The sequence below is a fragment of the Lepidothrix coronata genome, unplaced genomic scaffold (genome assembly GCF_001604755.1).
Source record: "Lepidothrix coronata isolate B3197 unplaced genomic scaffold, Lepidothrix_coronata-1.0 Scaffold22, whole genome shotgun sequence".
NCBI classification, from domain to species: domain Eukaryota; kingdom Metazoa; phylum Chordata; class Aves; order Passeriformes; family Pipridae; genus Lepidothrix; species Lepidothrix coronata.
Genome location: NW_016690202.1, coordinates 4,577,751 through 4,721,929, shown reverse-complemented (window position 1 = coordinate 4,721,929; position 144,179 = coordinate 4,577,751). Strand labels below are relative to the sequence as shown.

The window sequence follows — 144,179 nt, the reverse complement described above, 5'->3', positions numbered from 1 at the left end:
CTGCTTAAAATGTACATATACTACATCTTTTCAGTTGCTGAAGATGTAACGTTTTATATGCAAAATATTTTTGCTTAATTCAATCTAATTTTCAATTAAGCATTGCACTCCTTTTCAGAAATCACACTTTTCCATTCTGATGAGTCAAATCCATCGCATTTCATTGTCTTCTTTTTCTAGTTCAACTGTTAACAATAATCTTTAATCATTAGTAATATGTGCTTTTGACTATTGTAAATTAGAGACAAATGTAAAAAAGATAGTGTAAAAAGTAAATGCAGGTGGAGGGTAATGGTCTCCCTAACAATTGGTGCAAATTTTCAGAGGAAACAGAGATAATGGTTTAACTAAGAAGCCAACACTCCTGTTCACACATCATAGAAGTGTGCAAAACAATTTTATACAGAAAACGCCATAAATCATTACTGCAAACATACCTTTTTAAGGATGATGAATTAGAGGCATGTAGATTGTGACAGCACACAAAATGGCGGCTACGGTGTAATACTTGGTAAATGCAACGTTACCAAGTTTCTCAGGAGCAAAAGCAGTTGTCTGCATGCAGAAGAAGGAACCCAGCCTCTAACCGCAAGGAACAAGTTAGACACCACAGCATTTCAGATTAAGGAAGTGAGTAGTGGCGGGAGGCCCCAACACACAGGAAGCAACTGCTTACATCTAGTGTTCTACATCTTTCACATTCACTGGTGCACAAAGACTTTTCCTGCTTCTACTTACCAGGTCTCACAAAAAGAAATAAAAATTAAAAGGGTAGGGAGAAGAAGAGTACCAAAATTGTAGTTAGTTTCATTTACGCCATAGTATGTTTGTAGAATACGTATACTACTGAAAGGCAATAAAAAGATCTGGGATTTTTCCCCTTTGTCATAAGGGCAGTGTCATAGGGCTGGAGATGATTTGGAGGCATATAACAGTTGACTCAATTATATCTATGCCAATCAGGGCATTTCTCACTTAACATGATTTCTCTACAGCACTGAAGAAGAGTCAGTGTGCTGTCCCTGCTGCTAGCCCTGCAAACGGTGTATTAAGTCAAGATAATTGAGCCTCCACCTTTCTTTTTTCTCTCTGTGTGGGTTTTGGCAAGGGTACAGATAATTTTCCTCACAGTAAATATTATGGGGCTGTGTTTTGGATTTATGCTGAAAACAGTTTGATAACACAGTGATGTTTTCATTATCGCTGAGCAGTGCTTACAAAGAGCCAAGACTTCTGCTCCTCACACCACCCTATCAGTGCAGAGATGTACAAGAAGCTGGGAGGGGACACAGCCGGGACAGTTGACCCCAACTGACCACAGGGATATTTCAGACCATAAGGAATCATGCTCAGTATATAAAACCGGAGGAAGAAGGAGGAAGGGGGGAATGTTCAGAATGATAGCATTTGTCTTCCCAAGTCACCATCATGCATGCTGGAGCCCTGCTCTCCTGGAGATGGCTAAACACCTGCCTGCCTGTGGGAAGTGGTGACTGAATTCCTTGTTTTGTTTTGCTTGTGCACAAGGCTTTTGCTTTACCTATTAAACTGTCTTTTCCTCAACCCATGAGTTTTCTCACTTTTACTCTTCCTATTCTCTCCCCAATCGCACCAGGAGGAGAGAGGTGGGGTGAGTGAGAGGCTGTATTGGAGCTTACCTGCTGCCTGGCAACAACCTCCCTTTGCAAATGACCTGTGATCACCACACAAAGCATTTACTTGATGAACCTGAATGTTTCCAACAAGGAAAGAATGTAATATACTCCAACATTTACTAATTAACTTTGATTTATAGTAATATACAAAAAGACTATCTATTTCAGGCTCCAAGGAACATTCTCGGTTTTTTCAAATGCATAATTTCCTCAGCTCACCTGAGAGTACTTTTTACCAGTTTCAGATAGAAGATAGTGGAAAGCAGGACAACTTCAGAAAATCACTTTATTTACCCTAAAACCATCAAGCAATGTAGATGCCAAATCAGTGTAAAGAAGATGAACACAAAACTTACCAGATGAAGTGCAGAAAAGCCAGGGGTGCTTAAACTTCGTTGACAGAACTGTGTAAAGCCTGGTTGGAGAGTAAATTGCTTTCTTATTTCTGCAGAAGAGTGCCTTTAATTAAGCAGAGAAAAATCCTTGTAATTACAATTATTCCCATACAAATACCAAATGCCAGAGTTTAGTCAATTTGGTCTCCTGTCCCAGTGTTTAGAAGTGCATTTTGGTGATGGTCTAGACTCCTCTTGTCTTGTAGTTGATGCAAACTTTAAAAAACATTTGCGGTTCTATATAATTAAGATTCTGTCACTGTTCCAACAGATTTCTATCACTATATAGCAACCCTCACAACTGGGAAAAGCTATGCAAGAAAGAACAACCTTGCCCTTAAGTGAAGTGTGACTGCAACCCAGATAGCAATACTTGCAAGATTCACTTCTGCAAAGCAGAAATACAGGATAATAAAGCAGAGGAAGGAAAATGAACATCACAGAGGCAAATATTTTAATTGATCAAGGGATAAAAACAAGACAAGACCACTCACTGAACAGTGTAAGCCCAGACTTACGCTAATAATGCAGTTTGCCGTGAAAAGCCCAAGACAAACCAAAGTATGAATTTAAAAATCAGCCCACACTGTATCAGCTGAACACTTGAGGGAAAGCCTTCTTAAGTGTTAATTAACCAATCTCATTGGAAGCAGAAAGTGGCCAGTACAGAATTCTTCAGTAATCCCAGGTTGATGATAATGTACCCAGTCTGAAAATTCAGTAATCAGAGCAGCTTGGTCATTTTTCATAAAAACTAATAAATTAATATTTATTTAGTTTAGAATAATCAGTTTAAGAATAATCAGATATGAAATGGTAAAACATCTACAATATATTTCACCATGAGTGTTCAGGATAAGACTTTTAACACAAAATGCAGTTAAGCAGATTTCAATTAAAAATAATAGCCTGCAGCCCACCAGGGCAGTCAAATGGGAGACAGGAAAATAGAGAGGTAAAAAGACATTCCCTGTCATATGACACTCTTCCAACTCCAGGAAGCATTAACAGACATCTTAGAAGCACCAGATACCACTGGACAGTCTGCCTGCTTGGTCTACACTTTCTCTCCTCTGTGGCCTCCTGATTCCTATGACTTATGTACCTATTCTGTGACACTTACTACTGCTTTTCTTAGCAAGCATGACAAAAATCGAAACATGGCTCAATGCATTTCTGCTCATGTTAAGAGACAGGCACTTTACAGAAGGTATTGTATTAAAGGTATTAGAGGTATTAGGCCTGATTGAGAAAACAAAATTTGCATAAATGAGAGTAGTTCCTTGTAGACCAAAAGACCATGCCAGGTGTGAGTGGGACATCGCTCCAACCTGAAGGCAGAAGTAATTGCAGACAGAATAAAGCCAGAGTTACAAAGAGAAGAGGTCCATTTGGAAGAGAATTTTCTACTCATCACTGACATACCAAAAATAAAAATGGGATTTTTTTAAAGGATATTCAATAATTATATAAGCAACAAGCCATGTAGGGAAAGTAACAAATTCTGTGCACTCCTTATATTATCTTTGACCTATTAAAAAAAACCAAACCAAACAAAACAAACCTGCTTGTATATTAGGGGTACTGTTACTCGTTTTTCCACTGCAAATAATCTGTGATAATGAATGTATGTACAAAACTCAAATTATTCAAAATTATTAATTTCCTGCAAACAGAGTCAGTTTCTACCTTGTGTAGAAGTATCTGTTACTGATGAAAATAACACATGTACTAGCAGATGTTGGCTTAATGTATGTAAAAAAGTCTATTGCAGAAGTTGCTGCTGTAAACAATTATATAAGTCATCCCTGAACTACACCAGATATGGGGTCATCAGACCCTTTGAAGAGAAAACTGTATGAATTTTCAACTACACAAGAGGAAGCACAAATATGGATGAAGTGCCAAATTTGCTGTCTGGTAAAAGCTTGTGCAAGGCCAGCTAATTGAGAGCAATACATTTCTCAGGAGCACTGACATCAGTTCCACTGTCTCACCAGTAGAAATAACCTGCAAACTAAATCAGTCCAATGGACAACAAATTTTGTAATCTATAATGGTGACTTTCTGATAAGAATAGTTCAGTTGATTGATTTCATAGTTTTCCTGTGACTGAAGGAAGAAAGGGAGAAGAAATACAGTAAGAATAACAGCAAAATACACTAAGAAGACAGTAAAATTTGTTTGAACCAATTCAGAAATGATTGGCTAGATCTGCTAGGATTATACAACTGAAAGACACAGCTGCTAAAAGACACTAAACCACAAGCACAAGTTAGGTACACTGACATGGAGAAACAAGCATAGAAACTCTGGAAAACTTGAGAAGTGAGGTGTAAACAGAGGTCCTTCTGGATGGTTCTTTGATAATGCCAGAGTGGTTGTTGTCTGTGACATGCCTGTTTTCTGACCAAATAACTACCTTAGACACTGTCCCTTGTACCTTCAGGAAAATGGTGGTTCATATTAACCTAGTGCATGTCATGCCCTAGCTTTTGTGGAGGCTGCAGTCCATCTATGCCATGGCTATACTTTTACCCTCCTTGTCTGTACAGCAGCCCTGTCTGATTTTGAGGAGAGCTTTACAGTCACCCTTAGCTGCAACAAGGTCTATTTATGTGCTAAAAAGCCATAAGAAAAGAAGGCAATAAGAAATGAAGGCAAGTCACTGAAAAATCTGAGAAAAACCCTGTGGTTTCCATCCACAGCAAGGGGAGCATGAAACTTCACTAAACATTAAAATGTACATCACCTTAGACATGCCTGTTTGTCAATAGTCTGATGATGAAGTGCATGGTGTGCAACCAGAAAATGTGGACTGTAGAAAACTATGGTCCAAAAAGTTTGGCAATTATTGGTGTATTATTGGCAATTATTAGGAGATGATGAACAGCCAATATGGATTTATCAAAGGGCAGTCACATAAAGCAAATCTAATGCTTTTCTGTGATAGTTTAACTGGTTCAGTAACGCTCTTGATACTGTCCCTCATGACATTCCTATAAGCAAAGTAAAGAGATAGTGGCTAGATAGAATCATCACAGCTGGTTCCAGAACTGGTTAATAAAACATATTCAAGGCATAGTCATCAATAGTTCAAAAGAAGATTACAAAGAAATTTTACTGTGAGAAGCAAGTTAATTTTTCCTCAGTCTAGTTCCAGTACATACTTTATTTTACAACATGGATGATGATTTAGATAACACAGGACTAAAAGCTGGGCATCACATCACACTAAAATACTCTCTAAAGTATTGCAGAAACAGTCGGAAATCAGCACAGCTAAATTCAATAACAATAAATGTAAAGCCCTAAACTTAGGAAGGAAAAAAAATCAAACGCAGAAATACAGAAAGGAAAATTAACTGTCTAAAAAAATAGCATGCCATTTACTGGGAAGTATATGGGGATACTTACTAACAAAGTACCACAAGCAATGAAAAAGTGATGTTATTTCTGTTAATTTAAGCCAACGAGACAGTGCTTAGGCTGATTTACACTCCTATAACACCGCAGAGTGAGGTACAATAAAATCTAAAAGGCTTCAAAAGACCGCAGTCAGAATGCTAAAACTTTTGGGAAGGATGACCCACGAGGAAAGACTGAAAAAACAGATGTGTCATAAAACAGATGATGGGAGACAGCAGTTGTCCTTGACTGTGTGAAAGGTAGCAAGGTGTAAAGAAAACAGTGAGTAATTCATATCCATGGAGAGAAAAAGTAATGTGCTTAAATTGAAGCAAGAAAGTGCTAATAAGTTACTAGGAAAAAAGTTCCTACTGCAACAGGAAGGAACTGGCTGATGTTGATGCCAAGCCATTTTCCATCATATTTGAAAAGTCATGGTGGTCAGGTGAAGTCCCAGCTATCTGGAAAAAGGGAAACATTGCTCTCTTTTTTTAAAAAGGAGAGAAAGGAAGATCTGGGGAACTGCACACTGGCAAGACTCATCTCTGTGCCCAGCAAGATCATGGAGTAGATACTCATGAGAGTAATGTTAAGGCACATGCAAGACAAGGAGGTGATCCAGGGCTGCCAACACAGCTTTACTAAGGGCAAACTGTACCTAGCCAATCTGGCAGCCTTCTATGATGGAGTGTCTGCAATGGTCCACAACTAAAGAGCTATGGATGGCATATACCTTTGTTTGTTTGTGTAAGGCCTTCGATGTGGTCCCACATGACATTTTATCTCCAAATTGGAGAGACATGGCTATGATGGATAGACTATCCAGTGGATAAGAAATTGGTTGGAGAGACATCGCCAAAGAGTTGCAGTTGACAGCTGTTGTGGAGCCTCCAGGCGGAGGCGAGTGAGGAGTGGTGTCTTTCAGGGCTCAGACTGGTTCTCTTCAATATCTTCATCAAGACATCAACAGGAGGTTTGCAGATAACATGAAGCCGCGTGGTGCAGTTTACACAACAAAAGGAAGGGATGCCATCCCGATGGACCCAGACAAGCTTGAGAAGTGGGCCCACAAGAACCCCATGAAGTTCAACAAGTCCAAGTGCAAAGTGCTGCCCTCGGGTCAGGACAATTCCAGTCACAAGTACAAACTGATAGAAGAACTCACTGAGAGCAGTCCTATAGAAAAAGAATTGGGGATTCTCATGGATGAAAACCTGGACATGAGCTGGCAATGTGTGTTCACGGCCCAGAATGCCAACCACATCCCGGGCTGCATCAAAAGGTAACTGGTCAGCAAGTTGAGGGAGGGGATTTTGTCTCTACTATGCCCTTGTGAGACCTGCCTATACTACTGCATCCAGGTCTAGGGTCCTTAGAACAATAAAGACATGGATCTGTTGAAGCAGGTCCAAAGGAGGGCAATGGAGGTGATCAGAGGGCTGGAGCACCTCTCCAGCCAAAGACAGGTTGAGAGAGCTGGCATTGTTCAGCCTGGAGAAATCTCTGGGGGGACCTCATTGTGGCCTTTCAGTACCTAAAGGAAGCACGTTTAAAGAAGGGAGAGCAACTTTTCACACAGGCAAATCATGACTAGGCTTCGTGAATGAAGATTTAGGAAGGCTCTATCCACATTTGTTACAGGCACGCTGGTGGCTTATGAGGCCAATATGAGATAGACATATCCGATTGCAACACAGGCAAATAGTGATAGGACAAAGGGGGAACAGTTTGAAACCGATAGAGGAGAGATATAGATTAGATGTCAGGAAGAAATTCTTTACTGTGAAGATGGGGATGCACTGGACAGGCTGCCCAGAGAAGTTGTGGATGCCCCCATCCCTGGAAGTGTTCAAGGCCAGATTGCATGGGGCTCTAAGCAACCTGATCTAGTTGGTGGTATCCCTGCAATGAAGGGGAGGGTTGGATCTAGATGATCTTTATGGTACTTTCCAGCCCAAACAATTCTGTGATACTAAGTAGCCAAGTAAGTAGCTAAGTAAGAATGCACAGTGACAAGAGCACAGTGGTGTAAATCATGTCTCTGAACTACCTGGAGCAATAGCATCTGGGCAACTGCAACCCTTTCTAAGACCAGCAACGGGACTCAGCAGTGTCAATAGCTCTACAGACCACCTATACTGACAGCTGTCCCTTTTCACCAGCTGAAACTAAAAAGGTGTAGATTTGGTGAAGATTTTTTCACAAAGGTCATTGCTGAATTCACAGTTCATCACCATTCACATGGCATGTTGAAAAATAGTGTAAGCCTGTAGAAAGATAGGAGATGATAGCAACCTATGGATCTTCTGGAGGTTTTAGGTCCTTGGCTGAACCATGGTGTTGGAGCAAAATAACATCAACTGGAACTCATTGTTCCACTCTATGATGTCATGACCCTACCTGAATGATGAGGACATACTTCTCTGATGCAAATATTGAAAAAGCTGGAACTCACCAGACTTCCTGATCCACCCAAAAAAACTCAATCAGCCAAAACAAAACCCAAAACCAAAACTGGTGCTGCTTAATCCAAATTTCACCAGTGTCTGTCCCACAAGTAGATGTAAAACTTCAGTAACTGCTAACAAAAAGTTGAAACAGAGTCTGTATTTCACAAATACTCTCCAATGCAAAGTGTAGAGTTTGCATAATATATTAAAACAACAGTATAACCAAAATAACAGACTACACCTGGAGGTACTTAAAATTAAATTCATCTTGTAGGTCAAATTCTGGGATGTTTCTCAGGGTAGAGCTCATTGAAGGACTGGGAATTTGGAGATTTGGGTTATTAGTTGGGCCTAGATGAGGTATCAGGAAAGGAAAATAAAACAGCCATTTATTTTCTCCCTTTAACATATGTTAGATCTGTGGCTGAATACTGCTGGTTCTATAATTAAAATTATATAAATGCTTATAATGCAAAAGCTGGTTCTGCAGTTTCATTGAAATTCTGCTCAATGATATAGGTCTTTGAAATATGTAGTTTAAAAGCAGGCACAATGGGTATTTTGTTAATATATATATATAATATGAAAATTTCAACAGAGAGCAGCAATTTAGAAATAAAAGAGAAAGAGAACAGCTTTAAAGATCACCTATTAACTGCAAATCACAAACTTCATAAGAAAAAAAACATGCCTATTGGATGAAATTCTCCAAAGTTACTTACTATTAGAAGAGAGGCAGGAAGTGTAATCCTTAACAACCTTACAATCCCTTCCAGCAGACTGAGGAACAGTGAATTGTCTTCTGCAAAAGCTGCATACACAATTAGACAGCAAGGAAAGATGGAAAAAAACGAATAAAAAGAGAGTACAAGAACTATCCCCAAAGATGGAGAAACATTCACATTGAAATGTACACAGATGGCGGAATCATAAAGCAAAATAGTGAAAACTTTTACTTAGCAGGTAAAATATTCAGTCTTGGCTACCCTGAGGAACAATCCCTTTCATCTGATACTGACACACAAAATTCACAACTAACTTTTGGGTTTTTTCTGACCCTAGGATGAAACTGCTCCAGTTACAGCTGAAAACAAGCAACTAAAAAAGCTCTGGAAGAGAAAAATACAACAATTACCTACTGCTCTCCTTCACTCCCACATGCAAACACACACAAAGTTTTGGGCAATGATCCAGATCTTTAACTAGCAAATATGGGAATGTTGTTTAGAAGTCCTTTTCTTACCGCCAGTGGAACTGCCTGTTTTTCTTGTAAGTTTCTAATTAGTCCTTAAAGCAGCAGAGCTCTACTTTGTTAGTCACTGTTTACAGCAGTGGTCGATCTGAACTCGCTGCTGTTTCCTTGATGGCTGCAGCAGGCTGTACGACCTCAGGCACACACCTACTTCGGAGTCTACCACATTAAGACTGTATCAGCTAAAGCAATAAAGATCCTATTTGAGATGGTTGAAATTTAACAACAATCTTCCTACAAGAAATGGTGCGGGAATAAAGAAAGAAATCTAGAAGAGGAAATCGTTGAGTTCATCATGCTGTCAACAACTTGCTATAAAGTAAAATGGGCAAGAGGTCAATTTTTATTTTTGTCCCAGGTCATGTATGACATTTATTAAGTGACTGGTTTTCTATGCCTTTCAGTTTTGCTGTTTCTCCCTCAGGAGGAGACATAAGCACACATAAAAATAATTTTTAAATCCTAGCTATGCAGAGAAACTGAAGACTTATGATTTGGTACTGACGAACAATGCTTTTATGCACTTTTTATTCACTATATGGAAACTGTGCAAAAGCTATTTGAGAAGACACTGCGTATGCATAGGTGACTGGTTGGCTGTTGCAATGAAAGTGGTTTTAGGTGTAATGTTTCATATGATAGTTTAGTGGTACTTCTGGAAATCAGAGACTATAAATCAATCTTATCTGTCATCCTATTACAGACTTAAACTGATATGCAGTACAAACTTTCTAATTAATATCTCATGTGTGCTAATTAACCATCCTAATAGAAGATAAATGTGTGAAAACATCAGAATTCTTTTTTGTCCCCGCTGCCTTAATATCTATCAGCATACAGCAATATGTATGCAAATCTTTCATTCTGAAGGGATTAACCTCAGTTTATCTGAGGATCATTTTCTGTGGTTGGTCAGAACACTCTCTGCTTATATTAGTGCCTCATTATTTTCTTTCAACCAAGATGTCTGAAGAAAGGCTTTCTAACAAATGTGCCACTAAAGTCTCTAGATGATTCTCCACGTTTATATTCCATTGCAAAACTTTGCCTTCTTTCCCCCCTCCTTTTTTTTTCCCCTTCCCCTTGTTCTTTGCTAAACTGTTTAAAAGTCTTCCAAAAGCTTAGATTCTCTGCAACAACGATAATGGCAATTTCAAAACCATCACCGAATACATGTGCCATCCTCCTTTTATACTGTGCTTTGAAAGTAATAGTTTAAAAAACAGTTTGCTCTTTTAGATTTTTGTTTTGTCTGCATTATGCCACCAGTTCACAACATAGTGATTACTAAATAAGTGTAAGGACTTATCTTCCAGCTCACATGTATTATCTGAGCTTCAAAGGGCTTCACTAAGAAAATGCTACTGTAATGCTGATAATTTTGTAAAACCCATAAAAAGTTTAATAGTTCTTGTGCCTTATTTTCATAAGAAACAACTATTAATAAGTGAAAAAAGCCTTCATTAATAACAACAATAAAAAATACCAAAATAAAGACCATGTAACTGTTATTCTAAGGAAATTTTTCTTTTTGTTCCTATAAGACTGTTTTTATTTTTTTTATCAAGGTTAAGGCTGGTATTTTTATCAATTAAAAAAAAGTCTATTTTGTCTCTTTCATGGCTGTCAACTTCAAATAAATTCACAGTAAATTTACAAATAGGTCTTTAATACTGAGTACTTGAAGAGCCAGAGGAGGAGATAATGCAAATGGGACAGAAGTAGAAAACTAATTTCTGTTAATATTTGGCCCCTCATTTCCTAAGAACACAAATTTGTGGAGCTTCAGTGTGACCCTTCTGTGAAGGGAAATCCATGAGGGTTGTTTTCTTTTTTTTTTCCAGTTACTTCTTAGAATAACTTTTTTTTTTATTAAGAGATGTAAGTTTAACTAGCAAAAGTAGAATCATTTACTAAGGCATTATACCTGAAGAAAAATTAACCCAATTGCTAGTATGTGAAGATATACTGCTATTTTCTAGTAACCACAGTCGTGTTGGGTCAAGGGTTGGATTTGATGATTTTGGAGGTCTTTTTCCAACCCAATTGATTCTATGATTTTATGATTCTAGAACAGGGAATTTTGATTCAACTTCAGTGAGAGCCTGAGCAATAACTAAGACACGTTTGAAAGCTGGATCTTTTGCTCACACTTTTCAAAATAAGAATGTCTAAAGAATCTGGCATATGCTAACAATTATGTTGTTAAAAAGAATGTATTTTTGTATCTGCTGGCTATCACTACAATGACAAATATTTCATAGAAATTATATTACATACCCTCAAAAACATATTTGGATGATATAAAACATTTTACATCATAAGTTATAAACTGCATTTCACTTAATGATTTATCTGGAAAATTTCAAGCGTGGAGAAAAGCTACATTTTACTATATCTTATAAACATGAGGTTTTGGTTCTATACTGATTGTAAAGCTCAGATCATGTGACAACTGAAATAATATGTGCTCTTACCTAATCCAGTTTGCTTGACTTCGGGGAAAAATACTAATATTAAATCCAGGTGTGCTCACTCCCTTACAAGAAGTCTCCAGGCCATTATTACTGAAGCTCAGAAAACTGTGATTCATCATATGCAAGTATTATTCTACAAAAGTCATGAGGAAAAGTATTGTGGACTTTTTGCATGAACTTGGCCCAAAAGCTGATCTAGGCCTGGATCAGTCCAGAAATTACAAAAATTATTTTTCTGTAACTGAATTCATTATGGCAAGCATTTAGTGTAATTGCGTTATCAGTAAGCACTTTCACAGGCTATCCTTTTTTTTACTGCTACAGACCACTGTATAGTCTGGTGTGTGTTTTTCAAATAAAATTTTAAAAAATCAAGTCAGAACAGAAAAAAAGGACAACTATACTGACCTATGCTCATGAACTGTAATTTTTAATGACCCTAAAACCTGAAAATGGTAGAAGGTATAAAATACAACATTAAATATTTCTTTCTTGCTAGTTCTCCCTTCACAGTCAAAAATGGAAACTGTTTGGAACGACAAATAAGAAATGTCCATACACAGAACCTGGTGGACATAAAAATGGTTCTCATTTGCATCTACATTTTCCTTTGGTAAGCTTCAGGTTTCATATGCCAAAAAAAAAAAAAAAAGAACTTCACAATCTTAAATTGTGGTCTAACCTTTACCATGTACATAGATATCTGAAGTCTAGAAGGGACATAATGTCTTATAAAATGATTTTAGAATGCAGCTTTTCTGCTCAGAGCCTAAAGTCTATTTCCTGCTCACCAACCATCTTCCAGAGAAAAAGTAAAAATCTTATTACTCTAATCATGTATCAGGTCTGATTCCAGTGATTGCACAGATATGCAAGTACTACAGAACACCAATCTTTAACAACTGTAATAGAAAATAGATGGTTATATTTTGAACACTATGTAAGTACTCAGTATGCAGTCAGAGAGCTTCCTAGCTGTCAGTGACATCTGTCTCACTTGTAACAGCAGTATTCTGCTTGCATGACCAACTGTTCTCTAAAGACTGTTTCTACAGCTGCCTACCAGCCGATAAAGTGTACACTTGTATTATGGAGCCTATCTTTCCTGCACTTTCACAGATATGGCTGGGTGGGCCTCTGTTTGTCTTCAACTCGTTATTTAAAAATTTGACTACTATCACCTTGATTGTGTGGCAGGCAGACCACTCCAGAAAGGGTAATCATAAATTTGGGGTAAGCAATACAAACCAAAAGTAAGTCACTGTGAATAACCAAAGGCACTAGTATCCTTTGAAAAGTAATTAAGAGGGCATTTTCTTGCTGTTTCTTTTCTACTTCCTAAAAGTTAGTTGTATTTTAGGCAGGAAGTGTTACAATCTTTTGCAGAGTGTGCCAAAGGAAAGGTCTGTGCATTAAATCTTCATGATGGACACTACAATGTCAAATGTAGTTGGAGCATCTTGGATAACCTTATCTTTGAAAAATAAGGAGATACAGGAATCTCTAACAACAGTATGAAGTAATAATCTATGGCATAATCTTGATATATGATATTGCTTTCTTCTTCAGCTTACTCCTGTAACTGATTTACAATCCACTCTGCTAGAGAAGGAAGCAATGTTCACAGAGTTTCCAGTCAGAATTAGAAGTAAGGACAGTCTTGCACAGACTAGCATGGCTTTGCACATTATCTGCTTTTCTTTTTATTATTTTTGTGCTTGTGTAAAACATGACAGCTTGCAACCCAAGCCTAGGCCGCAAGAAATATTGCAGTAGTGTTCCTCCTTTCATGTAATTGTCTCTCTTGTGACTCCTAGACACATTCAAGCTCATATGGCCTACAGCACAGCTTGCTCTCAGGTACCATTCAACAGGCTGTGAGGATGCAGACAGGCTTTGATATAGCTGATCTGAACTGCAATAATTACCAATGCCAGAATGCGAGATGCAACTGGTTTCAATTATACACAGTGACCAGCAAATGTATATTGCATAAATTTGTCGTTTGCTCAAAACATGTAAAACATATTTAGAAGTGTTGCACTGACATAGATTTAATCTAATTTGACTGCTCACTGGAAACACTCTAGCAAAGGCAAATGAACTATCTCTAGGGCTAACAAAAAGATAATCTCAGAGGCATTAAGAAGTCTCCTCTATTAACATTAGAGCTATTTAGAATAGATTGGATCCATCCCTAGCGTGCTTTAATATTCTTGACTTTGTGGTAGATTTAGAAAGTTGTTATTTTTCCAGTTTACATCCCTCCCTTGAAGTGGAGGAGTACCTGTAAAAATGTCCAAAAAGATGAGAGACAGGTTAATAAGAGCCATTTGAGACTTTTAATGGCTATTTAGTCCTCCTTATGTCTTCTGCTCACTCAAATTGCCTTGATTCCAAACAGAGGTGGGAGAGAGAGTAAAGCATCCATTTGCAGAGGCATCAGTGGGGATTGGCCTTTATGAGTAGCATATGAAGGAGCAGAGCTCCCTGTCTTCTCTCCCTTCTCTACACCTGCTTTAGAGCCAGGTACAATCTATTCCTTTGCTCAATACAAATCCAGAAGACACCAAAACAGTGATGCCGTAACAAGCTAGGACAAAACTGCTTGAAGTAAGCCAGGAGTAACTTTCTCTGCGAAGGACATTGGGTCCTTCATTTGTCTAAAGGAATCATATTTAAAGCTGGTGAAGTATGAGCTGCATGAGCAGACAATGAGCTGGACTGAAAACTTCACGAAGAGCTGGTGATCATTAGTGATGATCAGTGGCATGAAGTGTAGCTGGAGGCCATTAAATAGCAGCAAACCTCAGGGGTCAATAGTGGGTCCAATCGTGATTAACATCTTCATTAATGATCTGGATGATGGGGCAGAGTGTACCCTCAAAAAGTTTGCTGATGACACAGAAATGGGAGGAGAGGTTGATGCACCACGGGGTCATGCTGCCATTCAAGAGGGACCTCAAAGGGCTAGACAAATGGACTGATGGAAACTTTGCAAAGTTCAACAAGTGCAAAGCCCTGCACCAGGACCATCCCATCCCCATGCACCAATATATGATGGAGGGCACCCAGCTGGAAAGCCACTTTGCAGGAAAGGACCCAGAGGTCCTAGAGGACCATGACCACATTGGTCCTAGGAGACCACAACTTCATCGAAGTTGAGCATGAGCCAGCAATGTGTCATGGTGGCAAAGAAGCCAAATGTTATCCTGGGGTGCAGCAGGCAGAGTACTGACAGCAGGTTCAAGGAGATGATCCCCGCCCTCTGCTCAGTGCTGCTGAGACATGCCTAGGTTCTGTGTCCAAGTCTGGACTCCTTAGTACAAGAGAGACATGGATGTGCTGGACAGAGGCTGGTCAAGGGTGATGACGGTGATGAAGGGACCACAGCATCTCTCCAGTGGGGAATGGCTGAGAGAGCTGGGACTGTTCAGCCTAGAGAAGGTTCTGCTCAGGGGGGATCTTACCAATGTATACAAATATCTGAGGGGGCAGAGTAAAGAACACAGAGCCAGGCTCTTCTCAGTGGCTCCCAGTGACAGCACCAGAGGCAATGGGTACAACCTGAGACATGGGAGGTTCCACCTGAAACATTTTTTCCCATGAGGGTGACTGAGCCCTGGCAAAAGTTGTCCATAGAAACTGTGGAGTCTGACTCCTCGAGGTCTTCAAAGCCAACTGGATGTGGTCACAGGCAGCCAGTTCTAAGTGACCCTGCTTGAGCAGAGGGCTGGACAAGAAGATAATCTCCAGAGATCCCTTCCAACCTCAACTATTATATGAATCTGTGCAAGAAATAAGCAGATACTTTGGTCAGTTTATAATCTATCCCTATAAACCAGAAATGGAAAATACGCACTCTGGCAATTGGAAAGAAACACATGCTGAACTCAGCTGAAAAACTGGATAAAATTGAATAGAAAAGCTAATGAAAGGTGAAGAAAATTATAGTGATATTCCTGTATACTCCAATATTTCTATAGCTAAATTAAAAGATTCTCAAACAAATGGGACAAATAGTACTGGATTCCCCTAGTGACCTTCTACAATGGAGTGACATGGGAAGAGCAACTGATGTTACCCACCTGAATTTCTGTATGATCCCCCATAACTTTCTTATCTCTAAATTGGAGAGACATGTATTTGATCGATGGAGTCTTAGCAGTAGAAAGAACTCACTTGACAGCTTCATCTGCAGTGAATGGTTCAATGTCCAAAAGGAAACCAGTAATGAGTGGTGTTCCTCAAGGGTAAGTACAGGGAGCAATATCTTCATTAATGACATAGATAGTGGGACTGCACCATTGACTTGCCTGCAGATGTTATAGTTACAGGGGCCTGGACCAGTTTATCACTATGTGGGTATAACCAAAACTGTGTATTCTACACCCTCTATGTAATTTCTGATGGACTGTTAATAATGGATCATTTGCAGCAGCTGCCCAGGGCACACCTGACAGCTCAGGCTACAAGCTGGGTATTAAAGAACTCTGCAAGGAGTGTTTCTTTGTCTTCATGCTAATGACTCAACTGTGATAACTCCCTCTGGAGAGGCGTTAGCACCTTCACACTCAGCCTGAGGGGTCATCTCTGCTAATGGGCACTATTGGACTGGCATAATAGGCAGCAGTAACGACCTGGACCATCAGACTCCAAAAATATCCCATGACTCACAGAGTTAAATCACCCATTGTGAAACTCCCCCTCGGGGGAGGTACTGGGCATTCCCACCTGAACCTGAGCATATATAATCTTGGGGGTTTGGGACTTCTAGTACCACTCATCAGATCCAGAGGAGGATCAGAACTCCAACAGGACTGCGACTGCCATTCTCAACAAGATTGTGATCATTACTTCAACAGAACTGTGACCATCATCTGGACCAAGAGGTTTCTCTTCCTTTTACTTCACACCCAGGGAGGCCACGTGGTGCCGAGCACAGGGGTTGACAAACACCGTTCTGTTCTTATCCCATGGTGCGGGGTTATACATCTGTCTTTGTGGGTTAACACCAGTTTTATTCTGTATCACTGTATTTTTTGTAATCTTTTTAGTAAATTGTAACTCTGACTTGTAATCTCTCTTGAGTTGTGTTAATTATCCTGCTGGTTTACTTTTCAACCGGCACATCAAGCTGAGTGCAGCAGCTGATTCACATGATGGAAGAGATACTGCCCAGAGAGGGACCCTGACAGACTTGAGAAGCAGGTTCATGTGAACCTAGTGAAGTTCAACAATGCCAAGTGCAAGGCACTGAACAGGGTCAGGTCAACCCCCAAGACATGTACAGACAGGCAATGAATGGATTGAGAGCAGTTATCCAGAGAAGAAAGTGAGGGTACTGGTGAATGAAAAGCTGGACATGACCTGGCCCTGTGCACTCACAGCGTGGAAAGCCAACAGCATCCTGGGTTGCATCAAAAGCAGTGTGGGCAGCAGGCGGAGGGAGGGGATTCTGCCCCTCTACTTTGTTCTTGTAAGATCCCACCTGGAGTGCTGCATCCAACTTTGGGGTCCCCAGAACAGCAAAGGAAATTGACCTGGTAAAGTGAGTCCAGAGGAGAGCTGGAGCACCCCTCCTGTGAAGAGGGGCTGAGAGACCTGGGGTTGTTCAGCCTGGAAAAGTGAAGGCTCTGGGAAGACCCAATAGCAGCCTTCCAGAATCTAAAGGGGACATACAGGAAATATGGGGAGGGGTTTTTTACATGGGCCTGTAGTGATAGCACAAGGAGGAAAGGCTTTAAAGTGAAAGCGGGTAGGTTTAGATTAGATACTAAGAAGAAATGCTTTACTGTGAGGGTGAGTAGGCACTTGAACAAGTGGCCCAGAGAAGTTGTGATGCCCTAGGCTTGTTGGGGTTTTGAACAATCTGATTAATGAAAGATGTCCCTTACAATAGCAAAGGGTTTGGAACTACGTGATCATTGAAGGTCCCTTCCAATCCAAGCCTTTTTAGGGTTCTGAGATGTAAACCTGATCTTTATATCCCATGCACATGAACTTCATGTAATTCTCCAAAGGAGTTAAAAAAATAATCTCATTTATTTTTGTGGAAGTCTAAGAAAAATGCCCATTTACTATAAACTATTACTAACAGATTGCTATACCTAACATGAAACATGTACATCTTACTTTTTTCTCTTTAATCTGTTACATTTAATATTTGTACCAAATAAAAACCCACTACTATTCCACACGTATGTGTGTGTACTAGATTTTTATACTTACTACATAAATATATTACATATACAAAAGACTGAGGTTCTCTCTGCAGCTTATTTAATATATGTAAAGTTTGAAAAGAAAAAATAATTAACAGAAATAGCTTGGTGTATACAATGGAGTCTGGACAATGCTTATAAGTAATTCACATTTTATTATATCCATATAACCAGGATTTTACTGAAATTCAAGCAAAATATGCTGGCCTTAGCCCTGTAAAGGGGTTGCACTGAACAGAAATCTGCTATCAGAGTACATAGGAAATGGCCTGTTCTGCCACCGAGACAATTCTTGCACTGTACTTAACTCCTTTGCAACAGCCTTTATCATTTAGGGTAATTTTTTGTGAATCTTCAGACCTGAAACTTTGTGTAATATAATATTTAAGCTCACCTTTTCATTTCAGGTAGAAATAATTTAAATGTATGGTCATCATTAATGGAAAGAAGGATTCATGGCACAATTTGAGAATTTGGTATGAGTTTGACTTTTAATGTAAGCTTTTTAAAATTTGAAATCTTTAGCTAAATGTTTTCTTTAATATTGGTAGTGTGGGATCATTGTTCTTTTTAATATAAATCTATGCATATAAACTCATCCTTAAGTATATGTCTTAAAACTAGAACAGGAAAAGAAAATTTTGCTTGGCAACTGGACAGTTTCAGGAACAAGGAAATGAAATTATAGAAGTAAATGTTGAAAATTTGTTTTATAACACTTGTGAAATGCAGGCAGTGGTTGCCCATAGAGACAGTTGAGGAGTATGTCTGTTGGGAGGGTTTTTAACTGCAGAAGTCACATGTCTGGAAGTTAAATATGTTAAGGAGCTGTACTGCTGTTCTTGATAATTTTCTGTTTTGGAATTTGCATGTTGAAATGTTTTGAATGTACAGCATTGGTGACCAGTGCCCCAGGTAGGTGCCTAAAGCACAATTTTCTTCACTTGAAGTCAAAACAAATAACTACTACTGCAAAATCTATGTAAAAAGTAACATAGTAAATTACACTAGCTAAAGTGTAATAATAAAAAAAATAATAAATATAAAATCTCTTCTGTGAATATTGTGTTTATCCCAACACATAGCTGAGGCAAACTGATTAAAACTCATCTTTTCTGGTCTCTCAAACTGCTCAGCTGGTACATGTTAGAGCCCACACTTCTAGCAATGGTGATTTGTTTTTTTTTCTCAGCAGTTTATAAAATTATTTTTCAACTTTCCTGATTGCTGGGTACAAATACTGTGATTGGAAAGTAGATACATTTACATTACACAATGCAGATACTTAATTACTATCTCGGATTCAACTCAGCAAGGAAGATCTGTTTTTTCAGGCCCCATGCTGACTTCTAGCTGCCTAACTTGAGGGACACTAAAGGTTTGTTCCATCATTTCTACATATGAGATGAACATCATTATTCATAAAAGCTATGCTATTAAAACAGAAGGAACTACTCACATACATGCATTAAAAACATATGTGCAAGTCTTTGCAGGATTAAAAAAGGCAGGAAGCAACAGGTTGGGGCAACAGACATCAGATGGGTGGAAGGAAGAATAAAGTGATAGGAAGACATGGTTACGTGGGCAGGCTGCATACACAAGTTTGAAGGCATTTGAAGGCCTGTTTTTAAAGTTTGACCTAGCTTTAGACAAACGTCTTGCTTGTCAAGCAACAGCTGTTCTTGAAGCATCTGCAATGCTGGTGCTCATGATCGATAACACACACTAAATTTAAAGTATGATGAGACCATTAACACATAATGGATTACATCATTGCTAATTTTTTACAGAACAGTGTTATGCATAGTTCATAGGTTGGTCAGATATGTATTGCGGCTCACCAAGATACAGGGTACAACTTATGTAACTAGCAGGCTGATGATGTACTGAGGAACCAGAACAGAGCCTAGAATTCTGTTGTTCCTCATAAAAACAGTATATAGCTTAGTCAAGTCACTGGCAAGAGAAAAGGTGAGAAAAAACCAGGAGAGTTTGCATGCGAATCTGTAATGAATGCAGAGTAATTATACGGGCAATATACTAACTCCTGTAAATGATGCCTTGCCAGTAACATTCAATTTTCACTTAGAGTTGCATTTTGAAGAAGTAGATTCAGGAACTCTGAAGAGAAAGGAACAAAATTTTACAGCTGTAAAATAGTCTTTTGTGTATAGGAAGAAAGCTAACACACTGACCTATTATTCCCCTGATTCTGAAGATTACTTAAAAAAAAATCTAAAACACCACATTAAAAATGCGTCTTGCGAAGATCTATCACTCTATGGAACAAACTGCACTAGAGTCACGTAAAAATGTCCTGCTCCTTTTGAAGAAAGGGAAACATGTTCTGCTAGCAAATATATTTACTTTCTACTATACCGTGTCAAAGAGAATATTCATACTTGCAAAATAAACAGGCATATGGTTAAATCGGAATAATATTCAGAACACACTGATAATATATTTCAATATTTAACTTGCCATGAAAAATACTGAATATTTCACTATCAACTCAAAAGAAAAAGAAATTTAAAAAATTATAACAGTAGTTTAATTTCACAACAGTTCTTACTACCAAAACTTTTGTGAGCCTTTGTGAAACGAAGCTGGATTAATTGTTATGATTCTACTACTTTGTAAGGCTTTGTGACCCTCACCACAGCTCAGGAAAGCTGCCAGAAAGCTGACCCTAAAAATAGGAAGAAAGAAAATAACTCAAACCCTTTAAATATCAGCTAGTTACGCTTTTCGTTCAACCAAGTCTCCAAATGATCAGGAATTGTGGCAGGATACTGTAGTGAACTGTTCATCTGACAGCTCCCAAATATGAGGTCTCACTCTTGTGAATATTCCACCATAAATTTAAAAATAACTCCCAAAGGATACAGAAAGGTACACTGATGCATATTCTGCCATGGGAAAGGCACATCACAGAGGAGCTAATTTTATCCTCTCTGACTGCAAACCTCATGTCTTCCAACAAATTGCTGAGGAGGTGGAGTTTCTCTGCATACTTTTCTCTCTGGCACAGTTCACAAATCTTCAGTTTATATTACCATTATGCTATTTGTTCTTTTATGTGTCAGCAAACTCAGATACCTTACATCAACACCCTGGAAACACAGTTTTTGTCTCAAGATAACAGGACTCTTGAAAAGGAGGCCTGTTTTTTCCTTTAACCTAACAATATCAAAATAATGGTCTTGATTTCATAGTGCCACCACAGAGCACAGACCAACTGAGAGTCAGCACTTCCCTGGGAAAAGACACCAAAGTCTACGAGACAGCAAGTTTAGTTTCAAGAGTATGGTGTTCCCACAGCTGAGCTCTAATTTATTTGATTTAGGGAGGGAAGGGAGGAGGTAGATATATTTTCAGTCATCGGGGAATTTTTTTCTTTTCACAGATGAAAGGATGAAAAGAAAAAAAAGAAAAAAAACAACCCGGGGATGTATGTCATTGCAGTATTGATGCCCTACATAAAGTCCTCATTTTCTCAGGAGTGCTAATTTAGAGACCACATCATTTTGCCACTTCTTGCGGAGGGGTAAGGCCAACGCCCCACCTCATAGCCAGCGAGCAGCCCCTCCAGGGACTTGCTCAGACAGAACAGATGGGGAACAAACTCCTGGGTGAGACTGCAAGTCATGTCCCTGTCGGAGGACACGGACCCTCAACCGGCTTCGTCAGAGCAAACCTTGCTGCAGAAGCGCACCCCGAGGGTGCAACTCCCCGCAGGAGCAGCCCAGCAGCGGAGCGATGCCGCCCGAGGGCTGGCCAGCCCAGCTGTCTGGAGCTGGCAGGTGGCTTCCCGCCCCGGGGGTCTCCAGGGAAGGAGCCGTTCCGCCCCTACTCCCGCCACTTGATCACCTGCCTTGGCGGGGCTAAGAGTGGCGAGGAATCGTGAAAGCCCCTTACCTGTTGATTTTCAGGGCGAACGCCCTCCTGTCCGCGGCGGGTAACGTCGCCATACGGGCGAGTAGCCGCGCGCGTCGCCTGCCGATGAGGACCGAGACCAGCTGTACGCACGAAGGACGGCTTTATTTCATTTATTTATTTTTCTTAACTGCATGCTCCGGGCTAAAAACCGGACGATCTGCTGACAGTTATGGGTGTCAACTTCCGCATTTCACCTTCCTCACCGAAATCGGCTGGAGTGGGAGGGCTCTGCCCCAGCGCGTCTGCCCCGCCGCCAGCAGCGCCCACCCGGCATCCCGCGCACCCTGTGCCCCGGGGGCTCCTGCCGGCTGCCCACGGGCACTGGGAATGAGCAGGAACGTCCCCTCCCTCTTTAACACAGGCGAACTTCGAACCGCCCGTGGGCATTTTGGAGGGAAGCAGCGAGGAAGGCAAGTGCTTAGGCACGGTCAGGAAGGGAAGGCGTCGTGTACTTCTGGACGCGCACAGCTGCGGGAATCCCTACGCATCCCACCAGCCCTTCTTCTTTTGGAAAACGCAGTGCGGGTGTCAGACACCTCGGCCTCCACCCCACCACACCCCACACACCCCCTCCGGAGGTGGAGCGCTGCTCTGCTGCGGCAGGTGGGGAAGCAGCGGACACCGCCGGGCTCCAGACCGGCCCCGCGCCGCCCCCGGGCGCCGCCGATCCAGCCCGTCCTGCCAGGCGGAGCAGGCGTGGCCGCCGGGCAGGGCCGAGCAGGATTGGGCAGGGTAGGCCTGAGTAGGGTTGCTCGGAGCAGGGCAGAACCGCGTCTACCGCCCTTCAGGCAGGAGAGATAGTTACGGTCCTTCCTTCGGCCGCGCTGGCCCAGGGATGGAGTTGTTCGGGCAGGTAGGGATAGCAAGGTGTAAGAAGTAAATAGATGTCAGCTCTTTACCTGGGACGATATTTTGCCAATACACGGGTGCACCCAGACTGTATGTTTCTCTAACACATCAACTGAGTGTGTAAGAAGAACTCACAGTACTAACATCAGATACCAGCTCAGCTTGGCACAAAGCTGGCCTCACTGCTGCTCCCTTCACTAGCACTTTCTGCTCAGATTTTTAAAAAAGGCCATTTTTATTGAGTATCTTGAGGTTGGGTTACCAAGTGACATTTCCTAACTGGTATTTTTCTTTCTGCCACGGTGCAGATTTAACTGCTGCTGCAGATAAGCAGAACTCAGACTTCATTTGAAAGGGGAAACAGAAGCCAAACATGGTTTCTTCAGATGAATTCTGAGGTAGTAGAAGCAATTCAGTTCTAGGTTGTCATGTTTTACATCTGGGCTTTGGTAGCAACAGCATTAGGATTCACCTATTGCAAGGCAGACATCTCCATTGTAAACTGAAGAGTATCTAGAGGAAAACAGCGGTATATGAGGCAAGGAACAGAAGCTTATCAAAGAGTGAAGGCCTAAAATCGTGCGATTAACAATTACCTTTTACTGTGTAGGATTCACTATTCTTTAGAGCACTATTAAGTATGTGTGGTCTCAAATATGAATGTTGACCTCTAGAGTCTTGGAAGAGCAGTAGCTAAGAGCCCTTAGAGAAGTGTAGAGAGGCATAAGAGGTAAAAGACTTAACAAAAACCTAGAATTAAATAAAAAGAGTTGAAAATGAAAATAAATATGGGTACCTTTTGTAGAAAACCCCCACAAGGATCTACAGCAGAACAAGACCTAAAATACTTCAGAGAAACTTCAGAAAGAAAATATTAAAACCTACTATTAATAGAATGTTGTTAACTAACAAATATTTGCTTTGGGAAGAATAAATTGGACACTTTATTTCATAGAGTTTATCTACCACACCTATCCTTTCTTTACGTCACCAAGATAAAGCTAAAGCCACTTACCTACATGTAATTTGAACTTAAATATCACTTAGTTACAAATCACTGATTTGTAGCTAAATCAGTATCTGTGATTTGACGTGTGTATTGGTGACAAGAAAACTTTTGAATGTCATAATTGTTGGCTGTGGCAAGATATTACCTCATTTTTTATTGAATCTATAAAAAAGATTTGGGCTTCATTTCAGCAGCTCATGTGGCATGAAATAGGACTTTCCTTGATTGTTAAATCTTGCCTCAGAAATAGAGCTAACAGCAATGCAGATAATATACCAATGTGCACAAATACATCCATTTAGGAGTGATCAAATTGTTATTTTGCAGTTTCATGCACTCTTGGCAAGCATGGACAAAAAGATTGCTCAAAAATGTTTTGCCACATGCAGGAAAACATGCCTGAGGAGACACACAAAAGTAGTTTCCAAAACTTTATAGTTTTGGCTAGTATGTAGCCAGTGTACTGTTGTGGTTTAACCCCAGCCAGCAAATAAGTCTGAGACAGCTTCCCGCGCACTCTGCCCTGGTGGGGTGGGGAGGAGAGAATCGGAAGTGAGAAAACCTGTGGGTTGAGATAAAGACAGTTTAATAGGAAAAGCAAAAGGTGTGCATGCAAGCAAAACAAAACAAGGACTTAATTCTCTGCTTCCCATGGGTAGGTGGGTGTTCAGCCATCCCCAGGAAAGCTGGGCTCCATCACATGTAATGGTGACTTGGGAAGACAAATACCATCATTCTGAACAACTCCCACCTTCCTTCTTCTTCTACCAGCTTTGTATGCTGAGCATGATGCATTTTGGTCTGGGATATCCCTGTGGTCAGTTGGGGTCAGCTATCCCTGCTGTGTCCCCTCCCAACCCCTTGTGCAGCCCCAGCCTCCTCACTGGTAGGGTGAGGTGAGAAGTAGAAAAGTGCTGCTCAGCAATAACAAAACATCACCTTGTTATCAACACTTTTCCCAGCATAAATCCAGTACACAGCCCCATACTAGCTACTATGAAGAAAATTAATTCTACAAACAAACAAACAAACAAAAACAAAACAACACCCCCCCCCCAATAGCCAAAACCAGCACATATATTCAGCAAATACAGAACAAACACATTATTTTATGTTTTCATCTTTTTGGATGAACCGAATTATCAGAAGCTTATTTCAACATATGAGCAGCAAAACTCATCAAATACTCCTTTTCATTGATTATGTCAGCAATTACATTGCCTTTTTCGGAGAGAAAAAAAAAAAGAAGAAAAAGGAAAGAATTTTATCAGGAAAGTTTACATGGTTTTAACTTATTGGAATACTATCAGATGAGAAGTTGGTGAAATGATTTTTTTAAGCTATCTTATTCAATTAAATATTGTCAATACTAGTGCTCCAGTTTATTGTTCAACAAACACTATTGTTTGAATTTCTGCAACAAACCAACCTACTAAATACAAGGCAATGAAGTCTAAACACTTGTTTAGAACAAAAAGTAGAACAAGATCTTTCCAGTCAGGAGATTTAAAAATTATATCAAACGAGGTTCCAGTGAGGGCAGCAAAAAATCAAAAGTAAAGAAAACAATGCAATTCAGAACAGGCCATGGTTTTCCAAATTAGCATGCTTTGATGTCAATAGCTGTTGGTAGGTTTTGTATGCAATACAGTGGAAACCATGCTTACATTCCCCATTTCCTCATCCCCATCCTTCTATCACACATACATGTCCCAAGTGATGGTCCCAAACTTACTGCATCACTTCAGCCCTAGAATCGGTCATAAAGCTACACTTCTCTGTAATTCCTCTTGGGTTTCAATTGCTTTCACCATGCTTTGGTCTTCCTTCTGCCACCTGACCTGGAGGTGGTGGTTCCATGGCCAGTTGGCTGCTGTACCTGGGCAGGCTGAGGAGTTGCAGACCCAGCCACAAAGAGCAGCTGAGTGGTGGTAAGGACAGCACAGGTTGGGTATGAGTGCCTGGGCAGAAAGATTACTGCTGTGTATTGTTTTGAAGGAATTTGCAGGCTGGGGTAGAGGAAACACTGGAAGAGACAATAACTTGCATGTCTACATGCCAGCTACCAGGGGATTTTTATTTTTTTTTTTCTCTTAAGGCACACATTTCCAAACATCTTTTTTCTTAAAAGAGAAAATTAGCAGTGGTATCCCTGCAAAGAATTCTATGTAGATTATGCACGGTAGATTATCATAGCACCATGCACACCATTAAACACAACATTCTGTCTCAGCATACTCATGGATTGTATCCCAACAAAGCCCTGCTTAAGTTTTAGAAGTCACCTGCTTAAGTTTTAGAAGTCACCTGCTTATTTGCAGAGGATGTACCTTTGATGCTTGACCAGCAACTGAGTTAGGTCCATGGGAGTTTTCTCAATATTTTTTATAATGTAGCTAGTAAAATCTAAGTGATTTATTCAAGACTGTTTTAAATAAAAAAATATCATAAGAAATTTAGTAGGCTAAATCTCAGAAAAATAAGTGTAATTTTCCATTATTCCTGTTAATGTTTTAAACAGATTGACAATGAAATACAAAACTTCCCTTAAAAAAATAGACTTAAAACCTCCTAGGTTTAAGTTTCATTTTTGTGTTGGTGAAACAGAAGAAAAGGAACTTAGATCATTTTTCAGGCTTCTGGGATTTTTTTATGAAACACGTAACTCTAAAAGAGGAAAAACAGTCCATGTGACTGTCCATTTGTCTGTGCAAATTATTCTGGAGGAATAAAAAGGTTACTGGCCAGATTCACATTAGACAGTTTCTCAAACAGAAATGTTTCTTTGTTCACCTTCACAGTGAACAAAACTCAAGCAGAACAAAATTTTCCCTTACTGTCACCATCTTCTCAAATACAAGGCAACTTGCTAAATAATGTATGATATTTAAATCTTTACAGTAAGCCATACCCTTATTCTAATATTGTCAGTTTTACTAAGTTTCACATTGTAACAGAATATTGAGCACATAAGTCCTAAAAAGCAGCAGTGTTAAAAAGCAGGTGCACTGGCTGAAGTAAGATCTTTCTTCTCTTAAATGGCATGTGAATTGTCTGCATTCTTCAAAGAAAAATAAAGTCTAGTTGTCAGGAGAAACTGTCAATGCAAGTACAGATAAGAAAATAGAAATAGTTTAATATAGGAATAGTTAATACAGATAACAGAAAAGGAGGAAGAAAATTTACTCTAAGGAGTATGCAAATCATACTGAAGTTATGCCTCTCTTTACCAGCTTATATTTTGAGATCACAAAACTTAACTTCATGTCTGTTTCCACATTGTTTTGCAGGTTAACTGGTATCATTGTATGAATTTGCAATTCCTTTCTCTGAGGAAAATTTCTCTAAATTTTGTACATTGTACTATATAGGAACCTCCTTCTCATGTAGCCATTATGCTTTAAAACTCATATTCCACGTAATATTGAAATGCCAATGATTTTCTTCTCCTGCTGTTTTGATGTGATTGTGCTCCTCTTGCTACAGTATCAGGAATGAGCAAGTTGCAGTGCTGTTCAATGCATCCTCTTCCTTATTTTCTCGTGAAAGCCATTTTCCCCAATTCTCCTCTAAAGTCGTAAATTCTTTTGTCCGTCATCCAAATTAGTCTGAAGCAAATGGTTTTGCTTGCACTGAGACCTCCAGTATTTGGGAAGAGACTAGATTATTTCAATTGCAGCCATCTAAGGTAATAATTAAATACAACTTCCTGGTACCCATCAACACTTTACTGTTTTTTGATATTGTATGTCTTGTCTTCAAATATCTTGGCATAAAACACTTCAACTGTGCCATCCAGCTTTTAGTTTGCTATGCTCATTTTAGCTGCCACTACAATAAAATATGCAGGTTTTACAGTTATATTTACAAAGTAGATTTCATTGCACAGTTCAGCAGAAATAAAATGACAGTTAATACTTATAGCAAAGTTCTAGTATTTGAATATAAACTTTAAAGAAACCAAATGAAGCCCAAAACCCCAGTATTTATTTTAGGTAATTTTGTTCAAAAGAAAAAATACTGAACAGTGCTATGTGAGCTGATGAAAAGCAGAACTGCTGAAAGAACCATGTCAAAGGTTTCATCACCTTTTCTTTTCCAATACCCAACATCTCACTGACATGTAACTGAAATTTCAGTATTTCTTATCTCAATTTTAAAACAACTTACACCCTTCTTTTTATATGTTCTGCAATGCCAAACTGCACATTCTCCATGCCTTTCTGAGTTTTCCCTCTTTTACCCCATAGCCTTCTTGCAGTGAAAATCTTCTAATTTTCCATAATCAATTCCTTAATAACAGAACTATGTAAAGCTGTGCAGTCCCAAGACAGGAAAAACTACCATCAGGCAGGGTTCTAACAGATACAGCTTTGAGAAGCTGATCTGATTTTTCCTTTAAAATAGGATGTATCATACAAGAGGATAACCTGAGTGGCTGAAACAAGAATGCAAAAAGAGAAATTTAACCATGTATTGGACCTAAAAGTCTAGAAATCAACAGACTATATACTTAGACCCTATAATGAATGATTGAGATTTACCATCTTCCAGTTAAGGGAACAGGAACTCCACAGCTGATTCTTGTCAGTCACCGTTATTTACTAAGAGATACCTAACCTTGCTGGCTTGCTAAACTCAAAAGTTTCACCTTGGTGCCACTGCTGACATAGAGCTGGCAGAAGATTTTATAGTGCAGGACAACATGAGTTATTTCAACCACAACCCATGTAAAAAAAAAAAATCCCATTTCTCCCACAAATAGAGATTTTAATACTTTGCTTTTGAACTTATTATATGCACAGTCATGTAGCTATAGGTATTTCTGTTGGAATAAATGCAGTTGTATCTCCAAAGACAAGCTGAATCAATAGATTAAATAAGTTATTTTATAATTTTTAAAAGTTATTTCTACAGTTTTTTAAAGCAGACTTTCACATGCTTGTTATTAGAATGACTAAGGTAGAAGCCAACTATTTAGAGTGGAATGTCATAAAATATTATCAGTATTAACTATTTTAACCTACACAAGTAGATGAAGAGTCAGGGATAAATACTAAGTATATTTACTGCCATACTAGCCAATAAACATACAAACATGATGAAGCCCAGCATACATTACCATAACAATACTCAAACCAGGGCTATTGGACCTTATTTTGAGAGCAGAGAACCCCACCTGGGTTTTGGGGCATATGCACGTATCAGCATGCATCAGGCCAATCTCGCCTCTGTGCCTCCCACAATGCTGTTAAATTTACACCTTCTGACACGGGGAAATGGAAGATGTGTGACCTATTTGCTAAACCTATGGCCCACAAAAACCTGAGGAATGCACAACACTGTTAAAATTAGCAATAGCTATGTCTTATACATGGATGTGCCCCCTCACGGTCCCTAATGGAGAACAGAGAAAGCCAGCAAACTTGTTGGTTATCTTTATTTGATTACAGATAAAAGACAGTGCATGCACCTGCACCAGGATTGTTAATCAAACGGGGGCTGGTGCCTTCAGTGCTCCTGGTGTGTCTGAACCAAGCCTGGGGCTGATCTGCCGGAAAGCAGCTCTGCAGAGAAGGACCTGGGTGTCCTGGGGGTCAACTAGCTGTCCATGAGCCAGCAGTGTGCCCCTGTGGCCAGGAAGGCCAATGGTATCCTGGGATGCATTAGGAAGAGCATTGCCCTGAGGTCGAGGGAGCTGATTCTGCCCCTCTACTCAGCCCTGGTGAGGCCTCATCTGGAGTGCTGGGTCCAGTTCTAGGCTCCTCTGGACAGGAGAGACATAGAGTTCCTGGAGCAAGTCCAGTGGAGGCCTACTAAGATAATTAAGTAACTGGAGCACCTCAGTTATGGGGAAAGGCTGAGAGAGCTGGGCGTGTTCAGCCTGGAGAAAAAGTGACTCAGAGCTGACCGTGGTAATGTATGCAAGAATCTGAAGGGCTAGTGCCAAGAGGATGGAGCCCGGCTCTTCTCAGTGGTGCAAACAATAGGTGAGCAGTCACAGGGCAAAAACTGATGCACAGGAAGTTCTACCTAAACATGAGGAAGAACAACTTTGCTGTGCGGGTGACCGAGCACTGAACAGATTGTCCAGAGAGGCTGTGGACTCTCCTTCACTGGAGATCTCCAAGAACGGTCTGGATGCAATCCCATGCCGTGAGCTCGGGCAAGGAGGCAGGACTGGATGTCCCACTGGGGCCCGTTCCGGGGCTCTAAGCCGACACGTCCCTGACACCGCCCCGCTCCCCTACCGCGCCTGCGCGGCAGAGCACGGCGGGGGCGGGGCCGCCACAGGGGGCGTGACGTCACTCGGGTGGCATCATTGGCGCGGCCGTTCTGGCCTGGTTGGGCCGGGCCGCTCCGCTCGCATGGAGGACGAGGAGTGCCCCGACCTGGTGCCGATCGGCGGCGCAGGGGAGACTGAGCCGGGCCCCGGCAGGACGATCCCGGTGACGATCATCACGGGGTACCTGGGTGAGCAGCGTGAGGGGCGCATGGCAGGGACCGCGTGCGGGCAGGGGAGCCCCGAGCGGGGCCGGGGCTGCAGCGCGGCCGGCGCGGCGGCGGCGAGGGAGAGGGACCCGCGGCCGCCTCCGCTCCTCCGCGGGCTGGGGGAGCAGCGCGGGGCCCTCCCACCGCCACAGGTGTGTTTGCAGGACGATTTTGAGCGCTGCTTTTAGCACTTTGTGTTCACGGTTCGCCTCGTTCGGGTCACGATTGACAAATGGCTTTTGACCACTTAACGTCAGGATGGTGTAACATGTCTGGCTCAGTTAAATGCAGATTGATTTGTAGTCTGAAAAAGTGAGGTTCGGCGTCCCTCCCTCAGACCAACACGGTTACTGTGTGCTACACAGTCACAGTTGTGGACGGTAAGGATCTGGTTCAATGTAGGATCGCCAGCACTTTTCTGATGCTGCATCGCGCTCCTTCAGGAAAACCGTAAGGGGAGGGAAAGAAGATTGCCTTACCAAGTTCCCCAACATGTGATAATCATCCAGTTTGAACTACATGACCTAGTCTAGGTCCCTTCCAGACGTAACAATTCTGTGATTTTGTGCATGGGATGGAACTGTTGGTAAGGTGGTATTGCAGAGGTTATGGGTTGTGTGTTAAACAGTGTTCTGTTTAAAGGCAGCTAGTGGCACATCTATGGTTGCTGACGACAGAAGAGTTGATCAGAAAAGACAATGAGAGGGAGAAGATAAAGTGTGCCTTTTGTTAAGAAAAAACACAAAAGTTAGTTTTCTATGAAAAGACTGCGAAGCTCATGGGGAACTTTTAAGTTTATCAAGCACTGACACTTAGTGAGTGGAAAACAATACATGATTTAAGACTGAGATTTAATGGGGTCCATGAGGTCAAATATCTCTACGAATTAATTTCTACATCGTTACAATAGAATGTAGGATACTAGAATAAGAACAAATATTTCAGAAGAGATTTGCCTGAAGTGTGCACGTGCATAACAGTATTTGTTTTTTATTTGAAAATTTAAGCCTTTTTTTTTTAACATTTTAATAGAAATATGGTCTGTGTTCTAGGAGCTGGGAAAACCACTCTTCTAAATTACATACTGACAGAACAGCATAATAAAAGAATAGCAGTTATCCTGAATGAATTTGGAGAAGGTATGTAAACATGCAGAAACTTTTTTTTGCCACAAAATGACAAGTATATAAAATTGCTGTAATCAAGACCACTGTAATTTGAAATCCATTAATGAAATTATTGATATACCCCATAGTCTTCAGAAGTGCAGAAAGTCCTTTTGCTGGTGTTCCTAAAACAGTGCTATGCATTAATCTGTTTTGCACTTAAATTCAGGCTCACAGAGTAAAGTAAATGAATATATCACCCTGTTGGAAGTGCTGTACCTCCATTTGTCCAACCCAGTTTCAAGCAAATGGAAATTAAAATAACGTGGTGGTAGATAATATTTTCTTTTATTTACTTTCCCCTGAGACATTTACAGATCACAAATTATCTTAGACCAAGAAATGGGGGGAAATGTGTGCTTGGTATCTATGGTTCTTTGAACTCTTTGCTTTCAGGATTTTTAATTGCTATGGCTGTAATTTCCTATCTGTGCCATAGTCAGAGTTGCTTACAGTTTGCTCTGTGTTGGTGCTGGGCTTTTTGTTTCTTTGTTTTCATCAGCAAAGATGCATGCTGTTTTTCTGGTCCTGGACCCTAAAATAAAATGTAGAGACAGATCCTTTATTTGATACAGAGGCACTGGCTAAATTCCCTTTCTTTTAGCAAAGTTTGTGGCACTTATGATGTACCATCATCCTGTGAGTTTTGGTCTTTGTAGAACCAACTTTACCTTGGCTTTTAAATTTGTCATAAAATGGAAAATGCTAATTTCTGAAGCACATGTCAGAAACATGGTCTCAGAAGAAAAGAATATAATTCAAGAGTAGTAATGTGTACCAACTTGAATCTTTTTCTTTCTCTTACAGGCATTGGCATGCAAGATTGTAGATTAAAAATATAGTACTACTTGTATTTTCAGGAAGTGCCTTGGAGAAATCTCTGGCTATCAGTCAAGGGGGAGAACTCTATGAAGAATGGCTGGAGCTCAGAAATGGCTGCCTGTGCTGTTCAGTAAAGTAAGGAATGACTGTTGTACAAGTTCTTACAGTGAGTCTTGGGGGGAATTGAGGAAAGGAAAAGATATCCAGGATTTAGTTCCTAAAACTGATGGTAGTATTGATTGAGACTTGTCAGATGAAACAAGAATTGGAATTAGAGAGATAGAAATTTATTTCCTTTTGTTGCCTTACTGTTGTGGAGTTAGTGTCTTCTAGAAAACTAATCTAAATACTGATGCATACACTATTGGGGTATTGAAGAGTTAGAGAGCTATCCCTCTTCTATTAGTATTATGTGCTTGCATATAGAGAGCTAAAGATTCAAGGAGGCTGGAATTAGGACTCAGGTTTTCCAGTTTTCACGTTAAATACTTACTCTGTGTTTTTTTCTCTGTATGGTGGTTAATACTTGCATATTTTATACATCAGAAGGGGTGAATGGAGAACCTTTTGCAACCTAATGAAACACAATATTCAAGATTGTAAGCTGATGGTCATGTTAAAAAGCAGGAGAGTATTTGTTTCTTTGGCATGTTTTTTACCCTATTTATTTGAATGCTAGATTGTGCTAACCTTATAATAAAAGTCATGGCGTGTTTGTCCTAAAAATTTGGAAGAACTGGTCCTGTGCCTAAACTAATAATAGGTAATAAGTGGAAAACAGAAGACCCTGTTGCATTGTGTTCTCCTGGAGTGTAAGGAAGGGTACCATTGCTACTATGTTCTATATACATTGTTTCTTATGCTATACATTTCTGCTTCAGGCTGACTTCGTCAGCTGCGATTTAAGTAAATGGCACATCTTAATTTTGCTATAGGTGAGATGGAAAGGTGGGAAGAGGAACATGGTTCAGTTCCACCCCATCCCTTTTTTCTGTAATCTCAGCTGCCAACCCAAATATATTACATATCTACACAGGTCCCTGCTGTCCTTTACAGAGTATTCAGTGTTTGAAAATAAATCTTCATTTGAGTCACCGTTATTATGCCTGGTGAAAGTAGGCAAATACTATTTTCAGACTAAAATAAAATAGAAAACTAAAATTTGCCTAATATTAGAGCAGCAGTATGATGACTAAATTTTCATTGTAGACTGTAAGTCCTGACTCAGGACTTTGGCTTTGATGATACTAACACTGTGTTCTGCATCAGAAGATACATGTTAATGCACGTTTTGGCTTGTTTTCTCTGTTCTGAGGTTTGTTTCTTCTTACAGGGACAATGGTGTGAAGGCTATTGAGAACTTGATGCAAAGGAGAGGAAAATTTGACTATATATTGTTAGAAACAACTGGTTTGGCAGATCCAGGTAGTTCACATTCTGACTTTAATAACCATGATAATTATTCTGTTTTTATGGAATGTTTATTTGCTCACCAGTCAGTTCACTTTGCAAAATGTAATATAGAATGGTGAGTTGTCAGGCATATATGCTTTGATTGCTGTGTAGACTTCAATGAATTGGATAAGGGCAGATGTGGGATTGTGTATGGGTTGTTTAGTTGTGTTTTGTTTTGTTGAAGTTGCTCCTAATTGACTCTAAAGGTTAACAGAAATCCAGTTAAAATGTATTTCTATCAAGAAAAGACACTGGTCTTAGAGAAGAGGAGCACTCTCTGAAACTAGCAGTTTTCAGTAAACTTTTAATGTTCGACATTGCTCCTTTTAAAATGTAAATTGTTATCATCTATTGTATTGTTACACTGATTGTGATAGGCCTTATATTTTGTGAAGTCCTAAAATACAGTGTGAAACAGACCAATACATTCTTCTTACAGAGCAGTAATACATTTTACAAAGTCTTTGTGTACTCTTTAGTGATATTTATTATAAAAAGGTGTTTAAACTTAAGCTCATGTTAATAATAACTATCTAAAACAATTTTATCCAAACCATCCCAATTAAAAATGTGTTGTTGATGGAGAGTGAAGGAAATTCTTATCAGAAATCCAATTGTTTCCCCTTTAGGAGACTGATGCCTTTCAGCTCAAAGCTAAATAGTTGTCATGGTAAAGTAATTTTCTTCAAAAGACAGGATATTGATTTGGGCTCTGTTACACACAAATTCTGTTTGAATCAAATTGGAAAACTATTAAGCATTTTGGAAAAAAATCAATAGATATCAGAGAACCATTACATGTTGTCGCCCTTGCTATATCTTGCACGAGTAAGCACTGTGAACAACTGACAGGTATTTGGTGTTGATACAGAGTGATGTTTGAAGGACTGCATCTTATCACTTCAGGTGGGCAATTTTAGATGTTGGAATGACTTTAGTTACTGATTTTATTTTTTTTTCTTCTGACATGTTCAACCGTCTTAGCCTGGTAGGACACTGAGCAACCTGGTCTAGTGGAAGGTGTCCCTGCCCGTGGCAGAGGAGTTGGAACTAGAATCTGCTTTACAGGGCTATTTTAGCAGAAAAAAGGAGTAGCCTACTCCTAGGCCATGTGTAGTACAGGTGTCAGGTCACAGATTCCAGGTCTTTGATAGGATGTGGTCCCACTTGTCCAAATACTTGCTAATTCCTTTTTTCTCCTGACTTGTTAATTTAGCATTTGCCATTTTACATTTTACTGTACGAAAAAAGACAGAGTACTGTGTGTTTCATTATCCAGAAGCACCTCATCTTCATGGAAATTCAGTGGATATCTCCTTTTTGGCTGGTGGGGTGGGAGTGGATGTGTGTATCTCTGTGCCATGACCTATAAACAGTGGCTGAAAGATGAAGAGGGGAAGTACAGGCTATTTAGAAATGAGGAAGATTTTAAAGATTTTTAAAGCTTTTTGTAGTCATAGCTGTGGACGTGCACACCAGTGCAGTGCTTTGGTAGCTTTTGTTAGGTCAAATGTGTGGCTTGACACAGGGTACTTGACATCCGTGATTTCTGAGTTTGAAGAGAGCAATTTCAAGTACAGCACTACAAATGCAGTTTTTCTATGAAATGTCTGCATGGTGGTAGTTTACTGGAAAATCTCAATTTTGCAACTGTATGTATACTGCACTTCTTAGGAGCTGTGGCCTCCATGTTCTGGGTTGATTCTGAACTGGGAAGTGACATCTACCTTGATGGTAAGAAGTGCAAGCTTGTTTTCCTATCTATTTCCATTCCATATCTGCATTTGGTGTAATATAGTCTTAGCATTTAAGGCAGGGTTTCAGACAATGTTTGAAATGCATGAACTTGGTTCTCACATCTATTTTTGGCCACAGAGATACCCTTGCTTATTCTGATGCTTGTTTGTCTCCTTGACAAAATGTTTCAGTTTGCTAAATCCAGTAGAAGTTTTGTAGTGCTTTGCCAGGGGATCAGATATGGAGAGATCTTGATTGTCTCTTGATCCTCATTAGCTAGATGTTATAAAACATTATTCATGAGTAATATTAGAGCATGTTTTTTTCCTTTTTCTTTCTCCCCCACCATGCAATGTTTCCTAAGTGGTTTCCTTTTTTTCTGAACTCGTGACTTGTCAACATCTGGATGATTCTGCCTTTTGTTTTTCGCTTTCTCTGCCTACTGGACTCTTGTTAGCTCTAGTATTTGCTGTGTTCCAATAAAAATCTCCATTTACTGAAATATAAATCATCACTATAAGTAGTTAAAGGGCATTTTTTTAATGTAGGAAAAAATATTTAATTTTTGGCTTAAACAAATGTCCTACCAATGCTTTTGTCAGTCTGTGAAATACCCATTTGCCCAAGGAAGGAAACACTGAGTTGAATTCTGCCAGAGACTTGCAAATTCCTGGTCACTTATAATCAGAATATCTGCATACCTCAGACAGTTCTCTTAATTCATTTCAATATCCTGTAAAAGCATACCTTTGCCAATTTGCTGTTGTGGAAAAAGAGGCATCCACTTTGTGAGAATTTATCTCACCTGGTTTCGTAGGCATTTTGTTACCAAAGATATGAGTGACAAATAAAAAAGTGTTTGGGTAACAAGTCTAATCAATAGATACTTTCAATGCTTCCATTTTACTATAACCAATTGTAAATGTGCTGGTATTGTTTACAAGTTGTTAAAACTGTCACCTGCTTTCAGCAAATTTCTATTCCATTTTAATGTTTTCTTTTAGGAATTTTATGTGTTGTTGACGCAAAGCATGGATTGCAGGTAAGTTACTGGATTTATTACATGTTTTAAAACTGCAGCATTAGAACACCTATTGCAATAATGTTTCTGTGGATGAATTAATTTTTACAGTAGCTGTAATTGTTACTGTGAATGGGGATGTTTCGTTAGTACTGTGTTTTGAATGGGAACAAGGGGTTACTGATATTCATAGGACTTTAGATTCTTACTGACGCAACTAATGTTTGCTAAGAGTTGTCAGGTTGCTAAGTACTTGGTTCCTTCTAGTTCTATCACTTCACTCAGGAATCTTGCTTTTATTCCAAATAGGCATTTGGCTTACTGTAAAAACAGTGAAGAAATTGGTCTTGGAGAGTGTCTTTGGTCCATGTTAGTTGAAAGGAGAGGACTGAGAACAGGCATACCAATGTGATAACAATTGAGTTAGGGCTTAGACTGGGAAGGGTGCTGATGTAATGACAGTTGTGGTGATGAGAGCGCCAGTGTCCTGGTACTGCATTGTATGAAATTATTATTTCATTTTATGGAAGCAGACAAAAAGGGCAGGCATTAGCGTAATTTATATAAAGTATAGTGTAAAAACAGACATACAGAACAGTGAACTTGACTAACAACAAAAATTATGATTAAATCAAATAGTTCAACTTTTTTTTTATAATAGGTACATGTTAATATAGTTATCAGCAACATAATAAGTTTTGAAATTACTGCCTTGATTGGGTATTAATTTTGCAGGATTCAAAATAAAAGTAACCACAAGAAAAGATGCCTCCATGGTTTGAAAAGTTCGTCATGCTACGGAAGTGTTTTTAATATTTCTGCATTTTACATGGGGGAAAGGGTTGGCCCTTTTAAGCAAGAACCATCTTCTAAATCAGCTCAACCATCACAAGAAATCATATCGTGTCTTAGGGCAGCCCCTTTTCAGCTGAGTGCCCGCATACTAATTTGGATGTGTTTTATTACTTGCAGAAATGTTGTTCTGTTTGTCTTTCTTTTCATGCAATGCTGACTTCTTGTCTTGAATCAAATATAGTTGTGTTGCACGTAGCAGCACTACATTGTTACTGTTTGAAAAATAATTTTAAAAATATTTAAACTTTCAAGTAATATATCAGAAACAACACAAAAATGTTTAGAAACATTCATTTTTTCAATGTATTGTTATCTTTGACAGCTCACTGAAAGCTCTTACATTATCTAGTCAGGAAGCCTGTAAAACACTGACATTTACTCAGAATAGTAGGAATTCCAGATTTTCTCAGTTACATACCAAGTAAACAACTTTTGCCTTGTATAAAGGATGTGCTAACTTGAGCAATTCCTCTGATTGCAAAGCTTGACCTCAACAGCTACTTGTGATTCAAAGAATTTTGAAAGCTGTACAGGTAATGATATTGAGATAATAGGCTGCAATTTAAGTTGTCATGCTTTGAAGAACTAACCCATCAAAAGAAAAGCTGACAAATAGCCCTGTGACCAGTCAGCTAAATTGAAACTGAAGTGGTAATTGATATCATGGGTTATCACTGTAATGAATTTGTCACCCAGCAATCTGAAATACTCAGGTTTTTAATCGAGGGCGAACAGCTGGACAACTTGAAGTCGCATTTGTCTACTTCCCCGACTTGACATCTCGACTATGGACATTGTTCTTTTCAGGACAACAAATCTGACAACATTTAATTCAATAGAATCAATACACAGAGGAATACAAAGAAAAGGTCAGAGGAGAGGTTTCCTGACAGACATCTTGTAGTTACGCTCTGCTTAGGCTGTGCGCAATCAGAAAACAGTTTAATTTGTTTTAAGGTGACAGACTCACTCAATAATCTATTTTTGTTTTTCAAGTCAAATATTGTTAGATGCCTGATAATTCCACTCGAAGAAAAAAACAATTTTCTGGGTTTCTCCTTTTAATCTAAATGTCTTCCATGACAGTTAATTCCACTTTAATTTGGTATTTCTGTATCTTGAAAGTCAAATGTTAAAGTAATATTCCTGGTGTATTTATAGCTGATGAAGGAACGGAAGGAGTCTAGTCTTCCCAGAGGTGTAAGTGGCGAGTTCTTACTAATGGTACAGTGTTGGTTTAAAGTTTTACTTCCTCCAGATGTCTGTAACATTTCTCTCCTGTAGATTGCTGCCTCCACGTTAAGGAGCAGAGAATAACTTGAAGCTAAACCTTTACTGCTTCAGCATAGACCGTTGCTGTGGCTAAATTAATTAAGGCTTTCTATTGCTAAACTTCAGGCTACTGCTTGAGATGCAGGAATTTTTCTCCCTTTCACTGATTCCTCTGTGAGGACATTAGCTTGGGCAGACAAAACTGCAGATGATACTTTGGGAGCACAAAACTGCAGATGATACTTAACTTGTGCGGCAAGACCAGAAGCTTCTGATATTAGGCAGACTTGCCAAGGAGTAGTGGTTTATTCATACAAACCTGGAAAAAGAGTTACCAGTTTTTGCTGTCAAAGTAAAGTTTGTCAGCTCTTTCAGAGAAAAGGAGTGTGATTCAAGTTATGCATATGAAATACTGTACTGCAAGCCTAACCTATTTTTAACAGACAATTGAGGTCACACTAATTAGTGAAACTACTGAACTTTCATTTTTTTCATGGTTACTGTATGTTATGGTGACTTTTTTACTGCATTAAAAAGCTGAAAAGTAATTAAAATATAATACAGTTTTTCAACTCTTTTGCTTTATAATAATAAAATTAATTAGAATAGTTTTCATAGAAGTAATTATAAGCTTCTGTATTGGTGAATGTATAAATATACTTTTTCACCATAATTTTCAGAAAAATTATAGGTACCATCTTCCTCAATACCTTGTCGAAAAACCTCAGCTGAATTGGGTTTGACCTCCCTTAGTTTCAAATTAATTAAAATGTAATTAGAATATGATTAATCCAATTCTTTTACTTTTTATCTAGCACTTGACAGAGGAGAAGCCAGAAGGCCTTGTCAATGAAGCATCTCGGTATGGATGTAGAAATTAATTATATATATCACAGTTAGGAATTGCACTGCATAGAAGTTCATCGGAACTGGTTTCTTCTTCTTTTATAAGGTTTTTTTCTCCTCCTTTGCTTTAAACCAAAGTTGGTTTATGGTGTAATGAGGCAGAATATAGAAAAGTGACTTCATGCTCCATTTGATCTTTCTGCCAAGATCTGACTCTTCTACTTTAAAAGTGATGGGATTTTGCGTAAGTGAGGGGAAAACACCTGTGTGTGGGGGAGGAAGAAAAAATTTCATGTTAGGATCTATCTGATGCTAAAAGTAGAACTGGAGGTAGAGGAATATTTTTTGATAGATGTGGAGCCACAATAATTAAGTATAATTGTAACAACTGAAGTTTTCATAAAGCAAAGAGACTTAAAGTATCACTTTACAAAGACTGCATGCAAGAGAGATAGGAACTTCTAAAGTTGTTAGATCAGTAAGCACTTTGGATTAGATGATGTAAAAAACCCCTCTGAGCAAACAAACAAACAAAAAAACCTTGAAAAAAAACCCTGAAACAAAAAATCTAGCAAGCTTTGATTTGGTCTCTTAGGACATAGAATAACACCTCAAGGAGAAGCCTATAGTACTTTAATCATGCTCTGTGACGTTCTAGTTTGATGAATGCTTGCCTTTCTGTACTAACAAAGTTCATATTATTTTTTGGGGCCATGGGAGAGATGTTGTTTCTGCCTTACAGATATAGTGTTTGTTCACATTGTCTTTTTTTTCTTAATACACAGGCAAGTTGCATTAGCTGATCTTATAATTATCAATAAAACAGATTTGGTTTCAGAGGAAGAATTGAATAAAGTCAGAACATCTGTGAGGTACGAAGCTTTTGGTATAACCGTAACATTATTTTAATTTAAACATAGTTAGTTACTTCTTGCTGTTGTTACAGAAATTAGATCTCATGATTACATTGACACAAATTGTTAGCTTGTAAGGGAAAAGAAACTACCTCTTTCTAATGGAATTTCAATACTTCTGTGTGCTTATACAGCCTTAGCAGTTTGCCTCTTTGGGTAATATTTGATGTTATTTACTAAGTACAGGCCTTTGTCTTAAGTGTCCATACTTTTACATTTCTGGGCATCTGTTGCCATTTTTCAGAATTAGCATCAGGGAAAAAAAACCTGATGGTAAATGAGAATTCACTAGCAAGTGCAAAGATATATCAAGGAAGTCACAAACAATTGTCATGGGAGCAATGGAACCAATCTGAACCAGTCTGAATCAAATTAGTGATCAAAGACATGACCCTTTTCTATCAATACCATGACAACCCAAATAAAATATTTAAATTTTTAAATACTTTACAGCTGTATAGTTGTTTGAAATCTGAAAGTAAAAATGCTTAGACCCAGTACAGCGTATCCTGAGGAGCCTTGGATAAGAAAATGCTGTTCTCACTGGTAGTGTCTTGTCAGAACTTGTAGTTTCCCAACTCTGAGGGGAAACCAGTTATCTCAAACCAATTGTCTTGGTTTGACCTACAAGTTGATAACAGAGTTGGGGTGCTATTTTGCATGGTGCTGTCCATGGTTAACATATTCAAGCAATATATCACAGTTGTATTTTCATCTAACTAATGATTTTTCTGTTTTATTTTAGGTCAATAAATGGACTTGTTAAAATTCTAGAGACACAAAGATCAAGGTATTAAATGGCCAGTATTACTAGGTACTAGATCCTGCTTCTTTTGTGACAGTTTTAAGTGTTCTATTAGATCAGCTTGCTTAAAGAAAAACTATTGAATTAGAAATATTTAATTCAATATTCATTTTATGGATAAACATCCAGATAAAAGAATTCTTTTAAATAAGTAAAAATGTATTTTTCTTTTTTTTTTTGTTAGTTTTCATATTGCAGACTCATGGAATGGGTCAGGTTGGAAGGGACCACAGTGGGTCATCTGGTCCCACTTCCCTGATCAAACAGGGTCATTGTAGAGCACATGGCACAGGATTGTATCCAGAGGGTTCTTGAGCCTCTCTGGGCAACCTATTCCAGTGCTTGGTAAAGAATCAGTAATGAAGTTCTTCCTCATGTTCAGGTGAACTTCCTGTGCATCAGTTTTTCTGTCCGTTGCCTCTTGTCCTATTGTTTGCACCACCAAGAAGAGCCTGGCTCCATCCTCTTGGTACCCCCCCCTTCAGATACTCTTATATGTTGATGAGGCCCCTCTCAGCCATCTGTTTTTGAGGCTGAACAGGTCCAGCTCCCTCAGCCTTTCCTTGTAAGAGGGGTGCTCCAATCCCCTCATCATCTTCGTAGCCTCTGTTGGACCTGCTGCGGGAACTCCATGTCTCTCTTGTCCTGAGCAGCCCAGAACTGGACACAGCACTCCAGATGTGGCCTCGCTAGGGCTGGAGTCACTTCCTTCAGCCTGCTGGCAATGCTTCCTGATGCACCCCAGGATGCCATTGGCCTTCCTGGCCACAAGGGCACACTGTTAACCAGGTCTTATAACTGAAGAGCAGCTTGCAAGGCCACAATGTCTATGAGCTAATAATGGGTCATACACAATATAGTGTTTTCTTTCTATTGTGTCAGCTTAAATATTTTTCTCATGATTGCTGCTGCAAATAAGTTGTTACTGCAAAATTACTTTGAAAACAATGGAAGGAAGTTTTGCACCAGTTTTGTTTTTTTAAAATTGAAATTCTGACTCAGATTTCTTCTTTAATAAGGAGTTAAATTGATATTGTACTCTCAGGAATGTTACGAGAGCAGTGTATCTTCCAGACTGCTAGGACTGATTTGTGTACTTTTACATCAGTTATTTGACTACATTGTGATAAATGTTTCCATAATACAGGTTCTTGATTCAAGCAATTTTTAAAGGGAAAATCGTAGGCATAATAAAATATACTTCAATTTTTAAAGTTATTGTCAAATGTAGTTGGAAGATGTAGACAAAAGAACTTGCAGTTGTTGAGTGATCAGGAATGACCAATTTTGAAGAAGGTATTAAATATCATGCTTTGTGTCTTAAATGTCCGTTTGGAAGACATCCAGTATGAGATGTCTTAACATATTCTCTGGTATCTGATGCCAGCCAGCACTAAACTTTGGATATGAGATTAAGTGGGCCTCAGATTCAGTCCTCATTGACGACTCTTTGTTACTTGTAAATATTCTGTAGTAAATGACACATAATGTCTCTTCCACGATTAAACATTCCAAAAGTGAAATAAGCACAAAATTAACTTATTGGAATGTTATTTGAGAACATATCTTTTTTAATTAAGAGAGTTTGTCCCTCAAAAGCCCACATTTAAAAGGGATTAACATAGTACTTCCTTGAGAGTTTTGGTATGATTTTTCAGAAAGCTACTGAGAACAAACAACTGGCACTGAGCTGGTCATGAATTTTACACAGCAATTGTTTATGTGTATTACATTATAAATCTTTTATCTTAGAAACTGCTTTGTAAAACTGCTGTTGAACGTAAAAGTTTAATAATTCTGGCTGTGCTCTGGAGGTGGCTTTTTTAAACCTCTCATCCTCTTTTTATTTAGCCACATGCCACTAATTGCATTTGATAAGCTATCAATTCCTTTGGGCAGTGAAACCTATAGTCTGTATTTCTTTATTAAAAAAAAATGTTTCTTATGCAAGTTTATACATAGCTGTTCTTACAAGCAAATATGATCAGAGTTGTCTGTTCTGTATTACATTTTTCATTTGTCTGCTTCAGATTTTAGAGTTGAAATTCCACTTAGTAGCACTTGCCTCATTATAGTTATTTTAGTTTTCTTTGCTAACAGCATGTCAGTGTAAGCTACATATATTCCAGTGGTTTGTGTCTGTCTTGAGAGAGTCAGGATTCCTTTTCCCATTTTGGGAAAATCGGGTTTTTTTTCAGGCATCCATTATAGGGGATTTTATCATATTTCTTGGAAATATTTTGCATTTTGCTGTATTTTTAAAAATTTTGTTTCTGTACTTACCGTGTAAATAAACACAGCATTTCCTTGTAGGAAACAGTACCAACCACCAACATCCAACAATAAGGCTAAGTATGTATGGCATTAGTCTGATCAACAGGAAAACAAATATAAGCTTCAGTGAACACCTTTAAAAATTATTATTTAAGTATACATGATATTTAAATGCATCTAAAATACAAAGCTTTCGTTTTTCATTCTGTTTAGAGTTGATCTCTCCAATGTCTTGGACCTACATGCTTTTGACAGTTTATCTGGAATAAGGTAGGGTGATAATTTTGCTGTCTTCTATTAGAAATAATAACCATTGTGTAAATACATATATGAAATAGACACCCTCAAATCCTGGCTCAAATTCACATTTGAGTTTTTGTTAAAAATTCTAATTTAGTCACTTTTTTAAGTGACATCTTGATGACCTGGAGGCCTCTTTAGATTTCACAGAAAAGAATGAAGAACTGAGGTTCCACAGCAAAGAAAGGCACTGCAAATTCTGGTTACTGTGTTCCATGGTCCTCGGTTTTTTTAATGCCAACTGTATGCTTCAGCATGTTGGATGGATGCAAAAGTAAAACTGGAAGCAAGGGTAAAGGGCTTGCTGTTCATTTCGCGTAGTTAAGTTGTTCAGCAGAGAGAATGAGAAGTACTGGAGTAATCATAAAGGAAAGGAAGGAATATGCAGCTGAGGGCAGTATCAGTTTCATTTTTCTTCCTAGATGCAGACTGTTCACTTCAGGAAAGGAAATGTAGCCACTTCCTTACTCACAGAAGGGAGAAACTGCAGGACATGCAAGTTAGTAACCTCTAGTAGATAAGGTGCTTATGAGATTTCCCTGTGAACTGGTGCAGTACTATCCCAAGTGCTACCCATTTTTTTTTTACTACCCTTGGCTTTTGTCTGATCAGTGAAAAGTAGTGTTTGTTTCTTTTGTGCTCCTTAAATGGCCCACTGAGGTTGGTACCAATGGCAACATCAGGGAAGTTACAGACTAGGCATCCAAGAGAAAGGAAGGCCAATATATCCTTTAAGGGCAATAGATAGATATTAGTTCATAAGCCAGATCATAAACCCATGTCCTGAGTTCTTATAATGAGTCAGCTAACTAAATTGACTCGTCCTGGAGCCACACAACAGGGATAAAGCAGTAAGAAGATGTGAACCAGAAAAGAATTGTTCTTGATAATGTCAATTGATAGCTGGACCTGATTACATGTAATATTAGGTGGTGGTCTGCAAGGTTTACTAGGAAATGCTGCATTCTACAAATCTGAGAAAGTCCTTAAGTAGCTGACAAAAAACCCCCAAAACCAAACCTTTCTTGCTTTCCTCAGTCTAGTCTTCTCTTATATCTCACTCCTAGTTCCTTTAGAGGTTCTTGATATTTGATATTAAACCAAAGGAAACACTCTAAAATGTCAACATTTAAAGACACATTCTAAAAGCACCAAGAAGGTTGTAAACTGCTTAAATGAAGTTCAATTTACTTTATGGTTGAACTCTGTACAGGAAAATTACTTACCCTCGTATCAGTTCATAAATACAGAACCAGTACACTAATAAAATTTTTCTTTTAACTGTATACTGCAGTAAGGATTTCTGCCAGCATAGCAGAGGTATAACATCTGATCAGTGTATTTTTACTGGTAGAACCTTGCAGTCTGTACATCCCCTGACGTCACAGAAATGGATCAAGAATTCTGGGTTCGGTGGAGGGCAGTATGAGAAGAAGACAGCAAAGCAAGGAAGATGGGAGAAGTAGGAATGTGAAATGTTACTTCAGTAGCCTAGAATGCCTCTTTTCCCCACCATTAAAGGCTTCTTAAATTTTACAGTCATCAAATTAGGAGGAGGCATTTTTATGGGCAATATTCTTACACAAAGGAACATCCAGGGTCCTATACTCATTGAAGTATACATATTTTTAATACCAAAGACACTGCACATGAGGACTCTGATTCTGTTTATATTTTAAAAGAACATAGTTTTCTAACAAATAGTTAACTATATCAAAAAATACAATCAAGCATTTCTATTTTGAGATTAAAATGGAATTAACAGTTGAAGCTTTTTCTGAGTATATTTTTGATACTTTAGTTTTGCTCTGCAATACTGGAGTTTTTAAAATTTTGAAATGACACTTTGCCCACCTTTACTCAAATGTGACATTTAACTTTACTTATTTTCAGTTTGCAGAAAAAGCTTGAGCATGTGAAGACAACACATACGCATCTGGATAAGGTAATTACCAAAAATACTCCTTCCATGTTTTTGTAACAACAGGGTTGTTCAAGGTAATTGCAAGCTTTGCATGCTAATTATGGTACCTTTTCAGAAGGCTTCAGTTAGGAAGTAATGTGTTCTAAGATATTTGGAAGATTACTTAGGATACATAAAAGAATGTGCTTTGTTTTAGACAAGATTCTAAATGGCTGTATTGTCTTACTTTCAAAAATAGCTTAGAGGCTTCCTCTGCTCCAGACAGTCACATCATTCACTGATTCACATAGAGGGTATTACTGAAATAAATAGCACTACTCTTTTTAATATTTGTAGAAACAAATCCTAAATTTGTAGCCAGTCTTTATCTTGTAGGTTTTCTGTCCAAAACAAAATCTTTGTGGTTCAACTGTGGGTCACAGTCCTCCCTGGGGTATCCCCAGATGGGTGGGATTCACCTATAGGTAACAGTTCCTTCAGGGGCTGCAAAAAAAAAACACTTTTATTTTTGTAAATTATCTTAGAAAAGTGTGCTTTCCTTCTAGAAACTTGGTATGATTAAATTTAATTTTAAGGTTAAAATATGATGCATACAATGCCTTCATTTTTCTTTTTGAACTGCAGATCTTGACTGTGAAGTTACTAGTCTTGAAAACAGGAAAAGGCAAATCTCCTTTTGGAACTAAAGATTAAATATAAAATCAGTTTCATGCTTAACTATAATTGCTATGACAGTCTTAAGTTCATAGTTTTTGTTTCATTAAAAGTCTTAAACATGCTCAGTTATAGAGTCTTAATAAGTCCCTGAAGTAGTTAAACAAGTTAGGTAGAAGCCTTCCTGAATGTTACAAGTTATAGCGTCCTTGTATTATTAAGGAGATTATTGTAGTTTTGTAGCGTGGAGCCATTCAACCAGTAGGAAACAGTGAGAGTTTATTGTTACTATCTCTATTTAGTTTAACACCCACATATTTAAGATGATTGTTGAGACAGACGAGGCATAAATGAGAGCAGAACAGCTCTCATGGTAGGCTGCAAGTCCTTGTTGGCTGATAGTGTGTGCTTATTATCTTCATGTGGAAGGTCAACAGAAGCAAACTGCAGTATGTGTGGAGCCAGTGAACTTCTGTTGTGTTTTAAAGCTGCTCTTGTGTTGGCTTTTGGTGGTTTAGATTACTTTACTTGGTCATTAGATAGACATTTGCTGCTTGTTGCTTTTATTTTTTTTCCTTAAGTTAGATGAGTCAACTGAAAGTAATTGTTTGAAAGAATTTTAAGTTGTAACCGAAAGTTATTCTTTATTCTTCCATGCCATTGAGAGGTAATAGTGACAGAAATTAAACACATTATTTCTTTTTTAAATAAATTGTTAATTTTATATTACATGTTTTATTTTCATATTCTCTTTTGATAATAATTAGTCCTCAGCAGTAAGCCAGTGGTGGCTTTGGAACAAAACATAACTTCAGACATGTTTATTTTCTGAATCTATCCCTACATAGTCTGTTTGTAAAAAGCTTTTCATAAGAGGCAAGTGCAGATGGATGAAAACTATCTTGATTATTTTTTGTCTGACAGAATTGTCATGAAGATCAGTATGCCAAGAATATAGCACTTATCCATATTTGAAAGATAGAGCTTACTAGCCTCCAATAATTAAAATTCGTAGGCTTTCTTTGAGAACAAACATCAGCTACAGCAAAACATTGCATCTTAGAAGCTAATGGCATTAAACTATTCAAAGTATTGCGTATATTAAGTGCACACCCAAACAAGTAACAAAAGATAGAGCATAATTTAGAAAATTAGAGCAGAACAGAGTTAGAGATTTCTTTTTTTAATTTGACATGGGTATATAGTTGCTATTTTTCATGAGGCCAAGTTACAAAGAACACCTTTTGAAATGACTGTAATGAGATGTTTATTCAGTTTAATAGCTAATAATAAGTGGATCTTTCAATTTGCAGGCTATAACTACAGTAACATTTGAAGTTCCAGGAAATATAAAAGAAGAAAACTTAAATCTCTTTATTCAGGTAAGTAATACATCACTGTCAACTCAAAAATCATTTTGTAGATATCATCCAATGCTGATTTGTTTATGAAAACAACATTTCTTTTCATAGAATCTTCTGTGGGAAAAGAATGTGAAAGATAAGACTGGATGCACCATGGATGTCATAAGACTGAAGGTTAGTTAGAAATTATCAGCTGCTTTTTCTCTTTACTAAAAAACTAAAGCTGCAGTGTTTTGTCAGTACCAGACCTTTCAAAGGTGTTACTGAATCACTGTAACAGAGCATATGAAGTAGGGGATAGCTAATTGTCATTGTTCCAGGGACAACTCAGAAGGAGATAGCTGGCATAAAAGCAAATATTGATCCTATTTGCTTTGGAGAGAGAGAGCAGATATACAGTCCCAAACATCAGTGGCAGAGTTAATAATCAAGACATGGTTATATTACTTTTCATTTTTCATCTCTATTCCTTTGAAAGATTCCATCCATCTCATATATCTAGGGTTTGGATACCGTAGATTGGTCCTATAGATTGCTAGGTGTAATTATGGTTGTTGCAATAATATGCAGAAGCTGAATTTGGCATAACATAGGAGTGCAATACTAGTTGTGATCTACACTTAACAACTTCTTACAATATTGTCAGACTGTAGTTTTAAAGATGCATCTCGTAAGGATTCGTCTTTTTGGGCACTTCATAAGTTTCTCAGCTGCATGGTTTTGAGAGGAGTAGAGATGACAATTAAGGATTTATTATCATTTTCCTTATACCAAGCAGCCAAGTAAATAATTAAAAAATGAGAATCAAGTCAGTCATTTGGTAGGCTGTAAGAAATAAAAGAAAGTATGCTCTGATTTGTTTCCTGAGAAGACTTGTGCATTGTAGATAGCAACATAATTATTTTCATTTCATTGGAAGGCAGGTTGTTTTCTTGCTCTTTCAGCAACAAAATTAGAATATCCTTGCCTTCCCCTTCCTGATAAATAGAAGAAAATAGCCACTGATGCACCTTAAGCCATCTGAAAACAGTAATGCCATGTGCAAGTACGTTTTCGTTGTGCTGAGCACTGGAATCAAAGTAATTCTTTAGGAAATCTGAGACCTCTGATAAGCTGTGTGCTGGCTCTGTCACAGAGCCAGCTGTCCCATATGGCAAAGCAAATGACCCCCAAGTAATTAATTACAGAATGGGTTCCAAAGTTTGTTGCTTTTATATTTATATTTTATCTGCCGTCATAATCCTTTTGGCAGTAATAGACATATAATTCAAACTGATAGGTCAAATGCAGACCTTTATATATTAAATATTTTTAACATTTTTTTTTTAGGGGAAGTATAAGACATGTTTTACAGAATGTGTTCCACTAGAATATTTCAGAAAGTTTTACTATGAAGTGATGAAAACTGCTTTAGTAGAACAGTTGATATGGGGGTTAATGGACTCACTCTGACAGTAATCTCTTCTAATTCTTTTACTAGTTGTTTTACTTCACTTCTTTCTCCAGTATTCAAAGACTGTATTTCAGAAAGGTTGAGCAAGAGAGCTTAATCAGAATAATCTGAAATCAAGTATTTTGCTCATTTTACATCATTGCTGTCAGGCTTTCATGGGCTCCCATGTCATACACCATATATATACACTCAAGGTGGCGTAGTAGCTGATGACATTTTATTTTTGCCCAAGCATGCTAGGTACTGACCAAACGAGGGATAGAAGGCACAGTATGGTTAAGTGTAGTTATTAGTCTCTAACAAAATAAGGAGGTGTGAGAATGTATGTTATGAGTAGAAGTGGTTATTTTGACTAAGAGGTGATATTGCTAGAAATATTATTCTCTCCTGGGACTAGTTTCAAAGGTTTTTTCCCAGCTCTTACACACTTTATTTTTGAAGGTTTGTTTATATATCCTAACAGTTATTTTTCTGATAAGGGACTGGTATCTATTCAAGGCAAATCTCATCAGGTGATTGTCCAAGGTGTCCATGAGCTCTATGATCTGGAAGAGACTAAAGTAGCCTGGAAAGAAGATGAAAAGAGAACAAATAGACTAGTTCTAATTGGTAAGAGGAAATTACACATCTTCTTGTTTGACTTTAAGAAGCTGTTTTTTCACAGGCAGTCCTGTGACTTGTCCAATGAAAAGCAACCAGATTAAACTCACCAGAATAATTGCAGTATGTTCAGCATAACTTCCAGTCAAAGGTTTATTCATCAAAACTTCCTGCAGTTTTAATATTCCAGATGAGATGGATCTACATGATCTGTTTTAGTGACACTAAAATAAAATAAAATGCCATGTAGTTTTAAATTATTTTGGCATCTTTAATGCTATTTTTAAAATCCGTAATTATAAATTAGGTGATTGGGATGGTTTGAATGAATCAAATATTCAGCAACTGTAAGGAAAGTGATTATAGCCATTAAAATGTGTAAAATCAGTTTTGTTTCTCAAAAGCTTCATATCAATGTGCTGTGTTTCTATTTTCTACTTACTAGTCTCTGCTTTGCAAAGTGTTTTATGATCAAAAATAACCCAGTTTTTCCTCCTTGTACAGCTTGAAGTCCACTGTTGCCCATAAAATCTAAAGTTACCTTGTTATCTGCAGCTTAATTTTATTACTGCTGTTCTCATTCATTTGTATAATAAATATTTTGTTTGCTGAGAAGACTGGCAGGTTGCTACTTACATGCATTTTTTCTAATGCACTTTAAAATACAGTTAGCTATTTTATTTCTCTTTACAGGCAGGAACTTGGACAAAGAGACCATTAAAGAAGTATTCATAGCCACTGTAAGAGAAAAACAACGAAACAGTTGACATCTAACTACAGAAAAGATTAAATGTCTATTCTTAATCCTACAATCTGTTTATGACAGAGAAAACTGAATGACATGGGATATAGCAGTTTCTCTGTCCTTTTTCAGTTTATACGACAGTTAAACCCTGAAGTCTTCCTAAGAATCCAAGCTGACTGACTGCTTAAACATTAGCTCCTATGGTCTAGAATCAAACACAGTTCTACCATTTTGGATTTGGCTTAAGTTATGTCAGTAACATCATGCACCTGTGCAGAAGTGCAGATAGGCAAAAGACTGTTGCTTATGCTATACATGAAATATTGTAATAGGGATATGGTAAATGTGTTTGAAGCCTAGTGCTTTCCCTAGCTAACTGTCTTCTACTACTTGAAATAAAGCAATAGTGATTATTGCCAGTGATGTAATCACAGTAAAAATTATTTAGTGTTTACTATTAAACTGTCTTCCATCTCTTTCCACTTGTATTGTGATTTTTGAATGAATATTCATCCCAGGTACCACTAAACCTGTTGTGTATATGAAACTAAAAATACATAGATAGCAGAGGCTCAAGACCACATGGAATATATGCTATCTGCATAAAAGATGTGAATGCAGTGTTTGATCACATAGTCAATGGGCCGAAGGATGTAGCTGAACTCTTAGATCTTCTAGGCCACAACCCTCCCAGTCCAGGATTTGGGGGACCAGCAACAGCACATTTTCACTGTGTTGTCCGGGCTGCCCTGCGTGATTTGTTATGGGGTTCTGTGACACTGCTTTGAAAACTTAGTTTGATGTTTATCATCTCTGTACTTGTTACAATTTAGAATTGAACTTCCTGCCCTGTGCCATCTGCAGTATTCTTCCTTTCCCATTAGCTTTAGAGATATTTTGACTACAGCTGGGTGAAAGCAAAATGAGTGAATTCCAAAAAATAATGTGGAACTAAAAACATTTCTAAGCAAAACACTAGGAGATGCAATTCTGAAGAATGAAGTCTTACTACATGGTTCTACATGAATGCTTGCTGATGTCTAAGTAAGTAGAAATTTGTTTTAGGTACTAGAGATCTGTTACTTGTCCCATACCCAACATGAAAAAAAAAGAAAGGGGGCCATTGCCTTATCAGCAGTCTTAAAATTTTTCATTTTGCATTTATTAAAATATATGACTTCGGAGTTTGTTTTTGAAAGAGCTGTGGAAGGAGACAATCTTTTGCTGTCAGGAGTTGGTGTTTCATTTGATTAAAATATTTGTCATGTTCTTAACTAAGATAGAGCTCTTCAGTCTCCCTGTGGATATGTTAGCAGGCATGACTTCATTCCTCACATTGGAAGTAATTTTAGATAGCTTGAAGTAATTTCCAGAAACTATTTTCTCTAAACTAAAGCAAGGTAAAAAGAAAGAACAACCTGCTTACAACGTTCCTTTCTGTTTAGCAGAGCTTAGTGGCATTTCAGTGAAGTGGGTATATTTCTGAGTGATACTGCGACAGTTTACCTTAGCAATTGCATCTCTTAATTTTGAAAACTAATACGTGTTCTCACACTGATATATGTTTTGGACTGCATAAATGACAATCCTGCATGAAAATTTGTCAAATGATTACCATCAGTGTTATTGACTGAATAATTAGATCGTGTATGCGTAAAATTATGGATAATGCATTTGTATTTTTTGCTGCTCTTTTTAATTCTCCCATTTGTCATAGGGAAAGTAATCAAATACCTTCTATCTTTAGCAATGCCTCATGTAATTGAAGAACTCTGTTCTCTTTAGAAAGATTAGTCTCTGAAATGCCCAGCTATCATTAACTTTGTTTGAAAAAAAGTTCAGAGATTTAATAAGAGCTTCAACCATGAGTCATAAGGGCAAAAGCCACTGTCATATTTTAGATGCTTATATTTTAATATTTACTTACCAGCCCCACACTCCAACACACTCTAAAATTCCCACAATGACTGTCAGTACACTGGGTTATTTTTTTTTTTGTTGTTGTTGCTGTAGTGGGGCATCTCTGCAGCCGGAAATCTGTATAGCTCATCTTGATGCTACTCTTTCTCACTAGGACTTTTCCTGCCTTGCTTGCAAGTGGTAGTGTCAGAGAATCTTTAGTCAATGTGCTCAGCTTTGTTTCTGCTTGTCTCTTGTAAACTGCCTTCATATTTCCAGGGATCCCTTGGGATGGAGAGCAAGCAGCTCCCAGGCAGGGTGGGAGTATGTACGCCTCTTGTACTTGCTAGCTGACAGGAGGCCCAGTGCTTTGTCTTCCATTCTCTTGACACATAATGATACTGGTGTCACAGCCAAAGGCCTCATCTTTATCCTCTTCTCTCAAGAAGACCACTGTTTTCTTTTCTGGGATATTTGTTTACCAGTGTTTTCCGGCCTGTTCTTCATGTCCAGCCTGGGGTCCTAAGTCTTGTTTTGCATCATGCCAAAACGGAAAGAGGAGGAAAGGTAAATGACAGCAGTAAAAGCTGCTTGCAGTGAACTGGTTGCAATATTTGTGTTACTGGGAGTTATGTCAAGGATGCCCTTCTCCAAGGAACTGGAATTGGTTTAAGGTGAGAGTGTGCAGGAGGCTGGAGGGGACAGGCTGGCACCACTCAGTCCTGTCCTGAGGTTGTGGTGGCATGGATGGTGGGGCAGTTCAGGGATGCTCGGGATGGGATGAGTCTGGTGAGGAAATGTGTTAGCATTTCTCCCCTTGCAGGTCCTAAGAGGGTCATAGCAGGGAGCAAGCCGAACCTTCTCCTAAAGAAGTGGTGGCCACCCACACCTGGGTTTACTTCCCAGCCAAATAACTCCCAGGATAATAGTGGTTTGTGCCCTCTACCAAAACACATGAAGTAATAGGTACAAAATGATCTTGTCAACAAATCACACACATTTTGTTGCTTAGCAGAGGCGTTTCTGTCCTAGAGGCAAATTGCAATGATTTGATCACCACTGTGCTTTCAAGAATATAAATGTCTACAGAAATCAACTTTCCATAACAGTGTTTTTCTCCACAGTATTCTACTTTCCACATGTTTTTGTAAGCCCTATTAAACGTGAAACTAACAGAAATGTTGCCCTTGCACTAACTCTTGTGCCATTTGTTTATATCACCGGTTGGTTTTAATCTTCAGGAGTTGCCCAAGGAAATGGATGAGGTTTAATTTTTCTGTTTTATTATGCCCTTTAAAATTTAAGCAGTTTTGAATTTGGTAGATTTGGCACTAGATTCTTACTTTTTAATCCTTATTTATAACCTCTCATTGCATTGGAGCAGGTTGTTGTGCATGTCCCATCCCAATCCCTGTAGGCAGGATGTGGCTAGAGGAGACAGGAAAATTGGCGTTGGGGTCCCAGCCTCCTGCTGTCCCCATGAGCCACCCTGTTTCTCTGCTGCTGTGATCAGCCCAGGTGCCCTGCAGAGCCCACAGCAGCAGCACCTGCCTCCTCTCATGGGACACTCCTGCTACCAGGAGTGTTGGCCCAAGCAGTGTCCATTGTTTCTTCTTCCTCCCTAAAATCCACTTGGGCATCATTTTTTGTATGTTTGCTACCATGCTTTGCTGATCCTGCACTGCTCTGCAGCTTCACACTGCATCCAAATTTACTATATAAATTATATATACATTATATACACTATATACAGGTCCCAGTCTACACTATTTGTAGGAGAATTGTTTATAACAGTGGCATTCCAGTGCCTGTGCCCCTTTCTTACTCACCTCATGCCTGTACTCCACTACACCAGGTCCTTGCCTGTACTTCTGAAGGCCACTGATACTGTATCAGTCGTGTTTCTCTATCCTGCTTCATTGCATTACAGCCATAAATATCTCATCCTACACAGAATGGCAGCTTATTACTGCTAGCTGTAAAAAACTATGGTTGTAACATAAGAATAAAAAAGTAAAACACATTAGCAATTTATCAATGGCCAGTTAGAGAAACTGCTGTCACAGTTTCTCTTTGTCACACAAAACTTTAGGCAGGTCAAGAAAAGATTTGCCAGACCAGATGTGACAAACCTCAGCCCTGATGTGCTGCACACTCAGTTCAAAGCTTATGGCCTGTTACTGACAGTGGCAGTGGCATACTACATGATGACAAAGTTATACCCCAATGCCCTACATGTGGTCCTTTGTTCTTCCAGCTGTGAACATGCAGGCAAGGGGAAAAAAGAGGAAGTCCAAGTCTGACTGTGGCCAGCAGCTTCACAAAGACAGCCTGCTCGAGGCATCAAGGCTCCAGTGCACCATGATCTCAGTCCTGCATCTACCAACATCCATAGAAATTTTGGGAAAAGAATGCAACTGTAACAGATCAAGCATCAAGCAGTCTAGGATGAGTATTGCCTGTTAAGAAATGAAAAAAAAAACCACTTGTTGCTTGTATTTACTTATAAATATTGGTCTAAAATGTGGTTTGTATAACAACTTAATGCCATTCTAATGTTATAACAAGATGAAGGGACCTGATTGTTGTAGACTGATATTGCTGTCATCAGTGTATTGGGGGCTACCTGAACCAAGGCTGGACATTCATGTGACATTTAAACTGTATTTTCCAGGAGGTCTCAGTTATAACCATAGAATCACAGAATTATAAAATAATTTTTAAAAGTCATCTAGTCCAACCCCCTACACTGAGCAGGGACATCTTCGACTAGGTCAGGTTGCTTAGAAATAATAGCCTGGATAAATAAAGCTACTTAAGTCATAATATTTTTATTTGCCTCTTTGTAAAAATTCTGCTACTTGTTCCCAAAAACACGCCTGTGGGATCAGCATTTGCCTTAGAAGGAATTGGAGGAAGGTGAGTAAAAATCCAAACTGACACAGTTTCTGGAGTTCCGGTTTGCAAACAAGACTATCAGAAACCCTAATATCTCAGAGGACAACTCCTTGAAAGTTAAGACTGTAAAGCCACATGTTACCTGGGCTAAAAAAGAATTTACTACCCAGTAAGTAAATTTTACTCAATGGAGAACTGTTGTCTCCATGAGAAACAGAATTTGTTTCCAAATGGGGATTTATCCCAGGTCCTCCATTTCTTCGCCTGTTTTTGCCTTCTAGTAATTCATCTGCTCACAGGTAGGAAAATGTCACAGTAAACGGATATTTGCTGTCATCTAGTGGTAACATTTATTTCAGCAACTGTTTGTTAGCTTTGCAATGATGTGGATTTAGTCTTCTAGGAAATTCTATGTCTGATTTTAATGTTATGCCCTTTCTATATAATAAAGGATTTATGAAGACTAAAAAAACCTGTATCCCTTTACTGATGGTTCAGTCTAAAATCACAGTGAGATTTTTTTTCCCTGCAAATTCTTTCCCCTTTCTTCTAAAATAGAGAGAATACTGTCTTTACATTTTTTGAAGGACTTCACTGACATCATTACAAGATTGAATTTTGATGTCAAAGGTGCCTGAGAAGGTAAGCTTTAGCTTTCCACACCCCCCACTGTAGGAAGAGGGATAACTTTAACCATGTTCTTTAAAAACTGGACAGATGCTTCTCTATAGCATCTTTTTAGTTTATTGTTCTCCCCACTCTCCCCAGTTATTCCTGATGCTACAGGATGTACAGTGGCATATCATCTGTAATCGTGTGTACTCTCATCTGTAATATACTACTCATGGTGTAGTGGTTTACAGCTCCTGTTGCTTGGTTTAGCTTTGCATATATCAATAAAGCTGCATCAGCTTATGCTCTTTGAAGAACTGCCAGATAAAGCACCCCTGCTTTGCACCAGTTAAAGGCAATTACACTGACAGAATCAGGAAAATCACAAATGTTAAACTGGGATGCTGCATTCTACCCAAGGTTTGGCATGCAGGAAAGGATGCATACAGCGCTGCTGGGAAAGGGTAGGATGGATGAGAAATTATGCTCTGCCATAATGCACCCTTGATTTAGAGATTACACTAAGAAAATGTGTATGGGGTCCTCAAAGACCCAATTCCAAATTTATGTGAGCCTCTTTCCAACTATTTCTAACAACGGCTATTGTAAAGAAGAAATTGTCGTATGTTGTTAAGTATGCTTCCAGCACCTTCCACTTGAATGTGATCTTAGGAATACTGAAAGACAAGCTTGTAAACTTTGGCCCAAATCATGCCAGAAAAATTATTTTGTCTTGAGGCAGGGATAGCTTCAACACTGGAGAAAAACTAAAAATAAAGGTCCAGAAGCCCCAGTACATTGCCAGTCTAGTAGGTGTTTGCTCATTAATCATGTGGCCATGGAAGAGACTAGACGGGAATTGGCATTATCAACATAATCTGATTCAAAGTAAAACCTGACAGGCAACAGGGGTAGGGTGGGGGTGGCGGATGTGCCAACACAAAAGGTCAACAAGAGCAAGTCAAACCAGCACCCTTGGTAAAAGAGGTAGGTAGAAATAACCCTCCACTTCTGGGCAAGAGGAGCATCCTGGGAAAAAGAACTGGTAGTTCTAGAATAAGTAAGCCAGCATGTTAATTCCCTAAATGCATTGTGGTCTAAACATGACAGACTTGTTCAAGCCAGTTCCATGACAGATTCATTTTTGCAGCAGTAGGTGCTGAAGACTTTGACACAGGTGTGGACTACAGGTATAAATATATACATTAACTCAGTGTCTCTGGCAATCTAAAGGAAATGCCCTACTTCACACCTGCAATTTATTATTTTACTTTAGCTATCTTTTTATTGCAACTGCCAAGTACAGCCACACTTATTTTCCACAGCACATCAAATTTTTTTTCCACTTACACTTTCATGGAATATAAGAATATAAATAAGAAAATCTGAAGTTACCCTGGGTTTATCTGAGACTAGATGAAAGGTTAGGCAAGACCAGGAATGAAAGACACACCAAAACAAAAAGTTAGTTTGTCTGACAAAAGTTTCCAAAGGTGAACATTCAAATAGTTATCCCTAACTGTGGCAGTAAATCTGCATTATATGAGAAACTGTGGTTTAAACATGTTTCAAAATGGCTTTTTGTATTTCTGCAAAGTCACTGCTCCTTCTTCTTGACACCCTCTGTGAAGGACTCTTATCTCCCATGCAGGAGTGCCCTGGGAAGACGTCCTGAGATGTTTCTCATTGGCCTTTGTTAACCCCTTCCTATTGGCTGTTAACTCTTTACCTGATTGGTTTTTCTGTAAGACCCTGAACCTGTAATTGGTCCCCTTTTAACCCTCCTAAAAGCCTTATAAACCCCTATCCCCACAATAAACTTCCTCTTTCGTCCGTCCCTCCCTGGTGGTCTGTGTGAGCTCCTTACAGGGTCACCGGGCCACGTGGTGGGGGCAGGGGGGAAGAGCATTCACCTCCAAGTAATGGGCTGGCACCCAGGGCCTGAAGGTTCCCCCTCCCACTAATCCGCCGTACCTAACCAAGCACATTTCCTGGTTTGCAGGTAGTGAGAAGTGAGAGCAAACTTCTCAGAGATGAGCCAGAAGATATGGTACATAAGGGAAAATGAAATCAGTCTTTTCCTGTGGGCAGAGCCTCAGCAGAAGTTGACGGAGAAGATATCCCCACAGAAGGAGGCGCTGCTTGACCACTTTCCACACCTCATGGTGGCACCTGCAGCCACGTGGGGTTTTCAGCTGCAAACCAGGGCTCAGACCCAAATCTCCTGAGGCATCTGGAAATTACATCTTTGACTCATTTTGTCTGATTTTTGTTTGGACCTTAGTTAGTAGTTCCTTTTGGATTATTTGTATAATTTTGAAGCACTGCTTTTATGTCTGTCTAACCTCATTGGTGGCCAGAAACAGACTCACTTGGATGTGGAAAGGTTATTAGCAGATATGGTGTGTTGCTGTGAGAAATTTTTCTTCTTTTCATCAGCTATTGTCAGAGGATACAACAAGTTCCCTGGCAAAATCAATTTCTCATGTAGAATTTAGATTATGTATGCTGAAAAATTACTTGACCTTTGACATGAGGTGGAGGAGAAATCTTAAAAAGAGAAAAATCTCACGTGCTTTGTCTGGGTCAGACACAGCCCATATAGTGAAGTTAACTATTCATTTTTCAGTGGGTGCAAAAACACCCAAAGCAAACAGTTAAGCAACTATGCAAAGTGATCAAAACCATAAAATTGACACTTTTTAAGGATCACTGGAATTCTGTTTGGAAGCCTTGTTTAAAATAGGGCATTTTAATCCCTAGGTCTCAAAGTGCTTTCTAAAACACCAGTTAACTTGATTGGTAAATTGGGGGACTTAAACATATTGTGTCTTCCCCAAAAACTCCCAAATAAAGCTACTTTTAAAATCCTCCTCCATTCAAAGGAGCTGTTTTTACATACTGCTTTGAGTTCTTGTCAGAGACACTTAGACTCAGAGCAGGTGTCATGGTTTGAGATAGCCCCCAAAAATCCAATTCCCTAGTCTAAGCCCCCTCCCACATCCCAACCTGATGTGGGATGATTTTTCCAGACAAAACACACCAGACTCCAAGTGGGGAAAGGGAATATATTACAATGACTGTACAAATAAATACTACAATACATTATACACACGATCACAACTATCTCTACAATGACATATAGTATTTACAATGGATCAGATCTCCTCTCCCCTCCAAATAAAAGTCCAGGAGGGAAAGAAGGACAGATCCCTTCCAGTCTCTGAACAGCGGGAGTATCTTCCAAGGCAGCAGGTTTCTTCTTCTCATGCATGCAGCAGCTGTGGCTGGCTTTCTGCCAGCACTCATGAGGGAGGTATCCAAGCTCCCTCGGCCCCCTTGACGCAGGCAAAGGGGTCTTCCGTGGGCTTCGTAACCCCAGACAAGGTCGTTTCACCACGGTCATATCACGAAGACACAGGGGGGTCTTCGTGACAGTCTGGTATCTCCAGGAGATTCAAGCTCCTTGCAGGGCCTCTGTGCCCTGTCTCAGACTCAGGCTGCGAGCTTCTTTGTAGCTTGCAGCAAGGGAGGGCCCCCAAGGCCAATCTCCCACACCGTCCTGGCTGAGCTCTCAGGACGCTCTGAGCTTCTCAGCTCCTCTCTCCAGTGCATGTCGGACTTCACCCCTCCCTCTAGGATGTGAGGGGGGTCTCCAAGGAGTTTTTTGGGGGGGGTCTGGTACAGTCCTTACCCCAAAAACTCTGTCTCTCAGCTGCTGGCTCTCTTTTTCCTGGTTCTCCTTCCAGGAGTCCTCTCTGCGGTGCCGCATGTCTTTGTTGCTTCATCTTATCTCTTCTGGCCCTGTGCCACCATTTCTCTGGTCAGTGCCGGCTGCTGCTCTGCGCCCATGGAGAAAACATCTCCCGGCATAACTACAGGCACCTAGCCCAGCTTTATGCTGTTCCAGGTCCCCGCAGGCCCCCGCTGGGGGCTGGGGGCCAAAGCCCCCCGAGGGGCTCCGAGCCCCTTCCTTGTGGCTCTACAACATGGCCACCTCTCCTGCCACAACCCAAACTACAACTCATCTCTTCCGGTGCTTGTGCTATGTTTACATTTTTGCAGGAGCGCCCATTGGGCAAAACTTCAAAACTTCCAGGGGTTTCCACCCCTTGGGGTCTACCACTTTTCAGCCTCTGGGGGAAAAACCAAGGTCCAAACCACCACAGCAGGGCAATGGCATTTTGCTTTACTTACCTTGCTATGTTGTTGTAGAAGCTGGTATAAGACAAGGAATCCCTGAACCAATCGTTATGTTGAGTGTGTATCTTCCTTCAGATATGTTTGTGAAGGGGTGTTGTGGAAACATTTCTTCCTCTGCATTTTTAAACTTCTTATAGGCTTTGACTTAATGTTAAAATCATGGGCTTCTAAAATGCATGGATAATAGATCTCTACTATAAATTCAGTCTCTGTTTCATGTACTAATAATCTGTCAGTACAGCAAGAAACCTAGCAGTTTTCCTGCTACCTTTACTACTTAGTATCCCTGGGTTAGTAGGTAGATAGACAGGATGAATTTCAGAACAAGTGTCTCAGTTCTGTATTATCAGTGCTCAGGCTCCCAGGATCAAACAAATCATTGTGTCTCAGCTGAGATTTTCATTCAGTAATTTTCACTCAGTAATTCCACCACTGAGAAAGATAGACATACATAGAGAATGTGCTCACTTGTAAGGAGTGGAGTTTAGACCTTGAAGTTATTTGTTTGCCAGGAATTTGCAGTGCACAAGTGGGTTACGATGTGGAAGAGGTGTCACAGTCTGATGAGACTGGAATATTTACTAAAGAGGATGAGTTATGAGATAGACCAAACTTCTCTCTCTCAGCAATTGTAAATTCAAAATTAAGGGGCTTTAATCGAGGAAGTGTGGAAAAAAACCAGAAGAAATAACAACCCTTTATTAAAATATATATGTATGTTGGCAAAAACAGTAACAGAACACAAAAAAACCAGACAGTAATCCTAGAAAAAAAACCAACCAAAAAAAAAAACCTGACTGAATACTTCTCTGTCCTCAGCGCAGTCCTAATCGTGGCCTGCAGGGGGCGCTGTTGGATCGCTGGAGGTGCAGAGCTGCCGTTCTCTGTGTTGGCCTGCAGGGGGCGCTGTCGGGCTCTGGCGGTCACCACACAGGAAGGGGTCTGGGGGTGGTCTGGGATCGCGGGAGAAGCCGAAAGGAAGACGGAGACCCTTCCCCCAAGGGGAGGGAGAAAGGTAGAAGGGAAAACAGTTCACCCCTACGGGACTCACTGTTCCCAGATGACGGTGTTCCAAGGCTCTCCCCTTCTCTCCCAGCAAGCACAGACCTCTCTGATGAAAAAAAACCCCAGTAGGTCCCGGCTGGAGTCACGAGGCAGTGGTGGTGAAAGGCCAGTGGTCAGGCCTCACCAGGACAAAAGAACCAGAAAGACTGGCTCCCAGGCTTTTCCTCCAGAAATGCCCGGACACAGTCCCTGTCTCCGTCCCGGCGAGAGAACTCCGCGGTCTGACCTGTCCTCTGTCAGGGCGGCCAGCTCCCCAAATCTCCAAAACCTCCCCCCCCTCACTCCAGCATTCATGGGCCATTAGCATGGAATGCAGCCTGGCCACCCATTTCTTTTGTAAGGCTAATTGATTCCCTTTCCCCTTCCCTATTGGAACTCTGTTTCTCTTACAGGGAAGCAGGGAAAGAAAAATTTCTCTCTCAGATTTATAACGTATAATAAGAGGCCATTCAGTTGGCAGCATCTGTAAGACATATTTTGTCATGGTTATAGAACATGATGCCATCTGAGCATTACAGCCTGGAAGGCCAAATCATATGTCACTCTTTTTGGATGCAGTGGTGAAGTGTTGGTAGTACCTATTTCTTGCACCTCTGAAAATCAGATCTAAAATCTGCAGGTCTGCAGCAGTAGGAACAGTCTGTAGGTTGTGCTTTGTTCTTTCCACATTATGTGCTGGAATGCCAATCATATAGATAAAGTTTCTACTCTTAACTCATGGCATATTTGGTAAATAACCACAAATGGAAGTGTAAGTCCTCCACAGTGTATATGAAGTAAGTTCCTCCTAAATCAGGCCTTGACAACATGGTGCTTACTTGGCAGTACAAACAGCCTTCTCCTCCAGTCAGAACCCCAGAAAAATAGAATATTCTGAGCTGGAAGGGACCCACAAGGATCATCAAAGTCCAACTCCTGGCCCTGCACAGGACACCCCAAGAATCACACCATGTGTCTGAGAGAGTTGTCCAAACACTTCTTGAACTCTGTCAGGCTTTCTTGAACAGAGTTCAAGAAAGGAGATCATGAGGCTGTATACTACCTTCCTGTCCCTAGCCTTTTCCTTACTCATTATAACTCCCCATTATAACTCTTTCCACCCTTGAATCATGTTACTTCCCAATCGGTATCTAATTAAATGATAGCAACAAACATTACATGTGGTGATGGATCATCATTCTATTCTGAACTTTCTGGTATTAATTTATTTTTAATCCCCACTAAAAAAAGATTAAAAAAAACCAACTCTGTGTATAATTCACAACATAAACTCAAGTGAAAAATCAGACTTTCTTCCCAGAAGATGCACTCTGCAAATGTCCTAAGTGGCTAGTGTGAGTCCAAACAATTATACAAATTTTACAGCTCATTTGACTGATTGAATCTAGCAGATCTTAAACAAATTTTACTGAACAATACCAGGAAAAACTTGAACCATATATTACTTACAGTATTTTTATCAATTAAGCATTTATTCCACCCTTGATCCCCTTGTGCCAATCCAGATGGTCTGCCTAATGAGAAGCTGTCCAGAAGCATATCCACTATGTCCTGGAGTTCAGATATTCAGCAAAAGTCATTGCACAGCAGTGCCTGGTTTGGTCCACATAGCCATCTAGCAAATCTAGCACATGGAGTAAGACTTCAACTTATCAGTTTTTATTTTCCTTAACCTACAAAGAATGCATAACAGGTAGTGGATCTAAGCAAGCTGTGTAAATACGCAGAATGGTGCTCTTGCTAATAAGGTGACATATTCAGAGGAGAAGCATTGCATACCCCCTTGCATGATTGGAGAATGAGCTTACTTTGACTCCCACGAATTACATTTTGTTTTCTCTCCCATGCTGGTGAGTCACATTCCAAGCTGCTGTTAAGGCAAATTAAAGAGTCAGTTGCTTGCTCCACTCATGGCAGGACTAGAGTGAGGACAGAGACCATGGCTTGGGTCCATGTTCAGATTCTGCTTCTTCCCCACATTGGCCTAGCATTGAATGCCCTTGCATGAGTATTTCTGTGGAATTACTTGTTGAAAACAACAGTGATGGGACTGGTCTGTCAGTAACACTGGAAAAGAAATAATTAGTCAGTGATTCTAAGATATCTAATTTGAGTGAGCATATTGTTGTAGTTTTGAAATGGACATTGGTCTTGATTTTCTCTGCTATGCACAAATTTATCTGAATAAACTTCCCGCAGTATTTGGACATTTTGGAGGATGTTCTTTTTGCAACAGTTGCTTTTTCTGTTAGGTAAATGATTGATGATTATCCTGTCTCCCTTCCTCAGTCCCTTCCTTCCTTCCTTCCTTGTTTCTCCTGATTAGATGAATAGTAACAGGCAATTTTGTAAGTCGGACCTGACTTATACAACATCACAGAGCAGTGATGTTGACATAGCATTAAATCAATTATCAGTTATCAGAAATATGTTTTCAGGGAATTTTTCTTGTTTGCGTTTTGTAAATCAATTTGCATGCAAGTTTCTGTGAAAATGTTCCTTAGAACAATTTCACAGTAATTAGAGACTTACAACTGTAGTGGTGAGTAAGTAAAATTTCCAGAAAACAACCTGAGTTGTGGTATCCATGAGATCATACTTCTCGATAAAGGTCCACTACTAGGGAACTAACTTTCCTACAAAAATGTAAAATACAATTTCTCTGCCTTTTCTAACAATAATAGAAAGGCTTGCATTGAAAGACTTTTATTTGAGAGCTGAAAGACAAGACAGATCAAGTCAGTCAAAATACCTAAAATTTTTCAATTTTTTCTCTTCTAGATTTTTTTAAAAGTCTAAGTAATTTACATTTTGAAACAAAGGTCATTGCAAACAAAGTATTCACATGTAGGAAATGCCTCATTTAGAAGTACTGGGTTTTAAAACTGGTTTTGCTTTTATTAGCAAAACAATACATTAATTGTATTGTAATTCTTGGAGTGGTTTAGATAAGTCAGTTTACTTTTAGAAATTTTTTGCAAGATGCTTTTTTCAATAGCTCAGGTTAACGATCATCATCTTACAGTAAGTGTATGCCATTCTTCAAATGATAACTACATTATAAGAGGAACTGGAATATCCTGTTCAGTGGCAGAATGAGAATTTGAACTTCAAAATACAGCACCATGGGGAACGGCTGAATTAATTTTGAGTATCCATATTTCTATCTGAAAGACATTTTACATGAAACAACTGTAGAAATATGTTTTCATCTAAAACTCAGGTGTACTATACTAGTGATGCATTATGAGCTTAATGGTTAAACTGAAAGAGCTTGCTTAGTTAACTTGCTCGGTTAACGGCGCTCGTTCAGTTCTGCTGCAACATTTGCAAGCTGATACAAAATATTTTTCCTTAACAGAAAGTAAGCTTCAGGTCCACAGCAAGTTCTGTTATATTGGCATCAAATCAGAGCTGGGCTGGGCTTCCATAATCTAGCTTTAAGAAGATCCATCAGTAACTTCTGCCATTTTGCAGAGGGGACACCTCAGGTCACCAGATCAACTGAATCAGAATTGTGTGGCTATAAAGGGTTTTTGTTGCTATGGGACAGACTTCTTTCCTTCGAGTCAACACAGGCAACAACCCATTTCCCAGTTCAGTGCATGAAAAAATTGGACCTAACAGAACAAAGAAAGACACCAGTACAGTGCTGGTAAAAAAAAAAAAAAGATAAGCAAACAAAAAATTGTAGCTCTTACAGTAATTAATATTGTCTTGTTATCACAAGACAAATGAGTTAATATAAACATTCTAAGGCTCAAGAATTAAAAGGGGTGAAAATATTCCTGAACCAGACAACATACGTCAAACCAAGTTTCTAAAACTGGCAGTCAGAAAGGTAATTTTTTACTTGAAAATGGAACAAATTTAACATGTATCTTATCACTACATTAAGTTATTTTTTATTTTAATAACCTCTCAAAAAATAACTCACAACACACTATGGTAATATGAAGAATAAATTTAGCTGTTGTTTTCCAACAAGACATTCCAGACTTTTAATATCATCCCACATTGATAATTAGTCATTTGTTAGAGATACACAGCAGTAATCACTTAATGCACTGCAATACTGGCCATTTACAGAGACCTTCACTTTTCAATGAAATCTGCTGAGAGTAGAACTGCTTGTGGGACTTGAGTTGATATAAAAGACAAATTGAAGCACTTTTACATGGATCAACATAATGCTACTCTGGGTACTGGGAAATTGAAGAATTTATTTTAAAAAGTAAGAATTTTTTTCTTCTTCAGCTTTTGTACTAAAATGTTCAGGCTCTCTATACTAACTTTTTCATGCTTTGTACTGTTACTGTGAAGGCTGGTAATTTTTTTTTTTAAAACAAAATCTGAGCTCCTCCTGAAATAGCATGACTTTATGAAACTGAATTTTGCAAAGTGTTACAGAAATCACAATGAAAGAGGGGTGATGTATACTTTTGCTTGGGCTTATCTCAAGCAGAGCTTGAGATTGAACTAAAAAATTTACAGTGCTCATTTCAATAATCCATTACACTTCTGGTAGAGCCCTTGTCAAGAGAATGCTTGAAAAGAATGTAAAACACACTTTTTCATTATTCTTCAGCAATGTTTACATAAATGATATGAGTTGAGACAAGCAGTTCTGGAAAATTGTCACTGATTGTCCCTTTTAAATGTATATTCTGGGAATGTTTTCAGAATTTTTAACATTGATTCAAACTGATATATTTTCTTCCAAATGCTGAACACATTTCCCCAGTACATATGAAAAATACAGTTTACTCTTTATTCAAAGACTATTGCATTTCTTCTTACTTTGGTCATATATTTTCCTTTATTTCGCATTTGGATCTTATAATTTGTTCTTTCTAATGTTTCTGATCTTTGTTGCTGTTTCCTTGTTGGGTACTTGCTGTGGTAGATAGCAGTTATCTGATTCTATTTCAGCTTTCACTAATGCAGACTACATGTCATGGTTTCACTGGTGGCAGTGCCCAAAATTATTTGAGATATAGCAATCTCATCTATAGCTGTGCCTTGTTTACAGTATGAATATGAGATCTGGCATTTCCACAGGGCCGATTTGTTTCCTTTTGCTTTTTAAAATTCATTCTGAACCAGTACAGGAAGCCACAATCACAACTACAGGCTAGGAGGTCTAACAAAGAGAAGAGATTACTTCTTCCCTGTACGTGCTCTGGTTCTCTGCGAGAGTATATGGCCCCATATAAGAGCGTTCTGTCAATGGAGCTAGAATTCCTGTATCTGCTTCAGTGGATTACTTTATTTAAACTTTAAACTTTATTTAAATTTTTATTTAAAGTGTTGGGCCTTGCCTACCGTAGCATGCATAGTGTTCTACTGAAACGGCAGTGGTCCTGGCAAAGGGATGGATGTGTAGCAGACAATTGTATCTGAAACTGTCACACTCAGTCTGCTATGAACCACCAAAGAGTCTGTAGAAATAGAGGTCAAAACCATGACTGAATTCCTCTCGTTACCATTCATCAGGTGACGCTCACTGATTCCTAATGAGCTCTTAGTCTGTGTAAGAGATAAAAGCAGTTTACCCCATGTTTGCCCAGCCACCTCCTGTCACAGAGCTAACGTGTTGTCTTATTGAGCCATGACACTCTGCTGGACTTATAAGAAGTTTATGAGCAGTCTCTTTCGTAGAGAGCAGAAAAATGCCTTACAAAATTGCTTTTGCCTGCTCAGGTGCAGGTGTACACCAGGGATTTCTTTAACACAAGAATGACATCGAGGTTACACGACTATTTTTTCCAGCTCTCCAGCCAACAGGGTTGTCCTGCGTGGGTGCAGTGTGAAACCAGCCTTTGGATGGCAAAATTCTGCTGATGTTTGACAGTTACAGGCATCTGTAACAGTTACGGCCTTTATACAGGGAAACGCCAGGCATCTTCACAATCACTAGGGCCACCACCTCTGCATTTAATTAAAGCAGAATGAACACATATGTCACTGAACTAAGCTTTGCCGCCGGCTGCTCTCCGTGCCCAGAGGTAGGCGGCTGCTGCGGCTGCTGCGGCCCGGCGGCGGACTGCGGGGGTCGGGGGGACGGCCCCAGCGCTGACAGACCGTGATCCCCCCGAGCAAGTGTGTGGCGCTGGCTCACCCGCTCCTCGCTGCCTCCAATTACATCCCTGGCAGGAGACGCAGCTCTCGGCTTCGCTTTCCAAGGTTATTTTTGGCCGGGGCCGCCGCATGGTGATGGCAGCGGCCTGTCGAGCCGCGAGCACCCTCGCTGACGGCCAGGCGCCGGCGGGGGCCCCGGCGGGGCGGGCGGGGAAGGGGCGGCGCGCACCCCGCGCCCGCCCCGGCTCCCCCGCGGCGCCGGGCTCCCGCCACGGGCCGCCGAGGGCTGAGCTGGCCCGCCCCCGCCGGGGAGACGCCTGTGGGCTCCCCTCCGCCTGGTCGGTACCCTGCGCGAGGGCTGCCGCTCCCCAGCGGAGCCAGAGCCGGGCGGGCGGCGGCCGCCATGGAGCGGACCCCCATCCCGGTGCTGACCGTGCAGACAGCGCCCTACGAGGACCAGCGGCCGACGGGCGGCGGGGGGCTGCGGCGGCCCACGGCGCTCTTCGAGAGCCAGCGCAACTACCTGCCCAACTTCGTGCAGAGCCTGCTCTCCTCCGTCGACCTTCGCGACCGGCAGGGCTGCACCATGGTGGTGGGCAGCGACGGCAGGTACTTCAGCAAGACGGCCATCGAGATCGTCGTTCAGATGGCCGCGGCCAACGGGGTAAGCGGCCCCCTCGCCCTCCCCTTCGGCCCCTCCCTGCAGCGGGACCCGCGCTGTGCCCGCACCAGCGGTCCCGGCAGCGGGAGGCGCGGGGCAGCCCCTGAGCATGGGGAGAACCTTCCAGTGTCGTCACCCGGACAGCGCTCAATATACACATAAAACCGGGAGGAACTTCGCGTCCGGCTCTACCCGTCAGGTGCCCGAGCCAGCCCGTGCCGGCTCGTGTGTCCCCTCTGCTGGGCTTTGGCATGGGTGGTGGCTCCGTCGGGGTTTGACGGTGGGGATGGTGGCACCCTCAGGAGACTGCCAGCTGTGCCGTGCTGTTTCACTTTATTTTAGAATGAGGAAGGAATGGCAGTTGAAACATAGGGTTCACTCTGAAGGAGAAAATGTAGCAAGACTTAAAATTATGTGCGTGGGAAACAAAGGTATCAGAAATGTATTTGCTGCTCAGGATATTTTAGAAATATTCAAGGAAAATGGTACTATTGAGGGAAGAGGAGTTCAGCATTTTGGCTGCATCTTAAGAAAATAACCATTCTTTTCTATTGTGCACTTGCAAACAAATTACAAAACGCAAGAAGACTGCAGTCGCAGAAGCCTTTGTGGCCACATGGGATACAGATTTCTCTTCTACAGTTTTGAATATAGGAAAGAACTTGAGTAGAAAACTGTTGTCTTCTGTTAGATACATGCACATTCGTTTGTGGATATATATGTACAGACAGCTGGAAATACCAGATAATGTAGGCTTGAAGTTCCCACTTCAAAGCAGAACTGAAGCTACTATCTCTTGTTATGATGGCTAAATTGATCCTCTAGATTTGGCAAAAGGAGTGATATGGTTTTATAGATCTTTTGGTAGGGAATTTAATTTTTTTCAAAAGCTTATTTTTTCAACTTTGAAATGAATCTCTGTATGTGTCCAAATTTTTTCCTGCTGATTTGTTGTCACATACAAGCTGTATAGACTACCCAGTCTGATATAAATAATGAGTATTTAAAAATTATTCCTAAAGCATGTTCTTAATACACTGATGAGCTGATGCTTAGTGATACTGGGGATTTCAGAGAGATTGTTTATGTTACATGCTGGCTTCCTTGTGCAAAATAGCCATTCACACAGGGAGTTGGTGCAGATGCCAGGGTTTATGTGGCCCTGGGTGTGAGAAGGGCTGTCAGGGGACACTGGTTAAAGTGAGGACAGTGGCAAGGGTAGTACAGGTGGGATAAAGTGCAGCAACAATTAAAGCAAGAGTCTGGCGGCAAGAACTGCCCTACTGAGGCTGAGATCCTTGCCTGTCCTTGCACACTGGCAGGAGCTACAAGAGTGGGTTACAGCTGCAGGGTGACCACAAGGACTGAGGTACTGAAAAAGAAAAGAAATTTAGGGTATAGAACAGCAGGGGCTTCTCAACCAGGTTATGCTGACTAATTTTTTCTGTCAGCCTGCTTCCTTCCTGCTGCTTCTGTCACACTCCCCATCTTGCTCTTTCTTCCTTGAATATCTTTCTGACCTCAGGAGAGTTCGTTTCACATGTTTCTGGCACCTTGCTATAATAATGATTCCACTTGCTTAATTTACTGCAAGTTTCTTGGAAACAGTTTCTCACTAGTGTTTTCTGAAGCCAATCCCCAAACTTTTGTGCTCACAGTTCCCACAAATATCTGAATTCATTCATGATACTTTTACTAATGGCACAGTTCTCACTAATACTGAATAGCTACTAATACTGAAAAGACTTCCCATTTCCATCTGCTAATGTTTCTTTCCCTCTCTAACATCTTCACCCTGGTCACCCTCTATTTCTCTCAAGCACACTATAAATGCTTAAGCCTCACATTTATTTAGTGAGTACTATTGGTTTGTTTTGTTTTTTGGCTGTTAAAATACACCTGGTGGGAAAATATCTAAACCTCCTTGACGGCCCTGTTTAGTGCTGTGCTATGTAAATTGGAAGAGAGGAAGGAAAGACCCATGAGGGCAAAGATCTCTCCCCTTGGATCGTATTAATGTCACTAGAAGGAATGTAGGTCCTGTCACAGGGAAAGAAGTGAACTGAGGTAGGCAGGATTGGATGAAATGTGTGGAAGCCTTGAAGCTGCATTGAAAACCTTAAGCCACCCTGAGTTCCAGGAGAGGGATAGCCACATATTGCTGAGAAAATGAACTTAAATCTCCTTCCTGGGAGACACATACTGAGTGTAACTGTTAGTTGTGCCTGCTGAGTACAAAAATAAAAATGGCTTTCTATTATCAACTGTAAATGTATTGCCCTTTAGAGTTGCTAGGTTCCTCTTGTTCTAACTCGGTGACTCATCCCACATTCCCCCTGTGTTAACAGCCTAGCACAATTGGCATAGGCTCCAGTACAAGGAATGAGATGAGATCCCCTTCCCAGTCAGCTGGCAGTGCTTGGCCTGCCTTCTCCTCATCCTCGATCCCACTGGCTCATGCCATCCACCTCGGGGCTGAAGGTACATGCTCCATAGCTATAGCCTGTGTAGACTTCCACTGGTGGCAGCAGCTATAGCCTGGTCCATGCTCTGCAGTTGCAAGCAGCACATGCGCCCACAAATCTTTCTGTTCAGAGCTGAAGGTGGCTAATCAGGGTCACCCTTAAATGGGGCACACAGCTGGGGCTGGAGCAAACACATTCGGGTAAGGGACTGCATGTCATGGGATGGTGGGGCAGAGTGAAGAAGGCCGGACAGAGGTTCTGTACCATTCTGGGTTACAACAAGCAGTTTTACAAAGTAGTGGTAGGACAGCATCTGAGGCTCTGTTGCTCTTTTCACCAGTGTCCTGCCAGTAGTAGCATCCCTCAGCCTTAATGTCTAGAAGAACTGAGGTAAAAAGCTCCATCAGTTGCAATACAGTTCCTCTACAACTTAGATGCAAATATTCCATTAGACCCACCAGCTGTATAGGGTGTCTCATTTTTGATGCAAAGTTTAGGATAGGTTTAAATGAGAAGCTGCTATTTGTGAGTCTCAGTGGCAGATCAGAAGCTGATGATCATCCACTGAATATGGAAAGTCATGACAACATGCTAGAGAGATTGTAGAGTAATGCTGTAGAAGTTTGAGATGGCAGAGAGTTGAGTTTTACAGTTGTATTCTGTATAATACCATGTTGTTTTTAGTTTCCATGGCCTTCCATGTGAATCTCGGCCTCCTTTCCTTGCCATGTGTGATTGATTTATTTGCTTCTGCATTGATTGTGGTGCTCAGTCATCTTTAGAGTACTATAGTAAATGATAGGAAGACACAGCCCCATGTTGTTCAGGATGTAATTTGCTTGCTTCACGTTCTTTTGAGTATAGTTGACTGAGGCATATGAGAGATTACTTGAAAAAATAATTAAAAAAAGCATTAAGTGACTCCATGACAATCAACTGAATTGTCTGAAAATGCACAGCTGCAAGTGGTAATATTGCATAAAAATGTTCTTGTAAAGTACTTATTATTTTATTCTTTCAGCTGTAACCATTTGCTGAGGATCTTTGTTTCTGCTGTTGCTACTAAACGTAGAGTGACAAATTATAATGTGGCATAGGGACAAAGTATTAGAAGAGACATTACATGCCTATGATCTTGTAGCCATGCAAGTTTTTGAATTCCAAAGATAATCTTTCAGCGCTATGAAACTGTCCAAGTTTTTCAGAACAATGTTACTAAAACTTTAATTGTGAGTCAGTGTGTGGATAATATTCGGTTACTGTTTTAGCCCAGATTGTAAGAAGTCTATAAAACCTGATATTAATTAAATTGATTAAAGAATTAACTAAATGCCCATTTAGTATTTGGTTCAGAGATAAAATTAAGAGCTTCTGAGCCAAAAGAAGATGACCTTCTGCATTCTTGCCACCAAAACAAGAAAGCAGAGGAAGATGGGTAGCACATTTACACCTCTAAGATCTGCAGAGTCCTCAGGGAGTTTTGTAAAAGCACTGAAGACCTTAATATAAGGTGAAACTTTATAGTAGTCACTGCAAATAAAATACCGGTTTATCATTCATGTAATTTGACTTCAAAATCCTTAATTTGAAATACTAAGTATTGCAGTATTTCTATAGTATAGAAATTAGTATAATAAATATTTCTAAGTAGTATAGAAATGATAGCCTTCTGAAAAATGCTGAAGGCAAAAGAAATTACTCATGTTTATATAAATATTTGGCATCCAGAAAAATGGGGAAACTAATTTGTGTAACTCCAGTTGAACGGGAAAAATGAAATATGGTAGGTGCTAGGTAATTTATGCATTCTGAATAATCTAAGTATTAACTTTTAAAAATACAGTTTTGATGTGCACGAAGGCAAAAACTTAAACTCACTAGTTTAGAAGTACAGAAAATGCACTCATGATAAGCCTGTAGGCAAGTATAAATGCATTTATACTTGAGTACCTTGAGATAGATTTAGTTTTGTGGTTTTCAAGCATTATGTAAAATGTTATCACTGTCATATTCCTTTTGCTTACCCATACACAATGCTGTTTTAAGAGCTGGCACCCATTTCTGACAGCTGTGTTTGGAAGATTGAGTCATTGCTCTAGCTTTCTACATGCTTCGTAGTTTAAAAAAGGGAGAGACAATATTCAAAACAAACATTTTCAGTATTTATTTTCATCGTGTTTTTCTTTCCATAATATTTTTTTTTTTGTTTCTTAACTTTTTTTTTCCCCTCTCCTTTGGAATTGTTCCAACCTGGGAGAAAAAAAGACAGTGAAACAAAACATTTTTCTAATAGTAGTAAGAACAAGTCAAATGAACCTTGAAGATTTACGTGAACTGTATTTATAATTTTGATAGCTCTCCTGTTTTCCAGCAACAATCCATAGGCTTCAAAGTTAGCTGCAAAAACTGTGAAAAGAAAACCGGGTGGACAATCAATCATTGTATCCTCAGATCTTGAGGTAGAAATCTCAGTTAATAGAATGCATTTTCTGTGCATTTTTTTAAAATTTGAAAGCAGATCTTTTACTTCTCAGTGTAAGAGAAATGGCTAACCATAGCCTGTGCTTTGTGAGAGCTATCAAAAAGTAACTTGTGCTTACTTTGGAAGTTGATAATTTCTTTGTAGAAATCCTATTTTTTTAAACTAAAATAGTTCACAAAAGCAGGCTGAATAAATAATCTATTAATCCTTTGCTTTTCTGAAATTATTTGCAACTGCACTTCTGAGTAATTAAGTGCTTCACATGAGTGACCGGAAGGTCATCTGTATGTGAAGGAACAGCTCTTTATGGAAAGGAGAAAAGTAGCACCTCATGTACTACTGCTTTGCCACAGAGAGCTATCAAATCTCCTTCAAACTTGAGAACAAAAACTGAAATTAAACTCCCAGTCTGTTTTCAGATGGGGAGTGGGAAGAATTCAGTGTTCTGGCTCTCCCTCTGCCCCCTCTACCCACTCCCTGCCCCTTCCCAAACTACTACTCAATAGTAGTGGGGGGTGGGGTTGTTTTTTATAGTGATGTTATTAAAAAACCCTGAACATTAGCGATACACTTTTCAGCTCTATATGCAGCTGCATCAGTTCTCATCTGTGACACTAACCTCCCCTTCTCTCATTTTTTTTTGTGTCTGCCTGTTTCCCAGAAATTGGAACTCTTTTGTATTTCTTTGTAAATACATTTCTGGTTGGCTTCTAGATTATTTATGTTCAGCTGAAGCTATAGTATCTGTGTAGGGGATGAAGGCAAGGTTTTGAAATTGGAACCTTACAGTGGAACTGCACATAATACCAAACACATTGAGTCAGTGTTTAATAACACCACCTATAAGGTCTTTTTTAACTTTAAGAATGGTGGGAACTTCCCCTGCTCAGCTGTGCGCTGGGAAACACACCCTGTTCATTTGGAATAGCTGAGGGGTCACTGATGGCTGAAAGAGGAGCAATGCTTTCTATGGAGCAGGACATCCAGTGGTGCCTTGGCAATAGAGGTGTAACTGCAAGAGACTGCCGGTCCTAGTGTGTAGTGATGCTTGTGGTTGCACTGAAAGGCTGCTCTTTGAAAGGCTATTCTCTTTCATGCTGGTTAAAGCCCCAGACCTGAAAACTGCATCGACACAGTCAGCCCTAAACTATATTGGTATCGGAGGGGGTTTGCTGATTTGTGAGGATACCTGGAAAGGTTTGATAGCAGGATCATGGCCCAGTGCTATGCTTGGGAGCTTTGCAAATCGCTGTCATGACTGTGCTCTTGCTTTACTGTCAGTACACAGGCCACTGGTGTTTAATGTGCCAGGATACAATGTTTTTTGTCAGTGCTCCAGATTAGCATGCAACCAATGCATGTATGTATATTTCTCTGCAAAAGAACGTGTTCCATACTAGGACTTTACCATTTGTATTCTGTACATAAATGCCCATATGTGTGTGTTTATATATTAATTTAAAAAAATGTAGTACTATTCAGAATACTTTGGCTTTTTTTTCCACCTAGATCGGCAGATTAGTTATTGGACAGAATGGTATCTTATCCACACCTGCTGTTTCATGTATCATCCGAAAGATCAAAGCAGCTGGTGGAATTATTCTAACAGCTAGCCACAGTCCTGGAGGACCTGGAGGAGAATTTGGAGTAAAGTTTGAAGTTGCCAATGGAGGTATGGGTTTAGCAACATACTACAACATTGCATCTTAGTATGCTGAAAATATGCTGACAAGGATAACTGGCTGCCTTTATGTGTTTTTCACTTTCTCTGTTAAAACTATGAAGAACACAGGTGTCTCTTTTTTCTTTTTTTCGGTAATAGGGGTGTATTTGTCTGCATGGATCTGTACAATAAGCATTAAATCCTTACTGAAGTCCTTGTAGTAGCTGTGAGATTTCTATAAACAAGAGGTTTGCTATCCTGTTTTTACAGTATTTTATGTAGTCTCCCAGATCACTGTAACAGTTCCATATAAAGATACTTTTATAAAGATACTTATGAGGGAGCTCTGTTCTGCTCATATTTGTGTTGCTTGTCTTGGCATTTACTTTAAAGCATGTAATTTCAGAAATGCTGTAAGCAGTATAACTCATTGTCTTGTATGGAAGAAAGCACTTCTTATGTTTACCCAGGAAGTAACTGGTCTTACCCAGGGAAAGGGTTGTACAATTTTAACTACTGCAGTTCCACCCCTGAATAACGGAATTTGGGTGTATAGCTAATGTCCTGTTTTCCAAAACTGACAAGCTAATGCAGGTAGGTATGTTACACATTCAGTATGTTTTATATTATATGTCTGTGTACACCCATAAAACATTATGGTGGCAGTTGCTGACACCTTGTATACCTCATACGTATAGAGTGTTTTCCGCCTGAAAAAACTGATCTGAAAGTGTTTTTAAAATCTTTCCTTCCCCATTTTGGAAGTGGGTGAACTTGAGAAGAGGGTGCTTCTCCCTTGTCCCTTTTTCAAAAAAATGTCCAGGGTTAAATGAATGAGATTTTATAAACAGAATAGGCTTGAATCCCAGAGAGATTAGAGGGACTGCGTAAGGGCATCCAGTGAGAAAGCCAGGGTCACAGCACACACATACCAGAGCCAAACTGTTAGATGCATTAGCACTCTATAAACTTTAAAACACCACATATACCTAAAAGCTCTATGATAAATGGGAAACAGTTGGTGGGGAAGTCTTTTTAGTGTGCTTTGCCTTTTTAAAGAGAATTCAAAAAGTCTGTTAAGCTTTATATATGAAACACTCCTCAAACAAAAATCACAAGGTTCAAGTATTTATGTTAATCATTGGGGACATAAAGAAAAGCAATTAGTTTAAGTTACAGCTGAGAAAATGTGGGCTGATAATTAGGTAAGGCTTTTGAAGTAAGGGAATGGCTAGACACAGCAACAAGCTTCTAGGGAAGGTTATCGTTGCTCTACGTTATTTCTCAATCTATTGATCCAGGTCAAGCAGAAGTGTTTTGTTTCTGTAGCTGTACAAGAAAACATAGGGTGACACTGTGGGATCTCCTTAGCTGGAAATATCAATAGATAAGACATCCATCTATCAAGGATGATCTGGAGCTAATGAAATCTGTCCTCACCCTTTGGATGGGTTTGAATTAGATGAGTAAGAAGTAGTATTCTAAGCCGAATGAAGAGTTAAGTGACTGTTACTTATTGTATTGGTTTGGAACATCTGGTACACTGCATCTGAGATGGAACACACAAATTTGCATGGCAAAGCTACAGGGCATATAATGGGAAATTAGCACTGAAAAAATCTTCAAAGGCACTTTGGTACAGGAGAGAGAACACATAAAAGAGACTAAAGGAAATAATTTTTAGAGTGAAAGCATGGCTTTAGTATAAGCTATGCAGAGTCAGATAAGCCAGAAAGGACTTGCACTACATATGGCATAATTCATCTAGTAATTTTTGCATCAAGCCTGCAACTTTTATTTGGTTAACAGTAAATCTTTAAAAGCAGAGCCATTTTTCAGGCTTTGGCAATGAAAGTAATTCACAAGTAAGATATGTTTTCTGTTTCTGAATGACATAATTATTTCAGGTTGAGATTGCTAATTGTTGAGCAATTGAGGTATTTTAAATTCCAACAAAGATAAATTTCATTAAGCTATTGGAGGGAAACTGCAATACAGCACCACTGTCAAACTGCTAAGGCATCTAAAAGCGATCATTTTTTCTAATGAAATAATGTGGAACACCAAACTAGCAGACCTTCAGAAGTGTGCATTTGCAGAAAGTGCTATGAAACAACAGAAACTGCTGCTGAAGGACAGGCTTTCCTTTAATAACTACATTGAGATTCTACGAAGAATAAAAAAAAGGCAGTCTTTGAGCAATAAACTCAAAGAAAGATGACTGTGTGTTTTTTGCTTCCCTCATCCTCCCTGCTCCTGGGTAATGATTGATTTAAATACGTAAATCAAAATGTTGTGTATAACTATATTTCCATGTTTTATTTTTGCAAAAAACATTTTAAGCTTATGTTGTGGTGAAAGAACGGAGCTTATTTACTGTAGTACTTTGTGTTTATTCCCTACTAACTCCAATATATTCTGAAAAATGTTTGCTATAGCACTTACTTTTAAAATAGGGAACCTTCATTTAACAGAAATGACCCACCACATTATTTTCTCTTTTAGGACCTGCTCCAGATATGGTTTCAGAAAAAATCTATCAAATCAGCAAAACCTTGGAGGAATATGCAATTTGTCCTGATCTCAGAGTTGATTTATCACGCCTGGGAAGACAAGAATTTGATCTGGAGAACAAATTCAAACCTTTCCGAGGTAGCAATGTCTGCTTTTATGCATGCTAAATACATTGAGTCTAAATATTAGTATTGCTGCAGAATTATAATGCGTAATTACAAAACCAAAACGTTTTTTCTTCAAAATACCTTACTAAAAGTTATTAAAATAAAAGTCAGTATAGAATCATAAAATGGTTTTTATTGGAAGGTACCCGTTCTGACCATCCCTGCCAAGGGCAGGCACATCCTCCACAGGTTACTCAGAGCTCCATCCAGCCTGGCCTTGCACACTGGCGGGAATGGGTCATCCAGAACATCTCGGGGCAACTTATTGCAGTGCCTCACTGCCCTCACAGTAAAGAATTTCTTCATAAAATCTAATCTAAATTTCTCCTCCTTTAGTTTAAAACCCTTCCTTCTTGTCCTACCACTATTTGCTTGTGTTGAAAGTCTTCGTATAAGCCTCCTTTAAGATACTGGAAGGCTGCTACAGGGTCTCCTCAGAGCCTTCTCTTCTCCAGGCTGACCAATCTTACCTCTCTCTCTCAGCCTGACATCATAGGAGAGGTGCTCCAGCCCTCTGATCATCTTCATGGCCTTACCTTGGACCTGCTCCAACAGGTCCATGTCTGTTTGGTGCTGAGGACCCCAGAGCTTGACACAGCACTCCAGGTGGGGTCTTATGAGGGAAGCATAGAGGGGGAGAATCACCTCCCTTGACCTGCTGACCATCTGTCTTGTGATGCAGCCCTGGATATAGCTGGCTTTTTTTGCTGCAAGTGCACATTTCTGGCTTGTGCCCAGCTTTTCATCCACAAGAACTCTGAGTCCTTCTCTGCATGGCTGCTCTCAGTGAGTTCTCCCAGTCTGTATTCGTGTCTGGACTTTCTGAACTTCAGGAGGTTCTCATGGACCCACATGTCAAGCTTGTCCAGGTACCTCCGCTTGGCACCCCTTCCTTCTGTTGTGTCAGTTGCACCAACCAGTTTTATGTCATCTGCAAACCTGCTGAGGGTGCACTTGATCTCACTGTCAATGTCATTGATAAAGGTGTTAAAGAGCATCAGTCCCAAGACAGACCCCTCAGGGAAACCACTCCTCACTGGCCTCCACCTGGACATAGAAACAGTACCCACAACTCTCTGGTTGTGTCAGCCAGCTGATTCCTTATCCACTGAATAGTCCATCCATAAAATCCATGTGTCTCCAGTTCAGAGATAAGAGGTTGCATGGGACTGTGTCAAAGGCCTTGAAAAAGTCTAGGCAGATGACATTGTTCTGTCATATATCATCTGAAAGATCAAAGCAGCTGCTAGAATTAGTTTAACATCTGGCTAGGGAGACTTGGAGGAGAGTTTGGAGTGAAGTTTGAGGTTGCCAATGGAGGTAGTTTTTTTTTTTAAATAAAGCAAAGGTGTTGTCAGCAGACTCCGCTGGTCAAGTGGCCTGTAGTAGACCCTAACCACGAAGTGTCCTTTGTTGGTCTGTACCTTGGTTTTCAAGCCCAGGGTCTCAGTCTGTTCATGGCTGTTTCTCAGGGACAGCTCTTCGCAATCTCTCCCTTCCTTAACAGAGAGCGCAACACCCCACCCCTCCTTCTAAGCCTGTCTCTTCCAAAAAACTTGTAGCCCTTAGTTGCAGTGCTCCAGTCATGTGAATTGCTCCAGTCATGTGAATTGTCCCACCATGTTTCTGTGATGGCAATTAGGCCATAGTTTTCTAATTGAACCATGGTTTCCAGCTCCTCTTGCTTGTGTCTGATGCTGTGTGCATCTTTTGGTAAGTGTTGCGTTCATTTTGCACATAGGGAATCTGAACTACAGACTTCAAGTGCATCAGGCCTCACCTTTTAGCCAAATATCTTTGCCAAATATATGTGCTTATGCTTGCTAGTAGTTAAACACCAAACAAAAACTGTTTTGGACTAGGAATGGTTTGCTTATGGAAGTATAATTGACAGAAGAGTTTGTGAGAATCTAAGTTTATTCATTCTTTGCTCACACTTTCTGAAAAGTTGTGGCACTATGCATCCAGTGACTCCAAATCTAAAGGGAGTGCTGAAGCACGTTTAATTTTAAGCATGTGAATACTTTTATGCCTACACTTGGTTCAAAATGATCTAACTTAGCTGTCTCCTTGAAGGAGTCAGAAGCAAAGGAAGGGGTTCTGACATATATTTCAAATTTCATATCTACTTCATATCTATTTCATGTCTATTTCATATATTTCAAATACTGTAAAACTCTGTGTGGCCTCAAAAACTTTTGCTCGTTCCTGATGCCCTAGAATTAAAGCTATTTTTTTTTTCCACCCGAACTTTACATTTGAGAAATAAAGTTTTTCATTAAAAAACCCATTCAGTTATGTTTTGTTTTATTTGGTTTGTGTTTGGGGTTTTTTTGTTTTATTTTGAGTTTTTTGGTGTTTGGTGGTTTTGTTTATTTTATTGCAAAGAACACATTTGGGTTTTTCAGGCAAACAAAAAGCAAAGAAAATTCAGCTCTAGCACCACTCCGGAATCAAAAAATTGCCAGAATTTTAAATTTTGTTTTTTTCAAGCTTTTTAATCTCTCCAAATTGTATGTTTCTAAATGAAAATGAGACAACCCTCCCCCACATTAGTATTAAAGTGCATACAAATAGTTGCAATTTTTCTGTATGTTTTTATATTAAAAAAACATTTCCCAATCCCATTGTCTTCTAACAATACATCACATCAACCTGAGACAGTAGAGCTACCAGGGAACCATGCTGAAGCAATGTAATTGGCCTGTAAGTGCACGAGTAAGTGTAGTTTACACAGATTTGAATGCAGGTTGAAAGTGCAGAAAGAATGAAAGTAATTTAAAAAGTAATTTAAGGTGCTATCTGATGTATTTAAAACTTCTGCTTTTTCTGTTGTATGAACTACTTCCTGTGAATCAAGCCTACAGAGGTGTTGAAGCAACTGAGTTGGGTTTGATAGGAGCTAAAATAATTTTTGGACTTTAATCCTACATGCACTTTGTATTGACGTGTGCGAGCAGCTCCACTGCAGATGCACATTTGTTCATATGTGTAAAGCTTAGAGCCTACGAAAATACTGCTAGGAGCAGGGCATAGAAGATATGCAATAATATCATTTTAGTGAAAGCTCGAGACTGTCAACATATACCATAGAACTGACTAATTTTCGAGTAGGTTTTAGAGATTGTTTTTCATTCTTGAGAGCCTTTTTTTGTTTCTTCCTTCAAGCATATTGTCACAATCTATTCTAAGTGTTTTACTCAGGCTCAAAAAATGTCTGTGTCATTTTCATGTTACCTGAAAGAAGAGCATTAGGGCAAGGTTAGTGTTTCTGAGCAAAACTGGCTGACATTCTAAGTAATAATTTAACTTGTAACTAAAATATTTTAAGATACTTATTTAACCAGATGAAAAGACATTTTTATAAAATATGCTTTTTAATTTAATCAGGAAAAATAATTCATTCCAAGATTACTGAGAAACATGGCTTTTGACAGTTGTTTAGTAACTGCTTTCCTTATGACAGACTTATTTTCATTGGTACATTTTAGTTTAATGTTTTACATCCAAAAGAACTAATAGTGCTCTGCTTATGAATTTAAAATTCAAGTTATCAAGGCCTTAATGAAAAACAGATGTTGTATCTGAGCCTTACTTTTCTAAATCAGTGAGGTATACAATGCAAAAGTATAATGTTAGATTGCCAACAAACTGGATACAGGTATTCCTGGTGCCAGAATTTAGAAGAATAGGCTGTATATCTCTCTTGATGGAATGATGCAGATAGATACTGCTATCAGAAGAATAGAATAGAATAAACCTATTTAGCTTGGAAAGTTTTTCAGCAGTTTAGTGAATGATATATAAAGAGTTTACTTTGATAGAATGTACTCTCTTTAATGTTCTCAGTGAAATACGAACTGTCAACTTACATTATCTCTGCGGTTTTTTAGCAGGCAAAACTGTTTATCTTTTCAGCTTAATGGTTGCCACACTGAAGGCAGCAGGAGTCTTTGACTTTGCCTCTATGGGCTTCAGAGCAAATCCATGTTATGTAGAGGTTGTGCGCTCTGACATCAGTTGAGTTACATGACTGGTGGAACTGTGCTGGAAGAGAGATTTTCCCATGTGTGAACTTTTTTCTGTGTAATTTTTCTAGTGGAAATTGTGGATTCTGTGGAAATCTACCTCAATCTCCTTCGAAGTATTTTTGACTTCAATGCGATCAGAAATTTGCTGACCGGACCCAACCAGATTAAAATAAGGATTGATGCCATGAATGGAGGTATGAACTTAAGTGGCTGTCAGGACAGAAATAGTTTCCTGATAAAAAATGTTACATGGCAATGGTTTCTCAATAACAGTACAGCATATAAAAGTCAGACTTTTATATAATGTTAAGGGTAATAAGAAAGGATTTGAACCTTATACTACCAACAAAGGCAATCTTAACAATGGGTTAGATCACTTACTAGGCAAAGGAGTTTATCTTACTTCATAAATAAGCAAAGGCATATGTATCCAATTAAAGTTCTCTTTCTGCATTTGGAAGGAAGCAGGATGAGGTAATCTTGCCATGAAGTATGTTGCAGTATCCAGTGACCAAGGAGCCTCTACTAAGAGCAAATGCTAAATGTTATAAAACTAGATAAGTCGGAATAAATTGTACCCAGAAGCCCTTACGGAGTTGGCTGAGACCTCTGTCTCACTAATTTCAGTGTACTGCGGACAAGTTGAAAGTGTCACAGAAGACAGCAAGGGGACCAGTATTAAAAAAAATATAAACTGTGTCACCTGGGAAGACATAGATAAGGATGAGATCTATCTTAGGCTATAGTATCAAAATGTAAGTAAAAATTTCTACAGATAATGAGTTGAAGGATAGGAGCATAAGTAAGAATGTTCAACATCATCTTATGGAAAGCAAATTCCATCAAACAAAACAGGTTTCATTCCTTAATGAGATTACAAAAATCAACCAATAAAGGGAGCTGTATAGACTTAGAAAACTTATGTAAAGCATTTTAGTCTTGGCCTCTAATACAGTGTGATAGTCTTCAAAATATCATAGTGGGTTCACAGTCAGTGTGAACACTCCAGTTCACAGGCCATGGCCAAGGATTATAGTCTGCATCCAATCGGTGTGAACACCCAGTTTTGCCAGGCTGTGGCAAAAGGGCAAATCATGTCCTTGAACAATGTAGAGAGAGCAATAAGAAAGGCACTGCCTGCTGTCATGTACAGTACTGGAGAGAACGTTACCCAAATACTTCGTAGAGCTCTTAGTCCAAGTCTGTTACTGAGTGTTAAAAATTTTTATCTGTGGTCAAAGAGATGCATAGTCTGGCTTAGGGTTAGACAAACTGATGCAAACAAAAATTTTAAAGGACTGAGTTTGTTGAGTCTGTTTCTTTTTTACAAGGTAATGACCTTTATTTACAAGCTTTGTGACCGTGCATCTTGGTGCAGTAATATCCATACTATAATATAAAGTACACATAGATTAAGTGTATACAAGACTATTTCTTTGTACAACAGAGTAAGTTGCCGGGGTTTTTTTCTGCAGAAAAATTATTGTTCAGTCTGTTATTCCCAAAAATACCAAAAAGAATCAATAGAGAGAGAAGTTGAGTCCAGGCAAATCCAGATTGAAATGTCGCTCACATATTCATGGGTAATGGTCAATAACCATTGGAGCAATCTATCAAAGGTAGTTGGGGTTTGCCCTTCTCTTGATGGCATGTGATCAGAAGACTTTCTGGATGAGATGCATTAGCCAAAAGTGAGTTACTAGCCACAGTGTAGTGAACATTAGAGAGGACCACATATGTATGTTGAAAAACTGTTTTCTGAAACTTGTCTTTGATTTGCGCCTCTGGAATGTGTTTTTATATCACAGACGTTGGTATTTTAACACTGGAATAAAAAAAGAGTAATTTGTCAGGAGTCTACTTTTGATAAGAACCTGAATCATGGTATGTTATACAGAGTTAAATTTTCTTGAAAACAAGGTTCTCACATGGTTTTACCTTTGGTCACAGTTGTTCCAGTTAGCAAGATCTCAGAATAAGGTAGGAGGAAGAGAGGGCATGAGAGACAGACCAGTCACTTATATTTTTTCACCTCTGAGGCACCTGTTCACAGAGTGCTCAGTTAGTGACTGATTAGTCACCAAATGCATACAATACTTATGGTATATAATAGCACAAACTAGGGTCTTAATTGGCCATATCTTTAAGAAAAAAAAAAGAAGAGAAGTATTTTGGAGTTAGTTTTGAGAAAGCTTTTATTCATTATCTGCATGGTAGCAACTAAAATATACTAAAATTCTTTGTTGTCCAAATCTATTGCAATTTTCACATGAACGAGAACATTAAGGTAGGTGTATTTCCCATTTACATTCCCCTGCTGTTTACTTTTCTTGCTATTATGTGTTAAACCGTTGTTTGCATCCCAGGACACATAGAATAGCATTTTATTTTCATGCTAGGTGAGAAAAAACCCTTTATGCATATGATAATTTCTTTACTTAATAATGGAGAAATAAAAATTTCATCTTTCCCCATTCAGTGATTACTTTTTCACTTCCTGTAGAGGTGAACTGTGTGTTTTATACTGAATAACAAATTAATTATTTACTGGAAGAACAATCACATACTTCTCTGTGAAATAAGAGTTTGGGTTTTGTTGTTTGGACAGATGTATAGGGTTGCTATGTAAAATATGTTTTATATCAGCTCTCCATAGTGCTGTGAAAAATTTCAGTGTCAAGCATACGCTTTTGTGATTGCATGGCAGACTTCTGTTTTTGCAGTTATGGGACCTTATGTGAGAAGAATCTTGTGTGATGAGTTGGGAGCTCCTGCAAATTCTGCCATAAACTGTATTCCTCTGGAGGATTTTGGTGGACAGCCTCCTGATCCAAATTTAACATATGCAACTGCCTTGCTAGAGGCTATGAAAGGTGGAGAGTATGGATTTGGAGCAGCTTTTGATGCTGATGGAGTAAGTATTTTGATCTGTCTTGAGGTTTCACTATCGTTGTTTTGTCTGAGGTCAGATAGGGGACGTGTAAGTATAATTTATTTGCTTTTCAGTAATGGATTTAAGCTGGAAGTGGTATTACTTTCAGGTACAGATGGTAGAATTTGCAACCCATCAATCAGACACATATGTTGCAATTTGCCTCAGTTTGCAGATGATTGCAAATCAAGCAGGATTTGAAGGCAGAATTATTTAGAAAGAGACAGCATATATACATAATACATATTTGTCACAGTAAGACCTAACAACGTTAAGTCCATTTTGGTTAGCATCATAAATTAAGGGATTTTTAGCTAAATAAAGCATTGAATCATAATCTCTGTTTATTTTAATTTTAATATCATATTATCAACATTATAAACAGCAAAGTATTACAGAAACTTTTTGCCCTGACAGGGTGGGAGAAGGTTGAAAAGGTTCTGAAGAGCAGAAGCTGTTTTCTATTGTCAGTAAACACAAAACACCCTCCTGCTCACCTAATAGTGTGTGTCATTGGCTAAAAGATTCTCCTACACAAGCATTCCCTTGGCAGGAACAGAAGTACTGAAGTGACATGTAGGCGGCTGGAGCTAGAGGCTGATCTGGAGCTTTGATTTGCAAGGCAGGAGGGAGTGATGGTGTGATAGTGAGATTGTAAACCTGCCAGGATGATGCCAGTGAATTATTCTGCCCAAAGAGGGATGCGAGTAAGCCAAAACCTGTTCCTTTTTTTCTCTATCTGCATTGGATCTAGTAAAAGAAATTACAGCTCGACAATACACAGAATTATAATTTCTTTTTTGAATTTCTTTTCTTCTCCAGGACCGCTACATGATTCTTGGCCAAAATGGTTTCTTTGTGAACGCATCAGATTCATTGGCTATAATTGCTGCCAATCTGTCTTGCATTCCTTACTTTTGTCAGATGGGTGTCCGAGGATTTGGCAGGAGCATGCCTACCAGCACAGCCCTGGACAAGTAAGATGAAACATTTATTTGTATCACCTTGGTCACTACTTTAGTTATCTCTGTTTTTATTACATAGCAATTCTAACATTGTGAAGTCTTTTGATAAGACCTTCTAATTTTCACCAGCTTTATGTGCTTTATGGTTTTAACTAGTTTGATGACATTTTGATTTTATCTAAACTAATTTTTCCCATCTTAACTTGCATGAAAAGAGTTTAATTCAATCTGGAAAAGAAATAAATAGGTTAAATCTAATGTACAAGTCTTTGACTGGTAATTCCTTTTCCAAAAAACTTGACTCTTTTTATTAGTAAATAATGTTTTACAGTTTATCTGGTAGCCCTTCTTATAAAAGTCATGGAAGTTTAAAACAGATAAAGTACTAATTCAGTACTCAACAAGTATTAAAAAAACCAAACCCCCTCTCTAATTATAAGCTGTTGAAATATATAATCTGTTAGATTACAGAATGTCCCAGAAGTGACTGCAGGCAGTCATGAAATCCATTTCCAGTTTCAAGGCAGATTAAAAGTATATCTAAAGCTATTTCTGAAAAGTCCAGTCTACTCTTTAATGATTTGCTGGATGAGCATCTTGTGTTAACAGCTGAACTTTGAACAAGTCTCACCCAGGCCTTAATTTTCTGTAAATATCAGGATAAAATGATTAAGCTAAATATTATTGCTGTATATGGGGGTCCCCCTGGTGGTCTAGTGGTTAGGATGCAGCACTCTCACCACTGTGGCCCAGGTTCGATTCCCAGTCAGGGAAACTCCCCCGGGCAGATGGAGCTCGTCAGCCCTGTAAGGCCATCCATCTAAGAGAAGGTCACTCTAAACAAACCTACGTCCTGGGGCCCTCACTGACACTGTCCAAGCTCGCTCGGCCCCGGTAGATGAACCTCAGGATTAAAGGGTGGGCTCAGTTCAGCGCACGCTGTGTCTCACCTAAAAAATCCACTGCGCAGGCTCGAAGGGTTAATGACCTTTCCCAAATCTTCGCTCGCGAAGACTGGCCATACCTATTGCTGTATATATTCTGTGTGAAAAAAGTGTTCGCTAAATCCATTGTGTCTCAATGTAGATCTGATTGCATGGCTTTACTAAGACAAGAGTGATCTGCTGCCCCCATTAAATGTGTCTAATCAGGAAACAGTTATTTTAAAATTAAATGTTGCTTGTATAAAAAGGTTGATTGCTCTCTCTACAGTTTGCCTATTCAGGAAGTTTCTAAAAGTTACTAAATTCAGAGCTTTCAGCATCCTCTAATACTTGACAGAGTCTTCAGGAAAATGTTCCCTACTTGTGGGTAGATCGTCTAGTTTAAGCAAGTACTGTTAGGTCAGTGTATGATGTATTTTGTTTATTCAGCTCAGAGATCCAAAAATCTCATTGTTTAAGTGACAAAGATAATGTTATATTGAAATATGATATAAAATAAATAGAGTTCATTTTGTATATGAACACCATCATATCTTAATTCCTGTTAGACTTGAAGGAACAATGACATTTATATATTTTAGTCTGTCTTCCTGTCATGAAGTTTGATAAATATGTCAGAAAGCATGGACTGGAGTCCCCTTCAATAACACTGTGACTGTTTGAATTATGTTCTTCACAATGTTTACTTGACCTTCTGGTGCAAAGATCGTCCTGTGATGATTACTGCCTTATTTAGTTCTGTGGAGCTAAGCCTGATTATTAAATAAAACTGAGCAATTGATAGTGATGGAGGGATGTAAATATTTTCCCAGCTGTTTTTACAAATATTTATTGTTATGAGGTTTTCAGTCTGTGTCCAGGACAGTTGAATTTTTTTTTTATTTCATTTTGTGATTGTCTTTGTTTTCTTGAAGCTTTAAAAGTTACATGTTGTCTCATGTAGTTCACTGTAGACCATCTAGTTCCAACCCCTTGCCACAGACAGGGACACCTAACCACTAGACCAGGTTGCTCAGAGCCCCATCGAACCTGGCCTTGAACACTTCCAGGGATGGGACATCTACAACTCCTCTCGACAACCTGTTCCAGTGCCTCACCATCCTCACAGTAAAGAATTTCTTCCAGATAACTAATCTAAACCTGCTCTCTTTCAGTTTGATGCCGATCCCTGTCATCCTGTCACTACATGCCCTTGTATAAAAGTTCCTCTCCAGCTCTCTTGTAGACTCCCTTAGTTGCTAGAAGGCTACATAGAAGTCTCTCTTGGGCCTTCTTTTCTTCAGGATGAACAGCCCCAACTCTCTCATCTTGTCTTCATAGGAGAGACCAGCCCTCTGATCATCTTTGTGGTCCTCCTCAGGAACTACTCCAACAGAGCCACATCTTTCTTGTGCTGAGAACCCCTGAGCTGGACACTCAGTGAGGTCTTACAAGTGCAGTGTAGAGGGTTGACCTGCTGGCCACCCTTCTTGTATTGCAGCCCAGGATACAGTTGTTTTTCTGGGCTGCAAGCACACATTGCTGAGTCATGTTGAGAGTCTCATCAACAACACCCCCAAGTCCTTGTCCACAGGGCTGCTCTTATTCAGTTCTCCGTCCAGCCTCTGTTTGTTCTTGGGTTTACCCTGACCTTCATGCAGGACCTTGCCCTTGGCTTTGTTGAACTTCAAGGGGTTTGCATGGGCCCAGCTCTCAAGTTTGTCAAGGTTCCTAGGGGTGCCATCCCTTCACTCCAACATGTAGACCACACCACTGTAGTGGATTTCTGTGGCTGGGTTTTGGGGGGGGGCTAGAGGGGTGGCTTCTGTTAGAAGCTTCCCCTGTCCGGTGGAGCCAATGCCAGCCGGCTCTAGGATGGACTTCCTGCCGCTGGCCAAGGCCAAGCAAATCAGGAGTAATAGTAATGCCTCTGTGATAACATATTTAAGAACAGAAGGTTGTTGTGCAGAAAGAATTCCAACCAGGGAAGAGCAGAGTGAGAACATGGGAACAACAATGTAGACACCAAGGTCAGTGCAGGAGGGGCAGGAGGTACTCCAGGAGCTGGAGCTGTGGCCCCTGCAGCCCATGGTGCAGACCGTGGTGGAGCAGCTGTGCCCCTGCAGCCCATGGAGGAACATCAGGGTGCAGAGACCCACCTGCAGCCCATGGAGGAGCCCCTGCTGGAGCAGGTGGATGCATGAAGGAGGCTGTGAACCCATGGGAGGCCCAAGATGGAGCAGGGTCCTGCTGGAGACCTGCAGCCCGTGGAGAGGAGCCCACGCTGGAGCAGATTTTTCCTGCGTAGGACTTGTGGCCCCTGTGGGGGACTCACGTTGGTACAGCTCACCCGTGATGACTGCACCCCATGGAGGAGTGACCCACGGGACAGCAGTTTGGGAAGAACTGCTGCCTGAGGGATGGACTCACGCTGAAGAGGTCCATCAAGGACTGTCTCCTGTGGGAGGGACCCCACGGGAGCAGGGGAAGGACTCCTCTCTCTGAGCAGCGGCAGAAACAATAACTGACCATAATCCCCATTCCCCTTTCCCCTGCACCGCTGGGTGGGAGGAGGGAGAACACGGAAGGAAGGAGGGATGGGGGGAAGACTTTTATTTCTCACTCTTTGGCTCTTATCCTGTTAGTAATAAATTTAAGTACTATCCCCACTTTGAGTCTGTTTTGCCTGTGAAGATAATCAGTAAGTGACCTCTCCCAGCTGTTATCTCAACTCATGAATCCTTAGCTGTTTTTTTTTTCTCTCTCCTGTCCAATTGCAGAGGGAGAGTGAGAGAGTGGCTTTAGTGGGTACCTGACATCCAGCCAGGGTCAACCCACTACAACCACACAGATTGGTGTCATCACGAACTTGCTGAGGGTGCATGCAGTCCCACTGTTTGTGTTGCCAACAAAGCTGTTAAGCAGTGCCAGCTCCAAGACCAATCCCCAAGGAACGCCATTTGCCACTTCGACATTGATCTATTGATAACTCTTTGAGTGAGAGTATCCAGCCATTTCCTTATCCTGCTGAGTGGTCCATCTCTCAAATCCATTTATTTCCAATTTAGAGATAAGGATGCTGTGCAGGACAGAGCTCTTCCTTTATCCACTAACACTGTAACCCTGTCGTAGAAGGCCCCCAAATTTGTCACGCACAACTTGCCCTTAGTGAAGCCGTGCTGGCTATCACCAATTGCTTCCTTATTTTCCATGTGCTTTAGCATAGTTTCCAGGAGGATCTGCTTCATGATCTTGCAAGGCACCAAGGTGAGATTCACTGGCTTGTAGTTCCCCAGATCTTCCTTTTTTACTTTTTTGAAAATGGGGATTATGTTTCCCCTTTTCTAGTCATTGGGAAATGACTTCACCAGACTGCCATGATTTCTTAAATATGATAGGTAATGGCTTAGCAATTTCTTTCAGCAGTTCCCTCAGGACCAATGGATGCATCTCATTTGGTCCTGTGGACTTTTACACCTTCAGGTTCTTTAAGTGGTCTTGAACCTGATCTTCTCCTACAACAGGCAGTTCTTCATTCTCCAAGTCCCTCCCTTTGCATTCTTCAACTTAGGCAGTGTGGCTGGAGCACTTGCTGGTGAAAACTGAGGCAAAAATGTCATTGAGTACCTCAGCCTTCTGCATGTCTCAGGTAACCAGGTTTTCCATTTCTTTCTGGAGAGAGTCCACATTTTTCCTAGTCTTCTGTTTATCACTGATGTATGTATAGAAACTTTTTTTGTTGCCTGTGACATCTCTGTCCAGGTTTAATTTTGTTAGGGCTTTAGCTTTCCTAACCTTATCCCTGGCTACTCAGACAATTCCTCTTATTCCTCCAAGGCTACTTGTCCCTGCTTCCACCCTCTGTAGGCTTCCTTCTTGTGTTTATGTTTGTCCAGGAACTCCTTGTTCATCCATGCAGGCCTCCTGCTGTTTTTGCCTGACCTCTTCTTCATTGGGATGCATCGCTCTTGAGCTTGAAGGAGGTGATCCTTGAGTATCAACCATATTTCTTGGGTCCTTCTTTCCTCCTGGGCTTTATCCCATGGTACTCTACCAAGCAGATCCTTGAAGAGGCCAAAGTCTGCTCTCCTGAGGTCCAGAGTAGTAAGCTTGCTGTGCATTCTCCTCACTGGCCTGAGGATCTTGTACACCACAATTTCATGGCCTCAGCAGCCCAAGCTGTCCTTGAACTTCACATGCCCCACCAGCCCTTCTTTGTTGGTGAGAACAAGGTCCAGCCTAGCACCTCTCCTCATTGGCTCCTCTATCGCTTGGAGAAGAAAGCTTTCATCAGTGCACTCCAGGAACCTCCTGTGTTGCTTGTACCCTGCTGTGTAGTCTCTTCAACAGGTATCAGGGTGATCAAAGCTCTCCATGAGCACCAGGGCTTGTGAACGTGAGGCTGCTCCTATCTGTAGAAGAGCCCCACTATAATGTCTCCTGTCCATGCCCTCCCTTTAATCCTCTTTAGAAGACTCTTGTGTTACATAGTGCTAGTTATAGTAGAAAGTATAATTTGTTAAGGTGAGTGAAAAAATTATCTGAGCGTGAAACCTTGGGGGTATTGCTCAAAATGGACTTAATTAAATAAATCCTAGTGAACTTCCATGTAGTGTTTTAATGACATAAGCTGAAAGTTTTGAGTGAAATGTTAAGAATTGTCATTGGATGTTAGCTATAATCTATCCTGTTTGCATAACTTCCCAAAACTGCGTGGCTTTTGCCTTCTTTGCAACTATTAAATAATTGGACCAGTGTGGGCTCTCTACTCACTGCATTTTCTGTCAGAAAATATCCACTTGCTCCACCATTGCTCTCTCCATGGGCTGCAGGGTAATCTCTGCCCCAGCACCTAGAGCATTTTTTCCTCCCCTTCCCTCCTGTCTGACCTTGGCATTCACAGGGCTGTTTCTTCCTCAATCCCCACTTGCCCTTTTAAAGTATGTTTTCCGAGAAGGGCCACCAGCTTCACTGCTAGGCTCGTTTGTGTCCAGCTGGTCTGTTGAAGCTGACTGGAACTGGCTGTGTCTGGCATGGGGCAGCCAGGGCATGTTCTCATAGAGGCCACTCCTGCAGCCTCCGATTAACAGACCCTGCCATGTAGACCAAATACAATATCTAAACCAAAAACTTTAAATACTGATATATTTCTCTCATATCTGGCATCAATTAAAATTAGCATTTATTCCATTTGAGGTAGTAGATGCATAGCAGATCTTCATATATTCAGAGACTAAGTGGTAAGTTTTGTTCTTATTCATGCTAGTCTATACCTGTGGGTTTCTTAGACATGTCCCACTTACCTCAGTTCATTTAATCCTAAGTATGACAGCTTGAATTAGTCATAATTTGGCCTTTAATGCGTGTTTTGTATCTTTCAGTTCCATGGAAATAGTTGTTTGAAAGTACTTTGAAAAATCTATTTTGTTAATGAATTTGAAGAAATAAATAAAGGAAAAGGACTTTCAGGCCAACTGTTATCTACATCATGTAATAGTATGGACAAGAATAAGAACAACATCTGATTAACAACGAAGGGAAAGCATACTTCATAAACAGAGTATTTAAAAAAATTCTGCTGTGCTGTTGAGTGCTATTTCTTATTTTCTGTATTTTGTTCTGACACTAGAAGTAGAAAAACTGTGTTAAAATAAAGATGATTGAAAATGACATAGCAATGTTTATAATAGTAGGTGCAGTAGGATAGCAGAAGTAGTGCCTAGGAAATTAAAAGAAGCTTATATTTTGCTTATTTCTCTTTCTGAAGAAGCTAGGAATTCTAACTTTAAGCACATCTAACTACGATTAAATAGTACAGTCACTACTCTATGGGAAACTAAAACAATTGGAAATCTTTTCCCAACACATGTTACTAGAATACAGAAACAGATAATGGTGGCCAAAAGTATCTTGTATGTGAACATCCCTTCATGTTCTTTTTGTGAGAAAAAGCTGAATTCTGATAGAAATACTATATTTGATAATATCATCTCAATATCTCTGAGATAGCAGTTCTTTGGTCTTTAGAGCCCCACTATTACCTGAATGGTGTAATTTGATTTGTGTTTACAAAATGAATCTTTCTGTAGTGTACTCAGCTGTCTCTTTTGGCCTGCTTCTGGACCTTGGTAATAAGAGTAGCTCTTATGTGGGAGAACTGGATCAATTCTGTCTACTTGGCTACTCTATTCTGAGATTATGGACATCTCCCCTGAAATATATGCTAGAGAGAAAATGAAACCCACCTCTTCTTATGGTGTGTCCATATTGTGTGCCCACAATTACTGAACTAGAGCTTTTCCTTAGCTATATTAAAGAAGAACATAATACACAGTAATTTAAAGAAAGGAGTTAGAAAATCTGATCCTTTTTCACTTTTGTGCATGATGATGTGTTGTGTAGTAGTTTTTCACAGTGCATTATTAAACAGAAGGAAGCAATAATCCAGAGGACTCTAAATATTGCTTAGGAATACAGCATGAACAAATGGAGCAGTGGATTACAAGATAATTCACTCAAAATATTTAACATTTGCATATGTTTGCTCAAAGTGACTGTTGGAATATACTAGTATGTGCTGTAGGGAGAACATAACACTTTACAGGAAACATCTGCTTTAATGTGCTCCAACATCAACAGGACTGTGGCAGCACGTCTCCAGGCTTCAATTCTCTGGCAATATGTACCCTTAGGTCGATGTTCTTTTTCTTGTGGGGAATGTGAACCTGTGTACCCTGTTCAAAAAACTGTTCTTGTTTCATATCCTTGTATTCTGATTTATCTGATGTCTGCATAACAGGAAAGGAAATGAAATACCGAGATGTTAGCTAACAGTCTACAAAATGAGAATCACAAGGGTAAGTAAAAATTGTTGCTGTAGGAAATATGAAGCTGGGTGTGTGGAAAATAGCAGTCAAGATGATTACTGCAGAAAAGAGTTTTTGAGAGAATACTGCTGTGACTAGCATCATCTGCTACCATGTTTCTACAGCTAGGTAGTTTCAACAGCATGTAGGTGCTCTGATTACACTTAGCCAGGGTAAAGCTAAGCAGTTTACTGTGCAGAACCCTGCCATTTTACATCTGGGAGCCCATCTTTTAATGCAGCTTTAATATGTCAGTGTTCTGTCTGCTGATTGTCTGTTCACTCTCTGGTCATCTAGAGACAGGTTTTAAGGGGCCCTACCTTGACAATGAGTGTTCTGAGTGTTTAAACACAATGAGTGTTTAAAGAAACATCTTGATGCAGTGAAGGGCAGAGATGCCATGAGCTCTAAACAATCTGTCTTGGGTGCAAGAAGGAGGTTGACCCTTGTAGCAAGAAACATTTTGTCTGAAGCACACCAGGAACTTTGCTTAAATCATAGAAACATTTAGGTTGGAAAAGACTCATAAGATTGAGTCCAACCACTTCTCCCAGTCTTCCTGTTCTTCTTCCTGTTCCTTCTCCTGCTCCTTTCCCCCACTTCCTTCCTTATCTCCCTCTTTTTTTCCAGCTTTTATTTCTTCTACTCTTTTGCTAAACAATTTCTTGTATTTTTATCCGTCTTTGTTCTCCTTCTTATCTTTTACGTTTCTATGTTCTTCCCCTGTTCCTCTTTTCCCATTTCTTTGCCACCCAGTTTCTCCTCCTTTTCTTCATATATATACCTCTGGCCATAGAGAACAGCACACCACATTCCACTTGTGCCTTTGTGATTATGTCCTTGAATTATTATATTACAAGGCCGCATGGATTTTTTTGTCTGTCTTTTCATGTACATTTCTCCTACATTGTTGATCATCTGAAGAAGTTTGTGCCAGAAGCAGGATAGGCACTTTGAATTTCTTGTTCTCTACATGTATGTCCTTTACTGTTGAGTTGTAAGGGATTTTCCCCACAAAATTACTTCTCCAAATTACAAATACGTCTTTGTACATGGTTCATACTGCATTCACTCCGTGACTGCGATTTGCTCAAGTTATGCCAGTCGTGACCTCACTCTTTTTATCTTCCTTCAGTAGGATAATTAAGTCTCACTGTCTCTTATCTGAAATAGTCTTGCTGTGCATTTTTTAAGACACCTCTGTCAAACTGAATCCATGTCACATACAAGTAGTTTTTAAATTTGATAGAGCAGAAGGACAATTTATGTTCTGGAATACTGCAGAAGGACAGCTGCATAAAACCTTCATGACTGTAGTTTAACGTTTGAAACATAATAGAAAGTTCTGGAGTTTTTTCTGTATCAGCTTTCAAATATATTCTAAATGTTTTATTTACACAGATGTGACATGTTTGAGAAGACTTGTGGAGGAAAAAACAACTATCATTGCAAGGCACAAATGTTCTTTGATTAGCTGTGCCTCTTAGTTTTACAATGTGCTTGTACTCTAGCTGCTATCCTTTCATCCCTGAATGTTTTCTAAGCAGTGGAACTGATTTATCATTGCGAATATTTTAAAGGATATCTTTAAGGAGTTGTCTTGGTCTTTATGTTTTCTTTGATGTTTGATTTGGCATGCTTTAGTGTAGTGTGGTTTATTTGACTGTTGCAGGCCCACAATATGCTTGACTACCCAGTCTTTCATTATCCTAGCCTGCACTGATGAAAACATGCAATAGTCATGACAGGCCACATTTTTATGTATGTGGGGTAAATGTTTATTCTTGATACTTTTCAGGATAGCAGCAATCAGACCCTCAAATACTTTCTCAGTGAAAGATGAGAAGTAACATATCTCAGTGTATTGCATACTTTTGAATTTTCCAGGAGAGAATTAATCTTGTGTGCAGTGGCTGCTTGTGAAGAAAAGGACAGAAAACATGTTAGTGTCCTGTGAAATATCAGTAGGAAACTCTGTGTTGTCCTTTATGGATGAAGGGTGAGAGACATTAGGCAGTCCTGTGGATTGCTTCCTTTCACTTGGCACTCAACTTAGTTTTTAGGTCTGAGAGGGATTTACTGGCCAGTTCTGGGCCTGGAGGCAGCTGTTTCCTATTGAGAGTGGCAGGCTGCAGAGCAACCTTACACAACATACAGCTCTTACTCTCATTCATAGGTAGTTGCATTCTGGCCTGTGCTTGGAGAGGACTGCTACAGCTACTTAGCTTAAAATGAGCAGCTTCATTGGTTGCACAATGTGAAGCTTGCAGGACTGAGCCCAGAAAGGTGTACTGAAAGCTTTCTTCATTTGAGAAGAAAACAAGAGTTAAAAACTATGCAGTGCTCTGTTTCCAACTTAGGCTTTGGCTGAAAATGAGGTCAGTTTTTCAACCAAAGCTAGAGAGCGTGGGATTTACATTCTGTAAAATTGATTCACTCCTGTTAAGAAAGAAGTATGTGTATTCGCAGTTTTAACAAACAGGCTTAATGTGCTGTATCTGAAAAACTACCTGAGAAAAAAAAGCTTTTTGCAAAATCTTGCCAGCAGGCCTTGCACTGTGCAACAGACAGATGTTGGGTAATAGAAAGTCCACACTTTTCTTGGAGCTGCATCTGTCTTATATCTCAAAAAGTGTACAGCTATGAATAAAGAACAGGAATTCCTACAAATGTTCTCATAAAAAGTCCAAAAGTGTTTTAATTAAAATACTGGAAGGAATCCTGCAGCAAGTCAGTTACAGAAGACTTCGTGAGTACTAAAGAAAGTTTAAGGCCCCTTTTCTTTCAAGGGCTTGTGCAGTCTTGCATATATACGCTTCAACCTAGAAAGGCTCCCACATGGATTAGCATGTCTGAACGTGTTTTGCCCATGCTGGACCGTACAGCTGGTGTCAGCCTGAGAGCAACATCTCCTATCAAAGGATTTTTTGTAAGTGGGTGACACTCAGGGAGAAGACTTCCTTCTGATTTCAAAAAAACCTTTCCTGGCACAGAATTTCAAAACAGTGCGTTTAAAATTCTGCTTCTACTCTGTATTAGAGTATAATCTTCTTAGCCTTCTTCTTTACAAATTAAGAAGACAGGAGATTGTTCTTTACATTCTGTGTGTTTTGAAGAAGATCTCTGTAAGACTGTGACAGAGCCAGGGTACTTAACATTATTTGAAGAAATTTGAAAGTCCTGTTAGAACAGATCTTACTTTAGGTCATAATCACTTGAATTGTTATATTAATTTTGAAGGAGAAGGAACATTGTCTTCGATTTTCTTTTATGGGGAAATGAAAGAGGCCTAAAATATTTCCAACATCAACAATTCTGTGATTCTGTAGTAGTAGTCTATATCTATGGCATATTGTAGTTTCTTCTTCTTTCTGAATTTTTTCTCTTTCTATGAACACTATCATAAAGTTGTGAAACTGCTTTTTTCCTTTCCCTTCCCAGCCAAGTCTCATAATCACACAGAGCACTTATTAATTTTCAGTCTCTAAAATCCACAGAACAGTTAGCAAGAGAGAAAAAGGAGAACTAGTGTAAACAAGGCAATCCAAATTTAAATGGCATCATTAGGGAGCTGCTGGAATCAATCGTATCCAACAAACTTGATTACCTGGATGATAAAACAATTGAATCTGTTGATGAGGTTGGGATAGCAGATGTCCTTTACTGCCATTTTAGTAAAGCTTTTGAAACTGTGTCCCACAGCATTCTTGTACTCAGCTCAGGACTTTCTGATTTGGATGGGTGGACAACTAGGTGGGTAAAAGTCTGGTTTGATTGTCAGATTCAAGGGCCATTGGTTAATGAACTGGTTAAAAGTGGGGTACTGCAGGGTCTGTTCTTCTGTGACCTGTCCTGTTTAACATCTTTATCAGTGGTCTGAAGGAGGGGGTGGAGGATACTTTAACCAAGTTTACAGGTGACACCAAATTGGAGAGGTGCCTGTTAGTGTGCTGGAGAGCAGAGCCACCAGTCACAGAATCATACAATCATCAAGGTTGGAAGAGACCTACAAGATCATCCACTCCAACCACCACCCAGCACCACCCCTGTAACCCCTCAACCACTAAACCTTATCACCAGATCCAGATGTGTCTTGAACACATCCATGGATGGTGACTCCACCACCTCCCTGGGCAACCTATTCCAATGCCTGACCACCCTAAGAGTGAATATTTTTTTCCATCGTCTAATCTGAATCTCCCGTCTTCATCTTAAGTGACTTGCATGGTCACTTCCAATCTGAATTATTAATAGTACTGTGTTCCTATGAAGAGACCTGTGCTGAAAAGTCCTAATGCTACCAAGACTGTTGAGCCTGCCTGCACCCTTGCAGTCTTGTAGTTACTATGTAACAGATGATTTATAGAAAACGTTCATATTGCCTTAAATTGTTTACATTTTAATTTTCTTTTAAACTAGGAAATTACCCATCTGGAGAAACAGAACTGTTTTTTCCTAATTGTCTTCATTCTCTGCATGAGAGGATGGAAGTAGTATTATAGGACTTAAGAGGTGAAGGAGAGGCTGTGGAAGCAACCAGTAACTTCTGATATGTACCTATAGCTATTCTTTCTATTATTCAGACAATTCAGAGATTCAGAGCACTGATAATGCAATTTGAATTGCTGTCAATATAAAGTTTTGTAACACATGTGGTGATTATATTGACATCTGGCTTGCATCTTCGTCTGAGCACAGGCACAGTGAACCAGCTGACCTCATTGTAATATGCCTGAAAAGGCTAACGATTATGAACTGTATGTACTCCTGAGTTAATGGAGGGTCTTTTCCCTGTACTTAGTTCATAGGATTATTGCATTTCCTGAAAAAGACCACAGGTCTTGCCACCTTTAGTTATGACATTACTGAGGCTCACCTCAGTAAGTATCCGCAGAAGGATGTAAGGAGAATACCTCTTTCTTTATTACACCTCGTAAATTATTATGCCACTTTTCTGGTATAATAAAACATTCCTCACAGTTTCTATAGAATAGGAGAACCTAAAAACGCTTCCTCCTTGCCTTCATAGACCATTTTTATTGCTGCAAAACACATGGGCTCTGTATGCAGCAGTAACTCAGGACCAGAACACAAAGTATCCCTTTTTGAGGGTGGGAAGATGTGAAGGCTTTAAATGTTGGTTGTTCCTTGTTCAAGCATTGAACTTCCTTTTGTTTTTCTACAGTTTGCTTGCATTACAGACCCTTCTGTTACTTCATTGTTGTACTGAATACGAAGCTTTTGCCAAATCCTTAATGGGACAAAGTCCATTGCTGAAATAAATTTGTGTCATTTTGTGGTCAGGTGTGTCTTATGTTAGTAGGTAAGCTTCACTTTCCAGGGACTGGCTTGCTTTAATCTGCTTGAGTCTTTTTGTTTGTTTCTGTTGCTTCCATGCATTTAGAAAGTTGTTCCCCTACTTACCTTATTCAGTAAACCAGCCAGAAGTCAGGCTGTTAATACAGCATACTACAACATAGTATTGATATGTGTTCTTCTGGATGTATATTCAAAAAATCCTGACTTTGCTTGCACAGCTGAGCTAGTCACAGGTCATTCTCTTGGGAATGGGGCAGACTGTCTAATACAGTTAGTTGCAGTCATAAAAAAAAGTGGACAGGATCTTTGTCAAAACAAGGCATAATCTTTCTGCTGCCGAGCCATGGCAGAATTTGGAGGCTAAAATAAACGTGGAATCTTTACAGGAATTACCTTTGTTAGGTAAAAGTTCACAAAATGGTAGAAGTCACCATACCTGATCACCATGCATTCTCTTGTCCTTTAATTTACTGACAAGGAGGAGTTAACTTACTCAATAAGCATATGAATGCTGAAATAATAATGAAAAGAGATTCTTGTGTCTAAGCCAGGAAGGGAAAGAAGGGCATGAATAACCTTAGGCATTACTGCAGTACATCTGGAGAGCATGGCCACATGCTTGCCAGATGGTTGGACTTTTCTTCATTACTATTATGAACTTTACAATCAAACCTCAAATACTCTGTTCATCTACAGTACATATGTGTGCAATTTGTCACTAGAACAGGCTCCCCAGGGAAGTGGTTGCAGCACCATGTCTGCCAGAGTTCAAGGAGCATCTGGATGATTCTCAGTCATATCATTAATTGTTAGGTCATCCTGCAAGGAGAAGAGAGTGGACTTGGTGATCCCTATGGGTCCCTTCCAACCTGAGAAATTTTATGATTCTAATTTCACCTCACAGAGACTCTGAGCACTATGCCAGCTGGTTTTATTATTGCAAAAATTCTTTTGGGGTATGTTGCTGCCAAAGCACATCTCTCACTCATTATATACTCACAGAAATGCATGTGTTTGCTAGTTGTCTGTAGCAAAGCAGCTTTTGTCTCTTGCTTTATCCTTACTTTTAGCACAGCCATATCTAGATACTGTATATGTCAACAGCTGTTTCTAATCATTCTATAAGAGCTCATGTGAAGGGGACAATGAAATATTCAAAAGGCAGGGAGTCACAGGCACTCTGTCCTGAAGGTTATACTTCCTTTGGGAGTTGACTCTTGAAACGTTTACAAAAGAGGGTGCAAAGTTATGCGTTTTGGATCTGAATCTCAAACTGATGACTAAAGCAACATGAGACAGCATTTGGTGTGGAACATCATGATGAGTACACCTGTTAACATCCCACACACTGAGGAAAACAACCCCATAATAAAAGAGTTACACAGACTGCATTTTATGCAAAGCTTTCCAATATGTTTGTAACCAAGAGAAACAGTTGAAAACAAGGTTAGTTACTGTAATACTTTAGAACTTTTCAGATTTGTAAGTTTGAGTTTGTGGAAAAGTACATTTCAAAGGCAATGATGGCACTTTTCATGAAACTGCATATTATGCACGGGGGTTGCGTTATTTATGTTAAAAAGAAGAAATGTTTCCCATATATATAGCTTATGACTGTAATGCATAAACAGTCTTTGACTGATTTGGATAGGAGACCAGTGAGAATCTTCATGTTTTCATCACTTTTATCAGTCATATCAGTCATTTGAGTTTATGAAAAGAAGTATGGGCTTTCTTGTTGATGAAACTTACTAGTGAGTTTTGCTGTCCAAGTATCATTTATTACAACATAAAGCAACATCATGAGGTTCCAAAATGTTACAGTGTGGACTAAGCCATAGTCTGTAAATTTCCTTAAAAGATTGCTCTTTTTTTAAAATTTCGTTTGTCACTGTGGATCTCAGGTGTGGTGTGTGTAGTTATGGATGGTTTGACTGGCCTGCAGAATCTTTCTGTGGTGTCAGAGAGCAATAATATAGCTATGGCAAATGTCTCCATGCACTTACTACTGAGTTGTGTTAGGAAATTAGCTTAATCGTAGATCTATTTGTAAATTGTAGAATTAAGTTCTTTAGCAGCTGCTCCTGACTGGCTGATCACTCACTACTGGGTTGCTTTATCTCTGCAATCATCCAGTGTCACATTTTTCTTGGTATCTTTCTTCCCAAGCGCAGATTGATTTCCTAGAGAAGATGGGACAAGGATAGCTCATTTGTGGGTCAGCATTGATTGTCAGCCCTTGGGCACACCAGCTCTTGGCTCTTGAGTCTTTCAGAATCAAGAACTAATTCTGCACCCCTCCCAGTTAGAATCTCTAACTCTCTGGTTAGAATCCTGTGTAGATTGTTCTTCAGAAACACAAGAAACTGTTGTCTAAAGTCGTATGTTCTCAGGAACACTACTGTGAGCTGATCGTTCTCTGAGATTACTTCCTCTTGTTCAAGTGAATCAAATCCCAATCAGGTACAACTCAAGCTCTCTTTGCTTCTTTTTGCCAAATCTCTGCACAAATATGGTTTGTTTTCCTCCTTCTCCCATCATTTAAATGGCTTACGATTCTTGATTCATGCTTGTTTTTGCCAGTTTGAGAATCTTGTTTGCACTGTTAGCAGTCTGTGAGCTGTGTGCTCCTTGTCCATTTTAAAACTCTCTTTGCTCCTTTGCAAAAATTGTCTTTGTGGTGGGCATCACTCAGGCAGCATTATTAGAGAGTTAATTTATGTTCTTGTAACTCACTGAAATGAAGTAGTGGTAGATTGTCATGCTGAGTTTACTGTAATAATACTTAACTGCAGCTTGAACTAACCTGTCAGACCCTTTCTTTTCTGTCCTTGTGCTACTATCAAATGCAGAATGTATCAAGTCCCACATGTCATAGTTTTCAGAGAACTTTGTTATTTGTATCAGATCAGTCAGTTCTTTGTTTCACTAGAAAGAATTGTGGAAAGCCTGGCAATATCTTTTTTTAAATTCTTCAAATGGATCATTCAGCACATTAAAAGTTTGTTGTTAATGAATGAATGAATGAATGAGAGTCTTGGTAATGCTTCAGCATGTCTAAGAGTATTGCCATACCTGAGATGATAACGGGCAAGGAGTCTGTGTTTCTCCTGTGCCTCTTGGTATTAGTTCAGCAACGTAATTAAGCACAGTTAACTTTTGGACTCATGAGAACTCCCAGAGATCTGAATGGAAACATGAAAGCCTTTTATAAAAGTTTATTAAAAAAATAAATTGGTGGAGAATATAGAAAAAAGAAATTTTGCACAAAAGTACTATTTTTTCCATTACTTTGCTGTTTTTTCTTTTTCTCCATTTTGTTATGTACTCATCTCTTTTTGGCACTGACTCCTTGTATAAAACACTTGTTGTACTGTAAAGGAGAAGTTGAAGTTGTGCTGTGACTGAGTTAGCATCCCCTAGTACAAACCTCTGAGGTTGCTTCTCTTCATAAATATCAGTGTGGGTGGCATGATGGTGCAGGACCAAAAATATATAAGAAGACATGGAAGGGAAAGGGTTAGGAAGAGCACAACTCAGAACATTCTGAACACTGCTCCATTTAAGGAAAATACAGTGCAGTTAATTCAGCAAAGCCTGAATTATGGCTGCTTCACACAGTGCAGTGTTGTTCATTGAAACCTGGATAAGCCCATGTGTCTTCATGGTATCATATAGAGCAGTGCAGAGATATTGTCTAGAGTCCCTCCACCTATGTGTTTGTGCTAGCAAAGCACCAAACTTGGTCTTTGAAGGAAACCAACTGAGGCACAGTGCCATACTGATGGGACCAGATTAACAGGTAGCTTCTTCACCCTGAGGCTGCAGATACCTGAACTGTGCTCAGTTGCTCCATGTGGCATACACCATTTGCACCTTAAGAGGTGCCTAAGGTGGGTGATTATCCAGCAGAGCTACTATCACTCTACTCCTCTTCTCCCACAAAAATTTTGCCAACAAAATTTGTGGAGCTGCCCCTGAAAAATGCTGCACACTTGTTTCTGGTCTTCTTTCTTGTTTATTCCCATCCTGTCAGGTCTGTGTTTTCCCTCACACACAACAGAAAAGAACACTGTTGTAAATATGGCACTTAAAATACATGTTTGCTCTTAGCAAACTCAGTCCAGATACAGGCATAGAGGTTGGCAGTCTGGGTTAGCTTTAAATACAGGGGATTCATTCTGAATTGTATCATTCAGTGGAAGAGAAAGAAAAGATAAGTGCTGGCAATGTGAGGAGTTCAAAAGGGTAAAATTATTAATAGTTTAGAAAAGGAGTTTTACACTTAACTAGTTCCTGGTAAAAAGTACCTGAGAGTCTTTTCTAGCAGTTAAATGTGAATTCACATAAGACCTGGTTCCGTTGATCATAATAAGAGCACAAATGCTTCATCTTAAATTAAATGTTTTGCATTATGATTAAATTAACTTTTCTTTTAAAAACAAAGGCAGGAATATTGGTTTTTTTTCTTGACCTGCTAATGTACTTATTACAGGTGAACAAGATAGTGGTCCTTAGTAGCTCTACTCATAGCAAGCACCACTGAACCAGTATTTATTCAGTTAAATTTCATTATCATTGTGTAAAAATCTATCATCTAGTAGTTGTGTCCACTTCTGATTCCTTTCTGAAGATCTAAGATCTGCTCCAAACTAAAATCTGTGCTGTGATTTTTTTTTTTTTTTAAGTGACAGAAGGGATTTAGGTTGTTTGGGTTTTTTTATTTTTTTTTTTCTGGAAACTGCAAAGAATTGTGTTTTGTAGTCTGACCTACACTGTTTTCATGCTGACAGCAGTGTCTATACCATAATAGTCTGACTGAACAGAAACAGATGCCATAGACTTACTGGCCAGTTTCCTGTATGAATTAAGGAGCTTATGCTAAAATCCAATTTTTTATGATGGAATTTTTTTGTGGCTGTATTTCCTCAAAAAGAAGGATAGTTCTTAGTTTCTGTATGTACAAATTTCAATTACATTGAATTAAACATTTAACTCTTCAGAGAACTTTTTTCTTCTGTGGAATCTCATTGCCTAGACTCTCTATTATCATCCAGACTTCAGAGAGGAACTTATAAGCCAAAGCTGTACTCAAGGTCTTAAAACTAAGGCTGTATATTGGTAAAAAGTAACTTCTTAAAAGTTCTTGTGACTTCTTAAAAATAATTTAAGTTCCCAGAAAACAGATTCTTTAATGATTCATGCTCACAAATTGAGAATGGTAACAATCTTACTGTGATAATACATATGTAACTTGCATGCCCTTGATAGTTTTAAAATTGACAGTAATTTCATGTCTTGATCATAACAACAATAACCTATTCGCAGCACCTGCAAATATGGGGTGAAAAATTCCAGCTTTGCATGCCATCTGCTTTGTGTATTTATTAGAGGTGCATTTATCATCCCTGTTCACCAGTGAATTCTGCATCAGTGGCAGTTCACAGCAAATTAGTGAGACTAGGTTAAAGTACAGTGCCCATAAAAAGTACCTTTGCACCTCCTGCTCATAGGGGACAGGATTATCACATTAGTTTTGAAGGCAAAGGCAGACTCAGCAAGGAGCCATGCTAGCTGTTTTTACTTTGCCCACTTACTCCCTGAAGACCAGGGAGGAGGCAGTAGCATTCTGCAGCCCTTTCTCTGAGATGCAAATCAGAGCTGTGCTGCAGCTATTGGGCTATTTACAAATGCATTTCAGTTCTGCACTGCTCCCCTGGCACTGTAGCTGGCTATGGAATTAGGCACATGAATTTACTTTTACCCCCTGAGATCGACTGAATCAGAAAGTTGTCTGTTGGAACTGAGATGCAAATTAGTTTTCCATTATTTTGTAAATGTATCAAGTACTTTTAAAAGTGCTGCCTTTTTGATTTGTTGCACAAGGTGCTTGTAACATTTGACTGAGGTATTACAGAGCCTGTGTAGGAAAACTTGGTATGAAATACAGCACTGTGTGTTCACACCATGACCTACAGGTGACAACAAGGAATATGATTGCAGTGCCTCTCTGTGGGTGTTTGGGAGCCTAAGTTCCCTGGTGAGTGTTCTAATCACCCTTGTGATGGTGCAAGCCTTTTCAAGTCTGCTCCCAAGGGAGACAGATAAAGTCCGATGAACTTGAACTACCCAAAGGGAGGTACTAAGTTTTAAATTTGTTGGTTTAGAGATTTAAAGCCAAGCAGCTGGTATTCCTCACAGTAGTCCTTGAGTATGGTGTTCATTGTGCTGAACATGGATGTGTTCCATGTAGCTGTTTCTACTATGTATGTATGGTTGCTTTGTATTACAAGACACAAGCAAGATAGATTGTGTTTATGGGATTTATTAGAGAAACCAATGAAAGGAGAAGCATTACTGGACGTGGACCAGTGCATATGAACTCATTAGAGACGTTAAGATTGGAAGCAGCCTAGGCTGTAGCAACCATGCCTGGGTTGAGTTAATGATCCTGAGGAACACAGGCCTGGCAAGGAGCAAAGTCTGGACCCTGAATTTTAGAAGAACAAGCTTCCAGCTGTTCTGTGGATGTGATCCCCTGGGAAATTGTCCTTAGGGACAGAGGAGCAGACCAGAGCTGGCAACTCTTTAAGACCACTTTTCTTAGCACACAAGAGCTCTCCATCCCAGTGTTTAGGAAATCAAGCAGTGCAGGACAGAAACTGGCATGGCTGAGCAAGGATCTGCTCCTCAAACTAGGGAATAAGAAAGAAGTGCACAGCCAGTGGGAGCAGGGACAGGTGACCTGGGAAGAGTACAGAGATATGGTTTGGGTGTGTAGGGATGGGTCAGGAAAGCTAAGGCACAGATGGAATGGGACTTGGCAAAGGATCTGAAGAATAATAAGAAAGGATTCTATAAGAACATAGGTCAGAAAAAAAAGACCAAGGAGAGTGTTCCCATCTTGATAAATGAGAAGGGAGAACTGGTGAAAACAGATATGGAGAAGTCTGAGGTAGTCAGTGAGTTCTTCACCTTAGTTTTCACTGGCAGTCGGGCTTCCCATGTTTCTCAAGTCCCTGAACCTCCAGGTGGGGGTTGCAGGAGTGAAGTTTCTGCCACTGTCACAAAGAGCAAATGTGAGACTACTTGATGAAGCTAAATAGGCACAAGATTATGGGATCTGATGAGATGCATCCCAGGGTCTGGAGGGAATTGGCTGATGTTGTTGCCAGACCACTCTCCATCATACTTAAAAGGTCATGGTGGTTAGACAAAGTCCCTGGTGACTGGAAAAAGGGAAGAATCAGTCCTATTTTTAAAAAATAGAGAAAGGAAGACATAGGGAGCTACAAACTGATGAACCTCACTTCTGTGCCTGGGAAGATCACGGAGCAGAACCTCATGGAAGCAATGCTAAGGCACACGCAAACAAGGCAACAATCCAAGGCAGCCAGCATGGCTTTGCTAAGGACAGATTGTGCCTGACTGGTCTGATGGCCTTGTATGATGGAGTGACTACAATGGCTGACAAGGGAAGACCAACAAAGGAAGACCATCAGATGTCATTTATCTAGTTTTCTGCAGTGCCTCTGACATGGTCCCACATGGCATCTTATCTCCAAACTGAAGGCAATGGATTTGATGGATGGACTATTCAGTGGATAAGGAATTGGCTGAATAGATGCAGCCAAAGAGTTGTGGTCAATGGCTTTATGTCCAGGTGGGGGCTGGTGACGAGTGCTGTCCCTCAGGGCTCTGTCTGGGAACCAGTGCTCTTCAGTATCTTTACCAATGATATTGACAGTGAGGTCGAGTGCACCCTCAGAAGGTTTGCAGATGACATGAAGCTGAGTGGTGCAATTGACACAACAGAAGGAAGAGATACTATCAACGGGGGTGTGGACAAGCTTGAGAAGTGGGCCCATGAGAACCCCATGAGATTCCACAAGTCCAAGTGCAAGGTGCTGCACCTGGGTCAGAGCAATCCCAGACATGAGTACACACTGAGAGAAGAACTCATTGAGAGCAGCCCTGTGGACAAGAAATTGTGAGTTCTTGTGGATGAAAAGATGGACATGAGCTGGCAATGTGTGCTCACAGCCCAGAAAGCCGACTACATCCTGGTCTGCATCAAATGATGGGTGGCCGGCAGGTCAAGGGAGGTGATTCTCCCCCTCTACTCTGCCCTGGTGAGATCCCACCTGAAGTACTCCATCCATCTCTGGGTTCGTCAGCACCAGAAAGATGTGGACCCATTGGAACGGGTCCAGAGGAGGGCCATGAAGATGATCAGAAGGCTGAAGCACCTCTCCTATGCAGTTAGGCTGAGAGACCTGGAGTTGTTCAGCCTGGAGAAGAAAAGGCTGCGGGGAGACCTCATTGCAGCCTTCCAGTACTAAAGAGCTCTTATAAAAGGAGTGAGAGCAGCTTTTGACATGGGCAGATAGTGACAGGACAAGGGTGAATGGTTTTAAACTGAAATACAGGATGTTTAGAATAGATATTAGGAGGAGATTCTTTAGCATGAGGGTAGTGAGGCACTGAATCAGGTTGCCCAGAGAAGTTGTGGATGCCCCATTCCTAGAAGTGTTGAAGGCTGTTGGACGGGGCTTGGAGAAATGCAATCCAATGGGTGGCATCCTTGCCTATGGGAGGACTGCTGGAACAAGATGACCTTTAAGGTCGCTTCCAACCCAACCCATCCTGTGATTCTATGACTCTGTGATTCTATAACTTTGCCTTTCTGCTAGGGTAATTTTTAGTTTTTCCTGTTGAAAGATTTCAAACATAGAGAAAGGCCAATGTGAGACTGAGCAGCAGGAGACAATATTGGAACAGTTAGTTGGCACTGCAGTTACGTTACATGAGTGCCATGTGACTCCATTGATAGGAAGTCAATTCAAAGTCCTGATTAGAATCTAATGATGACTTCTGCAATTATTATTAATGCCTAACTGTCCGCAGAACTATTGTCATCCAAAAAAATCCATCTAAAGTTACCAGTTTTCAGGACAGAAAGTACTCCTGAACGCCAGAGCTTGATTCAGCATACCTTCAGTCCAGCTGCATAAGTACTTTAGTTAAAGCATTGCAGGGGTTGGAAGGAAGCAAAACAAAAAAAAGCTAAATTTTTTTGATCCTTTATAGTTAAATTGTCTTCAGATGCTTTTTTAAAATTGATTTCTGATTTTAATTGATTTTTAATTGTTCTTTGTGAGATGTAGCATACTAGAAAGCAAAAAGTAAAGGCATTTGTTTACTGCCTATTTTTTTCTGCCTTATGCTCCTGGCAGTCTTTCTGCCAAACATGACAGCTTACATCTTATCTTAGTGGTGTGTCCTGGTTATCTGTGTTGTGTGCAAGGGGTTAGCATTCCACTGCCTTTTTACTTAATAAATTAAAGACTGGGAAGGAGTAACACTGTAATACTTGACCATATAAAGGAGGTGACTGTTTTAGCTCTGCTCCTTGCACAATATGCAGTTGAAGCCTTTTAAGGGAAGGTGGTGCAGACAGAGTGAAAACATCCAGAAGCAGAACATCCATTTCACATTATACTTGGTGCCAGTGCTGGTGCTGTCATTGCTACTGCTGTGGATTTCTTAGTCTATTGGAGTTGCACAGATAAAAAGGGGAGACTTACAGATGGGATTGAAAATAGGTGTTATAACAATTTAGTTCATGACTCTTGCATCTTGAGAAATAATAAGAATGAAGAGAAACTGACCAAAGGTGAGCTGAATTAGACTTCAAAAGTTGAAAAACGAAGTGGCAAAGAGCTCTCAAGCATCAGGAAGAAGAGACCACAGAAGAACAACTGGAGACGTCATGCAGTGAGAGTGGGCTAGGTACTTGATGACTAAAAGGGCAATTAATATGGTGTCAATAAAGTTAAATTTTTTTTTAGGTTTTTTTTTTTTTTTTCAAATGAAATCTAAATGTTGAAGAGGGTACTCCAAAAGAATGAGCCCATTAAAGTTTGGGTCTGGTTGCAAGTACACTGAAGGAAAAGTCTATATTATATAGTTAGAAAACAACCCAAACAGATTTTTATTAAAGGGATGGAAAAATAACGTAGGCAAACATAATCAGTTGTGTTGATCTCAGAAGTATCCAGAGTGTTAGAAAAAAAATTCAAGCAATTCAGGCAGTAAAATGTCAGATACAAAGATTTGTATGCTAAGGCTAGACTGTGTGAAGACTTATTTTTAGCTAGAGAAATTATTTTCTTGATAAATCAGATGTGGATCCTTACTTGTGATACCTTTAATTCTTTTCCTGAAGAAAAGAAGAGGAAAGCAAAACAAGTTTTCTTAATTTCAGTCAAATCATAGTCTTGGCTTTGAAATAAAATATTCAGACCTTAAATCAAATGAGGCTTTTATCAGCTGGAGATTAGATAGCACAGGCTTCTTCAGTGGCTAAGGAGAGATTTAGAAAAAAAAGGGAAACCTTTTTTTTCTATAGCCATAGTAACTCTGAAAGAAACCTTTACAGAGGTTTGATCTCTTATCGGATGCTGCTGCCACACACTACCCTTCAGTGGCCCTCATGTCTGTCCCACAAATTCCTTCAATTCCTTATTATTAGGGCCTGACAGTGCTTACCCTTCTGCAGAGTAAGGCTTGCTGGTCTCTAAGTTACAGCACCTTGTCTTCCTTAGTGCTGGCATCATAGAGAGGAGTAGGATTGAAAATAATTGTGTCCACAGAACACCAGTCTTTGTTTTGAAGCCTATTCACCCAGGTGTCTGTGAGCATCTTCCACATGTCAGCTGATACTTACAGGTGGTGTAAAGTAGGAGACAAGGGCATGCAATAGCTGCTTCTCTAGTGTTTTTTTTTTTTTCATTACTATTTATTTATTCCTCAAAGTTAAGACTCCAAAATTAATGGATTTGCTGCAGTTTACCCTAGACAGTTTATCCCAGTTTACACTGGCATTTCACCTGCAATGCAAAGCTCTGGCCAGTCATTTGCATCATAAGGCCTGTCAAAGAAAGCTCTTCTCCCAGTGTTGTGACCTTTATCTTTGTGATGAATAGGCATCACAACTTTGTCAGGATAATTTTGTTCGATTGACGCATCTAGTCTTGGAGTTTCACTGGGCACAAGAAAGTCAGCTTGCCACAGGCCATTTATTTTATTTGAATGACTTGTATTCATCAGGAGGTTTTTGTGGCATTATATAGATCAGGTTGGAGAAAACTTCCCTCTGACTTTTGTTAATGTAAGTCAGGGTAATTCTGCTGATTTCAGAGATATTTTGCTAGTGCAAAGCCACGGTGTCTGGGATATACTCTCAAGGACCACTTTGCTTTATTAGCCCACCTGAAAAAAATAGTCTCTTGTCTCTACTGAAAACTAAAAGAAAGGTATCACAAGGATATTTCTTTAACACTTGTAAATAAAAGAACATTTTTTTAATGGAAAAGTATCTTTTTACACAGCTTAAGCAGGCTAGTATTTTTACTGTAATTCAAAGGAAAATAATGTGGACTATCAAGAGTCCTATACCCTCTATTTTCCTAGTTAGGTGACATGTAGGTGGCTATGAAGTATAAGGAAGAAGACTTGGGATATTCAGCTGTGCAGCTGTACAGTTAGTAGTTCAGTTGCCTGGTGGAGAAGCGGTAATATTAGAACTAGCTGTTAATTTTTTTTTTAATCTGTCAACAAGTTTGTAAAAATCCTGATCTTTATTATGAAGGTTATAATTAACGTTCATTATTACCTTTATTATAAACTGGCCTCTGGTGGTCTAGTGGTTAGGGTGCAGGACTCTCACCGCTGCGACCCGGGTTCGATTCCCAGCCCCCCGGGCAGATGGAGCTCGTCAGCCCTGTGTGGCAATCCATCTAAGAGAAGGTCACTCTAAACAAACCTACGTCCTGGGGTCCTCACTGCCACTGTCCAAGCTTGCTCGGCCCCGGCAGATGAACCTCAGGATTAAAGGGTGGGCTCAGTTCAGCGCACGCTGTGTCTCACCTAAAAAATCCACTGCGCAGGCTCGAAGGGTCAATGACCTTTCCCAAATCTTCGCTCGCGAAGACTGGCCATTATATAAACTGGCAAGCTCATGCTTAGGTAAGACTTATTGTGGAGTTTAAGAATTGGCTTAACATTTCTGTTTTGGTACTAAACTCTCCAATAATTCTGTTTTCTAGGGATGAAACTGCTTCTCATGGTTGCATTGTATGCATTCTCCTCAGATTTGAAAGAAAAGAGGGCAGTCTGCACAGGTAGTGTGGGACTAGCTCTTCAAAATAAAAATGACAGTGAAACTGTACAGTAGGAGGGTAAATTTAACTATAAATCAGTACAAGAATTTTTATTCTTATTTTAACTCATTTTATCTCTGCATTTAAAAGCATCTACTCCTGCTTTTTTAATTTCAGAAAATATAGTTTTAAATAATGTGTGTAATTGCAAAAAGTACAGTTCACTGTTCTTTGATTTATCTTTTTCTCCTTAATTAGTATTTCAGCATACTGGGAACATAAACGCCCTTAGCTCTGATATGGTCAGAATAACTAAGGTATTTTCAATTTAGTTTCAAGTGTAAATACTCTGTTTCCTAGTCTAACAAGAGCTAATTAGTGCTACACACAGACTGAAGAATCTTTATTGTGTAATCTCACTGATGTAGTGAGCACTTGCACTGAAAGAAGGTAATCAAGAGGACTGTTTGAAGTCAGTCCCATTAAATGTCCAAGATGACAAGAACCAGAGTGTCTGTGGTCATTTTTATTCTTTCTACATAGTTCATACTCATGGAACACATAAACACAGGTATATCAACTGTATGGTTAGACATAAATAGAATGCCTTTACTTCAAACAAGGAAAATGAACCTATTCATAGGGCATATTTTTACCCAGTTTTTATTTTAAATTGCTCTGGAACTATATTCCATCTATCAAGTCAGGCCTTTTGACAGCCAGTACCTACACCCCAACAACTCAGAGCCTGAGGTTTTGCCCTTATAGGTGCACTACTGCATCAGTATCTTATACGTATATCCTTATACGAATATAAGAAAATACAAAGTTTACGCTGTTGAGTGAGACCTCTGCAAGATATAAACCCTTTGCAGTACTAGTTCCAAAACTAACTTTCTGAGAGAAGTAGTATTCTGTCTCATCAAGAGATCTCATATAGACAAAACTCTTTTTTCTTAACCACTTGGTTTTCCATTTCTGATTCCCCAAATTTAGGGATTCCAGTGAAAGCTGGAAAGAGAAGAGAAACTTGCAAAGCTGTACATACATAGTCTTATTTGAACTGTCCTGTGAAGGTACATTGCTAAAAACATCATAGAATGTAATTAATGGATCTGTGATTTGTTACAGATGAAAATCCTTACTGTGACTTATCAGCAGTTGTTCTTGCGGAATTACAAGTTCCTGAAACCCTCATCCTAAGCATTTTTTGCCTAACATCTATCAGGCTTGTCATGAAGCCATATGCTGCGTTAAATAGTGCTGGAAACTTCCAGTGTTACATAGAAACTAATTTCCAAATTTTGGTCCACAGGGATTCTACCAGTGTCAACTGGAACTTCTTTAAACAAAAACCTGGTTTTTGTGATTGAAAGCTCTGATTTAGTTATTTGGTCTACAAAAAAGCAGATTGGTTAAGTAAAAAAAAAAAGTTTTAGTAAATGAAGGTTATATGTATTTTTTTTATTTCTCTCCACTGAAGTAATACCAGTCACATTTTTTGTTTAGAAAGATGTAGATGTAGGAACATTAAAAAAAAATCCCTCCCCTTTCCTGCATCTTATCTCTGTTTTCCCTGGCTTTGAAGATCTCGTAATTTCACAGTCACATATTAGTTTCCTTCCTCTGAGGGTGTTTTCCTGTATTTTGTGTGATTGTTTGTTTGATCTGATGCAATACATTATTTCTCTGAGTCTGCAGCTTTGAGAATTTTTGCATCTTCCTGTGGGAACCCTTCTCATGTTTTCTGGGTGGTCATAGGTTGCATAAAGTCACATTCTGCACTTATTGAGACTTCCAGTGATGATTCTTTATTTCAATAATGTCAATAAAAAAGAAGCATGCCAACAGAAAAAAACATTTGTATTTTCAGTGCTAGCCTAGTGTGTAGAAATCTTTGAAAACTGCTACAGCCTCTGGAAGTTTTTGGTGCTTACTGATCAAGATAAGTTCATTCTAGGCTGTTTATCCTCAGACCAGAGGAATATAGAAAAGTGAAAGGGAAATTATTTCCTTCTCCAAAAACAGTATCGGGATGTGGGAACGTTTCTGCAAGCAAACATATTCCTACTGTATTGTTAGACTACCTCGAGAGAACTGTTTTTGTTCTTCCAGCATGTTAGCTATTGTTTTCTGGTTTATTGTTTTCTATTTTTTTGGCAGTACAGTCCTGTTTCCAGCCTGCAGTTACTGTCATACAGACATTAAATCCTTTTATGTTCTTGATTTTTTTACAGAGCCAGACAAAAACCTATTCTGCTGCACACTCTGAAACTGCCCTTATGCAGCAGCATTTCTAAGGGTCAATAATATATATAGTGCTGTATAAACACAAGGAGGTATACACCTACCTCTACCTCTAAGGCAGACATATGAAAGCTCAGTTTAGGATTAACCATTTTGATAATACTTTTTTCTTCATGTACATCTTCAGCTCTTTTCAAAAAAATATCAGCAATGGTTACTCTGTCTCATTTAAAAGTCACTCTTTTTAGGTGTAATACGTAAGTACAAAAATTAACACGTAGGCTGAATAGGAGGAAACATAGATAGCAATGGATATTTCTTACATAAAAGAAATGTTTATTTGGGGACTTAATATCAGTGTTGGTTAACAATGTAAAGATTTCAGAGACAGTACGTAAGGGCTGAACTGTCATGTCACCACTTACCATGGTGAATGGGACTAAGTCCAGTTAGTGGCCGGTCACTAATGGTGTTCCCCAGGACTCAGGACTGGGGCTGATCCTGTTTTAACATCTTTATCAATGATTTGGATAAGGGGATTGAGTGCACCCTCAGTAAGTTCACAGACGACACCAAGTCAGGCAGGAGTGCTGAACTGCTGGAGGGTAGAAAGAGTTTGTAGATGTGTCTGGACAGGCTGGATCGATGAGCTGAGGACAATTGCATGAGATTCAATAAAGCAAAGTGCCAGGTCCTACACTTGGGTCACAACAACCCCAGGCAGCGCTACAGGCTGGGGAAGAGTGGCTGGAAAGCTGCCTGGTGGAAAAGGCCCTGGAGGTGCTGGTTGACAGCAGCTGTACATGATCCAGCAATATGCCCAGGTGGCCAAGGAGGCCAATGTCATCGTGGCCTGTATCAGCAATAGTGTGTCCAGCAGGACCAGGGAAGGGATTGTCCCCCTGTACTCAGCACTGGTGAGGCCCCACCTTGAATCTTGTGTTCAGTTCTGGGCCTCTCACTACAAGAAAGACATGGAGGTGCTGGAGTAAATCTGGAGAAGGGCAATGGCTCTGGTGAAGGGTCTGGAGCACAAGGCATATGAGGAGCGGCTGAGGGACCTGGGGTTATTTAACGTGGAGAAAAGGAAGCTGAAAGGGAACTTTACTGCTCTCTACAACTAACTAAAAAGAGGCTGCAGTGAGGCAAAGGTTGGTCTCTTCTTCCATGTCTCAAGTGAAAGGACAAGAAGAAATGGCCTTATGTTTTGTGAGGGAAGGTTCAGATTGGATACTGGAATTTTTTTTTCACTGAAAGAATGGTTAGACATTGGAATAAATTGCTGATGGAGGTGGTAGAGTAACCATCTCTGGAAACGTTGAAGTGGCCTCTGGAAGCGGCACTTGGGATATGGTTTAGGGGTGATTATGGTCATTCTAGGTTGATGTTTGATCTAGATGATCTTTGAGGTCTCTTACAACCTTAATGATTCTGTGATTCTGTCATTTAGGTAGGTTTTGAAGGGGTTAGTGCTGACATATTTAGACAGTTCATCCCATCTACTTTATGTGCCTAATTTAAGACAGAGTGCTGTACCGTCAGAAAACAGGTGTCTCTGTTGATCAGAGTGATGACTGCTTTTACCTTGACATGTAACTTCTGGGTGGATTGTATTAAGTGCGTTGAATCCAGCTTTGATTGATCTGCTTTGCCTGGGCTTGACTGCAGTTAAAATTATGTAAATTTTCTTTGTTCAAGAAATGTTTGTTAGGTATGAATGTTGGAGCAGTCATAAGGTCTTTGTTAGTTGGTCAGATTGCTTCACTGTATCTCAATTCTTATTTTTCATATTATAAAACAGTTGGTCCTGAAAATCCTAGGCACACAATGAAAACCAGCAAATATCATTAGAAACAAGAAGATTGGTAATATTCATTCTACATAAATCCCATTTTGGTGGTGAGTTCTTTAGAGTTGTTGGGTGGGTTTTCTTTCTTTCTTGTTTTTTAGTCCAATAAGGGATTTTTTCATTATAGCTTATAATATGAATAGTTACCAGTTAACAACCTGAGGAAGAGAACACACATACAGATTATATGGTAGTTAATTTTGGTCCTTGAAAATACTGGCACGTCACCCAGATAGTGAGAGGGCCCATCTTGTGTGTCAGAGGAGACAGGGAAAATCAGGGAACAGTTCTTGTTCAGATTCAGTCTGAGACTGGGAAAGGTTTTTAAAGGGCATTCTGTATCATGGAAACTTCCCTGTATTCTCTTGGACTTTGAACACATTAACAGAAGTACAAGTCTTTCAAGCATATTGATTTTGACCACCTGTATTTTGTAAAGGAAGGTACTTCAATATGGTACTTTAACTTTCATTAAAAATATTAGTATAACAAAACCATGTATCTAGAGTTAACTGTTTCTTGCTCAGTAAGAAGAGAAAGATACTGGTAAAGCCTACTGAGCTAACATCCTACATTTTCCAAAATACTATACTTAGTGTATAAACGTACCTGGATTCTGGTTGAAGTTGGGTTCTGAGACAAGGATCAGTTTTGAATGGTGTTGTTGATCTGTTCTTGTTTGTTTTTTTTAACTTACAGCCCAGCTGTCAGGAAGTGTAGTGAGACCTAGAATATTCTCCAAATGACCTCATATCATACGTAAGAAAAGCACTGTCTTAATCTTGTGATGTTTTATTCCAGAGTGGCCAAAGTAATGAAGGTTCCTGTGTATGAGACACCAGCAGGATGGAGATACTTTTCCAATCTCATGGACTCTGGACGTTGTTCACTTTGTGGAGAGGAGAGTTTTGGCACTGGTAAGTAATACATACTCTAAAATTGCCACAGACTTTTATTGACAACTTTTAATTTTCTGGATGCCTCAAGTCAAACCCAAAAGAATCAACGAATTAACTGTTTTGTGCTGGAACTGTTTTGTGCTGGAGAACTGTCTGTTGTTCACATTTTGAGGGTCATCTTTCAACTGTGGTGTCCATCACCTCCACCAGAGGTGTGAGAAATGTAGAAGACAGATGTTCAGAGGTGACAGGCAAACTTATTACTGTGCAGACAGCTTTTGGAGGTGCCTGGCACTCTCTTCTGACTTGAACATAATGCAGAAAGGTTTCACTGGTTCCACTGTAATAGTCTTTTCACAGACTGCAACAGCATTTGGAGGGATTTTGCCCATATGGAAACCACGTGGTTTTTCCTAATGTGATTAGGTACACAAAGTATGAGGATTGGTATTTCCAATGGTGTGTCTAAACAAACCTGTTACAGGGAACCCTTTCTGAAACATCACAATTACTCAAACCTCAGATAAAATCATCATTAGAAGAAATTCAGTTATGTATTACCATCTCTGTTTTACCTGGGTATTTCTCCCTTATCTGTCACGAGAACCAGTCAAGCAACAGAATGCAGAATGAACAACAAATTTGAGTCATCAGAAATATAGTGCTGACAGGAAGCATTAGAGCAGACAATTAAAATATGTAGTCTGTAAATCTGCACAAATATGGCTTTAGTTTATGAGAAAAACTGAATAAATTTCAGAATGGGTCTTTTTTTTCTTTTGCTGGATTCTGGCACAGGATCATGTACCGGAATAACTTAACCATATACCTGATTAATAGTTTATTCTATATTTTGATGTGAGTTCCATGGAGTTCTTTATTTTGAATGTGAAATTCTTTGGCTGCAGCTTTTTGTAGAAAATTATTTACCATGCAGTGAAACTTGTTACATTTTTCTCTAATTGAGTTAAGTCAAGTATTCGGTTTGTTGGTTGAGGTCAATTAGAGCAGAATGCTACTTCTTTAAAAATGAGGATACCTTTAATCCATAGACATGCCACTCTATGTGTCATTTACTGTATAGATCTGAATGGACTATGATGGAAGAACAAAAAATATGTTAGATTTCTTTAGATGTCTGTAAGTAAGAAGGAAGAGAATTTAAATTAATAATGAATGTTAATTTTCTTTTTGTTGTGAATGGTAACCAATGTCCCATGATTAGCAACCTGGATGCCTTGACTAATCGCTGTGAGTGGCACAGGTTTGTATTGCCTTGAAGTATCTTTTGAATAGATACTTTCTCTACGGGGTGTTCTGCAAGGTCACTGAATGATTTTTAATTTGAAGAGAAGGGTAGGAAGATCTTGACCTGTCAGAATATACTGCTATTTATTGTGGTGTGTTGTTGAACTCTGCCTCTATTTGCCCATGAGAGGTGTGAACTGGGAGTTTTCAACTCTCACTGCTTTTTGATGCTTTTTCACCAGGCCAGTTCTGTACCTCTTCCCTCTAAATATTTGAAGTTCCTCCTGCTCATGCAAAACCAGATACTTTCACGAAACTTCAGTGGGTTTAGAGACACCAGTATGACCTCATTAGCACCCCAATTATTTTGAAAAAATATCCTACCGTTAACATCATACTGAAGAAAGGGAAGTGTGGGTTTTAACTGGAAGGAACTTGTATGAGTTTTGATGGTGAGTTCCCATAGGCTGAAGTACATCTAGATACCTTAGCCCACAGAGTGCAGCACATCCTGCTTCATGCAGGTTTATCTGTAGAGGTATGTAAAACAAACAGGGGGGTTGAGATCTTGATCTACTGAAAAGTGAGGACATTGTGATCTGTATTGGCTAAGTTTATTATCCTCAGTGGGGGCCTCTGGTGGTCTAGTGGTTAGGGTGCAGGACTCTCACCGCTGCGACCCAGGTTCGATTCCCAGCCCCCCGGGCAGATGGAGCCTGTCAGCCCTGTGTGGCAATCCATCTAAGAGAAGGTCACTCTAAACAAACCTACGTCCTGAGACCCTCACTGCCACTGTCCAAGCTTGCTCGGCCCCGGCAGATGAACCTCAGGATTAAAGGGTGGGCTCAGTTCAGCGCACGCTGTGTCTCACCTAAAAAATCCACTGCGCAGGCTCGAAGGGTCAATGACCTTTCCCAAATCTTCGCTCGCGAAGACTGGCCATATTATCCTCAGTATCCGATAGTGGTTTAATTTGGGAAGGGAAACACTCATGGAGGTCAAGGAGGGGCATCTGGGGTTTGTCTGTTCCAGATAGGCAATAAAATTCCCCTAACTTCTCTCTGTTCTTGCCCTTGACTTTTTCCTTTGCTTGTATCTTTCTGTAGGGCCCTAAAACAATTGCATTTTGTACTATAGCCTCTCTTCCAAATTTGCAGCTCCTGTCTCCTGATCTCAGACCAGTCTCTGCATTCCTAGCACTCTCTGTATTCTTGTATTAATCTGGTGCTCCTATCCTGTCGTTAATTCTTCAGATTACTGATAAACCCTGTCTCTTGTGAATTCTAAGGGTGCTTGAACAACGTATTGCTGCCAGCACAGAGAGCTGTTCTACAGCAATGTCTCTGCATCGCAGTATGTTCTTGTCAGATGAACTTTATTGTACCTGCAGCACTTCACTGCAGAAAGCCTTTTGACCTCCAATTTAATCCAATTCCATCTAAGGGCAAATCTGGACCATCAAGATTCAATCCCATGGGCATCCAGAGAACTTGAGCATGGGGTTTAAATTTTTCAGTGAATGTGTAGTTACTGTGTAAAAAACACAGATGACAGGAAGAGAGTTCCTCAAGAGGTTGTGGAGTTTCCCTCACTGGAGACATTCAAGAACTGTCTGAATGCAATCCTCTATCATACGCTCTAGGATGACCCTGCTTGAACAAGGAGATTGGATCAGATGCCCTACTGTGGTCCCTTGCAATCTTACCCATTCTGTGACTATGTGACTATGTGATACTTACATAGGCAATTATGCAACGATTATGATGCCTAAAGTTTGTTTTTCTCCCTGGCTCATTTTCCTTATCATCTTTCAGTTCAATGCAGCTGTCTGAAATGTGTCCTCATATGCCAGCAGGTTTACTAGTAAAACATAGTCTGGTTTGTAGATGACCAATACTTTAGCAATGTGAGCTATTTTTGGCAGCAAATATTTACCTCATTGCGAATCTTTTAATAATGTCCTAAGATGTGTGACCCTCACAAGTTTCTGCCAGTATTGGGCATTTGAATCAATTTCACAGCTTCTGCTCAATCATATCTATTTAGGGAGTTGAAACTTGGCAGTTCTTCAGCTTTCAGCATGGAATATTTATATAAATGTACCATATAGTGATCAGAGGGGGAAACTTGGTGCTCTGGGCAAGAGGAAGGAGTTTTAAAAAATCCACATTCTATCATCAAACTGCATTGGAAAGCGATTGCTTGTGTACCCAGGTAATTTAGCTCAGCTGGTATTTCCAAGTAATGCAGAGCCCTGGTTTTATAACGCAAGGGACTTTGCTCCAACAAGTAAATAAAAGCAAATTTTCTACTATAAAAGGACAAAAGATTTTGAAAACATCTCATAGAGCTGTGTTTCCCAAACTTGTTTTTTGGCAGCTGATCTTGGAACTCAACCAGTGCTTTAAAAACTTCTTCCATTTTTGTAGCAGTGTGGGGACCTTGTCAGATAAAGTTAGTAGCTTTCTGGTTCTATGACTAATGCCCAGCATACAGTTCAAAGAGGGGCATGAGTAGCAGCAATTAGTTTCTCAGTTTCATCAGAAAACTCTTAATCAGGATTAGGAGAGCTGATTTATCTCTCTGCAGTTTAAGCCACTTCAGTAATTGCTACAACTTCTATAAATTTGCTTGCTTCGTTCCAAATTTCCAGATTCTATTAACAACAGCCACCTTTCCCTGAAAGATTATGCAGAAGAAGAACTAGTGGGGAATTTAATTACGTGCTGTTGCTAAAATGAATGGAAGCCTCCAAAGAGCTGTTTGGTATCTGTTACAGTAACACAAATCTAAAATAATCTCATTAACTTGAATAAAAGAAAAGATCAGAATGCTCCTAAATTTTCATTTGCCTAAAATATCAAGTTTCAAATTGCTGAAAATTGAAGGACTCAAAGTGTGTGCAAACATTATTTACTGTGTGTTTGTGTACTCCTGTGATTTTCCTTGTTTTAAAGTCACATTTATAAAATGCAATATGCTAGACAGTGATGACTAAGTTAGGGAAAAGCAATTACATTTTATTTGTGCATATGGCCCTCAAGGCTTGCTGTCCCTATCAGAATTGGATATCTCAGTTAGACGTAAAAGCCAGCATATATGGCCAACAGCTTTCAAAGAGCAGAAAAATCATAATATGAACATATTTGCATGAACTTACTTTGTTTCTCAAGCTACTGCCTCTGAAAACTTTTTTTCTGTTTAAACCTGTGTAAGCTGAGTACTTCTTTATGAATGGTAACATGCTCTGAGAATTTTTCCCAGGTTGTTCACTCTGAGTCTGGACATAGCAATTGACTGTTGCAGCAGTAAAAAATAACTTTTGCTTTGTTATATGGAGAAATAACAGATTAACTTAAAAATAAATTGTTGAAACAGGTATTGCAGGTATTATAATTTCCCTGAACAATGACAAATTACATGTAATAGTTAAATCAGAAAAATGAATGGTTGACTCCTCTGTTTTCCCTTTTTACTTCAGCTCATTAAACACAATTCATTAAATCCGTGGATGTTTCAATTAAAAGTAGCACTGAGAATCATACTGATACTGAGACCCTTCAGCAAGTTGGGAGGGATATTACTATTTGGATTTCAGGAATACACAGTTGCAAGGCACCTCCTAGTTCCCTTTGCGCAGGTCAGGTCTACCTCTGCAGATCCACTGGATCTATAAAGCACAGAACTGAGACAGAGGAACGAACTCCCTCCCTGGAGTTTCTACAGTGTGAGCTGGGCTGAAGGAGCAAGATTCAGGACAGGAACAGTTCCAGGTGTGGAGAAAAACATACACCAATTGACAGGATTTTATTATACGGACCTTACAGTTATTATATGGACTTTACTGTTATTATGTGGTTTCATTGTATTCACACTGCACAGTGCACAGCCTGGACATGCCCATGAGTTTGCCTGCTCCCTGCTTCCCCCGCTCCTCCCCCTTTTGCCCGTGTCCCTATCCTGGTTTGTCCCCTCGCTTGTCTGTCTCATGCTCCGCCCTCTGTTCTGGCCCTTTCCCCTCCCGAGCTGATAAAAGACTGGGTGCACGCGTGAATAAAGGACTCTACCTGCATCCCACCTTTGTGTCCCTGACCTGTGGTGTGCTACGGTCCCATCCCCCCCCTTTTTGGACCGTGGCACTGGGCGGTAGGAATAAGTTAAGAGAGAGTAACCAAAGACGCTTATGGACAACTGTATGAAAGGTGAAAATCAGAGTTGACTAATAGCATTGCAGTAATAGATTTTAATTTGCTAAAAGAGGGAAGGGCAGTAATTACAACAGCATATGTGCATACAGTAACACAGTTGATGGATGTGCTAGTGAAGTAAAAGAGGGGGAATAAACTAGTGCTGAGAAATCCCAGCTGTCAATTTTCCTTCTGTTAAGACTGATGAACTGAGACACTTCTTGGGCACACATACTATACTCATGTCAGGCTAGCATTTTCAATTGGTGAATTTTGATTCTGAAACACTTGGGTTGTTTCCAGCTTTTCCATCCAGACTTTTGCGTTTGGATTACTTTCTCCCAATCCTTTCTCTTTCCAGAGAAGCAACAATTTATGTCCTCCTGAAGGACATGCAAGGACAGACCACATGCCAAAGCTCCTAAATTGATTAGAAGAATATTATGTGTATACATTCAGCCCTCCTCATATAGATTTATGAACTTAAGCCATGTCAGAACAAAGTTCAGAGATACACAGTAGTATAGATTCACAGTAGAGAGCCTTCCAGAAATGCTCCTGCCCATGTTTCACTGGAACGTTTTGGTTCAGTGAAACATATTCAAAGTGTTTGTTAAATCCAAATGCATTTCTTTGGTGTTCAACTCAGCCCGTTGCTCAGTGGTCATGATGTATAGACCATTTTGCTGAATGACTGCTGTGCCTTTCCCTGTATGATTTGCTGGCCTGCAGTCTGCAGAGTGTTACACAACGGGAGAATAAATGGTCATTTACCTTGGAACAAGTTGCTAAGGGGTTAAGCTTAGTGCCATGTCTCCACTTCTTGCTGGTGTCTGTTGAGACACTTAAGCCGTTTAAGTGGCTGGTGATACCAGCAACAGAGATGACTTTTTAGGTGAAATGGAATTTTTCAGTGCTAAGGATGAATGGCTGAAAGGAGAGGCAGGCAGGCAAAGAAGGAAAAGAACAGCCATGGTGGGGTGAGCTTGCTGGGTGAGCTTGCTGTTACCAGTGTCCTGCCTGGCCCCCTGGGGCTCCTCCACTGCCCAGGAGCAGCACCCAGGCTGTCAACCCCAACTCCAGCAATGCTGCAACAGGGCCAGTCTCCAGCTTCCCACAGCCCTGCCATGCCTGCCTAAGGCCCTCCCCAAGCCAGGCCTGCCCATGGCCCCACATCCTGGCCTGGCCTTGCCCTATCCCCATCCCCAGGGATGTGCCTGATGCCCGGGGCTGGGGTTTGCCCTGGTGCACCTGGCTGCCCTGCTCCTGGAGCAGCAGGATGGGCCCTGGCTACTCCTGCCCTGCTGGCCTAGGGGAGCCTCCGGTGCTCCCAGTCCCCTGAGTGTCCCCAGCCCCTTGGTGACCTGATGACTTTTCCTGCTCTTGCCAGAAGAAGAATGTATATGCTGAGGGGGAAGTGACAGTTCTCTTCTAGATTTCTCTTTTGGTGGCAGGGGCAGAAGCCTGTACCATTATCTTGGATATGGTACTAAGGACTGTGACTGTGCTGTCTGCTTTGCCTATAAGAAAGCTGACTTTATTATCCACAGGACATACTGCTGGTGTTCGTGTAGAAGGTATCTTTAAGCTGATCTAGCATGTTACTGCAAGGAGGTAGAAGAAAAGGTGAGGGATGACCTTTAAGGTCCCTTCCAACCCAAAAAATTCCTTGATTCTATGACCTGACTGTCTGAAGGACTGACTTCCTGTAGAGGGACATTTGTTTTCCTTTCTTATCTGAAGCTATTTGCAAAGCTTTGGGAGCTCATAAATAACACTGCCCTTTTTCTTCTGATTGTTTGACACTCCGTGCCTTCACAGCAGGCAGGGCTCACAAGCAGGGAACAAAGTGAGTTGTGGCTCCTCCTACAACAGCTACTCAAGGATCAGCCCTGAACTCTGGCTGTTGCAGTAGGAGACTGCTGTTGTTCCAGAGAGCTCCCAGATTACAGTTCAAGACAGATAAAAAGTAGCACAAAGGAGGTGCTCTTACTATCATGACAGCCACTTTGCAAATGCAAAGGAACGTTACTGTCTCAGCTCTTAAATCTTAAATGCCCTTTTCTGTAACACCTAACACATAGACACAAACATAATTTATCTTCATGAAAGTCTTTCTCCATGTTACAAGTGTTCATTAACCATTCCCATACAACTTGGATATTGTGCTGAATAGAAATTTGCATTTATTTAAGTGGATAATGTTAGATTCAGGGTGTTGAGGTTGAATGTAACACAAGAAGTGCAAGTGCCAGTCAGAGCTGTGGCAGACCCAGGACAACAAGCTCTTAGCAAAACCATATGAGTAGGGGCTGCTGTCCTGGTTGTTGATCTCTCCTAAAAAGTGGGACTGCAGGTTCAAGGCATCAGAAGTGACTGGAAGACTGAACCCAAAGAATCACCCTGTGGCTCTCTGCACGTCTTGTTATTTTCCTTATATACCTTTAATATGTTTTTCACAGGTTTAGCAGCTTCAGGGAATCAATTTACATTATGGGAACTATGTCCTCTGCCAGTAGCAAAACGCAACTGACTGTGTGGACCTTGCAGGCTGTTATGTAAAACCACAGCACTGCAAAGCAGTCTTGCTGCAATAGGATTTTTGTGTTTGAGGAAGGAGGATACTTCGGAAAACAGGTTTTCAACCTAAAACTGTTTAGATTCCTCTCTGGAGGATTTTGCTAAGTATCTTCTGACTACACAGACAGTTCAACTGGTTGCCTCTATAAACAGTAGTTAATTAATGGAGAAAACAAAATAGAGAAAACGTCTGAATTATTGCACTTGCTTTGTACTCGGGATTTCAATAATGTGCATCTAGACAGAAAACCATAAGGTTGCAGCTAACAAACTTCAGCCAAATCTAGTATATTATGCCAGAGCAGTGGCCAAATATTTGATCTCTCTTCAATTTTCATGAATCTATGAGCTTATATAATTGTCTTCATTACTACTGCATGTCAGGGATCTTGGATCTTAATTGGATCTGAGACTATATGCTAAATCCTATGGGATATTGCAAAATTGTTGCTGATCTTCATTGCTGGAATAACTTCTCCTGAGATATAAACCTAGCAAGGGGTTTAGATCTGGGCATCCAAACATCTTTAGATGGTATAGAGAAATGTAGAAAGGAGAAAAAGTGCCATTCTCTTGTTTGCTTTGGGGTTTTTTTGCCAGAAAAATCTTTTCAAGCTCTTGGATTTTGTCCTGATGGGAGATCATGAACATTCTGAAAATTCTTTCACTGCAGCTTGACAGATGAACATCTGCAGAGATGAGAAGATGCTGTTGAACATGACTCTGAACACAGAACGTTCTGGTTCATGGCTAGGTTTGCATATCTAGCCCCATTCTGGAAAACAGTAGCAGAGGTGAAAACACCCTTCAGTGAGCAGGAATCATGGCTAAAATTGTTTTCCTACTACTACTGTTTCTTTTCAAATACTTGTACATATTTTTATTTAACCTGAGAAATACAGATTTTGTCATGTATTAATAAATCATATTTTAAACTTCATTTCTGATTGTCTGACTGGAATATATTAGAGGTGCTGAGATTAGTACTATTGATGACTGTTATGTGACATACAAAGTTAAATTAGACATCTGCCCAGCTTCCTTACCTTGTTTTCTGATTTGCAGTGATACCAAATAATGCACTTTATGTCTGTCTCTTTAGGGTCTGATCACCTTCGAGAGAAAGATGGACTGTGGGCTGTGCTAGTTTGGCTTTCAATCCTAGCAGCCCGAAAGCAGAGTGTGGAGGAGATTGTCAGGGATCACTGGGCAAAATTTGGCCGGCACTACTACTGCAGGTGAGAAAAATGAGGAAAAGGCTCAGGAACTTATGCAGTTGATAGGAGAATTCTGCTACAGTCATTGTTTGTTTAGATATGCTCAGCTGCACTTAGGTGTGCATTTGCTGAATGAAAATCTGCCATGGATTATCACTGTTCTGTAGGCAGGTTTTTCCTGATGAGTAAGTGGCAGAAGAAAGAGCAGCATATATATGTTGCTGCTAGTATATGAGTAATTGAATTTTCTGATATTGAATGGCAGAGAGATTTTAATTATTTACTTGTGAAATATGTAGGTGTAGCTTGTTACATGACACTGAAAAAGAATCAATCCCAGTAACATTTACTCCTACATTTTTTTTCTGCCAGTGCTTCCATATGACAGTGTTTTAGTGAAAACTGAAACTATGCCTACTTTCAATTTAGGATAATTCCTCCAAGGGTCCAAACATTTATTTATTTTTATTAAGGTCTCAAAATGGTGAATTCTAGCTGTCTTTTACATTTTAGCTTCTGCCCCTCTCTTAATCCAGACTTAATACAGAGGAGCTTGCAATTTGTAAGGTTTTTTGCATGTAGCTGTTCCTCAAAACTTGGAGCAAAGTTTTCTCTATCTCCCTTGTCTGTTGAGCACTGCACTGTGTCCTTAATTTTGGAAAGCTAGCTGTGTATCAGTGATGTTTTCTATGCTACTTTAGAAACTATGCATTTTCTCAGTTATTTCTGTTGACTCAGAGTCAGGTGGCCAGTGCAGAACTGTGCTGCACACATGTAATAGTCAGATTGCACAGGACTTGCACGTGTGTACTGGTTTAATTTGCAGTCAGTACTTCATTGGTCCACCTCTGATTTTTGAAGTGAGGAATAAATTGCTAATTTTGAGTATATAGAGTTCTGTGAAAGCAGAACTGTCTTCTCTGGGGCTCTGAGGACTTACTTCTTGGTTCTACCTTTTTTTTGATATATATGCAAGGTTTGATTATGAAGCGCTGGAACCCAGAACAGCATATTTCATAATGAGAGACCTGGAAGCTTTGATCACTGACAAATCATTCAGCCATCAGCAGTTTGCTGTGGGTAACAATATCTACAGTGTGGAAAGAACAGACAGCTTTGAGTTCGTAGATCCTGTGGATGGCACTGTGACCAAAAGACAGGTATGGCTGTAGTGATGGAGTAACAAGGTTTCGCAGTTGTCATGTTGTCTCCAACAGTGTTGTTTCTAAAGTTCAGCTGGCAAGACTGTCCATTTATTTATAGGATGATGTTTTCTTTGCTTTGATAGATACTGCATTTTCTACTTAAGATTAGCTTGGTCTGGATAAGATAATCCACCTCTGGTTTAGCTTGCACTTGCTGTGCATAATTGGAGACAGTAGCGTCACAGTGAACATAGGATGGGATGAAGTCTCTGTTGACAGCAATGCATGTATAGGGAGGGTTCCCTTTCCTGAACAGTGGAAAATGTCATATAAAAAGAAGATCTTTCCTTTTTCTATTTTCTATCTATATGCATGTATTACAAAAAAAGTTAGAATTTTCTTGTTCTTGGTGACCCACAGGATTTACATAATTAAGGTAAAATATCTATTGTAGCCAATAGCATGCAGAGGACTTTAGTAGATTGTACCCTCTGTGGGCACAATTGACTTTTCTAGTCCAAATCACCAGTTCCTTCTGGGCTCTGCCTGTATTGGATTCCTTAGCTATCAAGAACTGCAGTTCAAACTGAGCCTTCAGTGTTTTGAAACTCATTATGTGCTCAAGAGTACCCATGCACTTTTGCCAAGTGTAAATGTATATTCAAGTATCTTGAATATGAGCTATGACTCATATTAAAATTTGTCCTGATTTTATGTTTTTTATCTTTTTTGTCCTGGTTTCTCTGTTTTTTTAATTACTTGACCTCACCAGACCCTAGCAAATGATATTACAAGCCATTAAAACTGTTGTCATGCCATTCTACTGAAAGTCTTTGTAGTTTACATTCATTGTTGCATCCAGAAAACATAAGCAGCCCATCTGCCACTGAGCTACTCTCTATGTGTATTACTGTTGAAACAAGATATGAGGATATTGTCATATCCAAGTCCAGTGGCAAATTATAGGCATGGCAGACTTGTGACCTGTGTACTTTAAAAAAACAGCTTGTGGATTTTCATTGCACTTTTCTTTCCCTTAATTTTCATCCAGAGCCCTTGCTCTATATTGGAATATAATTGCTAATTCATGTCACTGTGTAACACAAACAGAGAAACATGACTTGGCCTGTTTTCAGATGGACTCTGAAAAGGAGACCATAAAATCAGAAAGCATGTTTTGTCACAGGGAGAAGCTCTTAATTATTCAGAGTACAGTTCAACCAGTTTGCCTTTTGGCAAGGACACATTCCTAGCTCCATGTGTCTGCAGCCTCAGTGGGATTCTCCAAGCACGATAAAATAGGAGAGGATGTTGATCCATGCCAATGAAACAAGAGTTCACTGCTACCATTCTCCTCAGGTAGTTTGCTCATCCTCTAAATGCAGATGCCTCTTCCAGACTATCCTAAGCTTCATGTAGATTTTCCAGCTATGTGTGCAGGAACTTGTTCCACGTTTTGTTCCCTGGTAGGTAGGGGAGAGCACTTTATATTCAGTGAATGAAAAGCTGGCTACATGCTAATTAATCAGTGTTAATAAACTACATATTCAGAAAACAAATAGAGCAGCAAGAAAATAGGCCGCAAAAATACACTAAGATTGTAGCTTCTAATTAATTTTGTCTGTTGAAACACAGGAATATCACAGTGCAGCAATAAGGCATAACATTAAATTAAACATTTTGCTGCTCTTGAAGACTGTTTTTATTTTTATTTTAAGTGCTGTTGTGCTAGCTTTTGCGAACACAAGCACATAACAATGCTGCTCCTGAGGATCTAGCAAGCCAGGAATGGAACCAGTTGCATTTTTGTGTGAAATTTGAATTATAAGGATGAAAGGTACAAGTTACCCATTCACTAAGAGACAGAAGGCTCCAGGGAGACCTTATTGTGGCCTTTCAGTACTTAAAGGGGGCTTGTAAGAAACGTGGGGACAATCCTTTTAGTAGAGCCTGTTGCAACAGGACAAGTAGTAATGGCTTTAAACTAAAAAAGTAGACTCAGACTAGGTATAAGGAAGACTTTTTTTTTAGTGAGGGTGGTGAAACACTGGAATAGGTTGCCCAGATTGGTGGTGGGTGCCCCATCCCTAGAAACATTAAAGATCAGTTTGGATGGCACTCTAAGCAACCAGATCTTGTTGAAGATGCTCCTGGTCATTGCAGGGGGATTGGATGGGATGACCTTTAAAGGTCCTTCCAACCTAAACCATACTATGATTCTGTAGTTATCAACCAGTCAATGCTTTATATGGTGCCGAAGATGTTTTGGCATATAACTGAGAAAACAACGGGTTTACTTATTCTTTAGAATATTGGAGCACTGGGTTTCTAACATCAGTGTCTTCTCAAGGTGCTGATAAAACTGGAAGAACAAAATGCATCTCTTTTAATTCTCTTCTCTCATTTTTTAATGGTTTACTGCCCTTTAAACAAAAGTAGCAAGGGTCTCAGTTTATGCACTACGCGTTTGACAACAGCAGGACTAAGGGGAACTAAAATTCAGTGGCACAGCAGAGGTGACACTTAGTCTGAGGTTACCATTTACAGTTCTTCATATTAGTGCAGAACTGGTAGAATATTGCAACAGTATAACTATTCATCTGTGCAATTTGGTTCTCTTGCCTGAAATGGCCCCCCTGTAGAGAAACTGTGGATCCAGGTATATAAACTCTGGTTTATATATGCTTTACAAAATGGGGAAGGAAGAAAGAAAAAAAGAGGTGAAGATGGGAGCAAAGAGCAAATTCACAGTTATTTAATAAATTAATCAATCACTTTTATTATACAAACAGTTAATGTGCATTAATTAGTGTACTTGAAATAAATTACACCTAAAGTTTTCCAAGTTGTACTACAAACTTATTGAAATTCTTGCAGTCAGATATTAGTGCATGGTCTTTGAGGGCCAGCAGCTGATCCTGTCTTTTGTACTCACTGCTGACAACTGGTTTTTGATCCTGGGATTCTGTATTTCTTAGGCCACTCATCCTTGGAGATATTATACCTATTTCTCAGGGCACTGATTTTGCGCTCTACCACATAGAACAAGAACAAATCAGGTCAAGAAAATAAAAACAGCAGTAAGAGAGTATTTGTTATGAAGAGTGGGAGGGAATGTACAACATAATTTCTAGTCTTTAATGGGGAAAAAGAGGAATGAATGAGTTGTCCAAAGTTCCAGGGAAAGAGGAATTGCATTCAAATGCCTCTACCTTTCACTTTTTATTTTAAAGCAGTGAATGGTGATTTGTAAAGTTACTACCACCCTACATATATGCTGTTTCTTCTTCTCTCATAGGGGCTACGGATTATTTTTTCAGATGCTTCCAGGCTCATCTTCAGAATGAGTGCTTCAAGTCATGTGAGAGCTACTCTCCGGATCTATGCAGAGAGTTATGAAAAGGATCCTAGCCAACACAATAAGGAACCACAGGTAATGAAATAGGATTGTAGTACGTCAATAGGTAATGCATTACCTCTGTAATAGCAGTGGCTATGGGTTCTCATCTTTAATAAGAAGTAACACTCAGTGTTTGGACTGGTTTACTGTGTTTGTAGATGATTTTCCTAGTCTTGTAAATGTACTCGCTTTGAGGCAGGAACAGCAGTTTTAGTATATGTTTGTGTAATATCTAACACAACAAGAAGGCACACTAATATCTAGCACTCTCAAGGGCTGAAATGCCTGGTGATGAATTCTGGGCAACGACTCCAGGTCTGTTAAGAGAAGACATTCTAGTTTGAATTTTTTTCACTGTTTTTTAAAGGGTCATAATCCAAGTTCTAGAACAATATTTTAAAAATAAGATGACCATTTTTCAAGAAGATTGTCTGGAAGTCAGGGCATCCCAAGGATTCCTCATGATGAGACTACAGTTAGGAAATATGGATGCCAGATGCTAAACAATGTAGAGATTCCTTTTAAGGGAAAGACTTGCAGTTGTCTAAGAATTATATCATAACCAGATTCTTTCCTAAGAAGAGTGAATGTTGAAAGCAAGTTGTTGTAAAGTCCAGCAGATGCCTAGAGCAATTAATAAAAATCATGTTTCACACACTCAGATTTTTCTCAGGAAACCACCATTATGCTGTGAGAGAGGACTAAGGATGTTTCGTGGAAAAGAGGTTAAGCATTTGGTTGTGGTAAATCAAAACACTGTAGTTTTAAGTCCCGTGTAACCGTGTGTTCATGACTGGAATGCAAATGCAAATGTCCCAAAACGTAAAAGCTTTCAAATGCGTTTGAACCCTAGGTAAATGTTTGGTGTTGCCTTTTCACCAGATTCTCACCATAAACTTAGCAAGTTTCTTCTTGTGCTGTTAAACATTGTCTATCAGTCACAAAAAGTGCTTCAGTTTTCACAGAAATGTTGCAGACTCCATGCCTGCAGATATGATCTATTAATTTTATTTGCTTTTATTTTTAAGTAACAGTTTGCATCCTCAGTAACTTCTTGGATAGAATACTTATAATGTTAAAGCTCTAACAGAGTGAAGGACCTTTTTTTAGCAATTTTATTGGTTTTCTGTGTATCCAGGTTTACCCAGCTAGCAAGATCATTGATGTATTTTGACTAGGGAAGAACACTGCTACAACCCCATTTACAGCTGCTACTGTATTGGATTTACATGGCAAGGTTTTGATAGCAAGGGGGCTACAGGGGTGGCTTCTGTGAGAAGTTACCAGAAGCTGTCTCCTTGTCAAAAAGAGCCAGTTCCAGCTGGCTCCTAGATGGACCCACCACAGCCTCAAGCTGAATTCCATTTTTCTTGTAGGCTCCCTTTAGGTACTGGAAGGCTACAGTTAGGTAACCCTGAAGCCTCTTCTTTTCCAGGCTGAACAAATCCAATTCTCTCAGCTTTTCCTCATAGGTAAGGTGCTCTATCTCCCTAATCAGCTTGATGGCCCTCCTTTGGACTCACTCTAACACATCCATGTCCTTCTTGAGCTGAGCATCCTCGAAGCTACAGAGTACTCCAGGTAGGGTCTCACCAAGAGCAAAGTACAGGGGCAGAACCACCTCCCTTGACCTGCTGGCCACGCTGCTTTTGATGGAGCCCAGAATACATTTTGTTTTCTGGTTGGCAAGTGCACATTGCTGGATCATGTCCAGCCTCTCATGCACCAGAACCCCCAAGACCTTTTCAACAGGCCTGCTCTCAATCTATTCATCCCCCAGCCTCTATTGATACCGGGATTTGTCCTGACCCAGGTGCAGCACCTTGCTCTTGGTCTTATTAAACCTCATGGGATTCCCATGGACCCACTTCTCGAGCTCGTCCAGGTTCCTATGGATGGCGTCCCATCCTTCAGGTGTGTCAACTGCACCCCTTGGCTTGGTGTCATCTGCAAATTTGCTGAGGGTGCACTCGATCCCCTTGTCTGTGGTCATTAATGAAGATCTTAAATAATACTCATCCCAGTGTGGACCCTTAGGGACACCACTTGTCACTGACATTCTTTGGGACTCAGCTGTTGACCACTACCCTCTGGATTCCACCATCCAACCAATTTCTCATCCATCTAACAGTCCACCCATCAAATACATCTCTCTCCAATTTAGAGAGAAGGATATTGCAGGGTACCATGTCAAAAACTTCACAGAAGTCCAAATAAGTGACATCTGTAGCCCTTTCCTTGTCCACTGCTGTAGTCACTCCATCCTAGAAGGCCACTCAGTTGGTCAGGCACGACTTACCTTTTGTGAAACTCTGCTGGCTGTCCCGAATGACCTCCCTGTCCTCCATGTGCCCTAGTATAGCTTCTAGGAGGATCTGTTCCATGATCTTCCCAGGCGCAGAGAGGAGGCTGACAGGGTGGTAGTTCCCAGGGTCTTCCTTTCTATCCTTTTTAAAGATGAGTACGTTTTCCCTTTTCCAGTCACCTGAGACTTCACCTGATTGCCACGACTTTTCAAATATCATGGAGAGTGGCTTTGCAACTGCATCAGCCAACTCCCTCAGTCTTGTGCAGTCTATATTGGGTACTCCTTGAATGAGGTGCAGTGAATCACAGATGTTGCAATTACTTTTGCCGAAGACTAGTAAAGAACATGCTAGTTAGCTACAGAATCATGAGATAGCAGCAGCCAGGATTTTGGGACATGAGTTGTTTCTTTGTGTTTTAATTGGAAAAGGCAAGCCAATTAAAAAAAAAGAAGAAAAAGGTCAAAAATATGTCCTGATCATCGAACACTGAATTTCCGAAACAATTTTTGAATGGCAAGTAGCAGAGGAAAAAACAAACTGATTTGCATGTGGACCTTGTTTGGTATGTGAAAATATTGTGTTACATATGGTTGTATATATGAGTGATTATATAAAGTGATTGATTGTGGTGTGAGTTTATCCAAGAGCTGAGAACTGAAATCAACAATCCAGAAGTCCTTGCGTCCACTATCACTTAATAGGAATAAAATGAAAGGAGTCTATATGGTTCTGTCAGGACATTGATACAACCTTAAACACAAGCTCAGTTTACTAGAGAATTATTACCTCTCTTTACTTTTGAAGCATTGAGTCTTTTAGCATGGCTCTGGTCAGCTATTAAAACATACAGTATGGTCCAGAAAAATCATATAAAGTTGTTCTGGTTTTGTCTGGGTTAGTTTTCTTCTTAGTAGCTGGTACAGTGCTGTGTTTTGGATTTGGTATGAGAATAATGTTGATAACACAATGATGTTTTAGTTGTTGGTGAGTAGTGCAGTAAGTATGTTAAGGACTTTTCAGTTTCCCATGCTCTGCCAGTGAGGAAGTGCACAAGAATCCAGGAGGGAGCATAACTTTGACAGATGACTTGAACTGGCCAAAGGGATATGCCATACAACAGGATGCCACGTTCAGTATATAAACTGCAGGGAGTTGGCTGTGAGGGGCTGATCACTGCGCAGAGGCAGGCTGAGCACAGTCAGTGGGTGGTGAACTGTTGTATTGTGCATCGCTTGTTTGCATTTTATTCCTCTCTCTTTTTCCTTTTATTATTCATATTATTATCATATTTTAGTTTATTTCAGTTATTAACCTGTGCTTATCTCAACCCACGGGTTTTGTCTTTTCCAATTCTCTGCCAATCTCACCAGGGGCAGGGGAGTGAGCAAGCAGCTGCGTGGTACTTAGTTGCTGGCTGGAGTTGAACTACACTATACAGTGAACAAATTTTAAATCATCTGAGACTGCAATGGAAATAGATCATGTGAGAGTAATTATAAAATATTTCATGAATCAAAGAAATTAGTTCACTAAACCTGATCTTTGCTCATAGCTCTTTGGACATACTAGAAAAGAACTAATCTGTTGCAAACATAGATGTTTCCATGCACCACTCGGTTTACATATTCTTCCTATCCGTTTCACCCATCATGCCTGCCCTCCTCTATTCTAGGGGCAGAACTGACTTTCCGACCTTTATTATTATTTTATTTGAGTTGACCGGGAGACCTCTCTGAGCAGAGAGGTCAGTTTCCTTTTTTCCTGTGGAAAGCGTGCTGCTTCGTGGTAATAAACCTCACCACCAGTGCTGTGGATATTACAAAGTAGGTTCAGTTTGTTCCACGATGAACATCTGCATTGCTTAGATCTTTTAGGACAGGTTGCTGTGCCGTAAACCTTTCCGAAGACTTCTGGGTTTTTTCTGGAATGCAAGGCCAAAGCAGCTTGAGCTGAGCTGTGTGTTGAGCCCCTAAGGCAGAAGCTCTGCAGGAGGTACAGCTGTGGTGCCAGACGTCAGTGAACTGCTAAGCTCCCTTTGTAGTTGTTTCATTCCATTATTTGTGTCTCTCGAATCACTTTAGTGTTGCTTTGTAAGTGTATTGGTTTGACTTTTAAAATGTATTAAAGCCGAAGGAAAAGCTCCTTCTAATAAATAAGGCCATCAAAACATGCTTTGGGGGATTTGCCCCTCTCTTCTGCCTTCCTTTTTCTTTCATTTAGTTCATATGATAGTGATTCTGTTGCCTAGGTTACAGAGCGCTAACAACAGCTTTAAGCGGTCACATGAAGCAGGGGAAAATGATGTGTAAGCAGGAAGAGGTAAAAAAGGAAGGAGTTATTTCTCAGTTTCCCTGTGTCCTTGTTCTAGCTGTCTCATTTCCCTGACCTGTCTGAGCAACCTCTTGTGTAATGTTTAAATGATAAAAAGAGAAGAACTGAGAATTAATTTAAGCGTTAGGAGAGAAAAAGATTTCTAGCCTATGTCTGAAATGTCAAGGCTTATCATGATATTTTATACAATGATAACACCACCTAGCAATTACCGATGTTGTTGAGTTCAAAGCATTCTGCAAGTATGTTTTTCTCAAGGCTGCCATTATAAACTAGAGAACTACCTTAATTGATACTAAAACTGATAGACAAACAATTGAAGACATAGAATTTGAGGTTTGATAGCACTTTTTAGAGAGAGAATATGCACAGATGGTAAAGACTTGGCACATCTTTTATCATGACAGAACACCAGGAGTTAAACTATAGCCCTTTTTTGACAACTTCATTCTGTACTAACCCACTTATTTATCTTTCTTTAATTCTGAGCCATTAACAATTTTTCCAGGGAGGTACATTCTTTTGGAACATGGAGTACTATGCCAGCACTGCTTAGAAATCTGTCACAAGGTCCGAATGCTTGATCTGAAATAATTACTTTCTGTATGTGTCTTTTTGACTATTAGTATTTCAGGTGCCTAGGTGTCTAGTCATACAAGGTTTAACCAATTGTTGCTGAATCTTTTTCCCCAGTAGGACACTCTTTTAAGACTGGCTAATTCAGATGGCCTTACATTACTTCTCCATGTGGATACAAGGAGTATGTTGTTTAATGTTTAATGGTTTTACAAATAATAACATACATACAAATATATATATGTGCATACAATTATAATAACTTTGATCCTAGTGTTCCACTGTGTACCTTCACTTGTGTATATGTAAAGCTGAGAGAGCCCAGAAGAGCGCTGGTGGACACGATGCTGAATGCAAAATGTAGATGGGTGCAGTAAGAGAAGACAGAGCAAAAGTGTGAGAACAATAAAAGAGAGTTGTAGTTACCTGATGTTCACTAAAACATTTAGATCCTATTTGAAAGTATTACCATTCCCTTAGTGTTTGTTTGTTTTATTTGTCCCAGATAAATTCTGCGGAATTCTGTTCACTGATGAGACCGATGGGGCAACTTGTTTTTGAGACTGTGAAAAGTGAATTTAAGATCTATGGAAAATGTCTGCACATAGACTGTGTAAAATTGCTTTTCCTAATAAGACTGAAATTCATTGCAGGCTTGTGGAGAAGCTAAAGAGCCTCATGGGCTTTCCAGGCTAAGCCTGGACAGCTGATTTTGCATCAGAACTGCATGAACTTGTGATGAAAGTTGGCAGGTTTTAGCATAAAAGCTACACATAGAAGGCTTTCACAAGGTGTTTCTTGACATATAGATGGCATTTATGCACCTGTTCTGAGAAAATTATTTTCTTAAGCCAAACTCCAGAGACATGCAGAGCTTTTAACCTGCAAGCAGGTACATTTCAGCCCTGCCTAACCCTTGATAAACCACATGCATCATGGGACAAATCTTATGTGAGACCTTGATTAGAAGAGCGTGAGTTGTATGGAATTTTCTTGCAAGATCACAGAGAGAAAAAACACTACATGAGCCAAGCAGGAATGATGTGCCTCTGACAGCTCTGGTACAGATTATTCCCTAGGAAAAAGCTTTTAATCTTTATTTGCCTGATGTTAGATATCTGCTTGCTTGATTTATTTCGTGGTACAAGTAATCACTGCTACCAGTTATTTTTTTAGAGATATAACTTCTATCTGTGGTTACTAAAGTAAAACTCCGATTAAATCAGTTCTGTAAATTTTCAATGCTTTAATTTTGTCTAAAGGATAAAATGCCATATCTCCTAAAAAGTTGCCAAGAGATAAATGTGTTATTTAACGTACTGAGTGATTGCAATTATTTTTTGAGCTGGCATATCAATCATAAAGTTTTACAATTTCTTAAGTAGAAAGAACCATTTGAAAAATATTTTTAAATCAAGATCTCTTTGAGATATAGAAGGCTTTCCAGAGTCATATTAATGATAAGTGATTGCTGGCTGGGATTTATCTGTTGCAACTGAAGTGTAAATTATTCATGGCAGAGGTAAAGAAGTTTTTAAAAGGCATGTGCAGTTCTAGTTCCTTGTTATTCTGTCCTGCTCTTGCCATTCCAAATATAATGCACTTTCACTTTTTTGTATCTTCTGGATGAAGAAAATATAGTTAAATTGAAGTATGAGAAGACAGAATTAGAGAAGGACTTTCTCTGTTGAGAAGCGTGATTGTGACAAGAACATTTAGTAACAAGTGAAATCATTTGGCAAAAGTGCAGCACCTAAATTGTTTATGTAAATGGATGTCACATAAACTCATTTGATTTTGTGTTTTGTTCCAGCATTGTATAAAGTGTTGCTTGGTTTATTTTTTAATTTTAATGTTGAATACCTTTGTTGCCTAAGAAACCAGAGTCTAGTGAAACTGGTCAGCAGGGTTGCTTTTTAAATTTTCCCTTTGTTTTAGATTACATAAGGAAAAGGTTTCTTAGAGGAGTGCCAGAGAAGTTCATATGCTTTGGTGTCATCCAGACCTTATAGATTGGCGTATTTTAATACTTACTTTTGCAGCATTTGCTCACAGATGTGGATTTGTGTTCTGCATGTTAATCTTCTCTAAGTATGTTTGACTTTAATAGACTTGTGTTCTGCTTCAGTAATTATTCACTAGATAGATATCTACAAATATGGAGCTTTTTTAACAATAACATGTCAAACCACTCATGGTTGTGCATTACTAAGTTTAATCCTAAACTCACTGGACACCAATGGCATTCATGGTGTTACTGCACAAATACTTGCACAGCTAGTCTCTTCAGTCTTTTGACTGAACCATCTGACTGCTTGTGTAAATAAAGCAAACACCTCATCCTGTCAAAAACTGTTAGGTGGCTGAAAGAGATTAAAAATATTAATTATATTAAGGTTATAAAAATATATCTGTAAATTTAAGCTCTCCAGAATTACTGTTTTGTTTCATTTCTTTTTCAAACCTGAGGGGTTTGAATTAGTTTATTTGAAAGGGGCATCCAGGGGAAATCTCTAAGGGTCAGAGAATTAACTCATTAGTTTGGTAACCAAATATACAATTCTCTGAAAAGTAGGTTTTCACACAAAACTCAGCTGTGTCTATCTTTGTGTATCATTTAATTAACTGAAAGAAGATTCAATTGCCATTTGAAAAATTGTATTTTACTTGGTTTTCACATGGTACTATCATATTAGTTACTGGCACTCACCCATCTGGGCATGTGTATGGCCATTTAATAAGGTCTGTAGCCTGAAACTTGAAAATTCATGCTCTTCTGTTGGAATTTATCCTATCAACATGTGGTATTACTCAAAACACACTTCTGTGAATTCTATTTGGGTAGTTGTTACAGTACCTTCTGACCTTAAGCTTCACAGAGTAAGTGTGTTTGGGAGGAAAATATCATCTATGTGGCTTCCACTTATCAGAATGGAAACAATTCTACTTTTGTACAATTTTTTCTAGTTTTTTTGTACAGCAGATTTCACAAGAGCTCCACAATTCCTGTGACATAGAAACATTATCAGTACAGTGTATTTAGTGGTTTCTCTTTTCTGCATAGCTTAGGTATAGTCAGTGTAACACTTCACAAAACATGCTAAACATGATACTTCGTTATGCCAAGTATAACTATATAGACACTATGGCTGTGTCAGTTTTTCATATTATTAAATTATTTACTATTATTATATAATTCTACAGTTAAAAACAGGATTTATAAATGTCTGATGTCTTCTGATATTTATGCTTAATGTAATTCAATGTATTTCTCCCTCTTTAGGCTGTGCTGAGTCCTCTTATAGCAATCGCACTGAAAATATCTCAGATTCATGAGAGGACAGGACGAAAGGGACCCACTGTCATTACCTGAAGCCACAGAAGATTGTTAAACCAGGGCCAAAAGAGAAACAGCAAGGAAGAGACTGAACCTTGTTAAGACTTGTTAGCCATTTGTGCCTTGTATGATTTTAAAAGTTTTCTTGGGGAGAAAGGCAGGGTGGGAACTAAAATTCAATATAACATTGAGTATAATCACTTGCATTGATCTCCAAATGCAATAGTATATTGACTTCTTTGTTTTACCTGCAATATCTTAATTTCAGATAACAATATAACCAAAGAGGCCTTAATCTTCAAATGTTGTCAGCAGTGTGACAGAAAATGACAACTGCTTGGTTTTGAATGCTGTGATAAAAGTTGGAGAAATTTCAATTATGGAGAGAGGGGGAGGAGTTGCAAAGCAAAGACATACTTGGTGAATATTGTTTGGGAATATTGTCACCTTCTTGTCAGTTTATAAAAAGCATACAGAGCATGTATGAGCATGTCATAAGGGCTGTATACTGAACTATGTATTTCGTCACTGGACAACTATGCCTCCTCTCCTGCCTTTCCTGTTGCTCACAGATGCACACTGACAGCAGTGTTGTATACACATTTACACATGCTCCCAAAGAAGGGGTTATTCCGTATTTTTTTTACCCCTGCTTTTAAAACGTATCAATGTGACTTGTGCCTTTAGATTTTCCAGATTTTTTGACTCTTTGGTTGTTTTCCTCCAAAGGGAGGCATTTGTGCTATAGAGCTGATTTTATCCTTCCAGCACTATGTTGGCTATGGAATCTGACTGTCTTTTGAAATATTCCTCATGTCAGGAGATGATACTGGTTCTTACTGTGTTTGAAAGGTAATTATTGCAAGTTCAGCAATTCTTTATGAAGGAGTTACAGAAGTCTTTTAAGTCTTTGGAATACTCATGCTCCACTACTACAAAGTGAAATAAGTGAACAGGGGATTAAAAAAACTAATAAATTAAATAGAAATACTTGATTGATTCACTAGGTGAACACGGTTTCTGTTAGATTCTTAGTGACAGTGGATCATGGAATAAAAATTTGGGGAGTGCAAAAGGCGTCTCAGCATAGATCTGAGAAGGCTGTTGGGGATATGGACATCAGCATTTTTCTGCTTGTGAAATGATACTGTGGTTCTAGCTACAATACTGTGCCCTGAAGAAGAACACAAACACTTTGCATGTCATTTGTTTCAAAGCTTTGCTTTGTTGTTCGCTTGTATCATTCATCAGGGTGGCTTTGTGCAACTTGCCTCTTTACAGTGTATTTTAATTCATTGTGGTTGTCAAATTTTAGTGCAATTTATATAATATTGCAGCAAAGGAAATTGTTTTTATTTCTTTCAACACTTCTGTCAAAAAAAGGCTATGGCACTTAGTACACAATAAAGAGTAATGCTGTATATCTGTCTTAATATGTAATTGTGGACAAGACACACTGCACTTTGAAGCATCCTAATAAAACTGCCTTTAATACAGTTAGATTATTACTTAATTGAATCTAAACGAATGAGGTACTAATGTTGCCGCATACTATCCTACCTTACTATTACATATTCCCATAAACCAAATGAGATTTTAAGACTTTAGTTCTTTTTATAAAGATTTTTCTCTTATGTGACAGTGGCATTCTCACACAGTTTGGACATCTGCTTTTGAGTGTAAGAGTATTCATCTTTACAGAAACCTTGCAAAGAACATTTCTGGAAGAAACTTGGTTTATCTAATATTTTATATTTATTGTAGATCAAACTCCTCTAGGTGCAAGATAGTAAGCTCCTAACTAGTAGATCACACATAGTCACACACTCTGGATTATGACAGTTCAAATTACTGGGTTGCATGAAAGAACATTCTGAAAGGGAGCTCACTAAGACTGTAAAATCTCCTACATGTTCTCTGACAATGAAATAATTTTTGATCACATAGTGAGCTAGCTATTTATACTATGGAATATCCCATTTGTCAGGCTTTTCTGGGATGGGAACAACGCACTTTGAAAAGTAAGATGTTCTGAAGCCAGGTGTCTTTTCAGGATGCAATGGAAAAGACTCACAAGGAACAGATGAGGACTGTGAAGAATCACACCTGTGCTTTTATCAGAAAGCTATCACTAGAGCTGCAGAAGATGACAGTCTGCTTTCCTGAAGGCAGTCATGATAAACAAAGAGTATATTTTAAAATCTTGATATTGACTTTGTCTTGGGCTCCAGGTCCCTTTTTTTATAAAGATGGGTGATACTGATAAAAGGTAATTACTTTTCTCTGCAAGAAAATGAATAAAACTTTGTAAGGCTGAAGTACAGTGTATATCTTTATATCTGATGCATGTGGGGAAGGACTGTAGCCATAGTCTCATAAAGTGTGCTGCATTTCCTGAGGTCTTTTAATTATTAACATGAAAGATGAATGCTTGGAAAAAAAGCAACATATACAAAGATACACAAAAATGCAAGGCTCCTAAAAACTCCCCATACATCTAGCAGAGGGAAAACTGTTATTAATTCTGTTCATCTTATCACAGTGTCTAGGCGCTGTGACAGAGACCTACACCCTTCTGTGCTATTTTTGAATAAGCAGTTTCCTCAAGTCTGGAAATTGCAAGATTCCTTTATTGTTCAGCTGTGATTGCACTAATATTTATTTGGACATAATTCTGTTTCCCAAAACCTCGTATTCTCTCTGTGTTCAGAGACAATTTGTAAGGCAGTACTACTCACCTGAACCACAGAATCACAGAATTCTTGAGTTTGGAAGGGGCCACCTGGTTCATCAGGACTAAAATCACCTAGTCCATGTCCCAGCTCACAGCAGGATCATGTAGAGGAAGCTGCCCAGGACCATATCGAGTTGGGTTTTGATTATATCCGAGGGCTGAGACTCCACAACCACCTCAGGGCAAACTGTTCAAGTAATTGACCGCTCCTGTAGTGAAAAAAAACCTCAAAACCAAAACATTCGTGACTGGTCATATGGAATTTTGTGCGATTCAGTTTGTGCCCATTGCCCCTTGTCCTGTCATTGGGCACCACTGAGAAGAGCCTGGGTCCATACACTTTTTTCTTTACTATCAAGTATTTACAGAAATAAGATTCCTTATGAACCTTCTGTCTTACAGACTAAACACTCGTAACTCCCTGAGTCTCTTGTCATATGACAAATGGTCCATTCCCTTCATCTTTCTGACCTTTTGCTGGAGATGCTCCAGTATGTCCATGTCTCTTTTGTACTTGGCAAGCTCAGACTCAGCACTTCAGTTGTATCTTACTCTTACTCTGCTGAGCAAAGGGAAAGGATCACCTTCCTCCAACTGCTGGTGATGCTTTTCCTGATGCAGCCCAGGATGCCATTGGCTGTCTTTGCTATGCAGGTGCGTTGCTGGTGTGTTATCAGCTAGTTGACCGCCGGGTTCTTGTCTGTGGAGCTGTTTTCCAGCCCACTGGCTGCAGCATGTACTGGTGCTTGGATTTGTTCCTCCCCAAGGGCAGGACATCACATTTTCCTTTGTTGAACTTCATGAGGTTCCTGTTGGCCCATTTCTCCAGCCTACATAGATCCCTCTTAATGGCTGCACATCTGCCTGGAGTGTCAGCTGCTCCTTCCAGTCCTTACAAAACCACTGAAGATATGCTCTGCCCTGTTATTCACACAATGCCAGTATTTGCTCCAGGATTGACCTCTGGGTTACGCTGCTGGCAACTGACCTCCAGATGGACTTTGTGGCAGTGATCACAACCTTCTGGACTGGCTGTTTAGCTGCTTTTCAATCCATGTCACTGTCCACTCATTTAAATCATATTTTGTCAGTCTGAAGAGGTTTTTGGATATGGTGTCAAAAGCCTTACTAAAGGTGAAGCAAACAACATTCAGTACTCTCTCCTTATCCGCTGCTCTCTCCTCATCCACTAAACCACTCATCTCATTGTAGAAGGTCATCAAGTTGGTTAAGCATCACTTGCTCTTCATAAATCCATGCTGATTACTCCTAATCAACTTCTTGTCCTTCATGGCTTTGACAAGGATTTCCAGGATTGGTTATTCCATCACCTCCCAGAAACTAAGGCGAGGCTGGCCAGGCTGTAACTTCCCAGATCCTCCTCCTCTTACAGACATGAGTGATATTTCCTCTCTCAGGGGTCTCTCCCAGTCACCCACAGTCTTTCAGAGGTAATGGAGGGTGGCCTTGCAATGGCATGACTCAGCTTCTTCAGCTCTGTGCATGCATTCCATGTGCTCCCTGACCTGTTCTTGCTCCACCCAAGGTAAGTCTTCCTTATCTCAGATTTTTCCTTTGGTCTTGAGGGCCTATAATGCCTGAAGGCTGGTTTTACCGGTAAAGATGGAGACAAAGAAAGCTTTGAGCACTTCAGCCTTTTCTGTGCCCTCTTTCAACTTATGTACATGTAGAAACTCTTCCCATTACCCTTCACATTCCTCACCTCATTTGACTCCAAGTGGGCTTTGGCTTTCCTGATCTCAACCCCGCATGATTGGATAGACAGTGTCAATCATGCAGTTGACATGCATGTTGTCCTCCTAGTTCAGTTGTCCCTGCTTCCACTTATCATACATTTCCTTTTCACATCTGAGTTTAGTCAGGAGCATCCTGTCCATCCATGCAGGCCTCCTGCTGCCTTTGTTTGATTTCTACATGTCAGAATGAACCATTCATGAGCTTGAAGGAGGCAATCCTTGAAAATCAAACAGCTGGCCTGGATTTATCTCTTCTCCAGGGCCGTAACCCATGGGACTCTTCCAAGCAGATCTCTGAAGATGCTAAAGTCTGCTCTGCAAGCTTTGATCTCGCCTTTTGTCCTTTTTGCTCCTCTAAGAATTCTGAATCCATTGTCTCATGATCAATGCAGCAGAAACCTTCATGTGCCCACCCACTTCTTGGTATTGTGAGTGTGAGGACAGCAGCATCTTATTGGCTCCTCAGTCACCAGTGTCAGGAAGTTATTTGTCAATGCACTGAAAGAATCTGTTCTGTTCTGAAGCCTTAGTTTGACTGGTTCTGTCCTTCTGTCCAAAGAAAATTCCTTTTAACTTAAAATTTCCAGCTGCTATTCTTGGCAAATATGACTTCATGCTATTAAATTTGTTCAAAAGCAAACTGTTTAAAAGCCTTTGCTGCTATAAGATTGTTGACATTTTTGAGCTCACTGCCCATGCCATTTTTCATTAAGTTCATAATCAAATAGTTCATTACCTGAAAAGACAAAGTGATTGTATCAAAATACCAGATTGTATCAAAATATTAGGTATTAACTTTAATGTTCTTTTTATCTCAGTAACTTTCATGTATCAAATACTTTATGGCATACTGCAGGTGGAAGATGCAGTTTTCTTCAGTTTCACATTTCTGGACCCATTGAGACCTCACAACATCTGCAGGGCTTTCCTGGAACTGGGAGAAAGGAAGGGAGGGTTAGCTCTTCCTGTTTGTTCATAAACTATGTGGAAAGCATCTGAACGAATTTCCTATAACAAACTGGTCCAAGAGCAAACTTCAGGGGTACTCCTGCAGTACTTGTTCTCAGTATGACTCAGAACCGTAGTCTCAGCCATTTCCCACTCATTTGGTCTTGCATGAGTAGTTACCTAGTGGAAAAGTTTGATTTCCAGTGGAGGAAAAAAAAAAGAAGAAGTTGAACATGCAGGACAGGCATTTTGCCATGGGATATCTCGTGGCTGATCAGTCTCATTGCAACAATACTTGTGCCCACTGCCTTCAGGATCTGGGACTCTGGAATAGAGAAGCAAGAGATTTCGGGGGATGGATATGGTAGTAAGATACAGAGGTAAGACTGTAACAAGATCACTTGGCATAGTAGATCCTCACTTCAACTGGAAATAATGTGTACTTCTGGCTTTTATTGTTCTCTGTGCTGTGCTGCTTCTCAGTCACTTTGAAAAACCTTTATATGCTGATAGCATCTTCTATCAGCTTCTTTTCAGGGGCTCTATTTTAGACTCTGGATGTTTTAATACATTTCTCATCATCAACTTACCTTGAACTGATTTTTCTTTCTCTGTAGTTTGTTCGCCCCATTTTACTCTGCTTTTCTTTTTGCTTAAAGCAACGGAAGGTTTGTACGTTTTTCTCATAAAGGATGAAATTCTTTGAAGGACAAAACTGATGCAATTGTCAGTTCCCTGGCCTTAGCTATTGTTACCACCATGGCTTGCATTTCCAATGCATGTACAGCCATAGTGCTTAACTTGTAATTTTACAGTATGTGGGCATCCGGAAAGTGTGATAGCTTTTCTGTTTTGCTGGTGTGTAACAAAACCAAAACCAGGTTGCCCAGAGAGATGGTAGGAGCCCATTCCTGAACAAATTCGAGGTCAGTGTAGGAATAGATACATTTCTGGAAGAATTTGTAGCAAAAGGTTAGAACTCGTTTTGCTAGGAAGGCTCTCTGCCTAAATGGTAACCCTTTCTCAAAGGGAATTTTAATGCTTCCCCACCCGCCCCCCAACCTCCCCCGCATGGCAAGAGAAGTTCTCAGCCTTGCTTTCTGGTATGCAGAGAGACAACATGTTTGCAGACATGTACAAGTCCT

The 144,179-nt window shown here is 39.7% G+C and overlaps 3 protein-coding genes and 1 long non-coding RNA gene across 12 annotated transcripts in view; 3 read left to right on the top strand and 1 right to left on the bottom strand.

The window, feature by feature from the left end:
- Positions 1 to 22,040, bottom strand: part of DOCK8 (dedicator of cytokinesis 8) — a 90,731-nt gene extending 68,691 nt beyond the window's left edge. Inside the window, exons 1-3 of one of the 5 annotated variants that reach the window (XM_017808329.1) lie at positions 21,783 to 21,827; positions 8,631 to 8,719; positions 2,012 to 2,114 (exon numbers count right to left, since the gene is read on the bottom strand). Coding sequence is in view for 1 of the 5 variants with exons in the window: in XM_017808328.1 (XP_017663817.1) it covers positions 2,012 to 2,114; positions 21,783 to 21,835 (156 nt within the window). In the remaining 4 variants the exon portion in view is untranslated. Of the gene's footprint in view, positions 1 to 437; positions 594 to 1,658; positions 1,668 to 2,011; positions 2,115 to 7,753; positions 7,797 to 8,630; positions 8,720 to 21,782 lie in introns of those variants that run through there. The other 4 variants (XM_017808328.1, XM_017808330.1, XM_017808333.1 and 1 more) reach the window with 4 other exon arrangements.
- LOC108494120 lies at positions 7,892 to 9,161 on the top strand. Its single transcript, XR_001873747.1, has 3 exons — positions 7,892 to 8,155; positions 8,685 to 8,871; positions 8,971 to 9,161. It is a non-coding gene; the product is annotated as an uncharacterized LOC108494120 (long non-coding RNA).
- A 7,927-nt stretch (positions 22,041 to 29,967) lies between the features above and the next one.
- On the top strand, positions 29,968 to 50,842 carry LOC108494103 (COBW domain-containing protein 1-like). 5 transcript variants are annotated; one of them, XR_001873740.1, is made up of 15 exons: positions 29,968 to 30,135; positions 31,206 to 31,292; positions 32,180 to 32,276; positions 33,475 to 33,566; positions 35,271 to 35,330; positions 36,338 to 36,375; positions 39,297 to 39,343; positions 40,113 to 40,199; positions 40,987 to 41,031; positions 43,534 to 43,590; positions 45,514 to 45,565; positions 47,512 to 47,580; positions 47,671 to 47,736; positions 49,514 to 49,624; positions 50,309 to 50,842. XR_001873740.1 is itself a non-coding variant. In XM_017808280.1 (15 exons), the coding sequence occupies exons 1-15, from the start codon at positions 30,030 to 30,032 to the stop codon at positions 50,380 to 50,382; spliced, it is 1,107 nt and encodes a 368-aa protein (XP_017663769.1). In that variant the 5' UTR covers positions 29,968 to 30,029; the 3' UTR covers positions 50,383 to 50,842. The 5 variants fall into 5 exon arrangements, 4 of the variants coding, with proteins under 4 accessions (XP_017663769.1, XP_017663770.1, XP_017663771.1 ...); XM_017808280.1 differs by having other exon boundaries at positions 49,495 to 49,624; XM_017808283.1 differs by having other exon boundaries at positions 30,116 to 30,135; positions 32,127 to 32,276; positions 49,495 to 49,624.
- A 16,651-nt stretch (positions 50,843 to 67,493) lies between these two features.
- Positions 67,494 to 139,909, top strand: PGM5 (phosphoglucomutase 5). The gene is made up of 11 exons (XM_017808285.1): positions 67,494 to 67,782; positions 74,236 to 74,398; positions 76,895 to 77,041; positions 81,170 to 81,295; positions 83,825 to 84,015; positions 84,856 to 85,010; positions 115,168 to 115,283; positions 124,383 to 124,518; positions 125,474 to 125,657; positions 128,941 to 129,075; positions 137,542 to 139,909. The coding sequence occupies exons 1-11, from the start codon at positions 67,522 to 67,524 to the stop codon at positions 137,629 to 137,631; spliced, it is 1,704 nt and encodes a 567-aa protein (XP_017663774.1). The 5' UTR covers positions 67,494 to 67,521; the 3' UTR covers positions 137,632 to 139,909.
- The last annotated feature ends 4,270 nt before the right edge of the window (positions 139,910 to 144,179 follow it).

Coding starts and splice junctions, on each gene's coding strand:
- LOC108494103 (XM_017808280.1), top strand. CDS start 30,030: ATGGAGGACGAGGAGTGCCCCGACCTGGTGCCGATCGGCGGCGCAGGG. Junction 39,344..40,112: donor CTTGTCAATGAAGCATCTCG/GTATGGATGTAG, acceptor CTTAATACACAG/GCAAGTTGCATTAGCTGATC. Junction 47,737..49,494: donor TGGATGTCATAAGACTGAAG/GTTAGTTAGAAA, acceptor TTTTCTGATAAG/GGACTGGTATCTATTCAAGG.
- PGM5 (XM_017808285.1), top strand. CDS start 67,522: ATGGAGCGGACCCCCATCCCGGTGCTGACCGTGCAGACAGCGCCCTAC. Junction 74,399..76,894: donor GTTTGAAGTTGCCAATGGAG/GTATGGGTTTAG, acceptor TTTCTCTTTTAG/GACCTGCTCCAGATATGGTT. Junction 129,076..137,541: donor AACACAATAAGGAACCACAG/GTAATGAAATAG, acceptor CTCCCTCTTTAG/GCTGTGCTGAGTCCTCTTAT.